At 32.8% G+C, this 144,179-nt stretch overlaps 5 protein-coding genes and 2 long non-coding RNA genes across 13 annotated transcripts; 5 read left to right on the top strand and 2 right to left on the bottom strand.

Moving 5' to 3' along the window:
• The first annotated feature begins 6,731 nt into the window (after nt 1-6,731).
• Nucleotides 6,732-20,816, top strand: LOC140058198 (plexin-B-like). Its single transcript, XM_072103763.1, has 16 exons — nt 6,732-6,755; nt 7,591-7,747; nt 8,312-8,408; nt 11,930-12,041; nt 13,186-13,320; nt 14,406-14,473; nt 14,647-14,734; nt 15,352-15,589; nt 15,980-16,138; nt 16,667-16,741; nt 17,439-17,579; nt 18,346-18,471; nt 18,916-19,021; nt 19,319-19,436; nt 20,035-20,191; nt 20,752-20,816. Coding segments are annotated over exons 1-7 (594 nt in total). The 3' UTR covers nt 14,648-14,734; nt 15,352-15,589; nt 15,980-16,138; nt 16,667-16,741; nt 17,439-17,579; nt 18,346-18,471; nt 18,916-19,021; nt 19,319-19,436; nt 20,035-20,191; nt 20,752-20,816.
• Nucleotides 20,817-24,281: 3,465 nt separating this feature from the next.
• LOC140058723 (uncharacterized) lies at nt 24,282-26,202 on the top strand. Its single transcript, XR_011847045.1, has 3 exons — nt 24,282-24,357; nt 25,508-25,642; nt 26,067-26,202. It is a non-coding gene; the product is annotated as an uncharacterized lncRNA (long non-coding RNA).
• Nucleotides 26,203-26,797: 595 nt separating this feature from the next.
• On the top strand, nt 26,798-86,425 carry LOC140058892 (plexin-A2-like). 6 transcript variants are annotated; one of them, XM_072104669.1, is made up of 13 exons: nt 26,798-26,833; nt 27,007-27,094; nt 27,712-27,949; nt 28,340-28,498; nt 29,027-29,101; nt 29,811-29,951; nt 30,539-30,657; nt 34,383-34,457; nt 35,014-35,080; nt 39,299-39,445; nt 42,747-42,903; nt 58,522-58,626; nt 86,416-86,425. In XM_072104669.1, the coding sequence occupies exons 6-12, from the start codon at nt 29,919-29,921 to the stop codon at nt 58,593-58,595; spliced, it is 672 nt and encodes a 223-aa protein (XP_071960770.1). In that variant the 5' UTR covers nt 26,798-26,833; nt 27,007-27,094; nt 27,712-27,949; nt 28,340-28,498; nt 29,027-29,101; nt 29,811-29,918; the 3' UTR covers nt 58,596-58,626; nt 86,416-86,425. The 6 variants fall into 6 exon arrangements, with proteins under 6 accessions (XP_071960770.1, XP_071960775.1, XP_071960773.1 ...); XM_072104674.1 differs by lacking the exon at nt 39,299-39,445; XM_072104672.1 differs by lacking the exons at nt 58,522-58,626; nt 86,416-86,425 and adding an exon at nt 79,055-79,249.
• On the top strand, nt 27,731-29,224 carry LOC140058197 (plexin-2-like). Its single transcript, XM_072103762.1, has 3 exons — nt 27,731-27,949; nt 28,340-28,498; nt 29,027-29,224. The coding sequence occupies exons 1-3, from the start codon at nt 27,731-27,733 to the stop codon at nt 29,222-29,224; spliced, it is 576 nt and encodes a 191-aa protein (XP_071959863.1).
• LOC140058891 (uncharacterized) lies at nt 77,889-96,964 on the top strand. 2 transcript variants are annotated; one of them, XM_072104668.1, is made up of 8 exons: nt 77,889-77,951; nt 87,026-87,578; nt 87,815-87,910; nt 88,006-88,210; nt 89,929-89,958; nt 90,209-90,265; nt 91,243-91,377; nt 94,152-96,964. In XM_072104668.1, the coding sequence occupies exons 3-8, from the start codon at nt 87,905-87,907 to the stop codon at nt 94,643-94,645; spliced, it is 927 nt and encodes a 308-aa protein (XP_071960769.1). In that variant the 5' UTR covers nt 77,889-77,951; nt 87,026-87,578; nt 87,815-87,904; the 3' UTR covers nt 94,646-96,964. The 2 variants fall into 2 exon arrangements, with proteins under 2 accessions (XP_071960769.1, XP_071960767.1); XM_072104666.1 differs by lacking the exon at nt 77,889-77,951 and having other exon boundaries at nt 86,834-87,578.
• A 6,455-nt stretch (nt 96,965-103,419) lies between these two features.
• Nucleotides 103,420-119,966, bottom strand: LOC140058107 (uncharacterized). Its single transcript, XM_072103661.1, has 3 exons — nt 119,835-119,966; nt 114,410-114,652; nt 103,420-107,243 (listed from the first exon to the last, which is right to left on the bottom strand). Exons 2-3 carry the CDS (start codon nt 114,649-114,651, stop codon nt 103,559-103,561), a joined length of 3,927 nt encoding a protein of 1,308 aa, XP_071959762.1. The 5' UTR covers nt 114,652; nt 119,835-119,966; the 3' UTR covers nt 103,420-103,558.
• LOC140059154 (uncharacterized) lies at nt 108,794-111,516 on the bottom strand. The gene is made up of 4 exons (XR_011847129.1): nt 111,172-111,516; nt 110,546-110,703; nt 110,084-110,168; nt 108,794-109,527 (listed from the first exon to the last, which is right to left on the bottom strand). It is a non-coding gene; the product is annotated as an uncharacterized lncRNA (long non-coding RNA).
• Nucleotides 119,967-144,179: the final 24,213 nt, after the last annotated feature.

The following is a 144,179-nucleotide window of genomic DNA, read 5'->3' as shown; positions in this document are numbered from 1 at the left end:
CTACTTGCGTGGATATCACAATGCATTGCATATTTTGAACTATCATTCGCGATTATAATCTAGAGTAAGAACCAATTATTTAAGGATAATCTATTTCATGTAGGCCTATACGAAAGATACTACCTCAAGTAGACCTACTTTCACTTTCCAACAATTATTAAGAGCGTATCAAAGGCGCTGGTTGGCATTCGTCTGAATCAACATTTTTCATTTTCCCCTTTCAGCCACCGCCACCCACCGCTGCCCCGGCTGTCAATGGGGAGGAGGAGCCGGTTTGATCCTCTCTGAATCCGTCTGGCCTTCACATCGTACCGATGTGTGAAGTTTGAGCCAATAAACGTCATTCATGACGATTCTTTTAAGTTCGAAGTTGTCTTCCAGAATTCAAAGCATTCTAAAGTTAAAGTGTTTTTCCACTAAATAAAAGAGAGTGAGAATGTTGGAGTGTGATGTAAGATTCGCGAGAAACTACATATATTACCCAATTCTCCTTTTTTAAAGACATGACGGCGTATTAAATACTTTCTAATATAAAGTTTTTTGGTGGAGAGTAGGCCTACTAGTCCTACAATGATAATTATTATTGGACATTTTATACAAAAAAGAATGTCATAAACAATCAGTTCACCTCCACGGCCTGAAAGTTCTCACTTGGGACAAAAAAGTAAAGTCCAAAACAAAAGTTTTATATGCATTTTTATTTCAAATATTGTTATCCGCCGAGTTCGACGCATTTTAATGCATTTAAATAATATTTAAAAAGCTTGGGAGAAAGCAGTAGTTTAATTTGTTGGCTTATTCAAATGCTTATAAATGATGTTTTAAACCTAAAAGAGGCTAATTCCCTCAAAAGTGAAGATGAAGATTAATTAATTAATTAAATGTAAAAGAATAAAACAGTTATCCGTCAGACGTCTTCGAACATAAAGAATCTTTGGTGGCAGGATCACATTTTCTAAAACACGAAATTGTCTTACACATCATACGATATGGATGCCAATAAACAATTAAAAGAAACTTAAAACTAACAATCACAAGGATTAACTTTGTTGCTAACCGGGCAAATAATGCTGTGAAAAAAAGAATGTCCAGAATAGGCCTATAGGCTAACCAGATAGGCCTAACTATAGGAGATCATTACGCTTTAGCAGATACAATACGGCGCTTCACTTAATCCATCATGATGGTAGACTGGAAGTTGTAATGTGTTTAAATATATACAATCCTTTTTTTCCATGATAAAAACTAGAAATATATTTGTGAAAATATAATATTCTGCCTCTTGCAGGGGCAATATAACTAACAAACCGCATCGGGTTTCGTATATTAATGCCTTGTATTATAACCGGCCATCCATACAAGTCCGATAAAAGTATGACGCGTGAGGGCGCACTTTATTTTATGAAAGGCCATTTTGATTTGTACATTTTTAAACACATATCTGTAAATATTTTAGTCTATACTTGGGTTTTCTTTATATGTTATGTATTTTATTATACAATTTATTGTAAACTATATTTAAATTATTGTATGAACTATTAATTTTGTAGGTTTTTAGCTTTGTTATTGCATTTTTCAACGGGCGCTAACGGCGTCTCGTAATTTCAGTCACGCTTCGTCGCATTCACTGTACACAATAATACGACATGAGGCGGTTATAAATTGGGTATAAAAGTATAATTTTCTCGTAAAATCCCAAGTTTTGCAAGACGCAACATCAAGAAATGTTATTACCTATGCCCATAGGGATGAAATTTTATTAGGGTACGTTCTTATACCATGGTGAGGGTGATTTTTGACTGGACTACTAGACCTAGGCCTAGCTAGCTAGCTAGCTAGGCCTGCCTGGCCCAGCAGGCTAGGCCTAGCCATAGGCCTAAGAAGGGGCCTAGCCTAGGCGCGCCTAGGCTACTAGGCTAGTCCTAGACCTACTACAACTAGCCTAGCTAAGGCCTTGGCTTAGCCTAGCTAATCATCCGGCCTAACTAGCTAACTGAGTTTCCGAATTCCTGAGGCCTATACAATTTTATAAAATAAGTAATTAAATTGTTAATAATAATCAAGCTTTTTTCTCGTTGGAAGCTTCTGGTCTCGCTTTAACATTGTTTGGTTTTTGTATATCGTCTTGATAATATTGCAACAATGCAATGTATAGTCTAATTGTACAGTAATAAATTGAAGAAAAAGAATTTATTCCATTTTTGGATAGATTGGCTGATGGTAACTGTACATCCCTCAAAGATGCTTCATATCAATAAATATATATTACATAAAAGTAAACCAGTTTTAAGTGGAGAACCCAAAATAAATCTTCAAATTGTTTGACTGTTCAAAACATAGAGTTATATCCTTTTCATATTGCAAAATGTAATGTAACAACTTTATATTGTAAGAAGTTGTAACCAGGTTTGCATAGTGTGAATAGGATCTCGGGAGAAAAACACAGAGAGAGGCCTGTTTTTGTTCTGTGCGCACGTGTATTGCCCTGGTATTAAACTGACCAATCATAGTAATCAAATAGCGTGCAACTACTGTACGCTTTCCTCCCGATTTTTCCCAGCATATGCGTTAATGAAAATGTGGAATAACTCAGGAGATTAAACACTGGTTACAAGTTATACAAATTTTGTATGCAGATATAAAAAGAGAGACAAAACTGATACTCTGATACTATACATACTGTACTAAACTATCCTGTGCAGCATGTAATCCTGAAAGGAGCAATATTATCTGAGTGGGATATTTTTCCATGCTTGTTGGTCTTGTCAGTCTTAGTACAATCCAGTTTTAGCTTTTTAATTAATGAGTATAGATAGTAGATTGCTATTCAGTAAAGGCATATAAAAATTAATCATTAATGATTCATTGTATTGTATTTCTTATTTAAATTAGTGTTTTTGTATTTTCTTTTATATAAGGTAATGACATTCTCTCACCTTTAAATATGAGTTTTCCAACATTGTTAAACATTTTTGCATTTCTGCTATATTCTTCAACATTCTGCTAAGCATCCAGGCATTCGACAATGATGTGTTACTCAAATTTACACCTCATGAAAATGAAGCTCTGTACCATGTCAAAATCCATAGTACAACAGGAGATACCTACATAGGAGCTTACAACACACTGTACAGACTGTCAGAAGATTTTAATATCATTGCTAATATTTCAACATGTTCATCAGATGATTGTGATAACATAAATAAAATATTAGAAATTGATTATGATCATGAACGATTGATCACGTGCGGACGAGGAAACAATGGAAGATTTGAAGGAAGATCTCTTGTGGATTTAAACAAATTACATGAAAGTAAAGTAATAGATGAAATAGTAGTGAGTGAACTGTCAGCAGTTGGAATCATTGCACCTGGTGTGTTGGGTGATAGTACAAATGGGGCGACTTTGTTATGGGGCGACTTTGTTATGGGGTGACTTTGCAATGGGGCGACTTGACTGGATCCCCAAATGGGATAGAGATGATGTTATCAAAAGGAACGTTTTATATGTGTCATCTGGTCATACGTCATTGGATCAAGCATAGAGATATAGTTCACTATAATATCTCTATGGATCAAGTAGAGTTTTCTAGGTATATTAATGCCAGAAGACATCTTGAAACAGAGATGATTTTTGAAGCTCGTAATATTCAATTTAATACTTTTTCACCATCTCCAAGTTTTAAAAAACCTTGGGGAAGTTGTTACGGTCTAGTAGGTTGGTTTATATCAGTTTTACAAATACATTCTCTTTGAAGGATATACTTATTCTGTTTCATAGGCCAGATGATACTGATTACTTTCATTCACGACTGAGTCGAATTTGTCAAGAAAACTCATTTCATACATTTTCTGAGATCTACATTCGATGTTTAGTTAATAATGTTGATTACAATTTAGGTAGCCGATCACTCCGGCCGCGCTTCACTCCGGCCGCCGTATCAGTTTAGCGCGATGTTATGCACTCCGGCCGCTATATATTCAATTCGACTTCCTGTGCAAAGGGGCCGTTAGTATGGAGCGCCCATATCTAAGTTTTCTATACTGTTCAGTGTTATAACAAATTCTTGGTGAATTTAAATGGAACTAGGCTAGTTGAATATTTATTAGCAACAATTTTACTTTTTTCATTAACAATAACATTCAAAGAAGTTGGAACTGCTTTTTCTTTCAAACTAAACTTAACTTAATTAAATTCAATAATAAAATAATAATCAAATACCCGTCTAATTAGTGCTTGAATAACAATATTCTTTCTATGTACATTTATTTTTATAGCTTTACATTTATTAACATTAAAAATTAGTTAAAACCCTTATTTTTATAACATTTTATCTTGCCAGTACCCATACTTACTAATTATAGTTAATAACAATATGTAAAATATTAATTAATTTATTTCAAATAATCAATTATTATTGATGTTTGTTATAGTTAATAACAATATTTACAATATTAATTTATTTATTTCAAATCAAATATCCGTCTAATTAATGTAACCTGGAATTGTATCAAGAATTAATATATCATTTTTGTACAGTCCAATTTACAATGATTTTATATTTTAATTTATATATGATAAAAATAATATGACATATAGGGTATATTGCAATAAATTACATTAATTAATCAAATTAAAATTAATATACTAGCCTATTACATTGGATAAAACACATAAATTATTTTGTTTTAGCATTAGACCTAATTTAAAACACTTGCGATGTTGTTGTGATCCTGAAAGAGAAAAAATATACTGTATGATTACAAATGTTTATTTTGATTCTCTACAAAAAACGTGTCTCGGTTGTAAAAGACTCATTTGGCGCTCCATAGCTGCGGCCGGAATGAATCGCGGCCGGATTGAAGCGCGGCCGGAGTGAAGCTCGGCCGGAGTGATTTCTGTATTCCAAGCCATGTCCGTTGGTCCTGTTGGAGCTGAGTTAGCTACTTCAGTAGGCTTACAATCTAGAGCTAATGTCCTGTATGGAGTGTTTGCTAAACGTGATGGAAGTGGAGTTGCCACTGGACAATCTGCAATGTTTATTTACAAGTGGAATGATATAGAAGATCATTCTTCAAAGCATTAAGAGGATGTTTAAACAGATAAAGGTCTTCATACTCTAGACTATGCTGATGATGCTAAGTGTCCAAAAGTACATATATATTTTATATTTACTTAGAAAGATAGTAATTTATTACAACCAGTCATTTTGGTGACAAAAATAAATTTAGTGTATAATACATAATATTTTAGAATTAGAATTATCAAAACTGGTAATTAATAAGTTATAATATTGTTTTTTTTTATTGTTTAATGAAGAGTTATAGTTTTTCTTCTGCTGAAGTTCAATCAATGATGTGTCCATCAATAAGTGGTGTTGGACTGCTCAGCCAATATTCCTAATGTAATTACACAGAAGCAGCAGTATCAGAAGCATTGACATCAGTTACTACAACAATAGAAGGGAACCATACAATAGCTTTTATAGGCACGGATAATGGACAACTTATTAAGGTTAGTATGAAATTAGTATTGTACTTGACAATGGTTTATGAATATTTAAAGCCCGACGCATACTATCGCTATCAGCTGAGCCAACTGGCACGAATAACACTTTACTCACACACAGTGTGCGTCGGACACTTTGTGAGGAATCGGCCACATGTGCTGTTGAGGAAAGTATCTATCATGCGTGTCATTTTCCTCCGAACGTAAGCTAACAGCTTACTGAAAAATGTTGTCATTTATTATAGTATGTCAGCACGTGCCCTATAGCATAGTAAGTAATTATCCGAAGAGAAAACCGAATGCTGAAGGCGTTTAGTATGCGTCCGATAGAACGCGATCACAGTTTGTGAAAATTTTTGTTGTGAGCAAAGTGTTGTTCGTGCCAGTTGGCTCAGCCGATAGCTACAGTGTGTGCCGGGCTTAAGATCAGGTACAGAGACATGCATATTTGTTGGCATTTATTTACAGGTTGTTATTAAACCAGCATTCTGTCACTAATTTATTAAAGTTTTTAACACTGCTTAAATGTATAAATATGTTTGAATGAACTTAATTAATTAAGTTATATTTTCTTTCAATTTGTCAGGCTGAGTTAACCAACAAAGCCTCATCTATCTAGAGTGTATGAATTTATCACCATAGATACACAGGTCAAGAGGTCAGGTCAGACACATTTATAGATGAAACATCTAATTACAGCAAAAAGGTTAGTTTATTTTAATATAATTTGGTTTATATTTCAAGGAGGTACAACATCGTCAGCATAATTCTAGCCATAGGCAAAGTCCTCTCCTGCTCTCATTCTCTTCAAGATATTCCCGCAAATACTGCCATATCATCTCTTTATCTTGTCTTTGTGCATGTTTTAGTCCATTCCGTGAAACGTTCTGTTGTTCGTTCTGTTGAGGTGTCCATCTCCATCATTTTTTATACTTGTTCCATGATGCTTTTAACCCTATTAAGGACAAAAACTTTTTTTATTCAATGTAAACCCCTTCAGACTTTAAATCAGTTACTTTTACAATTATGATTGAATTATCCTAAGGAAATGTATGGTAAATGTTTTAAAATCTTGTTGTCTGTTTACTAGTTGTTGATTATGTTTCATAATATTTCTTTATTTTGTATAATTATCACAATATTTGATTAGTTCATTAAGCTACAAGTTTCAAACTGCAGTCAGTTTATCACATGTGATGAGTGTATTATACCAGGTCTAGAAGATGGAGATCCTTATTGTGGATGGTGTACACTACACAAAAAGTAAATAGAGTTTCATTTTCATTAACATTTTTTTTTTTCAATCCCAATATTTTATAATTTGTATGGTCGCTGTGTCTTTTATTATTGCATTTTACAAATTGTTTCACATATTTTAGTAAAACAATAAACTATTAAATATTAGAAATTAGTTACTGTACATTCCAAATGCATCAGGCTTAATTGTTTTTTCAATCCTTTTTTATTCAAACAGTTTTTTTTTAAATCTGATTCCATATATAGGATTTGTTACATTTTTTTCAGGCTTGTAATGCTTTTTAAATAAAATCATTTTGCCATTAGCCATTAGAATTTGAGCACTGCTACTCAAGGCAGGGGCACCACAAGCCATGTCCATAAAATCGGCACTTCCACAGCCATAATTCTTTTCGAATACCTCCGATGGTGTACACTCTAGATTAGGGTGTTGCCATGATACACAGATTCATGTTACATTTGCCTTTGTCTATAATCCTACTGCATCGACCAGTTAAAATCATTTCTTTACAAACGGACACATGAATTCCGGCCCTATGTCCCAATTAAGATGGTAGAAAAAAAAAGTGGATGAACAGCTACGGTTGCAATACAACCTTTTTGAGTGTGCACCAACATGTATTGACTCTAGAGGTCATCCCAAGTAACTATTACTCCCAACATTGTGAAGCCTGGCTTGATATCTAGATCACAGTGTGTCAAGCCAGGATTTATAGGTTGTTGTGGGACCAAAACCTATTATACATACAAGTTTTTGTACAGTACACTCCAATTAAACAGATATCTTAAAATTAAAATCTGGAATATTTTTTTTTGTATTCATAGATTTCTCTAACTGTTGAGCAACTTCCTCCTTTAAACATCAACCAAAATTATAATTGTAAATTTGGTGACTTTCAATCATCTGCAATAAAAGATGCAGAAACATTGACTTGTAATTCACCGCCATCATCACATGTGCCACAGATACCAACCAGCCAAGGTGAGTTAAACATTATGCTAATATGCTTTACTTTCTGTTTTATTTTTCTTTATTTAATGTAACTGTAGCACGTGGCTGTACTAGTATTTCACACATGGTATGCATTCTCCTCTGTAGGAGGTGTATATACTATTAATAGCTCATGAGGAAATAGGTTTTAGTACACACCATGGATTACAGAAATTATGCACTCATTACTCTATATTCGCAACAAGGGGGATTCCCCCAAAGTGACCCTTGTTTCAACCTACTGATATCTTAAGCTTTGTCTACACTATCAAACTTGATTAACAAAACAAATATGGTAGTGATATGCCCAAAAATGGTAGTGATATCACATCATCATCTCCATATATGGGCATATCACATTTTTTGGGAGACGTTTGCACCAAGTATTTAAACCTATCTACCTCTGGAAAAAAAAAGTAATTAAATATTACATTTAGGTTTTTTGTAGAGATTTTTGTATTGAATTTTCAATTATTTTGTATTTACCAATGAAATGCATTTGAAATTAAGGCCTAGGCCTACACAGTAGCTAACCTTTAAATAGTTTGTTTACAGCTTCTGTAGATGTTATTTTATCAGTTCACTCATCCGTAACTGATGTTGATTTTGTTTCCACTGACTTCACATTCTTTGACTGCAGTGTCATTACTTCGTAAGTACTGACTTTTCTGACTGAATTTTTTTTATAAGCATGTGTAATAAATAAACATTTAAAATTATTTCAAATTTCATTACTTTAAATATCAAATTTTTATTGTAAACAAACATTTTCTAAAGATAATAACGAAATAAAAGGATCTGAAATTCAATTGACACATTATTTTAAGGAAATGAACATATTGTTTAGTTAGTTTCTACTGTACCAGGTTGCAATGTACATAATTTGTTATAATCTCACTGTCATCTTTACCAGGTTGCAATGTACATAATTTGTTATAATCTCAATGTCATCTTTACCAGGTTGCAATGTACATAATTTGTTATAATCTCACTGTCATCTTTACCAGGTTGCAATGTACATAATTTGTTATAATCTCACTGTCATCTTTACCAGGTTGCAATGTACATAATTTGTTATAATCTCACTGTCATCTTTACCAGGTTGCAATGTACATAATTTGTTATAATCTCACTGTCATCTTTACCAGGTTGCAATGTACATAATTTGTTATAATCTCAATGTCATCTTTACCAGGTTGCAATGTACATAATTTGTTATAATCTCACTGTCATCTTTACCAGGTTGCAATGTACATAATTTGTTATAATCTCACTGTCATCTTTACCAGGTTGCAATGTACATAATTTGTTATAATCTCACTGTCATCTTTACCAGGTTGCAATGTACATAATTTGTTATAATCTCACTGTCATCTTTACCAGGTTGCAATGTACATAATTTGTTATAATCTCACTGTCATCTTTACCAGGTTGCAATGTACATAATTTGTTATAATCTCACTGTCATCTTTACCAGGTTGCAATGTACATAATTTGTTATAATCTCACTGTCATCTTTACCAGGTTGCAATGTACATAATTTGTTATAATCTCAATGTCATCTTTACCAGGTTGCAATGTACATAATTTGTTATAATCTCACTGTCATCTTTACCAGGTTGCAATGTACATAATTTGTTATAATCTCACTGTCATCTTTACCAGGTTGCAATGTACATAATTTGTTATAATCTCACTGTCATCTTTACCAGGTTGCAATGTACATAATTTGTTATAATCTCAATGTCATCTTTACCAGGTTGCAATGTACATAATTTGTTATAATCTCACTGTCATCTTTACCAGGTTGCAATGTACATAATTTGTTATAATCTCACTGTCATCTTTACCAGGTTGCAATGTACATAATTTGTTATAATCTCACTGTCATCTTTACCAGGTTGCAATGTACATAATTTGTTATAATCTCACTGTCATCTTTACCAGGTTGCAATGTACATAATTTGTTATAATCTCACTGTCATCTTTACCAGGTTGCAATGTACATAATTTGTTATAATCTCACTGTCATCTTTACCAGGTTGCAATGTACATAATTTGTTATAATCTCACTGTCATCTTTACCAGGTTGCAATGTACATAATTTGTTATAATCTCACTGTCATCTTTAAGTACATAAGGAAATCAAATACAATATTGATAGTATTGTTGTAATGGGACAGTTATAATTGTGTAACACGTACAAACATTTACAATGCATATGAGAGTGGTTCCTTCAAATTGATTTTATATTGGAACCAGGATAGCAAATATTGATAGCTGTGAGGGAATGAATAAACACAGTTAAAAAACCAATGTGTCAACACTGAATCATCATTGTTATACTTCCCTATTTGTAATCAGATAGATAGTTCAGCCAAATTAACCAATATATCTTCCTTTCAAGACAATCAACTCATCAGTTACGTGTTTATTGTAGATTAAATAACACCTTTTTTATTTATCTTTGTAGTAATGTAATTTAAGTATTTTTTGAAATTCAAATATTATCAATCAGACTCTTGGGTTGGGTTGTTCCAAAGTCTTCAGAGATCAGAAAAAAATAAATATCTGGCTTTTTAAAAGCATGGCAATGTCTTAGAGCACACTAAGGTTTTTCCACAATTATCAAGAACTTTTGGATTCTTAAGCACATTGTGATTTTGACAGCTTAGTTTCTAATTTTGACTGATAGGAAAGTTGACTGTATTTGCATGTCATAAATCATAAACTACTTGGTGTACATGAAGGAATTTAGTTTAGATTTTAAGAGAAAACTGTTTATAATTTAAAACATAACTACTATTGAGTGATACTCTCACGGTGTTAAAAACAGTTACTGTTAGTGTTTTGATAATTGAACTAGATTCAAAAGATTCATTTGATTATTATTATTGAATTAAGTTAAGTTATTATATGTGTTATTTTGAGTAGATAGTAGTTAGCCTATTAAATGTATAGGTTTGTAAGGATAATTGCTTTCCTGAATGATCTTTAACCTTCACAGAACATTTAACAAGAAGTCGAAAAAGCATGTGGACATGTCCAATATAAGCTTACAGTTACCTGGAACCATAACATTCCCTCAACCCTAATAAATTCCACAGTGTAATTGTATGCAATGTTAATCGAACCATTTGACAGCATTTGCTTGACTTGCCTGTGCAGTCAAGCATGCTTTAATGCCATTCATTCACATACTTAATTAATCAGGTTATTTAATCAACAATACAAAATACATCAATGTTTGCTTCTTGGTATTAACTTGTCAGCCTCTGACTTGCTGTTACGGAAACCAGAACTGTAAACCTTCTCTATTATATCATCAAGGATTTGATTCTGTTGTTAAAGTTTTCTGTATTGTTTATTGAATTTTATTTCAACAATAACTTTACCTAAATTTAGCCTATTATTTTTGTAACACAAAAGGTTATTTTGAGTCAAAGGGAAGTTCGTGTTAAAATGTGTTCATACCGTTTTACCAATACTGTACTTTTGTTCAATATAACAAACTAATACTAATGCTCTCTCAAATCTGTACTCAGTGAGTTAATCTGCTGTTAAATGTACTGTAACAGACCTAAGTGTATCCACCAATTTCATTCATTTCGTACCATGTGCTGTGATTAATTTTCTCCCATTGTTCAAAATAATATTAACAATATCAAAATATTATACAGTAGACCCCCTTATTAGGGGACACTATTGGGACCTAAACAAATTCTCCTTATGAAAAAAAAATATGCAAAAACAAAAAAAAATGAATGAATTGGCTCTTGAAATTGAGAATTTAAACTTTAGCAAACTGTGATGCGTTTGCACTGGTCATTACCTTAACAAATTACTGTATACATTTGTGCTCAGAATTGTGAAATATACAATAGATCATTATGTTAATTCAGTGATTTTTTTAGGCCCAGTCTAGGTGTTCCTTTTGTAAGGGTTGGCCGCAGTGTTAAAATATAGTCCTCCTCGTTTGGCAGTAAAGTGTCCCCTGAGGAGTAGAAAAATGATAGTATATGATTTAATAATTATCTTTAACAACATCTTTATATCATTGGCATTGACATTACATAAGATAATGATTGGCACTTTGTCATTTGTTGTGCAAAATAAGTAAATGGTGTTTTACTTTTTAACAATGTTATTTTGTTTTTATTTTCAATACTGTAGCTGTTCTGGATGTGTTTTAAGTTTTACTTGTGATTGGTGTGTCTACGACAATAAATGTACCCATAATGCATCAACATTGTGCACAGCAGACAAAATTATTTTGAAAGGAAACGTAAGTAATTATGACTTTTTTTTCTTTTTTGTGCTATATAATCAAATGGAACTTGTATTGCTCAAATAAGCACTTTTTGAGACAACATGGTTAGGCTAATTGTATTTGGAAGGGGTTGGTAAGGTGCGAATGGGTTGCTCAGTTTATAGTATGCCGCTTATAGAAATTATATTATGAGGTGGCATGCCTTGTGTCCTTAGGCAAGATACTTTAGGGTATGTTTAGACTCACAGAGTTACGGTGGAGTTATCTATGCAAGGCGTACGGTAATCTGTGGCGTTAAAAGCCAAGGTGTTCAGACACAACGATCAACATTCCAATGCCTTGCGTTTAAAACACTCTGATCAGGTCAAAACAGATTGAATTATAATATATTCATGACAATGCATGAAAGTTTACATCGTTAAATTGGTTTTTGTTATTTGTATTTATATAATGTTACATATACTTATTTGTTCTTACTACTTGTAGAATTGCATTTTAATTCAAAATAAGTTAAAGCATAATTATTACACGGAAAATGTTCTGATTAATTGATTTATTTTAGGCAAATATCATATCACTGACACCAACTTTACTGTTCTTTAAACTTGGAAACCTAAAATACATTTGACATAGCTATTTCGCTGTTGTATACTAGGGTACAGGTATGTAGTTGCTGTCTGCTAATCGTGGTCGTTTCTTTTCATTGGTTAGGGTTAAAATCACTGATGCATCACTGGATTAGCGTTATTAAATCTACCCTCTCCAGCCAAAGTTAATAACGCCACTGGCGCGGAGTAACAGCTTCCTAACGCTAATCCGCGGCCTGGTTCAAACACAAAAATATGTACGCCGCTTACATAACTCCATCGTAACTCCGTGAGTCTGAACATACCCTTAATCTATGCAGATGGAACATTAGGTGCCGTGCCAGATAAAGAACTTGTAAGAATAATGGTGTATTCTTAATATATTTTAGTGATCTTTGTCAGTAATTTACAGTAGTTACCACGGTTCGTATTAACAGTTTCCATTAGATCATCTACAGTTATCGGTGAGAAGAACAAACAGAAAATTATCTATTTTTGTAATTATGGCATTCAAAATGTTTAACGACATTATTGTTATAATATCACTTATAAGCTATTGTTTTAATATGTAGGCAGCATCACCACCAAATGGTTTTCAAGGTCAAGGGTCATGTCCACAAATTTATCAACCAGATGAGGAACTTATTCATGCACAATTACAGAAAGAAGTCATAATACCAATTAGGAATTTACCAAATGCAACAAAGGTAAACATTTTAAGTTAATGATTTTATAGAGAAATTCATTATTTATTTTAGGCCATCGGGTGAAAATCCTATCGTTCAATCCCGTTCCAGTCTCATTAGCCTAAAAAAACTCTACATGATAATTATGTTAATAATATTTTAAAAGTAATAAGTTTTAACACAAAGTTTCACCTAAAAAACGTATCATATAACAAGGAAATCACATTTCAACGTCAGTATTTGAAAATTTTTTTACATTGTGTTGACCCATGACCTTTTCCACACGAGAAACTCCTTTAGCCAAAAAAATTTTTTTTTTCATTAAGGTTTTATTATTCATTAAATAAAATATTTATTCACAAAAACTACATTGAATAAGTTCAGTGATATTTAGTATATTAATTAAATAACAGGAAACTTGATAATAAAACAGTATTATCGTAATTTTAGTACAACAATTGTTAACGATTTGGTGAATATGGACGCGTGACATGAACTGTGCACAAACAACAACATGGCTTCGATTGATGAAAGCCACGTGTGTGATCTTCAAATAAAATGTTGTTTTCACCATGAAAACATTACTGATAAAACGGCATTCCCAATTACGGAAGTTCGATTTTATAAGGTTGTTGCTTGTACCAAGTTATGGGTAAACTTAGATGGTACCTGTAAAGATATTGCTAATAAACTAGTATCTGAGCTAGATATTCTTAATGCGTCATATGAAGACATAATAACAAAGCATCCATATTTTGAATTTCATCACCATTGTTATCGTAAATATATCAACACAAGAACGATAGAATTGGTAAGTTTAACACATTCACTAGCCTAGGTTTATTTCCTTTAGTGCCACCATTCAAACCAAAATATATAAAATTAGGCCAACAGAAGAATCCCCTCCTCCTACCTTTCCAAAATAAGGTCCTTTATCTAGTCCTAGCTAGGGCTTGGCCCTGACAGTGACTCGAACAGTGAAAGTAACTAGACTTAAAATTAGAAGTAGGCCAACAAATAGATATAATATACAACTGTGCAGTGGTAGTAAACTGAGAAACTCTACATATGCCAGTTAACAAAATTATTCTTAATTTTTCATTCAGGCTGAAAATCGTGTGTCAAAAAAACGAAAAATGGAAAGTTCCAAGCCAACTGACCTTGCTTTACTATAGTAAGATACAAACTGTACTGACCTTGATACAAAAGCTCAGTGTATTAAATTATTATACAAAACAATGTGACAATGTTGGGCTTTAAGAATTGGAAGTAAAATCAATTGACTCCTTCATACTTAAAGCACCATATTCCATGTAATGATAATGTTTAAAATGCTTATTTTTGCAGAGGTGGTCAAAACATCAGAGTGACCGGAACAAATTTCCAATATGTACAGAAAGCAACGATGTTGTTAAATATCGTATCAGCTGAAAATGTAAGCTTTAGATACATATACATTTCTAATATAATAAATTTCAACAGAAAGAGAGGTTTTCCTTAGAAGTCAACAATGTTTACATCCATATCATTCATCCATAAGAATATATCCATAATCCATCCATAAAATCTGAGTGCTTTAAAGCTTGGTTGCCACTAGAGACGCAACTCAAGGATGTAGACCCAACGCAAGCTAGTTGACCAATGAAAAGTAACAGTTGGAATAATCAATCGCTTGTGATTGGTCAAATCACTTATGTTACATGCGTCCTTGTGCATCTCTAGTAGTAACCAAGCATAAGTCCTTCTCTGATGTAATTGTACTCAATGCTCAGTACATTAAATCAACTCCAAAAGCATCTGATTATCAAGTAAAGATAATTTTAAGATCATGTTTTTGTTTTCCAACATTAACACTCTGTTTTCTCTTCTGTCTTATTTACACAATATAGGCCTTTTGTGTATTTATTTTGATTATAATTGTTACTAAGTAGAATTGTTTTGTCAGATTTAAGCAAAGTATATGACTTTATGAAAATTAATTAATTATTTTGAAAATTCCTTGTAAATTGTTCTTTAATTAATAAATAAAGAAATGATGTGTTGTTTTTTCAGAACTGTATAATTCTGTCAAATGAAGAGATGGATTGTGAAAGTCCACCAGCTGATCTCTCCACATCAGGTTGACCTTTTCATTGATGGTTTCGTTCCTGCATTGAGTGGTGATTTTGGATTCTCAGTTTACCCTAATCCAATATATTATCCCTTTGATAATATTTCTTTTTATGGAGAGACTGTAGTTGATGGAATATACAGATATGACAAAGATATTGATGAATTTATAAAGTTGATGGTAAATACTGTATATAGTTTTATTTCTTCAGCAGTGTATTGCGTAAAAGCATTAAATCAACTCTACTTAACACAATGGAAGGATGTAATTGACAACGCAAGCAATTTGACTATTATCATGATGCAATGGTTGATCCATCAGTCGTGTCATGAATAGTCAAGTTACTTGTGTTGTGCTTACATCATGCAATGCGTGCTCAGGAGCAACCAAACTTAGTTTCTACTGCTGCACAAAATATTTACACAAATCTCATAATTTTTATAATTATTTAGTTAGTTAGTTTTTGTTCAGTGTAAAGTGTATTATTGAGCTACATTTATTTTAAAATTTGAAAAAGAACTTTTTAAATCCTTAATCAGTTATTTACTGATTGTGATTTATTATTATTAGGGTTCTGACATCAACCTTGCTAGTGACATTGAGGATGTTGAAGTCTTCATAGGAAGGGTTAAATGCACTGTAAATTCAATAACACGTACAGTAGTTATTGTTGAAGTACCAGACAAGGAACCTAATCCAGTAGATGGTGAAGATCATCCTATAGTTAAGGTACATGTATTGCAAATGTTTGTGGTCACCAGATCACAAGAATCATAATCTAATTATTACTCATTTTAAAAGTAACCTCTAAGACAGCATGGTACAGAAAAGGACATTTTATAATATTATTATATAGAATTTTTAGTTCAATTAAAAGCCAAGTGAGGTAACCTCTCATTTCAAAATAAAATACTCTGCTCCTGATTTTGCCAAATCTTCTGCAATTGACATATCTTTTATCACAAATAATGGCTTTTATAACACCTATGATTGTACTCTTGGTACCCGTTAAATGGGAGCAGTCAATCTTTCAACCATCAACTCATAAACATTCATTATGTGTATAATATCCAAATTAATGATAGTTTTTTTTTAATGCTATTCCACAATAACCAAGAATTTATGTTTTTAAATGCTTTTTAGAATGTTTTTATCTATTTTTTTAAACTACTGCAAAATATAAAAGTTCAAAATATTATTTTACAAAAAACAAAATAATGGTGTATAGTATTATAATTCAATTTTTTTTCTTTTCAGATTCAACATGGTAACATTAATGTGACGTTTGGGCCCATCGAATATTCTTCCAACATTCAAGTAGAAATAATTATTGTAATTTGTTCAGTAATAGGTGTTGCAATACTTCTTTTCTTTATCATTCTTCTGATCCATAGAAGAAGGATTAAACAATATGACAAAGAAAACAAAAAAGCTTATGTTGAAATGAATGAGTGAATCATTAATTCAAGCATAACTTGACCTTATTTGGGCATAACACTGACCAAATTGAAGGTTACCATTATAATTTAATTTACCATAATTAGTACTTTTAAACTGGTATAATGTCATTCATTCTCATAAGTATGTCCCAATATTTCAATTATGTACACAAAATTCCCATCTTTTTTTTTTATTGCCAAAGTACTCAGCATTCTGTTGTGTCTTTAGTGGATGAAACTTACTGGCCAGAATATACAACCTTTACAACTGCCTCTTATTACATGTACACCTGGCTGTACTCTACAATCCTTAGGCCAACAATTTCATTTGCACCGTGAAACCCAACCCTGCCCGGTTTGATGGTCCTAACCAACTCAACAGTTGCAAATTGTAAGCAATGATGACTTCATATAGCTTTGTCATGCAACCTCAATAAAAAAAAGTATTTTTCTCAAAATACAAACACAATCATATTGAATGAAGTATAGAAATGTGAATATTTTGTAAAGAACATTATAACATAGTGTAGAATATTTGGTTAAATATTTAGTAAACACAAACTTATCATTTTTATTTATTTTTGTAATAGCATTCGCTGATTTAACTGTTTACTTGACTGATTTGACGGCAGAAGATTTTCAAGGGATTGTAATGCCTTTTGTTACTCACAAACAATATGTCTGTAACATGATGTTCAATGGCTTTGAACATTCCAGATTCACAAAACAAAGTAAGTTTGTTTGTTTATTTTCTCCACTCATATTATATCATATCACAGGCTTTGTGTCTTTAAAATTGCTAGTGTGCTACACATTGTACTCCTCAGTACATAGTGTGCTATAGGTTTGCTGTTGCTGTTCATGTGTAAAAGTTTACCAAACGTGCAGTAAATGGCACGACTCCAGGGCATTTTTTGGAGTGTATTAGGCAAGCACTCCCAAGCCTGATATTATGAAGTGATAATTAGAAAGAGTTAAAACAACTATGAACGAAAAAACTTACTTTCTTACTTACACTTTACTCACACACAGTGTGCGTCGGACACTTTGTGAGGAATCGGCCACATGTGCTGTTGAGGAAAGTATCTATCATGCGTGTCATTTTCCTCCGAACGTAAGCTAACAGCTTACTGAAAAATGTTGTCATTTATTATAGTATGTCAGCACGTGCCCTATAGCATAGTAAGTAATTATCCAAAGAGAAAACCGAATGCTGAAGGCGTTTAGTATGCGTCCGATAGAACGCGATCACAGTTTGTGACAATTTTTGTTGTGAGCAAAGTGTTGTTCGTGCCAGTTGGCTCAGCCGATAGCTACAGTGTGTGCCGGGCTTAAGATCAGGTACAGAGACATGCATATTTGTTGGCATTTATTTACAGGTTGTTATTAAACCAGCATTCTGTCACTAATTTATTAAAGTTTGTAACACTGCTTAAATGTATAAATATGTTTGAATGAACTTAATTAATTAAGTTATATTTTTTTTCAATTTGTCAGGCTGAGTTAACCAACAAAGCCTCATCTATCTAATCTAGAGTGTATGAATTTATCACCATAGATACACAGGTCAAGAGGTCAGGTCAGAGACATTTATAGATGAAACATCTAATTACAGCAAAAAAGGTTAGTTTATTTTAATATAATTTGGTTTATATTTCAAGGAAGTACAACATCGTCAGCATAATTCTAGCCATAGGCAAAGTCCTCTCCTGCTCTCATTCTCTTCAAGATATTCCCGCAAATACTGCCATATCATCTCTTTATCTTGTCTTTGTGCATGTTTTAGTCCATTCCGTGAAACGTTCTGTTGTTCGTTCTGTTGAGGTGTCCATCTCCATCATTTTTTATACTTGTTCCATGATGCTTTTAACCCTATTAAGGACAAACACTTTTTTTATTCAATGTAAACCCCTTCAGACTTTAAATCAGTTACTTTTACAATTATGATTGAATTATCCTAAGGAAATGTATGGTAAATGTTTTAAAATCGTGTTGTCTGTTTACTAGTTGTTGATTATGTTTCATAATATTTCTTTATTTTGTATAATTATCACAATATTTGATTAGTTGATTAAGCTACAAGTTTCAAACTGCAGTCAGTTTATCACATGTGATGAGTGTATTATACCAGGTCTAGAAGATGGAATTGTGGATGGTGTACACTACACAAAAAGTAAGTAGAGTTTCATTTTCATTAACATTTTTTTTTTCAATCCCAATATTTTATAATTTGTATAGTCGCTGTGTCTTTTATTATTGCATTTTACAAATTGTTTCACATATTTTAGTAAAACAATAAACTATTAAATGTTATAAATTAGTTACTGTACATTCCAAATGCATCAGGCTTAATTGTTTTTTCAATCCTTTTTTATTCAAACAGTTTTTTTTTAAATCTGAATCCATATATAGGATTTAAATGTTCATAGTCCTTCATGGCACTTAATTATGATTGCTTGTCATTTTTTAGATGTACCAGATATAATGAATGCCAACAGTCTCCTTGGTTGCCAAGCAACAATGCACAGTGTGTAGAGATTACAAGTGTTGAACCACCTTTTATTCCTCAAACTTTTGAAAATATCAGTGTGAGTTGTGAAGAACAATTTGTTACATTTGTTTTTTCCAGGCTTGTAATGCTTTTTAAATAAAATTATTTTGCCATTAGCCATTAGAATTTGAGCACTGCTACTCAAGGCAGGGGCACCACAAGCCATGTCCATAAAATCGGCACTCCACAGCCATAATTCTTTTCGAATATGGATTCAAACCTCCGAGGGTGTACACTCTAGGGTGTTGCCATGATGCACAGATTCATGTTACATTTGCCTTTGTCTATAATCCTACTGCATCGACCAGTTAAAATCATTTCTTTACAAACGGACACATGAATTCCGGCCCTATGTCCCAATTAAGATGGTAGAAAAAAAAAGTGGATGAACAGCTACGGTTGCAATACAACCTTTTTGAGTGTGCACCAACATGTATTGACTCTAGAGGTCATCCCAAGTAACTATTACTCCCAACATTGTGAAGCCTGGCTTGATATCTAGATCAGTGTGTCAAGCCAGGATTTATAGGTTGTTGTGGGACCAAAACCTATTATATACAAGTTTTTGTACAGTACACTCCAATTAAACAGATATCTTAAAATTAAATCTGGAATATTTTTTTTTGTATTCATAGATTTCTCTAACTGTTGAGCAACTTCCTCCTTTAAACATCAACCAAAATTATAATTGTAAATTTGGTGACTTTCAATCATCTGCAATAAAAGATGCAGAAACATTGACTTGTAATTCACCGCCATCATCACATGTGCCACAGATACCAACCAGCCAAGGTGAGTTAAACATTATGCTAATATGCTTTACTTTCTGTTTTATTTTTCTTTATTTAATGTAACTGTAGCACGTGGCTGTACTAGTATTTCACACATGGTATGCATTCTCCTCTGTAGGAGGTGTATAACTATTAATAGCTCATGAGGAAATAGGTTTTAGTACACACCATGGATTACAGAAATTATGCACTCACTACTCTACATTCGCAACAAGGGGATTCCCCCAAAGTGACCCTTGTTTCAACCTACTGATATCTTAAGCTTTGTCTACACTATCAAACTTGAATAACAAAACAAATATGGTAGTGATATGCCCAAAAATGGTAGTGATATCACATCATCGTCTCTATATATGGGCATATCACATTTTTTGGGAGACGTTTGCACCAAGTATTTAAACCTATCTACCTCTGGAAAAAAAAGTAATTAAATATTACATTTAGGATTTTTGTAGAGATTTTTGTATTTAATTTTCAATTATTTTGTATTACCAATGAAATGCATTTGAAATTAAGGCCTAGTCCTACACAGTAGCTAACCTTTAAATAATTTGTTTACAGCTTCTGTAGATGTTATTTTATCAGTTCACTCATCCGTAACTCATGTTGATTTTGTTTCCACTGACTTCACATTCTTTGACTGCAGTGCCATTACTTTGTAAGTACTGACTTTTCTGACTGAATTTTTTTTATAAGCATGTGTAATAAATAAACATTTAAAATTATTTCAAATTTCATTACTTTAAATATCAAATTTTTATTGTAAACAAACATTTTCTAAAGATAATAACGAAATAAAAGGATCTGAAATTCAATTGACACATTATTTTAAGGAAATGAACATATTGTTTAGTTAGTTTCTACTGTACCAGGTTGCAATGTACATAATTTGTTATAATCTCACTGTCATCTTTACCAGGTTGCAATGTACATAATTTGTTATAATCTCACTGTCATCTTTACCAGGTTGCAATGTACATAATTTGTTATAATCTCACTGTCATCTTTACCAGGTTGCAATGTACATAAGTTGTTATAATCTCACTGTCATCTTTACCAGGTTGCAATGTACATAATTTGTTATAATCTCACTGTCATCTTTACCAGGTTGCAATGTACATAAGTTGTTATAATCTCACTGTCATCTTTACCAGGTTGCAATGTACATAATTTGTTATAATCTCAATGTCATCTTTACCAGGTTGCAATGTACATAATTTGTTATAATCTCACTGTCATCTTTACCAGGTTGCAATGTACATAATTTGTTATAATCTCACTGTCATCTTTACCAGGTTGCAATGTACATAATTTGTTATAATCTCACTGTCATCTTTACCAGGTTGCAATGTACATAATTTGTTGTAATCTCACTGTCATCTTTAACACATTGACTGCCAAGGCATTTTCCGTAATTTCTGTCCCAGTGCCAAGTCCCGTTTACATATTAAATTACAGTTTGAAAGTGTAACATCTGGTCACAGACTATCATGATGTCATTCAAAATACGATGGCGGGAAAAACCGTTGAGACGTATAAATACGTCACTGGCAATGGTCCAAAAATTTTATTGACTTTGCCAGGAACGTAAATATACGTCGGGGATTTTCCGCGCTAAAATCGGTCAAACCTATCATCGAGAGATAAAAACAGTAAACCACACTGAATCATTTCATCCTTTATTATTTTTATTTACTATTAGCGCAATTTATGACATGTTTGAGATGATTATATTGAGTGTGAGGGCGCCATCGTATCAACCATATTCAATGCATGAGGGAATAAACACAAACAAACATATGATATTTATTTTTAGATTATCGTTTACGTACATCATTCATAAACTGCCATGCGATAATTCCTGTTCCAATCACCACTGCCAGCGATTCTACATACAATACAAAAGTGCTACGATTTTGACGTAGTATTACGTCTTGGCAAGTAGCGACACGCAATTTTTGACGTATAAATACGCCGTGGCAGTGAACGTGTTAAGTACATAAGGAAATCAAATACAATATTGATAGTATTGTTGTAATGGGACAGTTATAATTGTGTAACACGTTACTGTACAAACATTTACAATGCATATGAGAGTGGTTCCTTCAAATTGATTTTATATTGGAACCAGGATAGCAAATATTGATAGCTGTGAGGGAATGAATAAACACAGTTAAAAAACCAATGTGTCAACACTGAATCATCATTGTTATACTTCCCTATTTGTAATCAGATAGATAGTTCAGCCAAATTAACCAATATATCTTCCTTTCAAGACAATCAACTCATCAGTTACGTGTTTATTGTAGATTAAATAACACCTTTTTTATTTATCTTTGTTGTAATGTAATTTAAGTATTTTTTAAAAATTCAAATATTATCAATCAAACTCTTGGGTTGGGTTGTTCCAAAGTCTTCAGAGATCAGAAAAAAATAAATATCTGGCTTTTTAAAAGCATGGCAATGTCTTAGAGCACACTAAGGTTTTTCCACAATTATCAAGAACTTTTGGATTCTTAAGCACATTGTGATTTTGACAGCTTAGTTTCTAATTTTGACTGACAGGAAAGTTGACTGTATTTGCATGTCATAAATCATAAACTACTTGGTGTACATGAAGGAATTTAGTTTAGATTGTAAGAGAAAACTGTTTATAATTTAAAACATAACTATTGAGAGTGATACTCTCACTGTGTTAAAAACAGTTACTGTTAGTGTTTTGATAATTGAACTAGATTCAAATGATTCATTTGATTATTATTATTATTGAATTAAGTTAAGTTATTATATGTGTTATTTTGAGTAGATAGTAGTTAGCCTATTAAATGTATAGGTTTGTAAGGAAAATGCTTTCCTGAATGATCTTTAACCTTCACAGAACATTTAACAAGAAGTCGAAAAAGCATGTGGACATGTCCAATATAAGCTTACAGTTACCTGGAACCATAACATTCCCTCAACCCTAATAAATTCCACAGTATAATTGTATGCAATGTTAATCGAACCATTTGACAGCATTTGCTTGACTTGCCTGTGCAGTCAAGCATGCTTTAATGCCATTCATTCACATACTTAATTAATCAGGTTATTTAATCAACGATACAAAATACATCAATCTTTGCTTCTTGGTATTAACTTGTCAGCCTCTGACTTGCTGTTACGGAAACCAGAACTGTAAACCTTCTCTATTAAGTATTATATCATCAAGGATTTGATTCTGTTGTTAAAGTTTTCTGTATTGTTTATTGAATTTTATTTCAACAATAACTTTACCTAAATTTAGCCTATTATTTTTGTAACACAAAAGGTTATTTTGAGTCAAAGGGAAGTTGGCGTGGGAAAATGTGTTCATACCGTTTTACCAATACTGTACTTTTGTTCAATATAACAAACTAATACTAATGCTCTCTCAAATCTGAACTCAGTGAGTTATTCTGCTGTTAAATGTACTGTAACAGACCTAAGTGTATCCACCAATTTCATTCATTTTGTACCATGTGCTGTGATTAATTTTCTCCCATTGTTCAAAATAATATTAACAATATCAAAATATTATACAGTAGACCCCCTTATTAGGGGACACTATTGGGACCTAAAAAAATTCTCCTTATGAAAAAAAAAATATGCAAAAAAAAAAAAAAAATTAATGAATTGGCTCTTGAAATTGAGAATTTAAACTTTAGCAAACTGTGATGCGTTTGCACTGGTTATTACCTTAACAAATTACTGTATACATTTGTGCTCAGAATTGTGAAATATACAATAGATCATTATGTTAATTCAGTGATTTTTTTAGGCCCAGTGTAGGTGTTCCTTTTGTAAGGGTTGGCCGCAGTGTTAAAATATAGTCCTCCTCGTTTGGCAGTAAAGTGTCCCCTGAGGAGTAGAAAAATGATAGTATATGATTTAATAATTATCTTTAACAACATCTTTATATTGTTGGCATTGACATTACATAAGATAATGATTGGCACTTTGTCATTTGTTGTGCAAAATAAGTAAATGGTGTTTTACTTTTTAACAATGTTATTTTGTTTTTATTTTCAATACTGTAGCTGTTCTGGATGTGTTTTAAGTTTTACTTGTGATTGGTGTGTCTACGACAACAAATGTACCCATAATGCATCAATATTGTGCACAGCAGACAAAATTATTTTGAAAGGAAACGTAAGTAATTATGACTTTTTTTTCTTTTTTGTGCTATATAATCAAATGGAACTTGTATTGCTCAAATAAGCACTTTTTGAGACAACATGGTTAGGCTAATTGTATTTGGAAGGGGTTGGTAAGGTGCGAATGGGTTGCTCAGTTTATAGTATGCCGCTTATAGAAATTATATTATGAGGTGGCATGCCTTGTGTCCTTAGGCAAGATACTTTAGGGTATGTTTAGACTCACAGAGTTACGGTGGAGTTATCTATTCAAGGCGTACGGTGATCTGTGGCGTTAAAAGCCAAGGTGTTCAGACACAACGATCAACATTCCAATGCCTTGCGTTTAAAAAACTCTGATCAGGTCAAAACAGATTGAATTATAATATGTATACATTTATGACAATGCATGAAAGTTTACATCGTTAAATTGGTTTTTGTTATTTGTATTTATATAATGTTACATATACTTATTTGTTCTTGCTACTTGTAGAATTGCATTTTAATTCAAAATAAGTTAAAGCATAATTATTACACGGAAAATGTTCTGATTAATTGATTTATTTTAGGCAAATATCATATCACTGACACCAACTTTACTGTTCTTTAAACTTGGAAACCTAAAATACATTTGACATAGCTATTTCGCTGTTGTATACTAGGGTACAGGTATGTAGTTGCTGTCTGCTAATCGTGGTCGTTTCTTTTCATTGGTTAGGGTTAAAATCACTGATGCATCACTGGATTAGCGTTATTAAATCTACCCTCTCCAGCCAAAGTTAATAACGCCACTGGCGCGGAGTAACAGCTTCCTAACGCTAATCCGCGGCCTGGTTCAAACACAAAAATATGTACGCCGCTTACATAACTCCATCGTAACTCCGTGAGTCTGAACATACCCTTAATCTATGCAGATGGAACATTAGGTGCCGTGCCAGATAAAGAACTTGTAAGAATAATGGTGTATTCTTAATATATTTTAGTGATCTTTGTCAGTAATTTACAGTAGTTACCACGGTTCGTATTAACAGTTTCCATTAGATCATCTACAGTTATCGGTGAGAAGAACAAACAGAAAATTATCTATTTTTGTAATTATGGCATTCAAAATGTTTTACGACATTATTGTTATAATATCACTTATAAGCTATTGTTTTAATATGTAGGCAGCATCACCACCAAATGGTTTTCAAGGTCAAGGGTCATGTCCACAAATTTATCAACCAGATGAGGAACTTATTCATGCACAATTACAGAAAGAAGTCATAATACCAATTAGGAATTTACCAAATGCAACAAAGGTAAACATTTTAAGTTAATGATTTTATAGAGAAATTCATTATTTATTTTAGGCCATCGGGTGAAAACCCTATCGTTCAATCCCGTTCCAGTCTCATTAGCCTAAAAAAACTCTACATGATAATTATGTTAATAATATTTTAAAAGTAATAAGTTTTAACACAAAGTTTCACCTAAAAAACGTATCATATAACAAGGAAATCACATTTCAACGTCAGTATTTGAAAATTTTTTTACATTGTGTTGACCCATGACCTTTTCCACACGAGAAACTCCTTTAGCCAAAAAAATTTTTTTTTTCATTAAGGTTTTATTCATTAAATAAAATATTTATTCACAAAAACTACATTGAATAAGCTCAGTGATATTTAGTATATTAATTATAACAGGAAACTTGATAATAAAACAGTATTATCGTAATTTTAGTACAACAATTGTTAACGATTTGGTGAATATGGACGCGTGACATGAACTGTGCACAAACAACAACATGGCTTCGATTGATGAAAGCCACGTGTGTGATCTTCAAATAAAATGTTGTTTTCACCATGAAAACATTACTGATAAAACGGCATTTCCAATTACGGAAGTTCGATTTTATAAGGTTGTTGCTTGTACCAAGTTATGGGTAAACCAGGGAAGAGTTAAATTACAATTTAACTCTTCCCTGGGTAAACTTAGATGGTACCTGTAAAGATATTGCTAATAAACTAGTATCTGAGCTAGATATTCTTAATGCGTCATATGAAGACATAATAACAAAGCATCCATATTTTGAATTTCATCACCATTGTTATCGTAAATATATCAACACAAGAACGATAGAATTGGTAAGTTTAACACATTCACTAGCCTAGGTTTATTTCCTTTAGTGCCACCATTCAAACCAAAATATATAAAATTAGGCCAACAGAAGAATCCCCTCCTCCTACCTTTCCAAAATAAGGTCCTTTATCTAGTCCTAGCTAGGGCTTGGCCCTGACAGTGACTCGAACAGTGAAAGTAACTAGACTTAAAATTAGAAGTAGGCCAACAAATAGATATAATATACAACTGTGCAGTGGTAGTAAACTGAGAAACTCTACATATGCCAGTTAACAAAATTATTCTTAATTTTTCATTCAGGCTGAAAATCGTGTGTCAAAAAAATGAAAAATGGAAAGTTCCAAGCCAACTGACCTTGCTTTACTATAGTAAGATACAAACTGTACTGACCTTGATACAAAAGCTCAGTGTATTAAATTATTATACAAAACAATGTGACAATGTTGGGCTTTAAGAATTGGAAGTAAAATCAATTGACTCCTTCATACTTAAAGCACCATATTCCATGTAATGATAATGTTTAAAATGCTTATTTTTGCAGAGGTGGTCAAAACATCAGAGTGACCGGAACAAATTTCCAATATGTACAGAAAGCAACGATGTTGTTAAATATCGTATCAGCTGAAAATGTAAGCTTTAGATACATATACATTTCTAATATAATAAATTTCAACAGAAAGAGAGGTTTTCCTTAGAAGTCAACAATGTTTACATCCATATCATTCATCCATAAGAATATATCCATAATCCATCCATAAAATCTGAGTGCTTTAAAGCTTGGTTGCCACTAGAGACGCAACTCAAGGATGTAGACCCAACGCAAGCTAGTTGACCAATGAAAAGTAACAGTTGGAATAATCAATCGCTTGTGATTGGTCAAATCACTTATGTTACATGCGTCCTTGTGCATCTCTAGTAGTAACCAAGCATAAGTCCTTCTCTGATGTAATTGTACTCAATGCTCAGTACATTAAATCATCTCCAAAAGCATCTGATTATCAAGTAAAGATAATTTTAAGATCATGTTTTTGTTTTCCAACATTAACACTCTGTTTTCTCTTCTGTCTTATTTACACAATATAGGCCTTTTGTGTATTTATTTTGATTATAATTGTTACTAAGTAGAATTGTTTTGTCAGATTTAAGCAAAGTATATGACTTTATGAAAATTAATTAATTATTTTGAAAATTCCTTGTAAATTGTTCTTTAATTAATAAATAAAGAAATGATGTGTTGTTTTTTCAGAACTGTATAATTCTGTCAAATGAAGAGATGGATTGTGAAAGTCCACCAGCTGATCTCTCCACATCAGGTTGACCTTTTCATTGATGGTTTCGTTCCTGCATTGAGTGGTGATTTTGGATTCTCAGTTTACCCTAATCCAATATATTATCCCTTTGATAATATTTCTTTTTATGGAGAGACTGTAGTTGATGGAATATACAGATATGACAAAGATATTGATGAATTTATAAAGTTGATGGTAAATACTGTATATAGTTTTATTTCTTCAGCAGTGTATTGCGTAAAAGCATTAAATCAACTCTACTTAACACAATGGAAGGATGTAATTGACAACGCAAGCAATTTGACTATTATCATGATGCAATGGTTGATCCATCAGTCGTGTCATGAATAGTCAAGTTACTTGTGTTGTGCTTACATCATGCAATGCGTGCTCAGGAGCAACCAAACTTAGTTTCTACTGCTGCACAAAATATTTACACAAATCTCATAATTTTTATAATTATTTAGTTAGTTAGTTTTTGTTCAGTGTAAAGTGTATTATTGAGCTACATTTATTTTAAAATTTGAAAAAGAACTTTTTAAATCCTTAATCAGTTATTTACTGATTGTAATTTATTATTATTAGGGTTCTGACATCAACCTTGCTAGTGACATTGAGGATGTTGAAGTCTTCATAGGAAGGGTTAAATGCACTGTAAATTCAATAACACGTACAGTAGTTATTGTTGAAGTACCAGACAAGGAACCTAATCCAGTAGATGGTGAAGATCATCCTATAGTTAAGGTACATGTATTGCAAATGTTTGTGGTCACCAGATCACAAGAATCATAATCTAATTATTACTCATTTTAAAAGTAACCTCTAAGACAGCATGGTACAGAAAAGGACATTTTATAATATTATTATATAGAATTTTTAGTTCAATTAAAAGCCAAGTGAGGTAACCTCTCATTTCAAAATAAAATACTCTGCTCCTGATTTTGCCAAATCTTCTGCAATTGACATATCTTTTATCACAAATAATGGCTTTTATAACACCTATGATTGTACTCTTGGTACCCGTTAAATGGGAGCAGTCAATCTTTCAACCATCAACTCATAAACATTCATTATGTGTATAATATCCAAATTAATGATAGTTTTTTTTTAATGCTATTCCACAATAACCAAGAATTTATGTTTTTAAATGCTTTTTAGAATGTTTTTATCTATTTTTTTAAACTACTGCAAAATATAAAAGTTCAAAATATTATTTTACAAAAAACAAAATAATGGTGTATAGTATTATAATTCAATTTTTTTTCTTTTCAGATTCAACATGGTAACATTAATGTGACGTTTGGGCCCATCGAATATTCTTCCAACATTCAAGTAGAAATAATTATTGTAATTTGTTCAGTAATAGGTGTTGCAATACTTCTTTTCTTTATCATTCTTCTGATCCATAGAAGAAGGATTAAACAATATGACAAAGAAAACAAAAAAGCTTATGTTGAAATGAATGAGTGAATCATTAATTCAAGCATAACTTGACCTTATTTGGGCATAACACTGACCAAATTGAAGGTTACCATTATAATTTAATTTACAATTTAATTTACCATAATTAGTACTTTTAAACTGGTATAATGTCATTCATTCTCATAAGTATGTCCCAATATTTCAATTATGTACACAAAATTCCCATCTTTTTTTTTTATTGCCAAAGTACTCGGCATTCTGTTGTGTCTTTAGTGGATGAAACTTACTGGCCAGAATATACAACCTTTACAACTGCCTCTTATTACATGTACACCTGGCTGTACTCTACAATCCTTAGGCCAACAATTTCATTTGCACCGTGAAACCCAACCCTGCCCGGTTTGATGGTCCTAACCAACTCAACAGTTGCAAATTGTAAGCAATGATGACTTCATATAGCTTTGTCATGCAACCTCAATAAAAAAAAGTATTTTTCTCAAAATACAAACACAATCATATTGAATGAAGTATAGAAATGTGAATATTTTGTAAAGAACATTATAACATAGTGTAGAATATTTGGTTAAATATTTAGTAAACACAAACTTATCATTTTTATTTATTTTTGTAATAGCATTCGCTGATTTAACTGTTTACTTGACTGATTTGACGGCAGATGATTTTCAAGGGATTGTAATGCCTTTTGTTACTCACAAACAATATGTCTGTAACATGATGTTCAATGGCTTTGAACATTCCAGATTCACAAAACAAAGTAAGTTTGTTTGTTTATTTTCTCCACTCATATTATATCATATCACAGGCTTTGTGTCTTTAAAATTGCTAGTGTGCTACACATTGTACTCCTCAGCACATAGTGTGCTATAGGTTTGCTGTTGCTGTTCATGTGTAAAAGTTTACCAAACGTGCAGTAAATGGCACGACTCCAGGGCATTTTTTCGAGTGTATTAGGCAAGCACTCCCAAGCCTGATATTATGAAGTGATAATTAGAAAGAGTTAAAACAACTATGAACGAAAAAACTTAACATTCAACTATTTCCTATTCAGTTGTATACAACCCGAGTTGTACTCCATGGTCATATGCAATAAATATGGATGAGTGATAGTGGTCAAAGTAACAGTTAAGCAGCAAACATTTCTGTTTGTTCAGACTCACAGCGTTAGGTTAGTTATCTAACGCAAGGTGTACGGTAATCTTTGGTCTTAAAAGTCCCAGTGTTCTTCGACAACGATCAACATTCCAATTTCTTGCGTTTAAACACTCTGATCAATAAAATTAATAATATGAAATAAATATTTGTGTAGTAATTATTTCTTTTCTAATAATTTACTTTACTTAGGATAGTGAAAACATTACAAAACGTTTACAACAACTTTCAGAGCTTCTTCTTAACAAGAGTTTCTTGTTAACTTTCATCAAAATGTTGGACAGCAATTCAAAAGTTACTGTTAAAGAGAAGTAAGTTTTTTACCCTTAATACTGCACATTTCAATTATTAGTGAGCCATCTTTACGTATGTTTTATATACTGTTTCAAATTCCAAAAATGAACATAATCCTACAAATCAAGATGAAGGCAAATATTATTATTATAATATTGACACAATCTAGCCTGTACTAGAAAATATTGTCTCAAATTGAATTTACAAACCGAAATTATAAGAGTTGTATAATTTTTTGGCATTTTAAAGTATACATCAACTCAAAAAAAAAACTTTGCCTTAATTAAGATGTTTCCTGAATAGTGGTTAGCGTAGTGTTAAAACACATTACCCTTTGTCTGTTCACAAGAAAGTGTCCACTAAACAAGGTAATTGGCCAATATTGCCCTTGTTCATTTCACATGACAGTAGTGACTGGAGTTGAAAGGACCCAGACAAGTTAATCCTCGCCCTCTTGTTAGACCTCCTCCTGTTTTTATGCTACGCATAAGACACTGTTCTATGGCAAGATCAGTTGATATTCCAGCCCAACGTCTGCCAGATCGCCGCACTTATTATTTGGTCAAATTTAAAATTTTATACTCTAGACTCGAGATTTATTCATGACACGACTAGAAAATGTTAACGGTCAAAATAATGATTTTCGGTTATATTGTACATTTGCATTTGTTTTCATTAGAGTAAATATAAACAAATATACTGGTATAATAGGTCAAAGGTCAAAAACAGTTTCTATCCATTTTTTAAAAAACTTTTTCATTATAGTGAATATAAATATGAGTCTTCTGAATCTTTTGACACAAAATTGACGAAGTTGTGCTCAGTGGTTACTGAGATATAAAAAATGTATTTACTGAGAAATCTAAAATAATGAATATGTGTCAGAGGTCAAAATAATGACTTCCGGTCATTTTACATGAATCTTTTCCATTAGAGCTAATATAAACATTGACCTTCTAAGTAGTTTGACGCAAATAACGCTCATCTACGCCCACTGGTTACTAAGATACGAATATACGAAAATATACAATAAAATAGGTCAAAGGTAAAAAACATGCTTTCCTGTAATTTTTGGTAAAAAGGTTTCATTAGAGTACATATAAATATGGGTCTTCTGAATAGTTTGACACCAAAATTAACATGCTACGCCTAGTAGTTTTCAAAATAGAAAAATGTGTAATTTGACCCCTATGACCTTAAAACCCCTTAAAAAGTATGTTCCACTGAACCGATTTTGGTAGATTTTGGAAATGATCTTCCCAGATGCTTATAGAATCAAATAAAAAAGGTTTGGAAACTATTGCAATTTGTTTTGGGTTACGCCCTTTTTTGTCATAGATTGACTGGACTAACAAGGTAATTGGCCATAATGTTGAAACAATATTGCCCTTGTTCATTTCACATGAAAGTTTGTTTTAATAGAGGTGTGTATTCCCTTAATTGGAGGTCTCAAAGAAGGTGTATCACAACATATATTTTTTTTTTTATTTGCCTCAAGTTAATATCATACCATTTCTCCACAGCTTTTACAGTTTTCAGTTCATTGTGGTAAAGTTTGGGTTTTTTACCTTTTGCACTCAACATTTTGGTTCAGTTAATTTGTTTGCATTCAAACTGTTTTATTCTTTTTGTTGTTGATATGGTTACATTATTTGTACCACATTTTATGTTTACCTCCCTATACATATTGTTGTTCATGTTGTTTATTCCATTTTATTGAAAACTTGCTGCATGTTTGAAAAACAAATGGGGACAAATATTAATTGTGATGTAACGTTTTATTTTAAATTATTTTTACTTTAATATTGTGGTTTTTGTTTTTTCATTTAAACTGAATATAATTTGTTTTTTTAAAACCATCTTTAAAGAAGATAACCTTTAAAGTTTAGCTTAATTGTGTGCTTTATAAATTCAAAACCTGTTATCATTGACACAAAATGATGGAAAAGTTCAGGTCTACAATTTACAGTCTACAGTTTTTTAACCAAATTTAAATTGCAAAATCAGCTCAAATTCATTTAATTAAATTTAATGCAATGTTAGGCAACATATTTTTTTTCTTGTTGACCAATGTCATATGTTGAACATTCTTTTATTTCAAGATACAACATAACAATTTATATACAGTACATAACATATAATAATAATTATTACAATACAGGATAGTGTGAATAAAACACTATTTATTGCTAGACACCTTAACCTATTTGATTGTATGAAGCCTTACATTCTATAACCTAGCATGTTTTTGTTGGATTAAATATTTGCATGTTAACTCCTCTAAAAACCATTTTTTTACTTATAAAGTTGTGATCTACTTGTAGTCCAAATTGATTGCAAGATATGCTAATGTTTATACTTTCATTGATTATTTTTTATTGTAAATTGCCACTTTTCCCATAATTTTACATCTAAGATTTATATATAAGAAACATATTAATTAGTCCTTATATTATTTTGTCCTTACAAGAGTTTTTTAATAGTTTTTTCCAAAAAGTTGTAATTAAACAATGGTTTAAAGTGTAATACATTTGATGGAAATAATTTCACTTCCATTTTGTCTTAATCAAATTGAACAATTTTAATGTTCAAACCGTGTTTTTTTTTTTTTTTTTTCGTTTTTATTTCACACTTCATCAAACATTAATACAGATTATCAGTAAAACAATAAAATACATAATCTGGAAGAAAGCCAACCTTAACGCCCGTATTCTTAAACCGGACTTTAGTCGTAGTTCGAGCTAAAACTAAAAAAATGACGTCATTTTAATTCATAAACCGAACTTCAACTAAATCACCGACTAAATCAGGCCAACCTCGACTAAATCGAGACGGATTTTGATCGATTTTTTTAGTCCTGGAGGGGGCAGACTAAATGGTCGACTAAATGGTTTTTAAACGATGTTTATAAAAAACGTAACAGTCATTGAGTTGTTATATTGGCCAGATATTGAAGAATGAAATATCTATATTTATATTAGCTTAATTAAATATACATTGGTATAAATTATAATAATGAAAGTCATCTTTATTTACAACTGTATACAAATTACATTATTTTCTTCGCGCAAGTCCGACTTGAGCTACGTCACGCCATAGCGACAATGGGAGATGCGGCAATTCACCACGCGATGGAATGTTTAGGGGGCCTAACGCTTTCTTGTCACGCTATGAAGTGCGTGGTTCGTGGCGATCATACTTTGTTGGGGGCCTAGAAAATATAAAAGTTACCGTACCGCCATGGTTCCTAAATATATTTTTAAGATTTTATTTGTTGTTAATCAAATATACTTCACTGTTAAATTAATACTGATATTGTTCTAATAATTAACGATTAAAATTATTTTTCATGTATATAGTCCTGATGCGTAAAAAGTGTTGTAAGAAATGGAAAGTGATATCAATGCGCAAAATTTCGTCTGCTCCTCAAATACTCTCTTGTCATTGGCCAATGTATAGCCTTTGTTACCCAGACGTGTGCAACTCGACTAAAAGCTCGACTTCATTAAGTCGAACTGCAAACTTCGACTACTTCGTTTTTGAATCGAATTTGAAGTAATAGCTCGAACTACGACTTTTCCAAGTCGAACTTCGAACTACGACTAAAGTCCGGTTTAAGAATACGGGCGTAAGTGTCTTTAAGTCTTGTTTCACCACAACAATCCAGAAAATATAGACATTTATTGGTTACAATTAATTGTGTAAATAAATGAAACTGACAATAATTTGTGTTGTGTTATAGGGTACTTGAGGAGTTGTTAATTGACAACATTGATTATTGTGTGTCATCGCATAAAGCCAAGCAAGTCCTAGCCAGGTCAGTTTGTTTTTATTTTTCCTTTGTCAACAGCGTATAATAATGTCCGATATTATACTAAAGCAAGACAACAAAAACACAAGATGATCTACAAACTTAATCCAATATTAGATAGCATGGAAAACTAAATCCAAATAATGAGAGAGAAGTCAGTTTTCAACGTTTCAATCTTTATTGATCCAATAAAGATCAAAACGGTGGCTCAATCATAGCTTCTGTCTCATTATTTTGAGTCAGATGTATTCTATGTTAAAATCATTGTCTTTGCAAAATGGAGTTGCTGAGATGGCATTAGTTTCTGCATTGAGTATCAAACCAAATTGTTAAAGTTGTTCACTGTCATAACTACTTCAGGTCATCTTGTGTATATTATCTTGTGTTCTATGCAAATTAGAGGGCACATTCTTACTAGAAAATAGAAAATATGTTTACTACTATGTTACTGTACATTGTTAATGTTGGTGCAATGAAAGTCAATGTATTTATTGTTAGTTACAGTAAATGTGAAAATAAGTTTCCAACATATTCAAACTGAATTGTTGTTTAACATTTATAGAACAGACTCTGTGACTGCAAAGCTGTTGTCCAATTGGATAGCTTTATCAATGTACAATTATCTTAAGGTATGTTTATATTGCTTTTCTTACATTCATATAATTAAAATAATTATTTGGAAGATTTACTTAAAATGTTTATTAGTTTTATATTAACATTGAAATTAACCCAGAAAGAATTGCACATTGTTATCATATTCATTGGATCAACTTTCATCTATTAATGCGAATGCGTTGTGATGCAATTATATGCCAGTAAGTTCAATTTACTCTGTGTGTAGGAAGTGTGGTTCTATCGAGAAAATTATTATATTTTTATTTTTTCTTTCCACTCCCTGAGTGTAGTATGCGCATTGAACAGAAAAGCATAGCATATCGCATTGTAGTGGAGCTGTAGATTGGTGGTTAAAACATGCTTGCCTTCCAATCCCAAGGTCCAGGGTTCAATCCTGACCTCGTGGCAGGGTTGTAACTCAAGACTCTTTTAACTCCACTCTCTAACACTCAAATCAGACTTAGTTTATAAGCACGATAAAATAGTTCATCCATCCTGTAATTGGCGAGTTTGTACTCGCTGTTGGATGTGTATGAAATAAAATAAAAGAATAAAAAACTAGAATTTAATTCGTCACTTTGACGAATTATAGGTGATCATTTTTATCATTTTATTGACATTCATATTTTTTAAACATGCACGTATGTTAACATACAATCGGAAAATGTTGATGTATGCCATCCTATTATACGCTTATAGTGCTGAGTTGTGCCTATTATATGCCATATACAATATGTACAGTATATACTGTACTGTGTATATCTATATACAGTGTAGCATAGGTGAAATTACGGGACCCACATCATATTCTAATTTTTTGGTATGATGACGTTGTCAAAATAAACTTGAAGTTAACAATATCGAAAGATAATGAATTGAGTAATAAAATATAACAATTGGAAGAAAATTTGGCACGTAGAAGGGCGGTGCGCGCTATTTAAAAATTGTATAACTTTTACGAAAGCGATGAAAAAAATACTTTTTAAATTCAACTGGCCATACGATAAAGTCACAACATCCGATAGGCTTAATTTTTATATGAATTAATATCTACATTTCACCAGCTCTTATAATAAGTTATAAACATTGAGGTCAACTTTAACTCAGAAGAGCTGTAATGTATTCAAATTTACCTTGTAGGTGGAATTACGTAACCACCGTTATTTAAATTTTAAGACGTGATGACGTCATCCAAATGAAAATCTTGGTAACTCATAAGTAACATAATTGGTTGAGGTAGAATATATTAAAAATTTAAAGAAAATCGATCACAGATAAGCGAGTTGCACTCTGTTGATTATAGTGGTCTTGACAAAAGGTGAAAAAAAACTACTTAAAAAATTCATGTGGCCAAATGATGACGTCATACCATTTTGTACATCTGATGTGTATATACATTTATATCTACAACTCATTGGCTTCCATAATAAGTTAAAAAAATTGGGGGTCACCTTCCATTCTGAAGAGTTATATTCATTTTAAAAAGGCCTTATTTTTTACCATTTTGAGCACTTTAGTACAATTAATGTGTGCATTTTGTCATTTGTAATGTACTTGTAGAGCACTATTTTAAGTCGAAATGGACTCAAATTTGGTGAATGTACTAAGGATTGTGAGTAGAATGTGATGTATACATCAAATTTTATTTGTTATGCTTTTTAAAATTCACGTGCGCAAAAACGTGTTTTTGCGCAGTAATTTTTTGAAACACGCAAATGGCCTAATTCAAGCTCTAATTTGATCAAAACATAATTTTGATCTTTTAAAATTTTTAACGTGTGATTTCACGCGCATGACCTTGAAACACGCAAGTTTTTATTTGCTTATATTTTTACCCTTGACCTGAAGTTTACGTGTAGTGAATTTCATTGATATCTGATAATTAATTATGGAGATATGATTGATAGCGTGATTTCACAAAATCGCGTATTATTGACGTCACGGTTGAGTGATCACACTGAAAAGCTTATTATGGCTAAGTTAAATTATTTGAAAGACATTGTACAATTTTTGTGATCATTGCTCTTCAAGTTTTTGAGATATTTGTTACACAAAAGTGTACAGAAAGAAGAATAATAACACTAGACATGAAACTCGTCACTTTGACGAGTTAGTTATCCGCACGACAAACGCCACGTGCACGTCATACGTTTGAATATTGCACACAGAAAAAGATTATGGCATTATGACCTGAACTGAAGAATATCATATCTTGTTAGTGCTGAATTCTGTCTATTTTGTGTCATATAGTGTATATACAGTATAATCTGTATACATATTACATACAGTGTAGAATAGGTGAAATTACGGGACCCACCGTTTATTCCAATTTTTAACATGGTGACGGTATTAAAATTAAACACTAAGATAGCAATTTCGGAAGGACATTATCTCACCAACAACATATTAACGTGTAGAAGAAATTTGAATACGTAGAATATGGATGCGTGCTCGTTTAAATGTGATGAACTATGACGCATAATATCAAAATACGGCTTTTTTTTATTCAACTGGCCATATGATAACTTCACAACATCCGATTGGCAAAATGTTCACATTAATTCGTATCTACAGTCCAATAGCTTCCAGAAAATGTTTTAATCATAATTATAGCTTTTTATTCTTACAAGCTATAACAGATTAAAATTTACTGTAAAGATGAAATTAATGACCCTGTTAATTATAATTTTTAGGCATGATGACGTCATAAAAATTAAAATATTTTTAACTCATTCGTAAGATAGTTGATTGACCTAGAAAATATTAAAGTCTTGGAAAAAAAGGAATACAGATAGGCGTGATGCGCTCCATTGAATATGATGAGCAATAACGAAAGAGACAAAAATCCTATATTTTACATTCGTGTGGCCATACGATGACGTCACAATGTCTGGTTAGCCGTATCGATTCATGATCCGATATCTACAACTCTTCAACTTCCAGAATATGTAATTAAAAAAAAGTTCACCTCGTTGTTTAGAATCTATGACTGTTTAAAAAAAGGCATAATTTTGACCAATTTTTAAACTTTTTCATCAAAAACGCACGTAAATTATCCAATTCAACGTGCCCGTATGACGTAGTTTTAAGTCGAAATTGTTTAAAAGTTGGTAAAATTACTAGAAAAGGCTGAAAAAACTGAAATCACAAAAAAAAAATTGTTTTCAACGCACGCACCATGCGCGTAAAAAAATGCGGGCGCGTGGGAATTTTTTACATGCTTAAAATTACATGAAACGCGTAGAAAGTTGATTAGAAATTGATTTTTCGCATTTTGAAATTTTAAACGCGCGTGCGCGCGTAACTTCGTGTAAAACATGCCATTTTTTCCCTATAGTCAGTTAGCGCAAGATATAACTTAAACTTTTTGTCAAGTTTCATATTAAATTGTTATATGGTTTTCGATCTATGTTAAATACGCGAAATTCGTAAAAACGCGCGTAAGTCATGTTGCGCAACTCTGACGTCATTCAAAATAGGAGGTGCACAATTTCACATAAATGCCCATATGTTGACAAAGTTATGAAATGTTATGTTTACACGTTTTTGAGTTACGCGTGACACAAAAATGACAGAAAGAAAGAAGAATACAGAAAAAAAAGATGATGAAACAGGACAGTTACAAGGAGTTATCCGCTGAATGCGGATAACTAAAAAACAACAATAAAGATTTTGTACAATAACAATAGGTGATCATTTTATTCTAAATGATCACCTAATAAACTAGCACACAGTTAAAAACATTATCTATCGATCTATGTTAAATACGCGAAATTCGTAAAAACGCGCGTAAGTCATGTTGCGCAACTCTGACGTCATTCAAAATAGGAGGTGCACAATTTCACATAAATGCCCATATGTTGACAAAGTTATGAAATGTTATGTTTACACGTTTTTGAGTTACGCGTGACACAAAAATGACAGAAAGAAAGAAGAATACAGAAAAAAAAGATGATGAAACAGGACAGTTACAAGGAGTTATCCGCTGAATGCGGATAACTAAAAAACAACAATAAAGATTTTGTACAATAACAATAGGTGATCATTTTATTCTAAATGATCACCTAATAAACTAGCACACAGTTAAAAACAATTAACTATCCAAGAAGACTCGTTCTACCACCAGAACCATGGAGCAAGTGAGCCTCAAACCCTTGGCATAAGGCTATGGATTACAGTTCCAATGTCTTAACTTTTTGGCCATTTGCTCATTTAAACATTGTGTTTTACAGGACTATGCCGGGCATCCACTGTATGTTCTGTACCATGCACTGAAGTTAAGGATTGAGATGGGTCCAGTAGATGCCATTACTGGACGTGCTACATACTCATTGAACCTTGATGATTGCCTTCAGTCAGACAAACGTCCTCAAGTCATTGTATGTATTCTATTAACTATTTCCCTGTATACATGCATTCCATTTTCATTATTAGATGAAATTTCATGGCCACAATGGATTTCTATTAAAACAACAGTAAACAGTCAGAGTTAATCTCTGTATTTACTTTCTCTTGTGTGTGTACTATATTCATTACTTTAATTAGGTGATCATTTAGAATAAAATGATCACCTATTGTTATTGTATGAAATCTTTATTCTTCCTATTCTTATTCTTATTATTTATTTCTCTCTGTACAAATTTGTGTAACAAATATCTCAAAAAGTTGAATGGCAACGATCACAAAAATTTTACCATGTCTTTCAAATACTTTAACTTAGCCATAATAAGCTTTTCAGCGTGATCACTCATCCTTGACGTCACGTATACGCCGTTTTGTGAAATCACATAATCATATCATCACATATTAATGAAATTCACTACACGTAAACTTCAGGTTAAGATAAAATATATTGGCAAATAAAAACTCGCGCGTTTCAAGGTCATGTACGTGAAATTGCGCCTTAAAATTTTAAAAAGCTCAAAATTAAGTTTTGATCAATTTAGAGCATAAACTAGGCCATTTGCGTGTTTCAAAAAATTACTGCGCAAAAACACGTTTTTGCGCACGCGATTCTTAAAATGCGTAAAAAATAAAATTTTATGTATACATCACATTCTACTCACAATCCTTAGTACATTCTCTGACTTTGAGTCCATTCCGACTTAAAATGACGCTGTACGAGCACGTTAAACATGACAAAATTCGCACATTAATTGCAAAAAATGGTAAAAATTAAGGCCTTTTTAAAATGAATATAACTCTTCAGAATGGCAGGTGACCCCCAATTTTTTAAACTTAATATGGAAGCCAATATAAGTTGTAAATATAAATGTATATACACATTAGACGTACAAAATGGTATTACGTCATCAAATGGCCACTTAAATTTAATAATGTGGATTTTTTTCCCGTTTTGTGTAGGTTATCGTATTCAATAGAGCGCATCTCCGTTATTTGAGTCCGATTTTTGCACAAATTTCAGTGTGTCCTTGCTTAATTATTTATCTTTCTCATAAGTTGTCAGCGTTTTCATTTTGATGACGTTATCACGTGTAAAAACTTGAATAACGTGAGTCGTGTAATTTCACCTACACCATACAGTTTAATATCTTACAGCTCATCATAATTAAAGGTGACCTTGAAAATGTTAACTTATTAAGAAAGCTGATGAAATGTAGATATGAATTCATAAAAAAATTAACTCGATCGGATTTTGTGATGTCATCATATGGCCAGTTGAAGTTAAAAAGTAGTTTTTAAATTTCTTTAGTCAAAGTTTTACAAATTTCAAAGAGCGCGCACAGCGCTTCTACGTGGCAAATTCTCTTCTAATTCTTGTATTTATTTGCTCAATTCATTATCTTTCGAAATTGTCATCTTAGAGTTTATTTTGATAATTCCATCATACCAAAAAATTATAACATGATGTGTGTCCTGTAATTTCACCTATGCTACACTGTATAGACTGTAGATATACGGTATACTGTATGTATATGGCATATAATAGGATGGAATGTATCATCATTTTCCGATCGTATTATAACGTACGTGCATGTTTAAAACAAATTGTTTTCAGGTAATAATTAATTAATGTCAATAAAATGATAAAATGATCACCTATAATTCGTCAAAGTGACGAATTAAATTCTAGTGAGAAATTGTTTTTGTAAAAAAAAAATGTTTCTTTGCAATTTCTTTCTGTACAGATTTTGTGTAACAAATATCTCAAAAACTTTAATGTCAATGATTATCAAAATTTCAGAATGTCTTTCAAATACTTTAACTTAGTCCTAATAAGCTTTTCAGCGTGATCCCTCACCCGTGACGTCATTTATATGCCATTTTGTGAAATTGCAATATCAATCATATCTCCATAATTAATTATCACATATTAATGAATTCACTACACGTAAACATCAGGTCAAGGGTAAAAATATTAGCAAATAAAAACGCACGAGCACGCAGGGTCATGCGCGTGAGCGCGTTAAAAATTTAAAAAGCTCAAAATTACGTTTTGATCAATTTAGAGCAGGCCATTTGCATGTTTTAAAAAATTACTGCGCAAAAACACGTTTTTGCGCGTGCGTACATAGAAAGCGTAAAAAATATCATTTTTTTGGTACAAATTGCATTCTACTCAACTTCCATAGTACATTCAACAAATTTGAGTCCATTTCGACTTAAAATAGTGCTATACGAGCACGTTAAAAATGACAAAATGCGCACATTAATTATACAAAAGTGCTAAAAATTGTAAAAAATAAGGCCTTTTTAAAATGAATATAACTGTTCAGAATGGAAGGTGACCCCCAATTTTTTTAACTTATTATGGAAGCCAATGAGTTGTAGATATAAATGTATATACACATTAGACGTACAAAATGGAATGATGTCATCATTTGGGCCACATGTATTTTTAAAACAGGGTTTTTTCCCCTTTTGTTATAGACTACCATATTCAACAGAGCGCAACTCGCTTATCTGTAATTGATTTTCTTTTATAATTTTAATATATTCTACCTCAACCAATTATGTTACTCATGAGTTGCCAACATTTTCATTTTGATGACGTCATCACGTCTTAAAATTTGAATAACTGTGGTTACGTAAATTCACCTATAAGGTACATTTGAATAACTTACAGCTCTTCTGAATTAAAGTTGACCTTGATGTTTATAACTTATTATTAGAGCTGGTTAAATGTAGATATGAATTTATATAAAAATTAAGCCTATGGAATCTTGTGACGTTATAATATGGCAAGTTGAAGTTAAAAAGCAAATTTTTCATCTCTTTCGTCAAAGTTATACAAATTTTAAAGAGCGTGCACCGCGCTTCTACGTGCCAAATTTTCTTCCAATTGTTATATTTTATTGCTCAATTCTTTATCTTTCGATATTGTTATCCACAAGTTTATTTTGATAATGTCATCAGTGCCAAAAAATTAGAACACGATGTGTGTCCCTAATTTCACTAATGCTACACTGTATATAGATATACAGTATATACTGTACATAATGTATATATGGCATATGATAGGCACAACTCAGCACTATAGCGTATAATAGGATGGCATACATCAACATTTTCCGATTGTATGTTAACATACGTGCATGTTTAAAAAATATGAATGTCAATAAAATGATAAAAATGATCACCTATAATTCGTCAAAGTGACGAATTAAATTCTAGTTACAACTTAATATTCTAGAAATAAATTTTATTTTTATTTTACAGACACTGAATGCAATACAACATTCTGACAGTGGTGCATTTCAAAAAGTGAAAGTTCTTAGCTGTGACACCATCAGTCAAGTAAAGGAGAAGATACTGGATACATTGTACAAAAATGATCCATACTCAGATCGCCCAAAAGTTCAACATTTAGATCTCAGTAAGTTGCTTTAAATCCTTTATTAACCAATAGCAGGCCTTGTCTTTTGAGGTGTGGGAGTGTGATCGATCTAACCTAATGCCCACAGCACAGTTAAATTTGGATCTCATCTCAGCCACTGTTAACCCCATACATGAACCAATGGAGACAAAATATCTGTTTAAAACATGTTTATTCTGGGAAAGTGCGGTCACACACGCCAACTTCCATAACCCCGTATAAATAACAAACAAACAAAATAAATGCAATATTCGTTTCTAGATAAAATGACGAAAATTAAATAGTCGTGTGTTTTTTACTTTTCTGTTCTGTTTTCAATTAAATGAACTGAAGGCAAACAGATGCTAACCTGTAATGTTCTACTAAAACACTCTTAACCTTGCGATAGGCAATGAATAAAACCCCTGATAACCGAATCGGGGAAAAATCTCTAAAAAAATTCCATCCAGCCTCGAGTGGCGACCACACAATATTTAAAGTTCCAAGATCAAGAGCGATTAATATTAATGCATAACATATTACAATAAAATATCTGGCATGAACCAGATATCTCCCTACCGGTGTAACCAACAGTACAGCATAAAGTTGTATGGCAGGAAAAAGTTAATACAATACTAGGCAACTTCTAATATACAAAATTAACAAAAAATTAACAAACAAAAACTCATTTGAATAACAACACACGGCTTACCAAACAGTGTAGTACAACTACGATCAGATATAAATTCTCTTCTAAACATGTAACAAAGACAATTATTAATAAACTTTTACACACCAAGATACTATACTCCTACAGAATACCTGAATGTGTTGAAGACATTTTCAAAAGAGAGAGAGATAATTTCTTGTCAAATCAAAATGGTACTGGGTTTAGTTTACTAGCATTCCTGCTCTCAACTACTTATTCATTCATAGATGTACTGAAAGGTGTTGACTACAGAAAGATATCTTTTATCTTAATTTAATGTTCACTCTCTATTGCCTCCTAGCAGTTTCCTACTATGAACATGCAAACCTGGTATTATAAACAGTCTATTGTTTAGTCAGTCAAAGATCATCTTCAACTCTTAAAATACATCCAGATATTACCAACTTTTCCTACAGTACTTCGTTTTTAAGAATTATAGAGGCCTTTGGGATATGTTTTGATTAATTGGTTATTGTCCGGATCTTTTTTTTTTTTGGTTATCCGCAACTTAGTTGCAGGATAACCCTTGTGATTGTAAATATCTTTTTCATCTTCTTTGTTATTCTTCTTTCTTTCCCGGATTTTTGTCTACAGCATATCCCCTATTGCTTGTGAATATATCTTTTGTATAACTTTGTCATTATATGGACATTTACCTGAAGTTGTGCACCTCCATATTTTTAATGACGTTAGAGTCGCGCAGCGTAAGTTACTCGCAATTTTATGAATTTCAATGATTGGTCATAGATTATAAACCAAAGGTCATTTTGACGAGTTCAAATCTAGTTGGCTATCCGCAACTTAGTAGTTGTGGACAACCCTTGTTATTGTAAATATCTTTTTTTTCATTGGTTGTCCGCAACTTAGTAGTTGCGGATAACCCATGTTATTGTAAATATCTTTTTTTGGTTATCCGCAACTTATTAATTGGTTATCCGCAACTTATTAAGTTGCGGATAACCCTTGTGATTGTAAATATCTTTTTTTTTCATCTTTATTTGTTATCCGCTTAGTAGCGGATAACTCCTTGTAGCCTGGGTGCAGAACAATTATTATACACATTTGCGGGAAAAAAGTATAGGAAAATGTTTTTTTGGTTTTTCTTATAAAGTATACCATATGGAATGTCAGAAAAAAAATCCCCATCCCAGGGTCTTGGGGAAAATTTTTCATGGCACTTTTAAATTTTGGCCTATAGAACACACACAAATTCCTATTAACATACACGGGATAGGGAAATCAATTAACAGTTTTTGTTACTTGCAGTTGTGTTTTAATGATTAAAATTAGTAGAGGCTTACTTTAATAACTACTTCTCATAGTAGTTGATGAATCAAGTTGATACGATGACATCATCATGCCAGAATCCAATATGGCGTCCAATTTGGCGGGAAAAACAGGGTATTGCTAAACCCCCGCAAACCCCTGAAAACCTAAAAAAAACCATAGAAAACCGCACCGAACCGACATAAAAGTGATTGAATCATGGAGTGTTCGTCCCACTGGGTATGTCCATGTAAAAAAAAATTAAAATTTCTACTGAATTAACTACTTATTTTTGGGATAAAACATCATTTTTTGGTTAAAAATTAACAATCATTTTTTACAAAAAAAATGATGTTTTACCCCAAAAATAAGTAGTTAACAGTAGAAATTTTATTTTTTTTAAACATGGATATACCCAGTGGGTCGTACACTACATGATTCAATCACTTTTATTATGTTGTTTCGGTGGGGATTGCTATGTTTTTTTGGAGGTTTGCAGGGTTTAGCAATCATTTTTGACCAAAAAATGAGGTTTTACCCCAAAAATAAGTAGTTAACCGTAGAAATTTAATTTTTTTTTTTACATGGATATACCCAGTGGGTCGTACACTACATGATTCAATCACTACACTTTTGTGTTGGTTCGGTGGGGTTTGCTATGTTTTTTTTTACAAGTAGGTTTGCAAGGGTTTGCGGGGTTAGCAATACCCTGTTTTTTCCGCCAAATTGGACGCCATATTGGATTCTGGCATGATGATGTCATTGTTATCGACTCGATTTATCAACTACTATGAGAAGTAGTTATTAAAGTAAGCCTCAGCAAATTTTAATCATCATAACACAACTCCAAGTAAAAAAAAAACGTGAATTGGTTTTCCCTATCCCCTATATATAGGTATTTGTGTGGTGTATGTATCTACATGAACATTCTAGAATAAGAGTTTGTTTGGATTTAAGAAACCATGTAGGCCTATAATAATTAATATAAGAACAATCAGGACCATTCCTGAAATATGCTATCATTAGAAACTGTAATCGAATAGAATAAGAAGTATGATCTGGAAAGTTATAAACATTATTGTATATATACAACAGGCGACGAATGCACGGCATGTTATGCCTCTTATTGATTGCACAACCGTATCAACTCGATCGGTAAAGAGACGGTGTATGTATCTACATGAACATTCTAGAATAAGAGTGTGTTTGGATTTAAGAAACCATGTATAATAATTATACAACACGCGATGAATGCACGGCATGTTATGCATGTTACTGATTGCGCGGCCTTCCTTATCAGCTCCATTGGTAAGGAGACGGTGTATTGCTTCTTCTCGAAGTAAAAAAAAAAAAAAAAAGATTTTCATCCGTTCTCTCGATATACAACACACGACGTATGCACGGCATGTTATGCCTCTTATTGATTGCACGACCTTATCAGTTAGTTCGGTAAAGAGACGGTGTATGTATCTACATGAACATTATAGAATAAGAGTGTGTTTGGATTTAAGAAACCATGTATAATAATTATACAACACGCGATGAATGCACGGCATGTTATGCCTGTTACTGATTGCACGGCCTTATCAGCTCATTCGGTAAAGAGACGGTGTATTGCTTATTCTCGAAGTAAACAATATTTTCATTTGTTCTCTCGATATACAACAGGCGACGAATGCACGGCATGTTATGCCTCTTATTGATTGCACGACCTTATCAGTTCATTCGGTAAAGAGACGGTGTATGTATCTACATGAACATTCTAGAATAAGAGTGTGTTTGGATTTAAGAAACCATGTAGGCCTATAATAATTAATATAAGAACAATCAGGACCATTCCTGAAGTATGCTATCATTAGAAACTGTAATCGAATAGAATAAGAAGTATGATCTGGAAAGTTATAAACATTATTGTATATATACAACAGGCGACGAATGCACGGCATGTTATGCCTCTTATTGATTGCACAACCGTATCAACTCGATCGGTAAAGAGACGGTGTATGTATCTACATGAACATTCTAGAATAAGAGTGTGTTTGGATTTAAGAAACCATGTATAATAATTATACAACACGCGATGAATGCACGGCATGTTATGCATGTTACTGATTGCGCGGCCTTCCTTATCAGCTCCATTAGTAAAGAGACGGTGTATTGCTTCTTCTCGAAGTAAAAAAAAAAAAAAAAGATTTTCATCCGTTCTCTCGATATACAACACACGACGTATGCACGGCATGTTATGCCTCTTATTGATTACACGACCTTATCAGTTCATTCGGTAAAGAGACGGTGTATGTATCTACATGAACATTCTAGAATAAGAGTGTGTTTGGATTTAAGAAACCATGTATAATAATTATACAACACGCGATGAATGCACGGCATGTTATGCCTGTTACTGATTGCACGGCCTTATCAGCTCATTCGGTAAAGAGACGGTGTATTGCTTATTCTCGAAGTAAACAATATTTTCATTTGTTCTCTCGATATACAACAGGCGACGAATGCACGGCATGTTATGCCTCTTATTGATTGCACGACCGTATCAACTCGATCGGTAAAGAGACGGTGTATGTATCTACATGAACATTCTAGACTAAGAGTGTGTTTGGATTTAAGAAACCATGTAGGCCTATAATAATTAATATAAGAACAATCAGGACCATTCCTGAAGTATGCTATCATTAGAAACTGTAATCGAATAGAATAAGAAGTATGATCTGGAAAGTTATAAACATTATTGTATATATACAACAGGCGACGAATGCACGACATGTTATCCTCTTATTGATTGCACAACCGTATCAACTCGATTGGTAAAGAGACGGTGTATGTATCTACATGAACATTCTAGAATAAGAGTGTGTTTGGATTTAAGAAACCATGTATAATAATTATACAACACGCGATGAATGCACGGCATGTTATGCATGTTACTGATTGCGCGGCCTTCCTTATCAGCTCCATTGGTAAGGAGACGGTGTATTGCTTCTTCTCGAAGTAAAAAAAAAAAAAAAAAAAATATTTTCATCCGTTCTCTCGATATACAACACACGACGTATGCACGGCATGTTATGCCTCTTATTGATTGCACGACCTTATCAGTTAGTTCGGTAAAGAGACGGTGTATGTATCTACATGAACATTATAGAATAAGAGTGTGTTTGGATTTAAGAAACCATGTATAATAATTATACAACACGCGATGAATGCACGGCATGTTATGCCTGTTACTGATTGCACGGCCTTATCAACTCGATCGGTAAAGAGACGGTGTATTGCTTATTCTCGAAGTAAACAATATTTTCATTTGTTCTCTCGGTATACAACACGCGATGAATGCACGGCATGTTATGCCTCTTATTGATTGCACGACCGTATCCAACTCGATCGGTAAAGAGACGGTGTATGTATCTACATGAACATTCTAGAATAAGAGTGCGTTTGGATTTAAGAAACCATGTAGGCCTATAATAATTAATATAAGAACAATCAGGACCATTCCTGAAGTATGCTATCATTAGAAACTGTAATCGAATAGAATAAGAAGTATGATCTGGAAAGTTATAAACATTATTGTATATATACAACAGGCGACGAATGCACGGCATGTTATGCCTCTTATTGATTGCACGACCTTATCAGTTCATTCGGTAAAGAGACGGTGTATGTATCTACATGAACATTCTAGAATAAGAGTGTGTTTGGATTTAAGAAACCATGTCTAATAATTATACAACACGCGATGAATGCACGGCATGTTATGCATGTTACTGATTGCGCGGCCTTCCTTATCAGCTCCATTGGTAAGGAGACGGTGTATTGCTTCTTCTCGAAGTAAAAAAAAAAAAAAAGATTTTCATCCGTTCTCTCGATATACAACCCACGACAAATGCACGGCATGTTATGCCTCTTATTTATTACACGACCTTATCAGTTCATTCGGTAAAGAGACGGTGTATGTATCTACATGAACATTCTAGAATAAGAGTGTGTTTGGATTTAAGAAACCATGTATAATAATTATACAACACGCGATGAATGCACGGCATGTTATGCCTGTTACTGATTGCACGGCCTTATCAGCTCATTCGGTAAAGAGACGGTGTATTGCTTATTCTCGAAGTAAACAATATTTTCATTTGTTCTCTCGATATACAACAGGCGACGAATGCACGGCATGTTATGCCTCTTATTGATTGCACGACCTTATCAGTTCATTCGGTAAAGAGACGGTGTATGTATCTACATGAACATTCTAGAATAAGAGTGTGTTTGGATTTAAGAAACCATGTATAATAATTATACAACACGCGATGAATGCACGGCATGTTATGCATGTTACTGATTGCGCGGCCTTCCTTATCAGCTCGATTGGTAAGGAGACGGTGTATTGCTTCTTCTAGAAGTAAAAAAAAAAAAAAAAAGATTTTCATCCGTTCTCTCGATATACAACCCACGACAAATGCACGGCATGTTATGCCTCTTATTGATTGCACGACCTTATCAGTTAGTTCGGTAAAGAGACGGTGTATGTATCTACATGAACATTCTAGAATAAGAGTGTGTTTGGATTTAAGAAACCATGTATAATAATTATACAACACGCGATGAATGCACGGCATGTTATGCCTGTTACTGATTGCGCGGCCTTATCAGCTCATTCGGTAAAGAGACGGTGTATTGCTTATTCTCGAAGTAAACAATATTTTCATTTGTTCTCTCGATATACAACACACGACGAATGCACGGCATGTTATGCCTGTTACTGATTGCACGACCTTATCAGCTCATTCGGTAAAGAGACGGTGTATTGCTTATTCTCGAAGTAAACAATATTTTCATTTGTTCTCTCGATATACAACGCACGACGAATGCACGGCATGTTATGCCTCTTATTGATTGCACGACCTTATCAGTTCATTCGGTAAAGAGACGGTGTATGTATCTACATGAACTTTCTAGAATAAGAGTGTGTTTGGATTTAAGAAACCATGTATAATAATTAATATAAGAACAATCAGGATCATTCCTGAAGTATGCTATCATTAGAAACTGTAATCGAATAGAAAAAGAAGTATGATCTGGAAAGTTATAAACGTTATTGTATATAAGGGGGAAGTATGTTCTCTCTTTTTTAAAACATTGACGCACGCTGTCATTAGGCGTCGAAGTAAAGCTTTTATTTTTTTCTAAAACATTATCGAACGAATTCTAGATGGCCAAGTTGCTTGCGCGCTATCCTTCTTGTTGTGAACGTGAACTTTTAGAAACGAAATTTTTTTACAATAACAGTACACGGTGTTCTCGGTTAAAGGTGTTTTCTTTTTTTAATAAACTCTTTTCAAAACAAAACTAATATAGATCGAATGCTATGATTCATTATTGAAGAAACGTACTCTACCGTACACCTTTTATAAATACGAATGCTATAGTTTTGACTTTCATTGCCATAGACTGATTTTGTTTTTTAAGTCGATTCTTCCACTTTTTTCCAATGCATTCATTAATGATTGTAGTTTGTCTGATTTTTGGCAGCATGAATCTCTCTTGCGCCATATAACAAGCATTTCTTGATTACGTTCCCGACTACAAATGTAATGAGCCTGACGTAAATCTTGTTGTTGAGCGAGTGAAATTCCTAAATATGTTGCTATCATTGACCAATCATTGCCCAGCTCTCTTGCCAACTCGGAAATACGCAGATCTGTGAGTGGTCCAAAGTCTTCATCTGAAACACACAAAAAATAATAAAAAAAATAAGCTATTATAAATTATTTATTTATTTATTTATTTTTTTAAATTTTTTAATTTTTGTCATTTCTCAAGAATCATAATACCTTCGGTGAGCGTTTCACTCTGATCGTTGTTTTCATACACTATCTTTAATTCATCGTTGAAATGCGCTGACCGAGCACGTTTCAATGCTGAATATGACTCCTCGGCAACATGCCTTTTAAAATTGTTCAACTTGGCATCAAAACCATCAGATACCTGGTTAATGTCCAAGTTTTTGGCTTTAGACGTAGCATACCCCTGGTCTCCAATTAAGCCCTGTTCTGAATCCATAACCAAACTTATGAAACGTGTGTGTGGGTGTGTGTGTGTGTGTGTGTGTGTGTGTGTGTGTGCGCGCAAATTATTAATACACCAGCTGCACAGGCTCATTTACATAACATAGCGGTCATCACAAACGCAAATCCTAGACCGGAACCGTACAAACGGGATTGTTGACAGAGAATCATTCCGGTACTATAAATTGATGTGCGTATAAACGAGAAAGTCACTTCAAAAAAAGAAATATTGTTGAACAAGATGTTAAAGAGAAACGGTGGTTTTGATGTTGATAAATTGATCGTTTTGGCCAAAAATTATTTGGAAAACGAGGAAAAAGTTGAACGTGAATATCCGGAAACATTTAGCAACGCAGAATTGAAAACTGAAATCAAGAATCAAGTTGATAAGGTGAAATGTCGCAGCGCCAAGTCATTACACGATCTGCTCGTGGGCATGTTTGAAGACGGCCACGTGAATGAGGGCCGCATTATTGTCACACTTCACGTTGCACGTGAATTTGCTAGTTCCAGTAAAAACAAGGAGGAATATTCTGAAACGTTAACCACATTTCTTAAGCAGTTATTGAAGTGAGTAATATTAGCGATCATATTGTGTGTGTGCGTGCGTGTTGCTGTAGTATTGCGATGGCGTCCAGACGCAGGCACGGTTCTAATGAACGTCACGAAGACAGTAAGAAAGTAAGAAAACTTGATACTGTGTGGATATCATCTGATGATGAAGATGATGATGATGATGGACCTTCAACGTTAGCAAAATCTGCTACCGTAACACCTTTAAATTATGAAATATTTCAACGGCCGCCGAATAACGTGCCCGAAATTGATTCGGAGACTGAAGTTCAACCGGAGCAGCAGCAGCATACAGGTGATGTATACGACGACGGGTTTTTGGAACGTGATACCGATTCGTCGTACAGAGTACAACACGACGACTCAAAAAATAAGATAAGAAATCTTCATTTTGTAAAAGATAAAGTAAGCGGCAACATTTGGTATAAAGTACCGAAATGGTTGGACGCAAACGCCGTAAACAACTTTACCAAAAGAAATGAACCGTTTACAATTGAAAACATCGTTTCGTTTACAAAACTGTCTGTGTACTTGAACAATACAATTGCTCTGGATAAAATCAAGCAAATGCTCATAAACACAGGCATTGTATTCCCAAAAATCTCAACGGATACAATTGAAACAATTTCGAAAGAAGCGACAGTAATGTTTTTTGATCCGATTAGAACTGCAGTTGTACTCCAATTGATTCACGCGACAATCCAACGGGAAAAAGCATACGCAATATCGAGTGTCATTGCCGATTCGTTGATTTTCTGGGCACCGCTCATTCACGATTTGTTTGTTAAGAAACCAGATTTGATTTCCATGTGGATGTCTCAGATTCCGCCATGTTTCTTTGACAAATTACTGAGTCGAAACGCTCGCAAAAGCGGTTACAATGCAGACGTGAATCGGTTAGTGACCGTATGGGTTGCATCATTGCCCGACAACAAGATCAACGCGACAAGCATGGGCATTCTTCTCGACTCGTCCGTATTCTCGCCGTATAGAATGAACGAACACAACAACAACGTCGTCGTCGATGATTTACGAACCACCGACAGAATCAAGACGCTCTTGAAAATGTCTGCTCGACCACCGGAACGTCAACTTGCCTGTCAGGACACACCGAACGCATCTGTTTTTACCGTTCTTTCTTCCGGTGACGTGTACATGAATCACGCGTTCACAGGTACAACCATACTTGTCATTCGACCATTGTTTCATGACGTAACAATAAAGGGCGTTTTAAGTTGCACGAGTAACAAGAACACACTGTACGCCGTCTTTGAAACAGATTTTCAAGTGTACGAGTGCACCAGAGAAACCCTGAACAAGGGCGGTATAGCAGAATGGACTAAAATTGGCGAAATGCCTGTCGTTTGCCGGCATCGTTGTGGAATGCAAATGTTTTGTTTTCTGGATAGATTGCTAGTGTTTGTTGGTGGTAGATTCGAAACCGGCGCACCGACTGACATGTTAGACTTTCTAGGAACCGACACGAGTAGATGCGATACTGAAAAATATGGATTCGTGTATGACACGATACGAAAAGAGTGGTTTGCTTTCAATACGACGTATCGTTATTACTCGAGTAAATGGTGCAAAGGAAACGAGTCAAACGGTGAAATCGAACTGTTCACTATCGGCAACGTCATGTGCACTAGAGCTGAGCCTAAAACGGTTGTTTCTAAGCTTTCAATAATCTCGAGCCAATTGATGGCCGACGTTGACATTCCGAACAGAATACTTCCGTCTCGTTTCGTTGATAATTTTGCCAAATCATACATTCGACACTTGGACAAAAACACGTCGCTTATACACGACAGTGGACACATTTTTGTTGTCAACAATGAACATGTTTTCAAACGTAATGAAAAACACGGCCCGTGGTTCAGGCAAAAAGTCAGATCAACCGTAAAGTTTCCTTTTTTTACGACGTATTAGACGGAATACCACGCATGATTGGCGGTTACAACCCGGCAACAAGGTCTTGGCATTCTATGGCTCCAACCAAATTGAACAGGTTCGTAAAATTTGAAAACGCCGGACCTCGTCCTCCGTCACACGTCATATCAGCGTCTATACGAAGTGGATTCTCAAAACATTTTCATCACGTTTGCATGCCCGTTACAGAACATAATGAGACAAGACATTGGCCTTTGTTTTCGTTGGTATCGCTTTACATCAGAACCAATTGTGACGCATGGATACAGAGGCGTTGAAACACATTTTACTACTACTACTCATATTACTACTACTACTTTACCACCATCGTTGTGTAATGTGCATCGATGAACGTCCGGACTTGTTAATTGGATCGGTGTACGTTGACGGAGTATCGCCGTTTCTATATCACGACGCATGCATTAGAGAGAGCGAAAAATATGCGTGCATTGACATCATCGAAGACGGTACTCATATTGTTACGTGTTGTGATGAATGCGATCGATGGGACGGTATGAAATATTCTTTAGAAACGTGTAGCCTAAACCGATCGGCTGATGATCAATGGCTTCTCGTACCGGACAATGATGGATGCGATCTGTTTGGTTCTCATTGCTTTTTTCCATTAGGTGAAAACGTGGGAAGGTGCGTTCCCGCTCTGTTTGGTTATCCAGAAACTATTCCCGTATCGGATGAGTGCTTTCAACGATGTAATGTAGACGCGGCAGTATATGAGCCGATGTCGATAGAAATCTTGTGCGTATGCGACATTTAAAAATTGTATATATACAGCACCAAACTTTAACTGCAATGCAACTATGTTATCTACATTGCTACATTAAGTAAATTGAAAAAAAAAAAGGGGGGGGGGGAGGAGAGGTTGGGGTTTTTACGTAATAAGCTGTGTTTATCAGTTGATTTTATTTTGTACACTTTTACTATATCTTGTTTTGTATTCATTTGTGTAAAGTAATGATCTACTGTATGTATCGATGTAAATTGAGGGGGGGGGGGGGGGGTAGGATAGTTGCTTTTGCCTTTTTTTACTTTTCTGTTAATTGTTATATTTTATATTGTGAAGGATGCACCTTTGTGCTAAGTGTGCTACCGATCTAAAGGTGTAATTCCAAATAAATAAATGCAAAACTTTTTGTATGTAATTCACTTTTATTTTAATGTTGTCACTTTCTTATGGATTAATAAAAGAAAATAAATTTGATACAGCACATTTTTTTGTTTTTGTTTTTCTCTCTCTCTATCTCTCTCTCTCATCTCGCTCTTATAGAAACTGATGTTAAGCATTACTAATGCGTTCTCCACATCTCCCCCCCCCCCCCCGCGCGCGTCTATATGGGTCGCGTCACAACGAAAGGAGCCGCCGGCCTTGTGTCGCAAAAGCTATAATATTGCTATAATTAGCTTTGAATGTTGGAATAGTCAATTTAAAATAATTTTTTTTTTCTTACATATTCGACATATTCAACTATTATAGTTTACTTGTCCTTAAAACTTAATTTTGTTCCAAAATACATACATTTTGACGTTTTTTTATAGACAATATTGTAAGGTTTTGTGTGGAATTCTGACTATTTCAGCCGTAAACGGCCGGCCAAAAATCATCTACCTTATTTTTCAATCGAATGTTCCCGCCTTTCCAAACATTGTCACAACTGGTATGGTTTTAAAGCTTGTAACGTCATCTTTCAGAATATCATGAATAAACATTTAAATATGCAATCATAGTCCAATCACAATCACTTTTATAAAGGCTTCGGCCTTAAATACAGCCAAACAAAAGGGACTAATCGCGTCCTCTGATTGGTCAATCACTTGTGAACGTGCGTAGACGTATTGTTTACTACCTTGGTAAGCTGTTCGCACGAGGTTTACAGTGTGCTACTACATTATTGTCCTACTTTAGTGTTATAATTTACAATCTTTTAATAAACTATACTATAATTCTTTTGCATCATTCAAATTAATAGTTTGATATAATTAATAGAAATGTCTAATTCTGATAATGAACGATCGGAAAAAGTCATAGCTGACGCTTTAAATGCTAGCCTTCTTGCTAATGCTAAAGCCTGGATGATGGGGATAGACGACGAAGATTCTGACGGCGAGGATAGTTATTGAAAACGAAGAAGAATGTGTAAGAATTTGTATAGGCCTAATCATGATCTAGAGTAGAAGTGAGTTATGTTAACAGATTGTGTGTGCTCAAAATAATCCATTAATCAACATAATTATGTAATTTTTAATTGTTGTATTTTATATATGAAGATGATAATAAAATTGAAAGAAATTAAAGTGTAATCTATACTCGTATTCATTGTTTAAGTGTTTAAAATTTCATGTAGATTCAGTAATAATAACTAATGGTATCCAAGGCGAATGTGTTGTGGTTATTGAATAAAACCAATGTAATGGTCCACTGAACTTAAAAGGCTGTTTTCTAATTGTTGATAATCTATTGAATTCGGAAGTAATCTATTGAATTCGGAAGTTCTTGGTTGAAATAGGGTCATATCTTAATTGCCTTGAAATAAATTATAAAGCAAGTTACATTATTTTTTTTAGAAAGCTTAAAGAATGGAGATTAATATTATAATAATAATTTAAAAAAAAAAAAATAATTTCAACCCAAAGCTCCTTTTGTGGTGACACGACACATATCTCTTTTGTAAAATAGGATGCAAACTAAACGTCGCCGCGCGTCTTTGGACACTCACACTCACACATACATTAGGCTATTATGGGGGGGGGGGGGGCGAGGGAAATGGTAGATATAAAAAGAGAAATTTTAACAGAAAAAAAAGCACAACAAAACGGGAAATGATGCTGCGAAGATCAGTAACTGAAAAGCTGAGAATTCAAAGAACAGAATACTTTGAAGGGAGATTTAAACGAATTCTGTTGATCAAAGGCTACGATGTACATCGAGACGTTTACACAGACCATACCACTCACGAAATTTATTATGACCATCAATGGTACATTCCGGGGGAAGCGGATGTCCGGATTTCGAAAAGTATGGACTTTCATCCAACGATAGCACACACGGACTTGTTAGGAAAACCGATATTGAAAATGATGATCGCATATCTACTCCAGGGAGCGAATATAGAATTCGCATACACTGGTCGACGTAGGCCTACGTATTTCATTGAGGAATTGGACGAGTATCTGCAAGGAATTCGGTTGCAATACATCAAAGGCGTAATTGTACAGTTTTACGATTTTACAAAGACAGGAAAGAGGGAAGTCTTGACAACTTTCTATCATGATGTAGTAGAGAACATTTACGTTCCACAGGGACTCTCTCCTCTTCCAAAGTCGTTTATAGCAGGCACGCAGATGGCTATGCAAAAGGAATATAAATTTATCATGAAGAAATTACATCCCCACATGACACCGGAGCTCATACAAGAATATTCTAAATTCACTACATCTGATATTCCGGACGACATTCGCATTTCCGAAAGATTCCGTCTAAAGAAGAGTGAAGAAGAAGCTGACAAAGACGATGTAATGAAGACATTTGTAATATTTCAAATTCATCATGATTGAAAAAAAAAAAAATATAGAATGCATTTGCTTTTTCTTTTAATAATTCTTTTTCTCGAATAAATATCATTTTTATTACAGAACATTTTTGTTTTGTTATTATTATAAACACATGTTATGTATACTTGTTATATAAAAAAATCGATTTCTTCAACCCGTTTCAAGAAACATCTCAATGGGAACCAATACGCCTGGCTCGCGGACATACTCACAATCGAGCCAACGATAGCCGGATGTCTCGTACAATCGTTTAGCGAAAAGACGTTCGTCGAAGAAACACATATTATGTAAAGTTAACTTGACGACGTTGATGATTGGTGTCATGAATTCAGCCATGCCTGCCTCGTCGATATTCATTTCGATCAGGTTCAAATGCCTCAGTGCGGTGTTGGGGCTCGTTTCCATCTCACCGAACGGATCACCTTCGCAATTCTTTATCGTTATCGTGTTCAGGTTCGGATGTTCCGACATGACAACAGAAAGAAAACCTTCGTCCACTATTGAATTTAGCAGAAACAAGGTGGTCAAAGAGTCCCAGCTCATCAATCGCAAGCCGACTGACATGTCGACTCGGTCATCCGTGTAGCCGTCCAACGAAAGTTCTAGAGAGGTTTCTTTTGAAGATTCGGCGAAATGGTCGATGGCCGCATTTAAACTGGTCCGATTGACCATCGGCATCCACACTGTGTCTTCTTCGTTTCGTGTGTAAGGACGAACCTTCAACACTTCGGTTTCTTTCCACACGGACGAGACTGTGATTAGGTTAAAGTAACGTCCAACATCTGCCCCGTTGGAGCGGCCGTCGTACACGATCAACAGCCTGTAGTTCAGATTTTGATCCGTCTCCGTCATGTCGCAGTCGGTCAGTACCACGTAGTAGGTATATTTGCTAGAAAATCCATCGGGAACCAGGGTTTGGCGAACGTCGTCCAAGTGCACTTTCATGTTTTTGCAATGTATCGATGAATGTCCTATTTTGTCCGACGGGATTAGTTGATTGGCAGCCGGGTGGAAAACAACACCGGTGCACGAGTCCAATTCCAAATACTCCAAGCAGACCACCGTTTCTTCCAAGATGCGATGCAGTGTTCCCTCTCTAAAATGCACATTCTTCAGCACTAGGTTAGACATGTAGAATTGCGGCAAAGTCGATTGCGAATCGAGAACCGGCTTAAACTTTCGCTTCACGCACATCAACAGGCTTCCGGCGGATGGTCGGCAGCTTTGAAACGTGTCAACCGTACCGTGACGTTTACGTTTGCACAGTTGTACGGCCGCCTCGGTTGCGATCAATTCCAAATCGCCCAACAATCCGGTCATGTAGGGACTTGAGTTGGCCAACTCTAACTGAGACACGTAATCCATGAAGGAGAAAATGTACAGCAGCAATTCGGTCGGCAGGTTGCACAAATTACAACGGTCGTTCGTTCGTTTTTGACATCGTTTCGCTCGTTTCCTTCTTTTTCTTCTTCCTGCCATTTTAATTCTTTTTAATTTTTTTATTTATTTATTTTTTAGATGTCTTTTCGGCAAAATCTGACATTCGACTGAGATGTTTTGGAAACGTCAAGTTCCATTTTATGCATTCTTAGCGAAACGAATAATTCGCTAAAGCGTATATAGGTAAAGTATCTGAAAGGTATACGAGCTTTTGCGTGCCTGATTCGATTTTGTATGCATGTGAACTAGTAATGCATCTGTTATCGAATACGTTTCGATATTATTATAGTAGGTTTTGTTTGTTTCTTGGCGGATTATAATGTATTTTAAACTCTATTATTTAGTCTTTATTATAATCCACAACAAACGCGGTGGGTATAATATTGCACCATCATTATTTTATGTGTGTGTATTAAACATAGCATCTAGGGTGAATATTAGTCTTTATATCGACGTCATCTACAACAAACGGTGGGTATCTGACGTATTTCATAACGCATCCAGATTGCAAGCGTGGGTATAATATAGCACGATCATTATTTATGTGTGTGTGTATTAAACATAGCATCTAGGGTGAATACAGTATTAGTCTTTATATCGACGTCATCTACAACAAACGGTGGGTATCTGACGTATTTCATAACGCATCCAGATTGCAAGCGTGGGTATAATATATAGCACCATCATTATTTTATGTGTGTGTGTGTGTGTGTGTATTAAACATAGCATCTAGGGTGAATATTAGTCTTTATATCGACGTCATCTACAACAAACGGTGGGTATCTGACGTATTTCATAACGCATCCAGATTGCAAGCGTGGGTATAATATTGCACCATCATTATTTTATGTGTGTGTGTGTATGTGTGTGTATTAAACATAGCATCTAGGGTGAATATTAGTCTTTATATCGACGTCATCTACAACAAACGGTGGGTATCTGACGTATTTCATAACGCATCCAGATTGCAACCGTAGGTATAATAATATTGCACCGCCATTATTTTAGCATCTTACGTGTACTAAATATAGCTGACATCATCATGGGTAGGTGACATCATACAAGTATAATGTATTATAGTACGACTCTCCGTTTACAATCACTATGCAAGAGAAATGGATTTGATGACACTCGTAGTGTTTGTGCTCTCGACGACCAATGCAATGTCCATATTGTACGGTACGTTTTCGGCTGCTCAACATAGGTTATCAATGTCTGATTATCACCGGGAGTTTTACAATAAAAACTCACGAGACATTTGGATGATGTAAGTAAGAAAAAAAATTGTTTTTCTGCTTCATCTTCTTCTATTACTTTTCTAATTACTTATGCATAGGTCACGTCTAGGCTAGGTAGGCCTAAATTGCATGTATTGCAAGTTGCTAGCCAGGTAGCGATTTTAAGGCTAATCGTAATTCTGCTATTTTATTATCAAACAATATGTACTCAAAGAAAAATGCGCGTATATGAACACATGAGATGGGAAAGATTAGACCCACGAGAATAAAAAATGTATTTTTGTGTAATGTTTATTGTTTAATTTTGCTGACTTATATTAGTATTACTCGGACTGTGTCATACCTAACACACACACACACAGCTACTACTTGAATAGACATGGGTTTAGAGACTAACATTAGGCCTAATACATGTAGTATTAATAGAAACTATCATTTTTTAACACGTAATTCTTTAGTAATAAATTATATTAAAAACACCATAAACTAAAGGCTGATTATTTTGACAATCCACACAAAACGCCGTTATTCTTTTATGAAATCGCACGCCGCAACCACAGCGGAGATAGGCCTAGAATCGTACCGCGCGCGCACTTGTGTAATCACTTCTTGTTGCTATATGCTTCGGGTGCAAACGGAACAAGAACATTTTATTAACTGATGAATTATTCATGTTTATTTTGTGACGTTTCATGAGGGGTCCCCAACTTATGTACGAAAAACAAAATCGCAGCCAGGTAGGCCTGTCCCCCAAAATGTATTTTATTGTTACTGCTTTTGGAATACCTGTACATACAGTCAATATATAAAGTGTTGCATGTAGTATGCCTATGGACTTAGTGAGTTATGTTTTGTATAATCCACTGTGTTGTTGCTGGTAATGTGTTTACATTGATATAGAAAAGTTATAATTTTGATAATATTAATGTAAAATTGTAAAACTTAACATAGGCTAGCCTAGGTAGGATGGATATCTGGATGGGGTGGACTGGGTAATAATAATGATTAAATCAGCGATGATGTCCAGTATACTAGCTAGCCTAGGCCTAGTAGTTGTTAATAGGCATTTGTGTGTGTATATAGGCCAAAATTTAAAAGTGCCGTAAAAAATTTTCCCCAAGACCCTGGGATGGGAATTTTTTTTCTGACATTCTATATGGTATACTCTATCAGAAAAAAAAGAAAAAATTTGTCCTATAATTTTTTCCCGCAAAATTTGTACTGCACCCAGGCTACTTGTAATCGTCCTGTTTCATCATATTTTTTTTTTTTCTGTATTATACTTCTTTCCTTCTGTCATTTTTGTGCGTCACGTTTCTCTAAAACGTGTAAACAGAACATATCGTAACTTTGTCAACATATCGACATTTACGTGAACTTGTGCACCTCCTATTTTTGAATGACGTCAGAGTTGCGCAACATGAATTACGCGTGTTTTTATGAATTTCAATGATTGATCATAGATTATAAACCAAAAGTTATTTTGTATTGACACTTAGTGAAAATTTAAGTCATATTAAGGGCAAACTTTCAATGGATTAAAAATGGCATGCTTCACAAGGAGTTACGCGCTTACGCGCATTTAAAATTTCAAAATGCGCAAAAATAATTTCTAATCAACTTTCTACGCTGATCATTCCCACGCGCACGAAACATTTTACGCGTAAGCTGCGCATGGAGCATGAAAATCATGTGTTTTTTTCTTGAATTATGATTTTACAGCCTTTCCTAGTCAGTTTAAAAAAGATTAACATCATTTCAAATTAAAATGACGTCATACGAACATGTTGATTTAGACCATTTGTGCGCGTTTTAGTTAAAAAAGTTATAAAATATTGTCAAAATAATGCCAATTTTGAATCTATTATAGCTCTTCGGGATCAAAGGTTTACCCCAATTTTTTTAACTTATTGTGTAAGATGATAAATTGTAGATATGAATTCATGCAGAATTTTTACCTCTCGGATGTTATGACGTCATCGTATGGCCACACGAATGTAAAATATAGGATTTTTGTCTGTTTCGTTATTGCTCATCATATTCAACAGAGCGCATCGCGCTTATACGTATTCCATTTCCCCCGAGATTTTAATATTGTCTACGTTAATCAACTATCTTCCGTAAGAGTTAAAAATATTTTAATTTTTATGACGTCATCATGTCTAAAAATGTAAACAACGTGGGTCACTTATTTTCATTTTTACAGTAAAGTTCAATCTGTTATAGCTCGTCAGAATAAAAAGTGATAATCATGATTAAAACGTTTTCTGGACGCTATTGGATTGTAGATACGAATTCATGTAAACATTTTGCCAATCAGATGTTGTGAAGTCATCATATTGCCAGTTGAATAAAAAAAGTCGTATTTTCATATTTTGCGTGATAGTTCATAACATTTAAAAGGGTGCGCATCTATATTTTACGTATTCAAATTTCTTTCACACGTTAATATGTTGTTCCTGAGATAATTTCCTTCTGAAATTGCTATCTAAGTGTTTCATTTTGATACCGTCGCCATGTTAAAAATTGGAATAAATGGCGGGTCCCGTAATTTCACCTATTTTACACTGTATGTAATATGTATACAGATACTGTTTGCACTGTATATACTATATGACACAAAATTGACAGAATTCAGCACTAACAGCATATCATATTCTTCAGTTCTTGTCATAATGCCATAATCTTTATCTGTGTGCAATATTCCAACGTATGACGTGCACGTGGCGTTTGTCGTGGTGCGGATAACTAACTCGTCACAGTGACGAGTTTCATGTCTAGTTCTTCTTTCTTTCCCGGATTTTTGTGAGCAGCATTCCCCTATTGCTTGTGAATATATCTTTTGTATAAACTTGTCATTATATGGACATTTACCTGAAGTTGTGCACCTCCATATTTTTAATGACGTTAGAGTCGTGCAGTGTAAGTTACGCGCAATTTTATGAATTTCAATGATTGGTCATAGATTATAAACCAAAAGTCATTTTGTATTGACACTTGGTGAAAATTTAAGTTCATTCATTCATTCAATAATACATTTATTTAAGATGGTCACAATATATAACAAACAATATTACAATAAACAATAATAAACAATTAATATAAGACCATCTTAGGGATCAAAATTAGAAGTAGAACTTGTCTCACATTGACCCCTAAAATAATAATAATAATTCAAACAAAAATAAGAACGGTACCGTATAAATATACAAATACAACGCATACAATTAAATAAATTATACAATGCGCAACATATTTAGTAGGTTTGGTAACAAGATAAATAAAGGGTTTTTATATGCTTTCTAAATGAATTTACAGTATATAAATGATTTATGGCAGTTGAATCTAGATTATTCCAATACGTTGGTCCTAAATAAGTAATAAAAAACTGGCTTTTTCTAAGTTTAACAAATGGAACATACAATTTATGTGGATTTCTTATGTTATAGGTATGATCTAATAAACGATTTGAAAATAACATTGAAACAGACTTTGGTAGTAAACCAGTAACATATTCAAACATAAAAGAAGTAACTTGAAGTTTATGAAGGTCATATATTTTTAAAATTTTAAGTTTTTTAAACAAAGGTTCTGATGCAGATGTAGATTGTTCAAAGTTTAATAATCGAACAATACGTTTTTGTAAAATGAAAATTCTATGTAAATTTGAAGGATAATCAGCTGCCCATATAATATTGCAATAAAGTAAATGTGGTAATATCAGCGAATTATACAAAGAAAGTAAAATGTGTTGAGGAAAAAAATATTTTATCTGGTTTATAACACCAATGCATTTAGACATTTTGATTGAAATATTTTTCTGATGACCGGTCCAATTTAAGTTTTCATTAATTAAAATTCCAAGAAATAAAGTTTCGCTTTTTCGGTCCAGATTTTTACCATTTAGAACAACTTGAATGTTTTTGTTACTTAATTTATGCCTGTTTCGATGGGAGTGAAATATAATGAAATTTGTTTTTGAAGTATTAATCAATAATTTATTAGAAGAAAACCAATTTTCAATCTTATTTAATTCTAAATTAAAGGTATTTACTAATAAATCAATATTTTTGTTTGAATAAAATAAAGTTGTATCATCGGCAAAGGAAACAATATTCAGTGTATCACTAACAAAGGTTATGTCATTTACGTAAATAAGAAATAATAAGGGTCCAAGGACCGACCCCTGTGGTACACCACATGGAACGTTCTTTGCCGATGATTTACAGTTACCAATCTGTACATATTGTTTACGATTACTAAGATAACTAATAAACCATTTTAACGAAACACCTCTAATGCCATAACGTAACAGTTTTGAAAGTAAAATATCATGATTCACAACATCAAAAGCTTTGGATAGATCAAGAAAAGTGCTTAACAAAAATTCTTTATTTTCAAATGCATTATTAATTGAATGTATAAGTTCAAGCATAGCGTGACAGGTAGAGTGTTTTTTACGAAAACCATATTGATGATTATTTAGGATGTTATGTTTAGTTAAATATGTATAAAGACGAGTATGCATTAATTTTTCTATTATTTTTGAGAGAATGGGGAGAACGGAAATCGGTCTATAATTGTTAAGTAAGTTTGCATTTCCCTTTTTAAAAACTGGGACCACTTTAGCTAATTTTATATGATCAGGTACGATTCCTGTAGTAAAAGATAAATTGATAACATAAGTAAAAGGAATTAAAATAAAAGGAGTAACTTTTTTAAGAACAGAAGGTGTAAGGGAGTCCTGATCCTTTATTAGAGTCTAGACTGTTGATCATGTTCAACACTTCATTTTCAGTGACTGGGTTAATAAAAAATGAATTAATGGGTGGGGGTGGTAAATTCGACATTGGATCAATATTATTATCTGGGATGGAGTTGAGCGTTTTTAAACCGATTTCTGAAAAATATTTGTTAAAGTGATCACATATAGAGTTAGTATCATAAATAAATTCATCCCCAATTTTCAAGACTGAGGGATTTTTATTATTTTTTCTAGCTGGATTTAAAACAGAATTGATCACACCCCAAACTTTCTTAATATTTGTTTTGACTTGATTGAATTTTCTTTCATAATATTGTTTTTTTAGCAGTACGACAAAGAGCAATAAACAAATTATTATAACTTGTGTATGTTGTTTTGTCGTTTGGGCTCTGAGATTTAATATATTTTTTATAAAGGTAGTGTTTTCGTTGACTGCTTTTAAGAAGAGTAGGGGTCATCCAAGGCTGTTTGCATTTTTTATATTTATTTATTTTAATTTCTTTAGTGACCAAGTGTCGTTGATAAATACTAAAAAATATATCATTAAATGTATCAATAGCAGATTTATAATCAGCATTATAAACACTTGACCAATCAGCCTGCGATAGATCAAAATTTAGTGAATTTATGTCTGCAACATAATGTGAGTAATCAATTGAGGTGTTTTTAAAACATAAATCATAGTCAATTATTTGGAATATAGGTAGATGGTCAGAGATATCTGATATTATTATTCCGGATGTTATTTCAAGATTTATGTGATTTGTATAAAAATGATCAATAAGAGTCGCAGTATTTTTTGTAATTCTGGTTGGTTTCGAAATAGTAGGAAAAAAAGAATTTAATAAAATAGTATTTAGATAATTATTTATATGATTATGGTTATGAAATTTAATAAGGTCAATATTAAAATCTCCCATTATATTACAATATTTATTTTCAGAATTTATTTTAGTTAGTAGGTCATTTATTATTGTAGAGAAGGTATCAATATTGGAATCCGGTGGTCTATAGATAATGCCAATAATAGAATTTTTCTTATTTTTATGAATGATTTCTATAAATAGTGAGTCACATATTTCTTTTGGCAATATTAAGTCATTTCTGATATTATAATTAATATGGTTTTTAACAAACAAGCCAACACCACCTCCTGTTTTATTGCCAATGCGATCACTAGATAAAAAAGTATAATTATGAAGAAATGGATGCATTTTGCTTTCATTCAACCAGGTTTCAGAAAGGCCAATTATGCTGAATTTTAAGTTAATAGAATGTACGAGTTCGTTAAGTTTATCAAATTTATTAGATACACTTCTGATGTTAAGATGTAATAGAGATAGGTGATTACTATCTGGTAATTTGCCAGTAAAATTATTAAATATATTGATATCATGATATTTGCAATTATCAAGCGTGGATGACCTTAAATTAAGATGATCTATTAACATGTTGGATTGTTGGTCGAATTTTAGGTCGTTATCTATCAGAGGATTAAAATCAGCATTATTTATTTCTGGAGGTATATGTGATGCATGTAATTCATCAGAATAATCTATATCGTGGAATGGAAGTTGAGAAAAAGTTGTATACATCATATTAATTGTACAGTATCATAAATATAAATGTAATGACGTGCATATAAATTTATAGTTGCGCTTTTATAAAACCGACATGTCGAGAAAAATAAAATAATAGGTAATATTAACATTAAAATAATAAATATAATAATTATAATAATGACATTATATATTATTAATAACAATTTGACAATATAATCTTGCATAATTCTTATACATTTCTATCTACCTAGCTCCTTAGTAGATTTATAACACAAATTTTCATCTTTCTTAATAATAGCTCTTAATTTTCTTGTTATATCAAGGGCAAACTTTCTATGGATTAAAAATGGCATGTTTCACAAAAAGTTACGCGCGCAAGCGCATTTAAAGTTGGAAAATGCGCAAAATTAATTTCTAATCATATCTAATCTGATCATGACATTTTGAGCATGAGTAAAATTCAGACGCGTGCGAAAAATTGTACACGTATGGTGCGCACGGAGTACGAAAATCATGTTTTTTTCTCGTGAATTATGATTTTACAGCCTTTCCTAGTCATTTAAAAAAAGATTGACATCATTTCAAATTAAATGACGTCATACGAACACGTTGATTTAGACAATTTGCGCGCGTTTTAGTTTAAAAAGTTATAAAATATTGTCAAAATAATGCCTATTTTGAATCTATTATATAGCTCTTCAGGATCGAAGGTGACCCCCAATTTTTTTAACTTATTATGCAAGAAGATAAATTGTAGAAATGAATTCATGCAGAATTTCTACCTCTCGGATGTTATGACGTCATCGTATGGCTACACGCATGTAAAATATATGATTTTTGTCTCTTTTGTTATTGCTCATCACATTCAACAGAGCGCATCTTGCTTATACGTATTCCATTTTCCCCGAGATTTTAAGATTGTCAACGTCAATCAACTATCTTTCGCATGAATTAAAATATTTTAATTTTTATGACGTCATCATGTCTAAAAATGTCAATAACGAGGGTCACTTCTTTTCATCTTTACAGTAAACTTCAATCTGTTATAGCTCGTCAGAATAAAAAGTGACGCGCATAATTAAAACTTATTATAGAAGTTGTTGAATTGTAGATATGAATTCATATACAAATTTTGTCTATCTGATGTCATGACGTCATCATATGGCCAGTTGAATTCAAAAAGTCTTATTTTCATCTCTTGCGTAAATGTTCATTGCGTTTAAACGAGAGAGCATCTCACTTTTACCTGCCCAAAATTCTTCTAATTTGTATTAATGTAATTATTTAGATAATTAGCTTCTAAAATAGTTATGTTTATATGTCAATTTATGACCTCATCGTGTAATAATTGGATTTAAAAGATGGGTCTCGTAATTTCGTCTATGCTACACTGTATTTAACATATGTACAGTGTATTCTGTATAAATACTGTAATATGCTGTATGCTACAAAATAGGTACAATTCAGCACTGTAAACATATTTATTTCATTTCATATGCTTGCATAATAATTGTCGGCGTTCATATATATATAAACGTATGTGCATGTTGCGTTTGCGCGGATAACCCGAACTCGTCAAAGTGACGAGTTCAAATCTAGTTGGTTATCCGCAACTTAGTTGCAGGATAACCCTTGTGATTGTAAATATCTTTTTTTTTTCATCTTCTTTGTTATTCTTCTTTCTTTCCCGGATTTTTTTATGTCGCAAGAAACTTTGTTATATAACGTTAGAGTCGCGCAGCGTAAGTTACGCGGTATTTTATGAATTTCAATTATTAGTTATCCGCATTCAGCGGATAACTCCTTGTAACTGTCCTGTGTCTTTTATTTTGCATTATTAGTTATCCGTATTGAGCGAATAACTCCTTGTAATCGTCCTGTTTCAATTTTTAGTTATCCTCATTGAGCGAATAACTCCTTTTAATCGTCCTGGATCTTTTTCTGCTTCTTTCTTTCTCCCCCATTTTTGTGCAGAACGTATCTCAAAAACTTGTAAACATAACATTTCATAACTTTGTCAACATATGGGCATTTACGTGAAGTTGTGCACCTCCTATTTTTGAATGACGTCAGAGTTGCGCAACATGACTTACGCGCGATTTTATGATTTTTTATGATTGATCATAGACTAAAAACCAAGCATAATTTAATCAACTTTCTACGCTGATCATGACATTTTGAGCATGTCAAAAATTACCGCGCGCGCAAAATATTTTACGAGCGTGGTGCGCACGTAGCGTTAAAAATACATTTTTTGCCGTGATTTATGTTTTTTCAGCCTTTTTCTAGTAATTTTACCAACTTTTAAACAATTTAGACTTAAAATCAGGTCATACGAGCACGTTGATTTAGACCATTTGCTCGCGTTTCTGTTGAAAATGTTAGAAAATATTGTCAAAATAATGCCTATTTTGATTCTATTATAGCTCTTCAGTATCAAAGGTGACCCCAATTTTTTTAACTTATTATGCAAGAAGATAAATTGTAGATATGAATTCATGCAACATTTTTACCTCTCGGATGTTATGACATCATTGTATGGCCACACGAATGTAAAAAATAGGATTTTTGTCTATTTCCTTATTGCTCATCACATTCAACAAAGCGCATCTCGCTTATACAAATTCCATTTCCTCCAACATTTTATTATTGTCTACGTCAATCAACTATCTTTCGCATGAGTTAAAAATATTTTAATTGTTATGACGTCATAATGTGTAAAAATGTAAATAACGTGGGTCACTTATTTTCATTTTTACAGTCAATTTTAATCTGTTATAGCTCGTCTGAATAAAAAGTGATAGTCATGATTAAAACGTTTTCAGGAAGCTATTGGATTGTAGATACGAAATCATGTGAACATTTTGCCAATCAGATGTTGTGAAGTCATCATATAGCCAATTGAATAAAAAAAGTCGTATTTTCACCTCTTGCATAAAAGTTCATTGCGTTTAACGAGAGCTCATCTCACTTTTACGTGCCCAAAATTCTTCAAATTTGTATTAATGTAATTAATTAGATAATCTTCTAAAATTGTTATTTTTTATGTCAATTTGACATCATCGTGTTAATAATTGGATTTAAAAGATGGGTCTCGTAATTCCGTCCACGCTACACTGTATATAACATATACAGTGTATTCTGTAAATACTGTGCTATAAAATAGGTACAATTCAGCACTGTAAACATATTTATTTCATGTCATAGGATGGCTTAATAATTGTCGAGGTTCGTATAGTTTAAAATATGTGCATGTTGCGTTTGCGCGGATAACCTGAACTCGTCAAAGTGTTCAAATCTAGTCTTTATTCTTCTTTCTTTCCCAGATTTTTGTTGCAGCTATATCTCAAATGTTTGTAGACATATTCTTGGTATAACTTTGTCATAAGATTGACCTGTAGCTGTAGATGTGCAGGAAACTTTGTTATATGACGTTAGAGTCGCGCAGCGTAATTTATGTGCGATTTTATCAATTTCAATGATTGATCATAGATTAAAAACCAAAAGTCATTTAGTATTGACACTTGGTGAATATTTCATATCAAGGGCAAACTTTCTATGGATTAAAAATGGCATGTTTCACAAGAAGTTACGCGCACACGCGCATTTAAAGTTTAATAATAGATACATGCACATGAATCTGAACACAGTACCATTCAAATTAATATCATGTCTGTTAAAGTAAATATGATCCAACAAAGATCCGCCATCAGTTGTCGCACTGCACACGTACTGCTTAAAGCCATTCCGCGCCATGAAATCTGTTAATGAGGACTGTTTCTCATTGACTAAATTATCATTGAAATCACCAAGTATAATTGTTGGAATATTCAAGGGCATCAGGGCAAGCAGTGAGTCTAGTAAATGCATGAAATCTTTTGTTGATTGTGAAGGTTTTCTATACATAACGGAAACGATTAGTCGAAATGTTGTTGTCGTGAGAACAACTACTTTTGATTCTAGCCCAGTTACTGAGATCAAAGGAAGCTCCAATGGTCTTAAGTCTGGTGACGACGCACATATCATAACACCATGTCCGCCGGCGTGGTTTTGTTCATCTGGCACATTTTCTCTGAACGCTATATAGTTATGCATCATTAAAAATTGATCGATGGTGTGCTCCTTTTTCAATTAGGTCTCGGTAAAGCACATGACGTCTGTCTTTGCCAGAAGTTCAGATTCATGGTGGCTGTTCAAGTCACATAATTTCTCTAAGAAGTAGTGAACATTGAGATGACCAAGTGTGATCCATTCAGGTTTGGGAAGTTTGACAAAGTTTGGCTTTGGAATAGAATGCACCAATTGATCACGCATTTCATTCATTTCTGTTTCTATTTTTTGGCTGGTTCTAATTCCTGTCTCGTCAAAATCTGTGATAAAGAGACCATTAAAAGATCGCACACAACTAAATGCCACATAGGCTTGTCCTTGTCCAAACCGTCTGGAATTTTTCATACTAACAACAATCTGATCAACAGTGAGTCCTTGACATTTATAAATTGTCACAGCCCACGCTAACGTCAAAGGAAACTGCCTCCGGGCAATTTGTGCACCTTTTTTCCCACCTTTATCAAATTTACCTTCATGACGCTTAATTGGAACTGCAAGTGGGTATATGTCTTTCCATTGGCTTGTAGATCTCGCCTTTAGTCCAACCTGCTCATTATCAAAGCAAACAAGAACAGTTAGTACCTTCCCTTTGTCGTTTTTTACCACTGATGTAACCGTTCCTATGACGCTATTTACCAAACCATCTGCTGTGTCAACGTTATATGTCAGCATGACTCGTGCTCGTTCAGCTAGAATCAACACTGTGTGCAATCCCGCTGTCTGTCTGTCCCGCAAATCGGAACCAATCATTGAAACTTCATCAATGATGACCAGTTGTAGGTTCTCAAGTTTAGATTGCAGGGTGATAAACTTCTCAAACGTAAGTGGTTCACCTCCTTGTCCATATTTCTTGACTCTTAATAGCAAAGCAGAATGGACTGTCATACCTCCCACGTTAAAAGCTGCCACACCTGTTGGTGTTGTCAGAAGAACTGTCACATCATTTGGCTTTATGATCCGTGAAAGGGAAAGCAGCTTTGGTGTCTGAATGAATCAGTCTGATCACGTGAGTTTTTCCTGCTCCACCAGGTCCACTGAGAAAGATTCTGTACGGAATTACTTTCTGTTTGTTTTTGATGGCTACGTGTACCTCGTATATTTTTTAGAATCTTGTATGCATGGTTGCCCTTTATCAGTTCATTCATCTTCTCAACATTCTTAGTAAGGCCAACATTTAGACATGTACCATGACATTGTTTTCCGGCCGTTCTGCGAAATATAAAGTGGTTTATGTCACCCTGAACTTGTTTGTTTTCCACAGCATATTGTTCGCTCAGAAGATATTCAATAGATTTCGCAAAACGTCCATCCACATCAAGAAGTCTTTGATTGAAGTATTTCCGTGGAGCTATTTCAATTGGTCTTTCAGCTGTTAGAGCATTCTTGCCATCATGATATTTATCAGGATTCGATAGCTCTTCAAAATTAAGATCACAGAGTATCGGCTGCGGTTTTTCCGATTCGGCTGGAGCGACGCTTATCAATTTAATTTTAAGATCAGCGTTTTCTTTGACCATGCTAGTTTCATAGGGCAAGCCACGAATCTTTGAAGCCGCTTCAAAAGCATCAGCATCTTCAGCATCATTTTCATCACTGTCATTATTACCCTCTTCATTTATCTCATGTACTGCCAATAATTGATCAACATCGTCATCATAATTTTGCCACACAGATTCAGGCAGCTCGACATCGTTGTCATTATTTTCTTGAGCATAAGGTTCAAACACAACGTAATGAGACTGTCCAATCAATCCCAACATGAAAACTATGTTTCACCTCCGATCTTAGAGCGAACAGAATGCTTTAACATATTTGTTGTTGTATGAACAAACACGCACAAAGAAAACATATCTGCAATAGCTTGTAGTGAAATATGTTCACCCCACTGAGTTCCAGATTCTAAACGGTCCAAGTATTTTATCCATTGTATTTCTTTTCTTGTTTCGACATCGCTTATCAAGGAAATTGCAGGATCGTTGCCAGTTGGTTGCTCGGTATCTGCATTGGACAGACCATTGGATTCTACGCTAGCACAAACAAAGTCTCGATAGCAATCTGCATTGTCAACCATATATTTTGATAGACAACTTCGTAACTCCTTGACATTCAGCTTTGTGATCTCTAATCTTTCAAGCTGATAACACACGCAGTAGAAAATACAATCCCCATCTCCAGGAACATCGACAATGTTCATGTTATTTTCCTTTGCCATTGTGTTCAATTTCCCCAAATCGCTATTTTCGTCAACGTTACAAATTTGGTATGTGACTCCACTCGTTTCAGCAACCTCAGTGCATGTGCAAGCTTGGTCAAATTTCTCACCATCACTTTGACCGTTATTTTCTGAGTCACTGTTTTCATCGGGTGTTTTTAGATTCTCATCTGATTTTCTATCTGAACCGGTACATACTAAAGCTTGAAAGAGCTCTTTGTCATCGTTTTCAGCATCCAAAACCCAATTGTCTCTGATATCGATCTCGTGGTACCACACATGGTTTCTTTTCAAGTATCTCAAAGCTGTTTATACTCGTCCGATATCAACATAGTCATAGATATAATGCGAGGAATGTTTTAAACTTCTTTTAAACTTCATTGGAATTAGTTGTGTCTCCGATGGTAATCGTGGAAATAAAGAACATACTGTATCAAGTTTTGCTGGTACATTGACTGCGGGACCATGGATACCATGTTGTTTTCCACGAGGCAACCCAACCATCTTCATGAAAGGAACTTGTTGACATATCAATCTCAGTTCAAGAGCATTCAAATTTTTTAGCGCTCGTGGTTGGTCAGTCAAAGACAAATTATTAGCTTTTGCTTGCGTGGGCATTTTTCCTCGTTTGAGTGTTAAATGACAAGTTCTGCAAATCTATTGTTTCCCAATTGCCGATGTGATTCTGTATGAAAGTACATTTTCCAGCATTGATGGTTTAGCTTTTGGGTAGCGATCGCCATGTAATTCAACAACCGTTATTCTGAACATCATCCGGTGACAAGAGCAGCACACATAAAATGCCGAATCCTTAACATTTTTCAAAAAATCGGACACAATATCATCGTTACTAGGTATTTTTGTACGTCTTAGTTGTTTTATATTTTGCATCGTTAATCGGCTATTTTCAGTCTTTTCGACCGTTTGTCCGAGCACTTGTTGTCACGTCTTAGTGACTCGGTAGTCCTTTTTTCCCGAAGCCTCAGTGTTCTCTGTACACCAGTCTCCTTTTTCCGTCTTTCAGACACTGCATGTTTTTCTCTCTCAAGCCTTTCCTTAGTCTGGTTCCCAGTCTCTTGTTCACGTCTTTCAGATACTGCACGTTTTTCTCTCTTAAGTCTTTCCTTAGTCTGGTTCACAGTCTCTTGTTTACGTCTTTCAGACACAGCACGTTTTTCTCTCTTAAGTCTTTCCTTAGTCTGGTTCCCAGTCTCTTTTTTACGTCTTTCAGACACTGCACATTTTTCTCTCTTAATTCTTAACCTTAGTCTGGTTCCCAGTCTCTTGTTTGCGTCTTTCAGACACAGCACGTTTTTCTCTCTTAAGTCTTTCCTTAGTCTGGTTCCCAGTCTCTTGTTTACGTCTTTCAGACACAGCACGTTTTTCTCTCTTAAGTCTTTCCTTAGTCTGGTTCCCAGTCCCTTGTTTACGTCTTTCAGACACAGCACGTTTTTCTCTCTTTAGTCTTTCCTTAGTCTGGTTCTCAGTCTCTTGTTTACGTCTTTCAGACACAGCACGTTTTTCTCTCTTAAGTCTTTCCTTAGTCTGGTTCCCAGTCTCTTGTTTACGTTTTTCGGCCACTGCACGTTTTTCTCCATCAAGCCTTTTCTTAGTTTTTTCCTCAGTCTCATTTGCCCTCTTTGTTTCCATAGTTAATTTCTCCTTTTTGATCCTCAAATTTCTTTCTTCCTTTGTTTCAGCATTTTGTTTTAGAGCCATTCTTTCCCTAGATTTTTTGCGAGTTTCTTCTAACTTCTCTTGAGATTGACAGGCACGGACCTCTCGTTGTTTCATTTTCTGCTCTTTTCCTCTTTGTGCAGCACTTTTTGCATGAGCCATTATGAAAATTTTGTTAATTGTATATTACAGGATAAAATTACAAAACATACCTGTATATGTATATGAGAATTAAGTAAATAATTTAATATCTGTACGTAGGTTCAGTTAGAGTATACTATACAAAACGATAACTGTTAAACTGAAGAAAATTTCACCCGGAAACCAAATTTGCATGGTCATAACAGCTGAACCGTATGTAATAAAATTGCACCAAAGTGGTTACTGCATAGTAAATACACGGATGATTTCTTCAACCAAGTGCGTATGGCTCAATGGTCTGTGATCGCGTCTATACCACTCGTGGTACCGTGTTCGAGTCTCGCCTTGGAAACAAAACGAAATAAGATTTTGTTATATCCGTATTGTTTGTTCAATTTTATTTCTCATGTAGTGTATAAATTATACGCCTGATTTATAATGAAACATATATAAAAATTATGTATTTATTATTATGTAATAAGAAAAGTTTATAATGTATACGGATCTTTGATCGGGTTGTTTTTATGCAAGTGGCTCGATGTGCAGTGATGATACCGGTTATTGTATTAGCATAATACCAAAATCTCTTTCATATAATTATTATAAATTGGCCTAACACCATGACAAAATAAATATATCTTTTAAAAATCAATTATCTTATTACTTAAATCAATGCATATAACCTATAATTCGTCATTGTGATGAATTATAGATTATAATTTGTCCGTCAATTATCTTGAGATATATGTTTCATCTAGCTACGTCATTTTTTCAGAGTATATTTCTTATGGCCAGGAATCGATGTGGTTATCTTGTCACGATGCGCAATCAAAAATTACGCAGTCTACGCGCGAATTAACAAAGTCACGTTTGTAATCATATCTTCACAAGCATTTATCATAATTAAACCAAATTTGGTACTCATAAATTTCAGGTCATCATATGGCAATATAATTACGTGCGTAGCGCATATACGCGTATCTGCGCTTAACATTTTTAAAAAAGTCAAAATTCATTATTTATGAAATTAGAGTACGTTTCAGGTACTTTTAAATGTTTAAAAATTGCGCACATTTTTGCGTGCGCAATGTGCATAAAACGTTAATGCGCACCATTTCTGCATGATTTCTGTTTTAAAACCTTTCTACAACAATTTAATGACATTTTATTCATTTTTAAACTCAAAATTGCGTTATACGAGCACGTCAAAAGTGACAGGCTACGCACGCATAGGCTAAACAATGATGAAAATATGCCTATTTTTCAAATTCACCCGTGTGTTTTTCGCGTTGCTGTTCTATTGTTAGTTGTCTGAGCTATTGTTCATTAGGTGTACATCCCCATTAGAACTTTTTGGTCAAAATCCTTATCAGATAAATCAACTAAGCAGGTGATTAATGACCTGAATCCTATTATACCCCTGTGATTTTATTAGCTTTCTTGTAATTGATTGATTAGGAAAAGGTACATTCTTCAGTATGCAAGGTCAATGGTCAGGCAAAAACTAGCAGAAGTCAGCAATGATCAAAAGGTTTAACGACCTGTCTATCAAAGTTGGACTTATATAAACACATGTCACAGTAGGAGGTTAAGTGACATTTACCCAAAGTTTTGAAAAACTTCGGGTAAAAATGAACACATTCTCTAATGGGGCTGTACACGTAATGTTAGTTGAAAGGCTGGTTACAAACCTTTACACCAAACTCGTATACACATGATTGTAGTGAAATTAGCCTAAATCACACAGCATAAGACACACACTTTTGGTGAAAATTGGGTCAATGTCAGGAGGCCAATTTTGATTTGGCCAAGTATCGCGCTATGCGCGAAGGCTAGTTTGTTTGTTTGTTTGTCTGTCTGTTTGTTTGTTTGTTAGCAGGATTACTCAAAAAGTAATTACAAGATCTTTACCAAAATGAATGTACAGATAGATATGTGGTCAAGGACCATTCCATTAAATTTTGGGACCATTTCGGACCATGGTCCCAATTCTGGACCACTTTTTAGTATACTTTTTTAGACCTGCTAGAATTGTTCAAAAGCCGGCGAGCAGTCTTAAAGTAACAAGTAAACTGAAATTGCATTTTCTCGAGAACTATTTGTCAAAAAAACTTCATTTTTTAACAAGAGCCAAGAGTTATAATTTGTGATTTGTAATTTTAAAACATAATTTTATTTAATGTACACGTTTTTTGATGCGAGTAGTTTAAAAAACCTATTTCTTTTCAAATTCACTTGTTTGATTTTCGCGTTGCTGTTCTATTGTTAGTCAACTGAAGCTATTGTTAATTGAAAGGCTTGTTACATAACCATTACACCAAACTCGCACACATGCTTCTATATATAAATTTACGTAAGGGCAAAATTCGGTAAATCGCGCCTTACTTCTAGAATTTTTACTCGATGGTATAATAAAGTTGGTTCGTACTTCCGGTACTGATTTTAACCACCTGATGTAAACCTGCTTACTAATTAAATTGAGTCAGATAATTAGTTATTGACAATTAAAACGAATTTAGGTTCAACGATTTGCCCCAAAAAGGGGTGTTTTCCGATCGTGGTATACACTGTCTAATGCATGTCCACCGTGAAAAATACCTGCATACAATAATACGAGGATGCTTCGCATTTTCCTATCTCTTCCTACGATAACTGTTTTTAATGGCTGAAAACCGGTTGAACAGCTCGAGTACAGCATCATAATGTTGAAGACAGGCCGATTTTCTTTAAAAAAATACTATTTTGATCGATTTAATATACGTTTATACAAATGTATTGATTTGCAATGAATGGAACATTCCAAATTATTTGGTTTAACCATACTTGCATACCTCCATGGTTTAACACAAGTAGGTAAATGTATAGACCCTTGGAGAATAAACAGAAATAGTATTGTAATGCTATACAATACTGCAAATAGGTACTAACCACTTTTGATCGGTAGTGTTGGTACTGTTAGATATTATAGAAACAAATATACTAATAAACTTTATCACTGTGAGTGTGGGTAGCCCCTACTTTTACATTATAAACACATAATAATATAATACGTAAAGGCCATGCTTAGAGAGAGGTAAACAAAATACAAATGTTTGACATATTTTGTGTTGACAAAATCAGGATATTATTAATCATCTGTTTCAAAAAAAATTTAAAATTTATAATAAGTTTAAACGTGTTGATTATTGATTACCTCTTTTTTAATTTTTAGAATATCCATGTTTTTTAAAAGATATTGTTTTATTATTATTAGTATTAGTATGTAACATACGTTTCGGTATTGATATATCAAGAATTTTACTTATACATTTGATGTAGATGATAATAATTAAAGCAAATTACTGTTCAACTTACTTACATTTTTAACATAGATTCAATCCCAAAGAACCATCGACGGATGGTATCGTTACACTGACTGCTTTTCATGCAAATGGAGAGAGCAAATGGGATAAAATTGAATATTAAAACGGTAAATTATTCGTTTAAATTATGTTGAATTGATCAAAGAAAAGAGTGTAGTTTGTCAAGTTTTATATTTTGCTCTTTTTCACATTGTATAGGCTTATTTAGAGAATTTACCAACACTGTGTTAGGAATAAGCACTAGGTTGTGTAATGCTTTAAAATAATTGAAGTACACATTGATATAGATTAAATGCAATTCAGTGTTTTTCATAAACTCTAAAAAACAAATTTGTATATAAACTTTTCTTACCAGTTGCAATTTTTGTACAGTTGCCGAGCTAACCAAGAAAATGCGTGAAAATGTGATATCAAACAGAATTGATAGGAAGTTAAAAAAGGGTGTGTATTACTTCAAAACTAACTTTTCAACGTGTCATATATCTTTTTTCTGTTTCAATGATAATAAATGGAACTATAGATAACTCATGGGATTCGATAGTTTGCAATATCAGCTATACGGGAGTTTACTCCCTAGTACGTACCCAGGATCATTCGAATAAAGCTTCGCCGTACTGTACATAAGTGAACGCAAGGCACTCCACACGTAGCAGATACGATAGCATGTAGTAGTTGAATAAAAGTGTGCCCATTTATTATAAAAAACCTAAGATAGAGTATGTGCAACAAATACAAGTCTGCTAAATAACAAAAAACACAACATACATTTGAAAAGAGTACGTAAACAATAAACTATTTACACAATGTAGGCTATTACAGAACAAAAAAAAATGCATAACATGAATAAATCCTATTCAAAATAAAGTTGGGTACGGAAAGAAATGAGACCAGCAATTCAATTTAACAAACTATTTATATTGTAAAACAGCGTGTCATGTTAAATCGTTTTACCTAGATTCGATTGCTTTAGTCGTCAAAAACGAATCTAGGTAAATGCGAAGCATCCTCGTGTTATTGTGTGCGGGTATGTTTCAGCATTGGCATCCATGAGACTGTGTGTACAGGAGACGGGTGCTTTATTCAAATAAATATGGTAGGCCTAATTGGTATTAATTATTTAGTTTAAACATCGGCGCCTAAACATCTTGTAAAATATGATTGACATCCGCGACACACGCAGTTACAGACCTAACATAACAACTCAGCTACCTTATTCGGCTATTGGGGTTTCACCCGATTTCTAATATAGGCCTCATTGTAAGTTCTCTCGATGTAATCTTATATACTGATTTTACAATTTCCACACAATATATTCCGATAATTTATGAATGTACTTCATTTGACTGCAATGTTTGTTGGCATTTCGAGCGTGTTCACTCACATGTCTCTCGAACATAGCAGAGTGAAAATAATATTTTGTCACACCCCTGCGCCTAGATCCGGTAGACCCGAGAGATGGAAAATCCCTCTTTACTATTTAGCAGGTAGCGGAATGATTCAGCCCTCAGCTCAGAGGATTATTGTGGTGCATTCCCCTCCTATAGCACGTGGTTTCAGCAGCAACGCACAGACTTCTCTCTGAGCGGCGTGCCAAAGACATTTTTGACCTTCCATTCTCTAGGAACAACACGTGTACCTCTCTCGCAAATAAGGTGAACAGCGATTGCCAGGACAAGTTCAATAACTGGCGGTGAATAAAAGGTAACTGATATGGCGATCCAATAACATGCCGCAAAGAAAAAAATTGCAACAGAATTCTGGAGCGCGTGTGAAAAAAGACTTACGTCCGATAATTGTAATACTAGGCCTAAAATTTAACTTTAGCTAATATGCTTAGCCCTAACCTAGATAAGAGGCCTATGTAGAAAATAATTTAATCAATTTTGATATAATAATAATTGGTGTAATATTTAATAATGATACACTATTCCTGTTTTAGTAAGCTAGGTATATTACGAACGATTTTTATTTATTGTTGTCCATGTACGTACTAATAAACCTGGCACTAGTTTCCTTCGCTTGTATTTTTACTCCAAATTTGATAACTAACTTTATTCAAATTCAAATTCAAATAAACATTTATTTCTTTCATTCATATTTGAGTAAAAAAACATTATAATTTCTGATATTTTATAAATAAATATTTTTTTTTTTTTTAGAGATATAATACAGTAAATCATAATGTATAAAAAGATGATTCAGTTATATACAAAATGAAAGAGGCAAAAAAACCCAAGAAAGTATCGATCAATTGGAAAAAAAAATCCAATTAAAACTTGTATGTTGGGAAGCCATGTAAGAACATTATATACTTATATATATAAATGTAAACATATAAATACACAAACACATATAGATCAACAGACACACACACACACACACCAACAGTAAAGGAAGCAATTTCGAAAAAGTTTCTAAAGTTAAAAAAATATTACAAAATAGAGAAAACAATTAGTTATAATTTGAAATAAGATATTCTTTAAGTTTAAAAGAGAACATTTTGCTAGAAGACGATGATGACATTTCGGGAGGTAGATTATTGAATAGTTTAGAACCACTATAGCGAATGTTATGTTTCATTTTAGTTAGTTTAGGTTGAGGAAGATGAAGGTCCTGTGATGCCCTTGTGTTATACGAATGGATTTCAGAGTTAGTTAAAAAATTACAGGAAAAGTTAGAAGGCAGTTTGGAATTAATATGTTCATAAACGAAAATGCATTGTTGGAGTTTATTAATATCGTGCACAGTTAAGAGTTTAAGGTTATAAAAAAGAATATTAGTATGAGCAAGACGTGAGTTACCCGAGATAAGACGAACAGCTTTCTTTTGAAGGACGTGTATTTTACTAAGATTTGAAGGGTAATTATTGGCCCATACAATGTTACAGTAACTAATAAAAGGCAGAATAAAGGAACAGTAAATATTGCGTAAAATTTGAGACGGTAAAAAGAAGACAGACGATAAAGTATGCCAATGTTTTTAGAAATTTTTAATTCAATTTCTTTTATATGATTTTTAAAATTTAGCTCTTGGTCAATTAAAACACCTAGAAATTTGGTTTGCTTAACATGGGGAATTACTTGATCACCAATCAGAATTTTATGAGACTCGTCGGTCAGTTTTTGATGACGTATTCCAAACAACATAAAGTTGCATTTACTTAGGTTTATTGAAAGTTTATTCACATTAAAATAATCGTTAATATTAATTAATTCTTGGTTAAAAGTATGAAAAATTGATTGAAAGTTAACACTTTTAAAAAATAAAGTCGTGTCATCTGCATAAAGATAAAAGGTAAGGATATCTGAGGCGTTTGGTAAATCATTGATGTAAATTAGAAATAAAAGAGGGCCAAGCAAGGACCCTTGGGGAACACCACAGGTAATGGGCTTAAGATCAGAGGTATGATTGTTAACAGAAGTACATTGAAATCTATTTGATAAGTAATTTTTTAAAAGTTTAAGAGCAACACCACGGATACCATAATTTGAAAGTTTAGTAATCAGAATATGATGGTCAATAGTATCAAAAGCTTTCGACAGGTCAATAAGCAAGCCAGAGGGAAAAGAATTGTTTTGAATTGCATCAATAATGTTGTTGGATAAATCAATTAGCGCAAAAGACGTAGAATAGTTTTTCCTAAATCCGAATTGTTTATTATAAAGAATATTGTGCTTGCTTATAAAATCATAGACGTGGTTATAAATAATCTTTTCAAGAATCTTTGAAAAAAAGGGAAGGATGGAGATTGGACGATAGTTATTTGGATCGGACTTGCTACCTTTCTTGAAAATTGGAATAACTTTATCAATTTTTAGGGAGTTGGGAAAAACACCAGATGTAAGAGATAAATTAAAAATGTAAGTGAGAGGAGAGAGAATAGTGTCAATGGATTTTTTAATAACTTTAGCACAAATGTCATCGATGCCAGAGGCCTTGTTGCTTTTAAATGAATTTGTGATTTTGTGCACTTCTTGTTCGGTTACAGGTGAAAGAAAAATTGAGTTAGGAATAGGGGGATGTAAGAAGTGATGAAAAGTTTTATCAGAGTCATTGTTTATTTTTCCAGCAAGGTTGGGTCCAATATTTGTAAAGTGGTCATTGAATAGATTTGCTACTATTAAAGGTTCTTTTATTAATTAATTAATTTTATTAAAAAGTTCCGTATTATATACATATATACACATACACACATAAATACATATTCATACACAATAAGCACATACATCACAGGCACAGAGTTCTAAAATGCCCAGAGATGATAGAATTTAATTAAATGATTTAAATTCAATGCATTTAATGTATGGGGAATAAAATAATGATGAAGTCAGCATAGAGACACTAAATGTGATAAGTATGTGATGGAATAGCAAGATAATAATAATAGTAACTAATACCGCAATGGTATAAATATACACGTGAAAAATGGTTTAATCAGAAGTGTTAATTTGGAACTGATACGCAAAAACAGCAGATTAAACGATTATAATAAAGTATATCAATAACTATAGTAATAAGAATAATAATACAATAGTTTAAAATTAAGATTTGCCAATGTCAGAAATAGAAAGTATAGGAGTTACAACTTCCCTGCCATTCTTCAAGATGGTTGCAAAAATACGTCCATCAATCGACCAAACACTGTTTGTATTCTGATGTTGCTTCAATTGAGCCAGAAGATTGCGTCTTTTTAGGGTAAGATCCTCTTGGATAGATATCCCAGAGCCTTTTAATTTCCTTCTCACTGTTATAACGTTTCTTCGACTTCTATATGAGGTAAACTTTACAATAATTGGCCTAGGTCGACGTGCTTTAGCATTCTTTCGTCCTGTTCGGTGTGAGCGGTCAATGTCGTGTAAGTTGATGTTTACACCCAGCTTGCTGCTTGCTAATTTGCATACTAATTCATCAGTGTTCTCGTTGTCAGATTCAGGCATTCCAAAAATTCTGATATTATTTCTGCGTGAATATTGCTCTAGATCATCAACTGAGTTGTGTATATTGTGCATTTCAGTTTTTATATCATCTACAAAGGAGCTGATGGACTCAAATTCATTTGTTATGTCATCTATTTTGCTTTCACAAACAAATAGTGAGCCTTCAACACGATCGATTCTGTCCATAGTCGCCTCAAGGCTTTTCTTAACGGTTTTGTTAATTAAGTTAATAAATGTTTCATTTGAAAACGTATCAGCTTACCGATAAGTTCAGCCATTAATGGTCCATTAAAAGCTTTTTTGATGTTATCTTCAATGAGTGAGAGCATATCGGTACTGTTAATAATTTCCGACAAAGTCGATCGAGCTTGTTTGGACTGCCGTGTAGACGGGCCAGTTGAGGCGGGAGTTTCCTTCGAGTTAGATGTCATGAGGCTAGCTTTTAGAAACAGATTCTATTTGTTTAGTAGGCTAAATCACAGTTTAGGTTCCGTCTTCAGTAAGACCTGTTAGACTAACTTCATAAAAAATGATGATTTGAGACCCGTTTGAGATTTAATGCAGTTTAAATCATTACAAAATGAACATTGTTGGCGTACACGTCCAATCGTACCGACTCGCACAGTTATTTTATCGTGTGAATACCACACCTTAGAAGTATACCTCATGAGTACTTTAATGAAAGAATCACATAAAAAGTAACAAATAAATCCTTAACTTATTCAATGTTCAATATTTTTGTTTCTATGGAGCGCCAAAAGAGCAACGATAATAGAGGACTAAAACTCAGTGGAATGCATCAATTTCTCATGCATTTATTGGTGAAAAACACGTTTTATTTCAATATATTTGTTAATTTGTCAATAAAAATGCTGTAATATGTTACTGCTGATACTATTCTGTTTTCAAAGAATAATAATCGATCCTAAATCAACATCACTACCTAGTCTAGACCTAGGACATCCTACTAAGGATATTATGATGAATTTTTCTATTTTATTCTTTAAAAGGTTAACGAAACCGTGTACATTATCAACAGTAACATTTTTCCTTACTGACAGTGACAAAATCTATTGAAATTGTACTTGATTTTCACCAAATAATGCGTTAAATATAAATGGAGTTTTTAGCCCTCTAATTAATTTTGCTCTTTTGGCGTTCCATAGAAACCAAAATATTGAACATTGAGTGTGCGAAATGCGAGAAAAACAACGTCTGTAAAATCACCAATTTAATGGATTTATTGTTACTTTTATGTGATTTTTCTTCATTAAAGTAGGCCTACTAATTCTAAGCTGTGGTATTCAGGATAAAGTTGGTTAAAATACAAGGCAGGTGCAAAAGGAAACTAGCCTAGCGGGCCTAGGCCTAGGCTACTTCAATTTCGGTGATTTCCTGCCTTGCAATTTTGAGAAATGATAAAATGATGCCTCGCATTTTTTGATGATGGTAAAACGATGCCTCGCATAAATTTCTGACTTGCCTCGCATGCCTTCCCTGCCTCGCATGCCTTCCCTGCCTCGCGTGCCTCGCTGCCTCGCACTTTGTTACTACCCGCCTACATTTCATTCACATTGATTAAAAACAGTAACATTTGGTTTTTAATAATTTTATATTAAATGTTATATTTATATGGATTTTATAAACACACCTACTTTTGTGTTAATTATGTCAACAAACGACCAAACAATCCTAGGCCTAGCAAGGCTAAAACGCCTAGGCTAGGCCTAGCCTAATACTAGTGTTATGCGCGATTTGAACGATTTGCACAATTTGAAATTGCGCAAAGAATTCTTGCGCAATTTGAAATTGCGCACAGATTTCCTTGCGCAATATTAAATTACGCAATCAACTTGCGCAATATCAAATTGCGCAATAAAATTCCTTGCGCAATTTCAAATTGCGCAAGGAATTCTTGCGCAATTTGAAATTGCGCACAGATTTTCTTACGTAATATTAAATTGCGCAATCAACTTGCGCAATATCAAATTGCGCAGCAGAATTCTACCCGAATGCGTGCTAACGTCGACGATCGGTTAACAATAATAATTTATTCGAAACTAATAACTCAAAATGAAACATAATAAATGCGAAGATAACATGTGTATAATACACAACATAAATGGCATACACAATTAAATAATATTATCACTCATGTAACTTAAAATAAATCAAAATAAATGTAAAAATAACAAAAATTAATGTAGTAATACACAACATAGTCTACCGCCACCAACGGTTAGACTTGCTATCAAAACATAGCCAGTAGTAGGAGGCTATAGAGTAGTATTAGCCGCCCGCCGTGCACGTGCCCGCCGGAAACACCACCTTTGTGGTCCTTTGTCGGGTCTTCGACGGTATGCTAACAATAACAATATTTTCACTACTATAAAAAATAAGGAAATGCGATATTATCTTTAATTTTGAATCATTCTTGGAAATTACTATAAAAATATGAGTGTGCATGATTTCACAATCTGTCGAAAAAAATCTTGCGCAATTTGCAGATTACTTGCACAATTTAATACGTTGCTTGCGCAATTTGAAACAGATGTTTCAATTCAAATTGCGCAATGAATTCTTCGCGCAATTTTAAATTGCGCAAATCGTTCAAATCGCGCATAACACTAGCATGGCCTTGGCTAAAACCTAGTAGCCTAGTAGTACTAGCTTGGCTGAAAAGCAAAACTTCGACAAACAATTGGAACTTATCTAGGCTAATTATGGTTTTTCCAACAATTCCACGTCTTGTAGGGATGTCCCCATTAATTAATCAAAATCCTAAAGAACCATTTAAAGCTAATTTAAATGCCTTTTTGAATGAAATTAGTACATGTATATGTCCAAATCGGACACAAAAATCTGCTACCCGCGGTGGTGTTAACAAACGAAACTGATACGAGACGACAGGTGACGCTGTTGTATTTCACAGTACAGAGCCATTAGCTGCAGTATATCTTTTTTCGTACACACAATAAAAATGTTTAAAAGAGATACGAAACTGAGGCCAGACGACAGGTGGCGCTGTTGTATTTCACTGTACAGAGCCATATTACAGTATTTCTAAAATTTAGAGTAATTTATCCGCGAAATGTTTTTTTTTTCGTACTATTAAACGATCGTTTAATAGTGCGCACTATTGCACGCCATGTGACCCACAATCGTCCAATCAAATGAATTTATTTAGGTGTTATATAATAGGCCTATATAATAATCTTATTTTAAAAATATACTACTAAAATATTTTAGATTCCAGTCGATTTCCGCCCAAGTTTCACATAACTAATTCTGGCAAAGCTTTATCTTTACGTTAATAAGAATTTTGCCTCCAACAATCTACGGCATTGAATAATAAGAAACGATTTAAATCTCCATAATATGCGTCCCGTTATAAAATACATTTATAATACATGTGTAATTGTACATTAAAAAGATCGTTTCATTGAGTTCGGTGAATCTTTAAACCACGTTTACAGTACGTACATAAAAAATGCGCATAATCATAAAAAATGACGTCATATGGTATCAGCAGTCAAACGTGCAAATCTAATGTAATGAAGATACAAATCAAATAGGCAAACAATAGCTAAAACGATAGGCCTAAAGTAAAACAACCAGAAATAAATTGCGAAGTACAAGAGAGTAAGTTAAGCATCAGCTGCCTGAGTGGATTGGAATACAGTAAGAGTAGAAAACAATTACGATAGCTTGGTAGATATAAACAGTAATATTATTTAATTAATTTAATGCAATGTTGTGACATAATAGTAAAATATGTATTACCAACGGTTTAACTTGAGCTTTCTTATTTTCCTGTACAATATTTATAAACGTTCATTATAAATCTAAGCATACTAGAACTTGTGAAGGTAGTAGAGTATACATTTATAACTAAAATAGTATAGGTTATTGTTATATAAAAAATGTTATATTTATTCATATTTACTAATTTAAATAATGTATTATAGGCTTCAAGAATTGGCACTGAATGTGGAATTTCCGAAGAAGCGATCATTGTAGCCATAACGTATATGAATGACATTGGAAAGGTTATGTATTCCAATAAAGACGAGAAATTAAGGAACACAATAATAACTAATATTCACACGATGATACAGATGTTGACAACTGTTATCACAGTATTTCCACCACATATTAAAGATGTATGTTAGACAATTATAATATTAATACTAGAAATTCGATCAGAATAATAATGAACACAGGCCTACAAATATCCTCAAATAAATATTTTAAACGGTCTACTTACAGATAGACGGGGAGTGGTTGCAATCCGTGCCGAACAATAGGCTGTTTGATCCAACGGAAAAGATGGCAATGTTGTCAATTAATTTGTTATGGTAATTTTTTACAAATGAACATTTAGAGTGCGAATCTGTTCTATCATTTTGTATCTGAAAAATATGGCGTTAAAGTAGAAAAGTGAAACTATCTAGACTACCCTAGATTGGTATTTTGTACAATTCTGGTCTTTCGTTAATAAGTTAATGTAGACGTGATCAGTATTACTGCAATTTGAAGTAAAATTCTCTTTAAAATTGTTACATTATTTGAGTACAGATGGAACTGAAAAGGCGATGGAAAAGACTTGAAGATGAAGGTATTCTTGAGGAAAAGGTATTGCGTTATTTATGGCAAAATCAAGACGAAGGTAATTTTAACATCTTTATAGAAGTGATGAGGGTGTTTGATTAATTTTTGAGAAAAAAACGGTATGTATGAAGCTTACTCATTATATTGGTTAATTGATAATCGTTTAAAAAAATAAACTGAAATATTGTATCCTCTTTTCAATATTGTTCAAAATCAATGTTTATAATAACAGGAAGAAAAAGGTAACCGTGAATTCTTGGTGCCATGTCGGATGAAAGTTTATACAAATACTAGTCTAGAAGTGACAAAAGATGACACGCAGATGATATCAATTTATCTGACTCCGACAGACTTTCTTCCTGAGGCTGTGTACCACTCCTTACAGTAGTTGTTGACTGGAACAGATAGTGATGATTCACAAGTCTTCCGGAATCGTAGTGATTTTGAATTTAAAGATCACAAAATCAGTTTAGGTGCCGTAGACATTAAGTGTGATAATGAAAAACCACACACAATTAAGGTAGAATAATAATAGTTGAATAGCTCACCATGTTTGTAGCATATAAATACATACTATGTCAATTAGAATCTATATTATATGTATTACTTATGGTATATCATTGCATAATGCATCTTGCACTACACACCTATACCTACCAACTTAACATACCAAATTATCAAATGATGTTTACACATCTTTAATAAAAAATGAACGGATTCATCAACAAATATTTTCTATTTTTTATTACTTATTAGCTTCAAATATATCGTAGGACAGAAAAGAGTTATAACACAAAAGTTGGTGGCGCCAAACCAAAGAAACGACAACTGCAACCGAGTGTTTGCATGGAGGTAATCATTATTATGCATGATATTAACACTTCTAAACAAAATGTAATGTAAATGTAAATTAAATGTAATATTTTACACCACTTTTATGTGTTCAGGTACTAAGTTACTTGAGGGACCAACTACAAACCGTATGTAACATATACGAAGGTAGTGGTTACAAGCTACATGTGGTATGCGATGCTTGTAATCCAGAGGAACATCACTTAGTTGACCTTGAAAAATGTTTGAAAAAAGATGTAATTACATGTGGAACCGATACGTCTATGAATACAGCTCATATCAAGCGATATTTTTCTACAGGTAAGTTTTTTTTTCGTTTATGTTCCTTCTTCAATTTAATTACTTCATCTTAATTAAATCTCAATCTTTTATATTATCTTTATTCGTCATTAACATTGATAAATACATCAACAACACACAAAATAAACCTTAAGAGTCTAATGACAGGCGCCTAGCAGAAGTGTTTCAGTTATGCATCACATATCATAGACGTTGTCGGTTTACATTTTAATCTTTTAAAGAGCTGCTATGTTATTTCATTGAGAGTTTAGCAACAATACAGGTATCGTTCATCTGTATTTCATTTAAAAAACTAAGATGTTTGTTCTATAGCTGTTTTGCTAGTGATTACAACTTTGTCACTTAGATATTGTGTCCGTGAGAGCTAATCTGTCACTGAACATTTGTAAGCAGTTAGATAATTGAAATTATAGTACTATATTTATTGAAATCCAATATGCAAAACAGAAATTACAATCAATTACTATAATACAATAGTTTTTTTTTTTTGTTTTTTTTTTATTCAGTATATTACACAGAGGCGCCTTACAAGATGGAACCACCTTAGCTTCAAGGCGCCTCAGATTAACAAATACAACATTTTAAAACAACTAACAGAAACATCAATTAAATCTTCCAGAATTAACATGAAATTGTTGTACATAATAAAATAATAAAGCATTTCCACAATTCGAAAGAAGATCGGAACCAAAAATAAAAATTTCACTTAAAAATGTAAAATTAAATGTTAAAGAAAAATCCTTGGCTAAGATATCCTCAATAATTGAGTTAGCGCTTACAAGTAGAATATCTCTTTGTGTATTATAATTAGGGCAGTAACATAAGAAATGAAGCAGATTCTCAACATTAAAGCCACAAGTACAATTTGGATTGTCCCGAAGTCCATGTAAGAATAAATGCGAATTGAGACAGCTGAAACCAAGTCGGATTCTAGTGTGAATTTGGTTAATCTTCTTATCACCTGTATCATAATAAGAACGTTTTTTTGTTTCAAACAAATTGGATTTCAGTAGCAATTTTTTAAACTCAACAAGAAATGAGGAATTTTTTATTTATACAATAGTTATACACATATGATAAAATATTATTGGTAAATTGCCATAGTCATATAAAATCATGATAAAACTATGTAAAACTCTGCTATTTCTACAAAACATCTATAATTCTAATCTATCTAATATACTAGCAGTAGTGTAGTTAAGTTTTTTTTTATTTCCGTCACTTTACCAAACTACTTACATTTCTTTTTTCCCAAGCTTTTAAGACGTTTTTTAAATTGTTGATCTTTTCTTTTTTTGTGGCATTTCTTGTTATTATAACCAACAAAAGTACCAACGAATGTACAGGGTCATCAACCGACTGCATTCCAAATGGTTTACAAAACATAATTTTTTTGAAGAGCCACATTCCTTTGGTTTTCATTTTGGTTGAAAGTGTATTATATTTGTGATAACCTGCAACCTTTCAAAACAAGTCTACTTCATTTAAATAAGTTTCAATACCTTTTTTCTGTCTAGCTAAAATTATTGTATTGTCAGCTAACTGAGCAATTTCAAACTCCTGTTGCTTCTTACATTTATAGCCATTTCGTTGTATAATACCAATTACCAAACTGGCATTAGTGTTATTTAGTTGTGGTTCAGATCATTATGGTCATTAAAATGTAACAAATTTCTAATTTGTACGGAAATAGTTATTGTATTGTTTAATTTTGACAGGTGTAGTTGAGGCATCCATTTCAAATCAAGGTATGTCATATTTATTATGGTTTTGGTTATGTATTAAGTGAATATTAATTAAAAGTTACAACTTTCTTAATTATTCACTTTCACACAGAACAAGGACATTTGTGATACCATAGAGATATTATAGTTCACTATAATATCTCTATGGTGATACGTATAACATCAATGTTTACAACATTGCGTACACATATTAAACACGTTTAGATAATTACAATATTTTTTTGACGTAACAGCACACTTTGATCACTTTTAGGAAATTGTGACGAAAGCGAATGCGCAACACTGAGTCACCAACGTTTACCAAGTGAAGGTAAATTACCAGTAGATAAAGATAATAATGATAGTGTGTATTGTCACGATGTGTTTAAATATGTTTTGTTATTTTGACACAGTCTAAAGCTAACAGAAAAGTATGTAAATAATCTATGAATATTTAGCTCTTTTTTAAGAAACTATTCAATAATGTTTGATAACCAACTAGTGGTCATAAAATACAAAATGTAATGACTTTGGTCCTTAGTTAGACAATAGGTAAAAAGACTTCACACAGACTTACACATTTACACATTTATTATTTTAAATGATCTGAAGTGGCATATTAACACACGTAACATTATTAGAAAGGCCCAAAGAAAAATCTCCTTCCTACGTAGACTTAGGTCATTTGGTATAAACTCTGCTATAATGTCGCCCTTCTATAGGTCAGTTATAGAGAGTGTCTAACGTATTCTTCAACGGTGTGGTTAGCGCTACCGAACATGAAAAGCGTGACCTAAATTTTAGTCAAGACCGCATCGCGTATAATTGGATCTGCACAATTGCCTTTGGAGTATTCAAATTTTCGGATCGTCTTCTAAAAAAGCCAGTGGCTATCATATGATCAATTTCATCCGTCCTCTAGTATGTTCCAGTTGATGCGCAGTGGTCGGCGATTTCGTTCTAGTAAGGCCAATAAGGCACGGTTTACAAATAGTTTCTTTCCTGGAGTTATTAGAGCCTTAAACATCATGTAGACACTTTTTGAAATGTTTTTGTTTTGAGTACGTGTTGTGTCAGCTGTATATTGTGTTCTGCCAATAGAGCAAACAGAATTTCTATGTTTTATCTTAAAACAAATGGCAATAAATGATATTTGACTTGACTTGACACTGCCAGCAGGCAACGTAGGGTAAGTTTCAAAACCTAAAATGACATACTGTTTACAACTTTACAATTTCAAAATAATATCATAATGTTCAGAAATGCGAATTAATAAACACCAAATAAAATATTTTGTTTATGAATCAGAGTCAGAAGCTAACGAGGCGAAGCAGCCAGTGCCAGTTACAGAGACAAAGCCCAAATCAGAGCCAGGCTCTGTACCTCGGACAAATGAAGAACATGAGCCAGTACCAGTGCATGTGCCATCTCCAGGACACCAAGGTAATATTAGTAATATTTATGACTAGCAGAAGTTTTAAATACCTTTTGACACACCTTTATAGTATGTAATCCAATCTGTTATATTTCTTTCAACCAATTTTATATTCATGACATTTTCTAAAAAAACATAAAATCTAGAGGATGTTTATAATGATCGTATGTATCATATCAGGCGACAAATATATTCTCTAAAGGTTAATTTTACTATTGGGCTCTACACGTGTTGAAAATTATAGTACAGATTGCGTTGATTTTTAAAGAATTTCTTTGATGTTGATTTTTACATTTTGAGTGCAGTTTACGATATATATCACTCTTGTAAACATAATTCTAAAGTAGAATAAATGTGTTAAATTGATAGGCAATGTGATCTTTACACTATCATAATATGCATCCTAATGAAATAAAAGAATCAGAAATTGCTATTCTTTGAAGATTATTTTATTTGTTATGTTTCTTTTGGCCAATACGTACTAAATCCGGTATGTTAAGTTTATTTTAAATTGCTGTGTCTCTAAATCATGTTAAGACTATTTAAAAAAATTTGACACCGACAAAAAAAGATTCTTCGTATTTTACCAAATTATTTGCAATATTAACATGTTCTTAAATTCTAAATACTGTATAAACAATTATTAAGAACATTTATGCAATTTCAACAATTTAAATATTTAATTGGTATTTTTAACATTTCAATTTCTTCAAACTCTATCTCCTGTAAGGCATATTTGTGTAACCGTCTTCTAAATTGTTGTTTTTCCCCCGTGAATATGTTTTGCTTTGCTATATTGTTATTATGTTGTTATCTGTTTATGTTAGGGTCCTTGGTTGTCAGAATATTTTCTCTATATGTTAAATATAAATAGGAAATGGCTTAGGGATTAAGAAGATGTTAAGTAACTAATTTCTCCATCAATAACTCACTAGATTGTCTTCACACGAAATTGTAAACAGTTGTTGATACGGCGCAGTATAAACAAATTTACAGCATTGAGTGCAGGCTAAAAATGCATATCATTGCAAAAGAGCATACAGTATTATAAAAGTACTGTACCATTGTGTTGTGTTAATTTAGGAAGTAACGAGAAGAACGAACATGAATGAGTCACCGATGTCATCCAAGTGAAAGCAAATTACTAATATATAATGGAATGTTATAAAAATGTATATGTATTATGTTGGTAATCAGGTTAAGAATAAGATAATAACAGTGGTATAGTTTTGTTTATACTTTTGTTACTGAAGCTGATTAAAACATTGTTGTGGTTAATGAACTTATCTATATATAAATTTACGTAAGGGCAAAATTCGGTAAATCGCGCCTTACTTCTAGAATTTTTACTCGATGGTATATAAAGTTGGTTCGTACTTTCGGTACTGATTTTAACCACCTGATGTAACCCTGTTTACTAATTAAATTGAGTTACATAATTAGTTATTGATGATTAAAACGAATTTAGGTTCAACGATTTGCCCCAAAGAGGGGTGTTTTCCGATCGTGGTATACACTGTCTAATGGATGTCCAACTTGAAAAATACCCGCACACAATAATACGAGGACGCTTCGCATTTTCCTATCTCCTCCTACGATAATTGTTTTTAATAGCTGAAAACCGGTTGAACTGCTCGAGTACAGCATCATAATGTTGAAGACAGGCCGATTTTCTTTAAAAAATACTATTTTGATAGATTTAATTTACGTTTTTACAAATGTATTGATTTGCGATGAATAGAACATTCCAATCTCTCAGTCTGCCAGTTTGGTTTAACACAAGTAGGTAAATTTATGAGCCCTTGGAGAATAAACTTGCAATACTTTGACAATACAGTACTGCAAATACGTCCTATTAACCATTTTTGGTCGTCATTTGAATCGAACATTTCTTACTGTGAATAGATGTAAAAAAATATATACAAACATTTCTTACTGTGAATACTGTTAGATGTAAAAAAATATATACAAATAAACTTTATTACTGTGATTATGGGTAGGCTCTACTGTTAGATATATAAACACGTAATATACAAATAAACTTTATTACTGACAGTTGCTTCTCAATGTTTGCATTAAGATATATAAACACGTAATATACAAATAAACTTTATTACTGACAGTTGCTTCTCAATGTTTGCATTAATTAATAATTACAAAAAATATAAACGTCGTAGTGGTGTATCGTTACATGTACTTTACTATTTCAATCGACTATGACAGTGACAGTTTTAACAAAGTATTAAATCGAAAATGTTTTACTATATTTAGGGTCCGTTAGTGGTATATTATTTATAAGCCTATAAAAAATGAAAACAATATTTCGTTACTGACGTGGATAAAGAATATATTTAAAAATTGTTCCTCTTTGTACCTATCCTCTTTGTCTTTCCCATCCCTCAACCCTAATTGGGTTTCTTTAAATGAATAAACAATTTGGACTCATTTTGTGGTAAATTTCTCTTTCGGAAGTAATTCCCAGGGTGCTAATTTTGGTTGACTACATAAATCATTGTGTCTACTTATTCGTTTCTGTAAACGACAATGTATTATAGTTAAGTCCTGCGGTACGTGCATTTGAAATCGCCAGATTTTTTACCCTGAAATTACTGTGTATTCGAGAACCATCTGTGGGCACGACCTAGATGGTACGCGAGTGAAGCGAGCGTACCATCTAGTATTCATAATCATAATTATAGGTGACTATTATGATTATAAGTATGATAACTCATAATAATACCGAACGCTTCACATAACAACATTGTGTTTGTCTCCCTTGTAGATCTCTCGGATAACGACTTTAGACAGATGATTAAAGATTTTGCACAGTTGTATGATGAAAATGAACTTCTTAACAGGCTAAAAGTTCTATTCATAGAAATGTTAGATGACGTTGAAGCGGTGAAAAAGGTAACCACTACAATCGAATTGTTAACTCTTTTGTCTGCGAAAGGACTATTGAGTCGAACAAATCTGTCTTTATTGTATGACGCAATAAAAGTTACGCAACAATTTGGCTTTCAGTCAGTCATTCAAGAAAAGCTTTCATCTATCAAACGAAAGAGGCGTACAGTAGCATTTTCAGGACACACAATTAAGATTTTCAATCTGGGAAAAAGTCTTAGTAGTGACTCGGATATAACAACTCTTGATATACTTTACAACTTTCATGTTCTTAAGAAGTATGCAGACAGGTGTAGTTTGATTTTGGATTTGGAATCACAAGGGTTGTTGAGTGAAGATAAACTTGAATCGATTAAGAAGGACGTCTTATAAAAAAAATGAAAGGAACTAAAGCTGACAATTGCGGTTATCTATATTTCACAATTAGTGCAATCAATGTAACTATGCATAATATATACAAATAAGACGAATTTGCAGTACATATCTGTTCTATTAAACTGTTTGTATTATATATGTGTTTTTTTGTGATGTAATGTGGGTGTGCTGTATATGATAAGGTAATATAGGTGTAATTATAATATCCAGTAGTATAGTATAATTTAGTAGATTTTGATAAATGATTTTATAATGCTGAACTTGAATTCAGTTAGTACATTATTGTCTTAAAAGTGGCGATGACACCCAAAGCGTAACACTCCGGCACATGCAATTAGCCGATTCTGCTACTGTCCATAGGTGGTACAGTATAACTATAGCAAGTTATCCACGTTGCTGTCTGCATAAATGATGTACTTTAAACACCGTACACTGTCATGTAGCACAGTGTCTGTTGACAATTTACAATGAGTTTATTACCTTAATTATTTTCTATTATAAAAAATTACTTCCTAAATATACTAAACCTACAGTAACCCTCTAAATAATCTCTCTCAACGATTAAAAATGAAGCCTTTGCTACTAGACCAAACATTTCGGTTGGCATACGCTGTTTGTATTTACTCCATATAGCGCCCTCTATAATATATGTATGTTAAAAGTACAACACTTATGCAGACATTATACACTTTATATAGTTATACAGATACATACCTATTGACAGTAGCAGAATCGGATCATACGATTGGTCCACCGTCCGCGACATCCGTATGTGACCTTGGTGTTATGCTTTACAGTGCTGGTACCCATTCAGCAAATAAAAAAATCTTCCCAAATCAACATTTTATGCATTTCAGCAAACTGGAAAGATCCGGAGTTTATTAGTCGTAACAAAAAAACTGGTCCACACGTTTAATTACCAAATTAGGCCTATAGGAAAAGGTCCAATTATCCATTATGCATAATATAGCCAGTCTCAAATCTACTTACTGTATAAAGATTCACTAATTAACAATTACATCAGCAAATTGTCTGGAAATCTGCGAAGGTGACACAGTTGGGTACCTCTTTGTTGTCACTTTCATGGATGTCATTGCTACATTTAGTTTGCTATTTGTTTTTCTTTCATTTCTTTAAAAGAGTTACGATTCATTATCATAGTTTGAACATGGAGTGTACCAACATAACCACTATGTTTTTAAGGATGTGTGTGTATGCCCGGGTGTTCAATGCTTTGTATTTTTATAATTAGTCAGTCAGTTACATTGGTAATTTTACAAATTCAGAAGTTTTAAAATATAATCGTTGCTCTAGTGATCGTATGTTCTTAACTTTTACTATGTTTAACTTGTTAACGTGTTCATTAATATTATACTGTGTTTTTTGTATTTTAAATCTTGTTTAAAATTCGATATGTATTTTTTTTAAACTGTACAATGCATTGAATTGTTTACTAACTAACGTAGGCCTACAATTTATTGTATCTAACAAATGATGAAAATATGAAAGACAATAAACTACTGGCTTCGTTTTGTCATTTTACTGATACAGGTATGCAGGTGAAAATGTATCATTTGTCTTCAGTGGTTTGATTTAGTGCGTGAGTAGCCTATTCGTGTTTTAGCAGCAACTAAGAAACATTTGGCACTGTAAAAAAAACACAGTTTGATATCTTCTTTGAAAGAAAATATGTACAAATTAGAAACTGTATAAGGCCTATTATATATATCGTTATCGTTCAGATTTAAGAATATTTCCTACTTTTTTCCCAAAAATCTTTAATATGTTTACATTTGAAGAACATGTGATCTTCACCATCAGTGTGATTTTTACAATGTTTGTTATCTTTTAATTTCCAGATATATAGCTTTTGCTTTGTAGTGCAAAACCTTGTAATTTAGTTTTGCTAATAGTGTATTTTTTTATTTAACATACTTTTGATATTATTTTGTTTTTGTTTCTTTTATTATATTATACGATTATCTAATTATGTGATTTTGTGCAGCTCAATTTTACTTGTAATACAAATACTGTGTCTTAATTTGTAATGTAAATATTATGACGTGGCTGCCCAATTTGTTTTATTCATAATTGTTTCCGTCATTCAATGTATGACATATTCCATCCAGTTTGGAGTTGTTAATTATTATATTAATTATGTCTATTGAGCACGACGCATACATTTAAAGTTTGATGGGTATGCCGCACTAAACGTCAAATTAAGTTACAAAACATTAGGCCTACTGCGTGGAACTGCATTAAACGATACAATATTATTTATTGTCGTGTTTAAAAACATGAAATGTGGTTGGTTGATTACATCAGTCGGGCAGCAAAGTGGTTGACCTCGCGAATTATTACCAAATCAAAATTTGAATTGCCGCCATCTTGGAATCGCGATAAAGCAAGTAGTGCGGAATTACAAAATGCAGCAAAAAAAAATGTCAATAACATTTAAATAGCATATTCATACAATTAAATTTATATTAATAAAATTGAACTAAGGATTTTACGAAAGATAGGCTACTTAAGAAATACTGCCGAGATCGGTTCCCCCACACGGCGTAGGGTACCGCAGTGCTAAGGTAGGAAAAAATCTGATTTTACCTGTTAAACATGCTTGAACCAAGGCCATTTTAATATATATTATCCAGATTATATATCAAAACAAACTGATAAAAGGATTTGTTGATTTGCTTCTGATGAGAAAAGTGCCGGATTCATTTCGCTGACGGCGAATGAATACACGAATTTTCGCCATTTTCTAGCACTAGCCTTGGGTACCCAGACAGCTGATAACGATTATATTCGATTGTCCAGACGTCTCTGCTACTAGTGCTCAATACTACAGTATGTATTACTATGGACCTATAGGTCCATGGTATTACTGTACATATAGTACTGTATGTTTAGTTTTTGCTTTCTTTATGGCAAAATAAATATTTAATTTTTATTATTGCTTATTTTGCTTTTACTTTATCCAAGAAGAAGTAAATATTATTATATATATGCATATTACAGTCAAGTTGCAACTGCCACGAATCCACTCCACTTTGGTTACTAACTAAATAATTAATAGTATAACATCATAACTAACAAACAAATTAACAAGTTAATAAATTAACAAGTTAATAAATTAACCACCATTAAATAATTTTATTTACAAAAAAGTATTTTACATACAGTATAACATGTAATATCTTATTTACATCGAAGTAAAATATGCCTATCAAACTATCTTGCTCAGGCTAAAATATCAAGTTATATATGTCAATATTTGAGTTAAATCATCGCGATAATAAAAATTTTTAATTTTTTTTTATTTTTAAAGACATCTGTTACGTACATCAATTTACAAATATCAAAATAGGATTGTTTTTGCAGCACAAGATGAATCACAAGTCGGATAGCCTAGTTTATTCTTAGAAACCTGAAAGAAAAAAAAAACACCAATAATGAGCTATTCATAGTTAAATAATTTTAATGTCAACTTTAGTCATCCTAAATTTTGTCGCCATAATCACTACTATACACAATACTGTATATATAAATATCATATGTACGACCATCCAAATTACCTCATCCTACCTACAGTCCTTCCTAGCCTAGGCTACATTATTGTCATATATTTACAAACCTCCAACAGCCACAACGTATTTTCTTTTCTTTGGCAAATAATTTCCCGTAATATAGTCCTAAATTAATTAAATAAAAAGGTCTAGGCCTAGGCCTTTCTTTAAATATCAGACGATATATATTATATCCATAATCCAGTGGATATAGATTCAACATTTTAAACATAATAATATGGCTTCACATTGATTATAATAAGTCGGCGATATGCCACTAAAAACTAGCCTGCGGCCCTCTCTATCCGCCTACAAATAGCACTGGGTTTCCGTCAAATGGGCTAGGCCTAGCCTAGGCCTAGATAATACTACAAGTTGGGTACATTTTTTTACAACCAAATAATCTACAATTATATTGCAATTTTTACCAAACTAGCACCAAATCCAAAATAAAAAAGCTACTAATAACATATTTTGGTATATTAACTGGTTTAAAAACGGATTGCACATAGTGATTTTGAAGGATTGAAATTACTCAACCACACGGCCTGTACTAAACATACGAATCCAAGATGGAGTCTGCTTAGAATATATCCCCAGCTTTGAACGGATATTGAATCCGTCCCACAAGCTGAACCAAGCTTAAACTTTCAGAAAAGATAGATTAATAACCTAATAACCAACCACTAAGTTTTTATAAAGGTTCCGTGCTGATGAGAAAAGTGCCGGATTCCCTACGAAACCAAACAAATAAATCATGTAGCCTACCTCAACGAACACCTCCATCTGCACTTTTTTCTTCAATAAGCTCTGTCGTCCTTTCCTGGGCTATTTATACCAAAATTTTGTGGCGGGAATAATCTTCCATATTAGGAGTAACAATTTCCAAATATAGAAAGATATAATTTAACCCGGATGGTGGAAATTGCAGCAGATTTGTAAGGGTATTCCATGCAAAATGCTTGCCGCGAAGTGAAAAGCGAACCGGAAGTCACTGTAACTTGACGATGCTCAGTGACCTGCGCAGTTAAAAAACAGCGTTTTGACGGTTAAATGAGCACTTTGCTGCTCGACTGACATGTAATTAGACAAACGAATACAAAACAAATTCGTCGCAACCAGTGATTCTAAAGAGATCTTACAAACTTGCTATTAAATACATGGCATACGACAGCCTTTAGTGTTTTGATTCAGAGTGATCAGTCTACCAGTTTGGCTACGTTTAAAGAATTTAATGAGAGGATGATCGAGATCATTGATTACACTTTTTAGAATACAATTTATTATGATGGCATACATCAACTAATGCTGTTGAATTTGCGTGTATTATTATATCTGCTTTTATCTTTTTCATCACGAAGATCAGCTGTAATGTCCATTATTTATTTTCTTCTTAATGTAACAGCCTATTGAGAAATTTGTATTTCAAGCTGGATCATTTGTTTGCAATCCCTTTCATAGTATATTCATTACATTTGAGTCCATTCCGAATTAAACAACAAAAGAAATAAATATTCCGAAGTAAATCGTTTATGCTAGTAAAGCTTGGTTTCCACTATATACGCAACCTCTACGCAACGTAAGAAAATGCCCTTCCAATAATTGTTTTACCCCCGCCTGCGTGAAATCAAACCTGCGATCTTTGCAGCACTGTTGCAACTAAAGGTTGGTTCCCACTTATAGCGACGCACGTAACGCAATCTAGGCAACGTATGGAAATGTTGCGTCGTCGGTTCCCACTCGTCTGTATTGCGTAAAACTTCGTAGCGCTGCGTTCAATTCAATTCAATTCAATTAAAACTTTATTATCCCCATGGGGAAACTCTGTTGGCCTTTTCAAAAGTACAGTACATACAAATATAAAATGGATACAGTACATAAAATATAAAATACGATAAAAAAAAAGCCATACAAAATATACATATAAAATCCTAAAAAGTCGATTTAAAATACTACAAAAAATAAAACTAGCGCATAAAATACGATTATACGATTATATAATGAATGATATTATCATTCATTATATAATCGTATAGCGGCAGGGACGAATGAATTGCCATATCTATTTGTTTTAATTTTTCTTTGAAGGAGTCTGTCACAACGTTGACTTTTGTTAAATTTATAGTGCAGAGGATGAGCGTGGTCTTTTAAAATAATTTTCAATTTTTTAATTACTAATTCCTTATATAAAACTTCAGGTTGAATTTGTTCAGAGCCTACTATTCTACTGCCTTGTTTAACTATTTTATTAAGTAAAAGTCTATCTTTAAAACGTGAATTACCATAATAACATATTAGGCAAAAACTAAGTACACTGTTTAAGATAGAAGTATAAAAAAGTTAGTACGGTCAATCTTAAAAGAGTTTAATTTGCGTAGAAAGAAGAGACGTTTTTGTAATTTATTGTATATGCACCTACTATTTGCATCAAATTTAAGTTTATTATCAATTTCAACCCCTAAATATTTGTAAGTTTTAACTTCCGGAATGGTCTCACCATTGATTTTGATCTTGGGAAGGTAGTTTATCTTCTTCCGAAAATCAAAAACCATCTCTTTAGTTTTATTTATATTTAGATCTAAAAAATTATCTTTACACCATTTGTGAAAAATATTAATACTGTCTAAGAAGCCTGTCATTGAATCATCTTTTGAATCCAGATAACCAATCAGAGCAGTGTCGTCTGCATATTTAATAATCTCAGTTTTTGTATTATTTGACTTACAATCATTTGTGTATATTGTATACAATAAAGGTGATAACACACAACCTTGTGGAACACCCGTGTTAACTTTCAACAACGAGGACAACGTGTGATTAAGCTTAACACGCTGTTCTCTATCTTTAAAAAAATTAAGTAGCCATTTTATAATCAGTGGGTTAACTTATAAATCGATAAGCTTATTAGCCAGAACATATGGTTGAATATTATTGAATGCACTAGAGAAATCAACAAAAAGAATTCTCGCAAAGCAACCTTTTTTCTCTAGGTGCTCAGAAACATTATTAAGGAGCAGAAGCACTGCATCATCAACACACCTGTTTGGACGATATGCAAATTGATTTATATCTAGCAGATTCTCCACTGAGGCAACTAGCTTACTTTTAACAATTTTTTCTAAACACTTCATTGGTACACATGTAAGGGCCACAGGTCTAAGGTCATTCATTTCCTTGGGATTTGGTTTTTTGGGAATGGGCATGATTGTTGATTTTTTCCACAACATTGGAACTATTGAGTCATTTACAGAGGATTGAAAAAGTTTACAAAAAGGAATGGCCAACTGATCGGCACACATTTTAAGAGTCTTACAACTAATATTATCGGGACCTTTTGCCTTACGTGGGTTAAGTTTTTTAAATAATAAGTTCACTTCGTCCACAGTGATTTGAAAATGTTCCGGGGGTACCGGCAGTTCATCAACGCGTTTTGTTGTTTCCCTCATGTTCAAGTCAACGTCCACTTTATCAAATCTGTTGTAGAAGGCATTTAAATCATTTGCATATTTCTTTTCATTGTCAACAACAACACCCGTTACGTTGCGTCGCTAGTGGGAACCACGCTTAACATTCCCACTTGTGTGATTACACAATACAGCACTTTGCGTCGATACGTCGCTGCGTTGCGTTCTAGTGGGAACCACGCTTAACCAAGCAATATTTTGCAGGCACGCTTTTAAGAAATGACTTTTTAATATTGACACAGAAGACATAACATGCTATCTAGTTTATTTCCCTAAATATGTTTACATACACATTTAAATGTTATACATATAACAGACAATACATGTTTGTTTATTTTACCATAATATTGTATCATATCATAATTGTCATAAACACAAATATTATTTTCGCTAAATATTCATAATTATTCACTATTATCTTATTCTTATTATTATATGTATTAGTGTAATTGTCCCAAAACTTAAATATTTACCATAATAACTATTACCATTTTTATAATATATCATTTTTTATTCTATATCTTTATACTGTATGGATATTACGTTTTATTTATTTCACCATAATTCTGTATCATGTCATAATTGAAATAATTAAATCAAATAACATATTCGTTACATATTCATAATTCTATTGTATTAATTACCAAATTGTTCTTTATAATTGTCACTAACATAATTATTTGTCATAATAACTATCTGCCATTATGACATTTTATTTTCACTAAAATACTGTATCATATTATTGTCTTTATTAAACATTTTTAGTTAATTAGCAAGCCTTTAATTGCCAAATGTATTGTAAGGAATTAATAATAATCATTTCAATTGTCTTCATGATTATCGTTATCATAATTAGTTATCATTGCAACAATGTTACTGTATCATAATTATAATTATTATAGTTATAATAATTATTATACATTTTAATGCAAAGTTGTCGTACTTTGAGAGAGAGGCATTGTTATCGGTAATATTTAAATTTACTTGTGGCTTGATGAGAAAGTTTCTTCAAGTGACTATAATAAGGAAATGTAGGTCTAACATAATTATTTATTATATTAACTATTTATCATTGTATATTTCATTTTAATATAATATAGTATATCTTTATACTTTAGCCTATTGATACTATGTTTAATTTTCACCTTATAACCCTAATCCATATCATATTATAATAGCCATAATTAAAACAAATAACATATTTGTTACATATTCATAATTATTATCAAATTTAATGCAAAGTTGTCGTATTTTAAGAGAAGACTGTTGTAGATAAGAATAGGTTTTACCATTGCGTTGTAAAGATTGATTTTTTGTTATCTTGTCTTTTCGGGCCCATATGTTTTGGAATTTGTTAAATGCGGTTATTACTATTTGTTTCCGTCTGGAACTATAGATATATCTTTCGAATCACCAAGTAATTTTTTTTTCTTTTATTGCCAACTTTCTTCCGCAAATGAATCATTTATTTTGATGGTTGGTGTTCGGTTTATCCTAATTTACTAAAATGTTGAACATTTTATGGTGGTTTGCGAACTCTTCTACGTCCGCTTTACTCGTGAGTAAAATGTCGACATCATCGGCATAGGATACCTCAAGTGGTATAGTGAAGTCAGTGTCAGCAGGAGCGCATTATTCTTGAGGTATAAAGCAAAGAGAACGGAACTAATAATTGTTTTTAAATGTCCTAATTATAATATATGTATTGTTATTTTGCTATTATTGAAACTGATTGATGTTCTTGAAATAAAATAAAATGAAATAAAAGGAACAAGTTGAACCCAGAAGATTTTCCCTCCCTTAAAATGAATTGAGTTTAAATAAAAAATGACGATGTCAGGACTGCAATATCTCGGGAACTCGGAGCTGTGTTAAAGTTAAGTAGAGAGTATCAACACCATGTCAAGATCGTCGATGCAAAGTACCCCATTCTGACCTATTTCACGTAACAAGAGAATATGATCTCCAGGTTGAGAATTTCTCACAATGTCATCACCAGAAGCAAAGACACGCATCACGTGATTCCAATCGTGCTTAACCGTTCCAAACACGTCATAGCGACCCTTCTCTTTACCTTCCTTTGCCCTGAGTACAAGAAACAATTTTCCAGTGGAAGGAGAATCAGGATTGTCGTCTGTCCAAGTGCAACTAACGGTCACAGCTCGCAACTTCTGCTTCAGTTCCAAACGATGGTCATCACCAGTAAGTATATTTTCAGGTGCATAACCATGTACAAATCCATAAAAATCAAGCTTAGGGGCAAAATGGATCACGACACTGCTGTGGTTAGGAGTTTCGAGTGGGAGGAATGAAGCTGTTACTTGAAAGGATCCATGACTTCCAGAAGTTTTAGATACAAACCTAAGCTTGTCCCCAACAGCAACTCGCGAAATCAATGCACTTTTATGGATAGTCGATTCAAGAGGAAACGTTGTGCGAATGGAACCATTTGGCTTGAGGACATTCACAACAACGTTAGACGTTGCTCCAGTTGCATTTAATTGCTTCAATTTTGCTAAGCAACGGATTTCCTCATTGAAAGCAGTTACCGTTTCATTCCTTGGATAATCAGTGAAAGTGATATTGGCAACAAAATTTCTAACGTGCATTGAATGTGACTTACTTCCACCAACAACAGTCATGAATTGAATGACACTCCCAGGAGGAATTGTTTCACCAATAGAATCCGATTCATAGGTATAGTTTGACCATGCATGGGTAACATTTGTAATAAGAACATCAGAAATTACTTTTTTGCAACCGTTTTCGAACACACGTATGTAAATCTTTCCTTTTAGGTTCCCGTAACCCTGATCCTTTGCCTCAAACTGAACTTTAACCTTTGTTACAGCACTAACACCACAAGGAAATTTCTGTACGTAAAGTGGAACAAGCAATTCCGAGTTGTTTGTATTGTTAACATCTTGAGATGGAGCAAATACTCTTGTAGTCTCATGAAATGTCAGAACAGCATAAAAGTTCTTCACGTATAGAATGTGTTGATAATTACGATTTCCCACACCACACATAAACTTGACTTTATCACCTATCTCAATAGTAAATGGTAATTGCTTTCCTGAGTTGTATTCGTAAGATGTCCACTCATGGTCTATGAAACAATTTGCATCATGGAACAGAATGGTTTTCCTTTCTCCTGACGGCTTGATAACAAACATTGCTAAACGACCTTTTTGATTGCCCCATCCTTGGTCTTTGGCGTCGAATTTAACTTGAACACTCTTTACATCATGGGATATTGAGACAACGTCATCGTACAGGTCAATATAGTCCCAGTCCGAATCAGCCAACTTTTCAACTAGTTCTATTCGTTCGAAGTCAATTGTATTCAAAGTTTCCAATTGTGGTCTTTCCACGGCAATGTTTAACATCAAATTTCTGACATGAAGAGTGTGTCCACCACCCCAGCCTACCCTACACATCAACTGGGCCACAGCACCTATAGGAATGCTTTGATTTTGTTGTAGGTCCCAATTAAAAGTTTTCCATCCCTTATGGACCAATACACCACTTGTCAAAGAGTAATCGGTAAAATCCGCCTCCATTGTCTCATTATGCCAAATACGAAGATATACTTCGCCATTTTTTTCTCCCCAATCTTGATCTTTTGCTTCAAAATTTACATGTATACCTTTAATCGTTGCTACACCAAGAGGAATTCGCTCTGTGTAGAGAGTAATTTTTTGTCCACTATTGTCGTCTAAGGACACATTCCGAGTAGGACTGAAGATAATGTGGGAATAGTCACCACTTTTTTCGAAACGGAACTGCGGAGAACCATAGGTTATACGGCACGATAGGTTTTTACAAGTGAGCTCCATGCCTGTCCCAACTGTACACCACAACTCAATACTTCCCCCAAGACCAATATATTCAAGACCAACACTGCTGTCATCATAGGAGATTTGTCTCTCAGTAGTTGAATTAATGCTACCACAGATGTCAATATCGTGAAATTCAGTAATCCAACAATCATGTTTGCGAAGACGAAGATACAATCGACCATCTAAAACTACGTTCATGTTTTGAGCATTACTAGCTTCTTTTATCTTCACAATACATTCAACTTGAATTCTTGTCACGGGAAGTCCACCTACAGTTATTGCTTTGTTCATTAATGGTCCCTTAGAATTTGTACGTCCATTGATTACAATATTTGCTGGTGCTTCGTATCCCTGCGTTGTGTTTGCAAGAGTGTAATCTGATTGTAAAGGTTCTTCTACGTATTTTGTTTTTTTTCTTACTTCAGTTTGAGGGTTATCCAATCCCCAACTGCTGATAACGGCTGAACCAAATTTTTCTGGGTGTTTTGCAGTCCAATTCTTGAACATAGCACCAGTTTTGTATCTCCAACTCCAAGGATTGATGAGACGAATAGATTTCACATGACTGTTTAACGCAGCAAGGTTGTCATTTCCACATACATCTTTTACGGTTTTGTCAATTGTTTCCAGTAATGCCTTGACATGAATAATATCTGTTTCCTTAACAGATACTTTGTTTTTTGTAGGCCTTAATCTCTCAGCCATTTCATGAAATGGATCAAGCTGGATTTCAATTTTGTCAGCAGCATCAGTTGCCAACTGCATATAGGGGAATTCCGCTCTTAAACGGTTGGCCAGTCCTGTGCCTTTGTCAACAATCAAAACATTCTTTTTTGAGCCAAAAACATCGAATAGAGCTTTCTTAAATTCAGGTGATACTTGGTGATCACCTACAGACAAATCAGTTTCAAGTGCTTCTGTGAATGTTTCCAGTTTCTTTCTAAAAGCACTAAAACCGCCCTCCTTTCTACCCCCTCCCCATATTCTATTATATTGTACATGCTTAACACCGATGTTGACAGCACCGTGACCGGGCCTATTGCCTGTAGAACCAGCTCCAGCTCCTCCTGCTTCATTATTCCACACATTTTTGCCATTGATTGCAACATCTTTGGCTCCATTTTGATGAACAAGGTTGTCTTCTCGCATCTTTGTATACCATGCTTTATTAATTTTTATTTCAACGACACTACTGCGATTTACAGGGTCGCCACTTATAAAAGCACGTGTATGCTCAGTGCTTTCAGCAATCCAAATCTCGCCTCCTTTGTGGGGTGTAGGAATTGCCTGAGTCGCTATGGCCTTATTACCTGCATCGTCATCCATGACACGGTAGATTGGCTTTCCAGTGAAATGCTCAGATGTAAGTTGCGTCAAGCTACCTTCACCTGCCTCTGCAAGACCTGCTAGTCCATCAAAACCGATACCAGCCACAAAGTCGAACTCTTCTCCAGGATCATAGTGACCATTGACCATATTTGTCACAACTGATACTTCACCATAAGGGGTGTATCTATGATGAACTGCTGAATCAACTCCCGTGATGATGCCATCCATTGCAGCTCCAGCTGCAACACCTCCCAGGAATGCCCCAGCCGGCCCTCCAGCAAAAAAACCAGCAGCTCCTCCTGCAATAACACCCAATGTTCTACTGGCAGCCTTCATAGAAGCATCGCCTGCCGCTTTGTGTCCAGTAGCATATTCGACCGCTCCTATTATACACAGCAAAATTCTGATTCTTGTTTTAAGAAAAAAAAAACTTGTTTCAAGCAAAATATTTCTTGAAACAAGTAAATTTTGACTTGTCCGTATTTCAATACTTTTTGGCTTACCAAGAATCGTAAAATTCTTAACAAGAATCACACAAATTCTTATCAAGAAAATTATTCTTACCAAGAAATAATACTTTAAGAACAATATTCTTACCAAGAATTTAATTGCTTTTTTCATTCTTGTTTTAAGCAGTATCTGCCTTAAAATAAGTAACAATTTATCGATTTTTTAAAATAGAATTCTTGTTTCAAGCAATATTTTTCTTAAAATAAGTAAGAATATTCCGATTTATATTTTTAGTTTTCTTGTTTCAAGCAATATATTTCTTAAAATAAGTAAGAATATTCCGATTTGTATTTTATAGAATTCTTGTTTCAAGCAATATATTTCTTAAAATAAGTAAGAATATTCCGATTTGTATTTTTTTGAATTCTTGTTTCAAGCAAGATATTTCTTAAAATAAGTAAGAATATTCCGATTTGTATTTTATAGAATTCTTGTTTCAAGCAATATATTTCTTAAAATAAGTAAGAATATTCCGATTTGTATTTTTTTTAATTCTTGTTTCAAGCAAGATATTTCTTAAAATAAGTAAGAATATTCCGATTTTTATTTTTTGAATTCTTGTTTCAAGCAATATTTTTCTTAAAATAAGTAAGAATATTCCGATTTGTATTTTTTGAATTCTTGTTTCAAGCAATATTTTTCTTAAAATAAGTAAGAATATTCCGATTTGTATTTTTTGAATTCTTGTTTCAAGCAATTTTTTTCTTAAAATAAGTAAGAATATTCCGATTTGTATTTTTTGAATTCTTGTTTCAAGCAAAATATTTCTTAAAATAAGTAAGAATATTCCGATTTTTATTTGTAGAATTCTTGTTTCAAGCAATATTTTTCTTAAAATAAGTAAGAATATTCCGATTTGTATTTTTTAGAATTCTTGTTTTAAGCAATATTTTTCTTAAAATAAGTAAGAATATTCCGATTTTTAATTTTAATATTCTTGTTTCAAGCAATATATTTCTTAAAATAAGTAAGAATATTCCGATTTGTATTTTTTGAATTCTTGTTTCAAGCAATATTTTTCTTAAAATAAGTAAGAATATTCCGATTTGTATTTTTTGAATTCTTGTTTCAAGCAATATTTTTCTTAAAATAAGTAAGAATATTCCGATTTGTATTTTTTGAATTCTTGTTTCAAGCAATATATTTCTTAAAATAAGTAAGAATATTCCGATTTTTATTTGTAGAATTCTTGTTTCAAGCAATATTTTTCTTAAAATAAGTAAGAATATTCCGGTTTGTATTTTTTAGAATTCTTGTTTTAAGCAATATTTTTCTTAAAATAAGTAAGAATATTCCGATTTATATTTTTAGTTTTCTTGTTTCAAGCAATATATTTCTTAAAATAAGTAAGAATATTCCGATTTTTATTTGTAGAATTCTTGTTTCAAGCAAAACTTTTTTTAAAATAAGTAAACAAGAAGTCTATCAAATAAAAACCAGTAAATGTTTACTTATTTTAAGAAAAGTATTGCTTGAAACAAGAATTCTATCAAATTAAAATTCGTAAATTCTTACTTATATTGGGAAAAAAATTGCTTGAAACAAGAATTCTATAAAATATAAATCACTAAAAATTTATTTTAAGAACGATAAATGAATACTCATTTTAAGTAATATTTTACTTAAACAAATAAATTCAAGAATGTTATAAAACATAATATTAACAATACTGTTATTTTCATTAAGAACTACAATTTACATGACATTAGGTACAATAATATATACAACTTCTTTAAAACAAACTTGTTTTTATTAATAATAAAATGCCATCAAAAGAAAACTTAAAAACATTAAAATGGTAAAATACAAATTTCGTAAAATTCTTCTCCCGCACCTGGGCTTTAAACTATTAGGTGTCTTTAAATTTATTAATGTAGTATACTAATGATGATTCAACAGCCTTTGTCAAGTGTACAGGTGTGTTTTCATCACAAATCACTAACTGTTAAAGGATAGTGAGGCCTACTTCTTTTCATTTTGGATAATCGAAATCCAGAAGGTAAAAAGTGGAGAGGAGAGTAACTAGAGCCTCATCTAATTTTGCTTTCTTTGTAGTTAGAATTGTTTGCTAAACTTTAATGTAGGCCATTTCTGTGTCCAAAAGCAATACCGGCATATTACCTGATCGGCGTGAAGACCAGGATTCTGGATCTTTATTCATGTTCCTAAAAATGAAAAGAGATTAATATAGTTTTAGTTATTACTGTATTTAAAATATGTGTAACATCATCAACTAATTGGGTACGGTGTGGTTTTAGAGTCCTATATCTGGGGCGGTAAACACAAAAACATGACGCAATATTAGAACGGTGGTAAGAATAATTTTACATTATAAGACATAAGGGTGGGTGGAATATGCATTTGAACTTTTTAATCACAAACTTTGCCCTGTTTATACCGATCCCAAAGACAGGCCTGGCTGTATCTATTATTTTTAGTTAAATTATTAGGGTCTAAATTTATTTTTAATATTACTATTTAGGCAAAACGGTGCTCAATCCTGATTGATGTTTTTATTCTGTATCAATGTTTATAATAACAATCATACAATTAAATGTAAATTTTGTTTAATTGTTTGATTTTAATAAATTATTGTAAACATAGTATATACCTCGAATTTTAAGCTAAGATAAATTTGATTTAAAAAAAAACACTTTAAGATATTTTTTTTTAATGTACATAATGTTACTTGTATTTTAAATTTTAAAAAACACTAAATACCTTCAAGGTCGGCAGACTTTTTTTGATGAGTTTTTCCCAACAAATATGTTTGACAGATTTGACAACATATGGGTTATCTTTGAACCTAACCAAAAATAACAAATTGAAAACATTATATTATATAAATTTATTTAAATGAGTGGAATAATGTATGGACATAAACTTGATATACTGTAGCTCAAATTTTTAATAATGTAGCCTACAGTTTTGTAGGTGGTCAATGTAAAAGGAAGGGGAAAGGGTGGGCTGGCCAGGAGAGCATTAATATGTCAAAAATTAATATTCATAAGTCATTTATTTAATTTTAGTTGTCAAAGGGAGGAGTGCATGACACTAGCTTGAGTCGAACCAAGCTGTTAAAAATACGTACACAATATGTACACGTATTTTCCTCACTACCATTGGTCCATTATAAAAATATTTATGAATAGATAAAAGTACAAAAACATACACTGTACTTACCAGATGGAGGACTGGTGTTTCTCTTTAAAATACCAAAATAAACTATATTATACTCTTCTTTGGAAAAATTTGCTAAGCACTTTTTTAAAAAGCTTTCTTTTGTATTTCATTCCTCTTTGCCTAGTAATAATTAGTATCCTTCGAACTTCTTCAATTACCTAACAAATAATTTAAGATAAAAAAAGAAATTTAATATAACAATTTTAGTTATGCAGTTTCAATATCGATGTGATCACTTCGGGGATTACTTAGTGTGTACAATTAATTAAATATAAAGAAGTGTTTTTAAATGTCATTATATTTCTCATTGGAATATGTGTATATAATATAATCCTTCGTAGATATTTCATGGCTACATTGCAAAATATTACTGTTACATTATAATTGTATTATCTATTATTAGGCCTTCCTTATACCTAGCTGAAATAGGTCCGACAATATTTGTCCCCTCTGTCAATGTCTGAACTAAAATGCTAAGCTAAACCTATACACCTGTCCGTCAGTACAGGCATAGTAGGCTAGCCTAGACCTACTAGTTCCAGGCCTACAGTATTACTAAATAGGAAGGAGCCTAGGCTAGGCCTAGACTGCTGGTAGATTAAAATATAATTATTAGGCCTACGAACCTGTTAAAATGTTGGCCACTTCTTCATCTATTTCTCGGATCTTCAACAAAGCGTCTTCCTTCGACATTATATTAGACTAATCTTACTAGGCCTATTGAAGCATTTAATATATAAATTGCGATGAAAGGTGTCTTTTACAGTACTTACAAACTCTAGATTTTGAATGATTACTTTAAAAAACCGTTGGCCATGATCCCGCCGGGAGCTAGGTCATCGACCACACACAGTGTTGTTTTTCAACTATTATCGCTGGCCTTTTACCCAGAATGTATAAGGTCATTATACTGCTTAACGTTAAAGCATGGAGGTATAAACCTCCATGGTGGTTAAAGCAAATCTATAAAACGTCTGGACCAACAGTAATACGACAGACAATAATAATGACACATGTTTGTTGCAGTCCGAAAAAAAGCGATAAGTTGGTGCCAGTAAACTGAAGTAGGTACAGTATTTGCTACCCTATTTGCTAAGGCATTATAATTCAATTCATGGAAATACTCCGAATTTTCGAGTAACATGTGGAATTGGTGGTTCGCTGCCCGGCAAGCTTTGGAATTTACAATTCGTTTTACAAGCATGTCATAAGACGCCATTTTAAGGACGAGTATAACAATCGGCAACCTCCTGCAGTTGACGATGGAAACATCAGTATATAAGTATGCCTGGAGAAAACGAGGATGCCAATTGAGGATGAAGTAGAACTAGGCCTAGACTAGGAGACTGACGAAGTTAATGAAGAAAAAAACTATTATAACGGGGATGATTTATCAACTGACGATAGTAGTAGTGATAATTCTAGTATTGTTATACTGTTAATGATTGTTTAATATTAATTATCTTGTTGATGCTCAGCAAGAAGGCCTACTAACTAGAGGATGAACAAGCAGATAATAGTATAAAAAATGCTGATTTCTTTCTACTAAAATTAAAGGAGAGAAACAAGATTCCACAGGTAAGCCATTTTGCTTTAAAATTACAACAATTATGCATTTTAAACTATTTTTTATTAGAGAAATACGTCTATTTCCTAGGCCTTGCTGGTACTGTTATTATACAGGACTATTAGCTATAGTAACTATAGGACTTGGGTACTAGGCCTAGGCCTAGGCATTATACACTCTAAGTTTATGTTGCATTTTTTGTGACCAATTTCATTGTTACAAATAACATTTTTTTTGTTAGGCTGCATAGCTCCCCAACTAAAGCACAACTTAGTTTTTAAACATATTAAAACTTGAATATAAAAAATATTAAATCAATATTATTTTCTTTAGGTTGCAGTGCAATCGATTATTCAAAGCACAAACAGTTTGATTACCCAGATTCTTTCATCAGTTGAAACTGAAGTGCTAACTGCTCTACCGTTGTGTGAATATAAGGATGACAATCTATTTTAAGTAAAACATTTCTCAAAATAAGTATTTTTCAGAATATTAAAATAGAATTGACTTCAATTCAAGCAAAAATAGTCTTGATAGGATATAGTATGATATTGACTTCTTATCTTAAGTAAAACATTTCTCAAAATAAGTATTTTTTAAAATATTGCGAATCTCAATTTAAGCAAAAATAGTCTTGATAAGATAGTATGATATTGACTTCTTATTTTAAGTAAAACATTTCTCAAAATAAGTATTTTAAAGAATATTGCGAATCTTGATTCAAGTAAAAATAGTCTTGATAAGATAGTATGATATTGACTTCTTATTTTAAGTAAAACATTTCTCAAAATCAGAATATTGCGAATCTGAATTCAAGCAAAAATAGTCTTGATAGGATAGTATGATATTGACTTCTTATTTTAAGTAAAACATTTTTCAAAATAAGTATTTTTTAAAATATTGCGAATCTCAATTTAAGCAAAAATAGTCTTGATAAGATAGTATGATATTGACTTCTTATTTTAAGTAAAACATTTCTCAAAATAAGTATTTTAAAGAATATTGTGAATCTTGATTCAAGTAAAAATAGTCTTGATAAGATAGTATGATATTGACTTCTTATTTTAAGTAAAACATTTCTCAAAATCAGAATATTGCGAATCTGAATTCAAGCAAAAATAGTCTTGATAGGATAGTATGATATTGACTTCTTATTTTAAGTAAAACATTTTTCAAAATAAGTATTTTTTAAAATATTGCGAATCTCAATTTAAGCAAAAATAGTCTTGATAAGATAGTATGATATTGACTTCTTATTTTAAGTAAAACATTTCTCGAAATAAGTATTTTTAAGAATATTGCGAATCTTGATTCAAGTAAAAATAGTCTTGATAAGATAGTATGATATTGACTTCTTATTTTAAGTAAAACATTTCTCAAAATAAGTATTTTTTAAAATATTGCGAATCTCAATTTAAGCAAAAATAGTCTTGATAAGATAGTATGATATTGACTTCTTATTTTAAGTAAAACATTTCTCAAAATAAGTATTTTTAAGAATATTGCGAAACCTAATTTAAGAAACTTTGTCTTACCTAGAAAAATATTTATTGTTTTAAGTAATTTTTAGAATTCATCAATCTTGATTTAAGAAAAATTATTCTTGATAGGGATAAATATAATATTGATTTCTTATTTTAAGTAAAATACTTTTCAAATTAAGTATTTTCAAATCTTGTTTTAAGCAAAACTATTCTTAATAAGAAGAGAATGATATTGACTTCTTATTTTAAGTAAAATATTTCTTGTAATAAGCATTTTCAAGAATATTGCGAATCTTGATTCAAGTAAAAATAATCTTGATAAGGGTAGTGTGAAATTGACTTCTTATTTTAAGTAAAATATTTCTCAAAACAAGTATTTTCAAGACTATTGCGAAACCTAATTTAAGAAACTTTGTCTTACCTAGAAAAATATTGATTGTTTTAAGTAATTTTTATAATTCATCAATCTTGATTTAAGAAAAATTATTCTTGATAGGGATAAATATAATATAGATTTCTTATTTTAAGTAAAATACTTTTCAAATTAAGTATTTTCAAATCTTGTTTTAAGCAAAACTATTCTTAATAAGAAGAGAATGATATTGACTTCTTATTTTAAGTAAAATATTTCTTGTAATAAGCATTTTCAAGAATATTGCAAAACTTAATTTAAGAAAATGTGTCTTTTCTAGAAAATTATTTCTTGTTTTAAGTAATTTTAAATCTTGACAAGAAAAAAAATACTTATTTTAAGAATTTTTTCTTAAAACAAGATTTTTTTTTCTTGCTTAGAATTTCAAATTTTGCTGTGTATGACCAATAACGGGAATTCCATCAGCAAAATGCCCTAAACTTTCAGCAAACTCTTCCTGTGTCTCTTTAGCACCCTTTGAGTCTCCTTCAATGGCTTGTACGGCTGAAGTGATCTGTGACAAAACAGGAAAAGTGTGGAGAAAGTGTTCCTGAGTTCTCTTTGCACCTTCTTTATCCCCTGAAATCACTTGAATAAGAGACTTGACCTGGCTTACAATCGGAATGCTGTCTGTGCTGCCCATCCTAAAAATTGATATGAAAAAAAACGTTAATCATATTTATATTTTTTAGTAAACTAAAATATTTTAAACAAAATAATATTTACTATGATATTTACTCTACGTTTTATAAATGGAAAACAATTCCTGTTTGCAGCATTCTGCTGTTTTTATTATTGAAATATAAATGAACAAAATATCATGGATCTGTTATTACTGAGATTTTAGCGTTAAGCGCTATATACAAGAGTTTAATGAATAATAATAAAGCATATGAATATTTATTAGGCAAAATTGTACGTATGTAAACATTATCATTAGTGTTAGCGAAGTGATGGCAACAGCTAAAACTAAATAAATAATAATAATTGATTCATAGGCCTACATTGTTCACAATAACAGAAAAGAAGGCCTAAGAGAAACTATATTTTGTGAAAAATTTTCCCCCATTCAAGGTTCATAGAACCCCTTACTTGTAACTAATCACTTGTCATCCCTTGCCTATATAACTTATGCTAAATAACACTCTTCCTGATGCTCATGTTTTCTTATACTATTTCAAACACACACATTCAATATTTGACTGGCCCAAGTAACGAAAAACTAATCTGTTCATGTATGAACAATTACATGGCAAGCCAAGTCCGACAAAAGTCCTCAGTCCATACCATTTACCATCAATGCATTCATAACCAATCCAAACCATTCATTTAAAAATTCAACGTAAAAATAAGTCATTCGCCGTCTAGCCAAACCATTTGTTTGAATAGCTTGAACCTCATGATGATTGGTTTGGTTTAACGATATCTGGTCTGGTCTGGCGATGAATCATTTGACTTCTTCACGAAGACCGATTTGACTTGAATGAATGGTTAAATTTACTTGACAATAAATTGATTTTCATGATATAACAACTTGTTTGGCAAGACGGTGAGTGATTTAGGTTTGTAAATGACTGGTTTGGGTTTATTATGAATGCATTGTGAATGGTATCGATTTGGGAATTTTGGCGGACGTGGCTTGCCATGCATTATACAGGATTATGGATTATCTCAAGAAAATTATCTTTTAGAAAATTTAACCTTACTTCACTGGCAAACTTTCGTCTTGAAATTTCCACCCAACATTGGACTGATGTTATTAACACTGATGACCCAAATAAGGCTTATTCACACTTTGAACTTATATTAAAATCAATATATGATAAACACTTTCCTCTCCTCAAAAACGAAAAAAAAAATAATAAATTAAAGTCATGGATGTCTAATGGCCTACTTAATTCAATTAAACACAAACATAAACTGTACTCTAAATTTATCCATTGTCCCACCCAAAAAAATGAAACAGCCTTTAAACAATTCCGTAATAAATTAAATACTACAATTAAAGCTGCAAAAAAAAATCATTTTCACAAAACGTTTCTCAAACACAAAAATGATATTAAGGCAACTTGGAAATCAATTAATTCCCTGCTCAATAAATCAAATAATACACATCAGGAGTTCATCTTGACAGTCGACTTTCATGGAAAAATCACATCAATTTTGTTGAGAATAAAATTTCAAAAAGTCTTGGCATCATCACTAGACTTTCTTCTTTTTCACCCCCTAACATTCTTTGTATCCTGTACTGCTCCCTCATCCTGCCTTATCTTAACTATTGCAATATTGTCTGGTGCAACTCTTATCCTTCCAGTATTAAAAAACTTCAAACTCTTCAAAAAAAGGCCATCAGGGTTATATCTGGCGCCCCACCCCTGTCTCATTCATCTCATCTTTTTTCAAAGCTTAATCTTCTCAAACTCTCCGATATCAATCTAACCCAACAAGGCTCGTTCATCTTTTCTTCTATTAATTCCAACCTTCCCAAACATCTCTGCTCCATGTTCACTCCAAATTCTTCAATTCATTATCATAATACCCGTATTTGTTCAAAATTACATATTCCAACCCATAAAACCAACCACTTTCAACACAACATTAGGTATTCCGGACCCACTTTTTGGAACGATCTGCCACTCCCCATCTTAAACTCTGTTTCTAGTAAATCATTTTTATCTAAACTTAAAAGTCACCTTATTGCCAAATATTAACTTTTTCTCGGTCAATTTTTTTTTTTATTTATTTTTTTTATTTTTAGTTATTTTTTTTTTTTTTTTATTTTATAAATTTTCATTGTCTGTGTCTGTAATAGGTACGTCCTCCACAAGATGTGTTTTTCATCTTTCTGGGCGTGTACCTTCTTCTTTCAAATTTTGTTTACATATTTATTGATCACTGAAATCTATTTTGTATATGAAAGGAGAAAATAAATGTTGCTTTGAATTGAATTGAATTGAATTGAAGTACGAAGCGCTTCACAACAAGATAACCATTTATAAACAAAGAATAAATACAAATATAACTAGTAATTAAAAGTACCTTTGAACTCGTCACTTTGGACGAGTTAGGTCACCAACACGTTGATATATCAACACAGACTGATTATGTCATCTTATTATATGAAGTAAAGCAATCATGTTACAGTACTTAATTTTTGACAGTACTAAATTTAACAATATTGTTTATAATTACTACGAAAAAATACATTTCTAATAAGGTTTCTTAATAATTGCACGTATCCCTGGAACATAATGTATTTCGTAAATCAAGATCAGCACAGTGCGCCATGGTCATTAGTATTATGCTCAGTACAGTCGAGTTCCGCGAAATGCGTAAATTATGAGTGTCACCGCTTAAAGCAACAAAACTAGACCACGGAAACACATTACCACCAACATTAAGGAAAACAATTCATTTATAATATGTGTGAGCAATATAAGGTAATTTGTATAATGTTTCCGCAGCCGTGCATTTTTCACTCGCTTTATGTCGAGTTTTATTTTTTCTATAAGTAAATGTGACTCATTAAATACACATCACTATTTCTGGGCATAATTAAAACAGAGCTCTCACAAAATATATAGTTTGATATTTTATACTTTCGTTATTATCTGAGCGCATCATCTAATTTTGACTACCACCATGTTCACTTTTTATGTTGATTTTAAGTTCGTAAGCAGCTGTAGTTTTATTATTCAAATACTTCACATCTTATTTCTATAAATTTAACAATCGATAATATTTTATCATTGAAATGTTTTAAACTGCCGACTGATTGACAGACTTCTACGTACATGTCTTTTATTTCAAAGTCCCATATTCAATATTGCATTTTTTAGCTTACAGATATTTCAAGGAAAAGATCGTGTATAATAAAAACAATGAACGTAGATAGTTCCGAATTTCATTCTTAATACAATTTGTTATTTTTTTTCTCCATAATTTGTCAGAGTAATTTTATCAAGAAAGAGTGCGCTTTATTATACTTACTCCTCCAATGCAAATTAATATACAACCACATATTAAGGCATATTACTGCTACGGGTAACTGCTAATTATTTATTTATTATTAGTCTTCTATCATCTATCAATACATAATTTAGCTGAAATTCTCGATACGCGTCACAGATACAACCTGTAAATTTCTATTTTTCAACTTTGTCAATTTGTTTGCGGTGAATTTTAAATAGTTCTACGTTACATGAATGTCTGCTTCCAGAGGGAAAAATAATACGAGGATGGTTTTTCGCATTTACCTATCTCCTTCTACGATAATTGTTTTTAATAGCTGAACAAGGCCAACAGCCATAAGTCACGTGCTAAAACGCATAGTGATACCGGACAGACAAACAGACCGACAGACCGACCGACATAGTGAACTATAGAGTTGCATCCACGCGACTAAAAACGGTTGAACAGATTAAGTACAGCATCATAATGGTGAAGACAGGCCGATTTTCTTTAAAAAAAATTTTTTTAATAGATTTAAAATACTTTTATACAAATGTTGATTTGTGATGAATGGAACAATCTCTCGTATTAATTATTTGGTCTATCAAAAGTAAATTTATAGGGCCTAGAGAGATAAACTTAAAACCCTTTAGGATATAGTATTGCAATACTTTGACAATACTGTAAATACGTATTAAACATTTTGGTCGCAATTTGAATATTAAGTCTGTGTACTGTTAGGTATATAAACACATAAAAATAAAACGTTATTACTGTGAGTGTGGGTAGGCCCTACTGTTACATATATAGACACATAATACACAAATAAACTTTATACTGACAGTTGCTTCTCAACGTTTGTATCAATCAATAATAAAAAAAAAATAAGAATAATAAATAAAAATACGTCGTTGTGGTGTATCGTTACATGTACTTTACTATTTAAATCGACTATGACAGTGACAGTTTTAACAAAGTATTAAAGCGCAAGTGTTACTGTATATAGTGGTATATTACTCTTATAGACCTATAAAACATGAACAAATATTTCGTTACTGAGTCGATAAAGAATAATAATATTTACAAATTGTTCCTACCCATCCCTCAACCATAATAGTCATACAAAACTGAAATTGGTTTTTTTGTTTAAATGAAGCCAAATAAAAAATGTGGACTCCCTTTGTGACAATTTTCTCTTTCGGAAGTAATTCCATGGGTGCAAATATCAGTTGACAACATAAATTATCGTGTCTATTTATTCGTTTCTGTAGACAACAATATAGTTTAGTCCTATGTTTGAAATCGCCAGTTTACATTGAAATTACTGTGTATTCGAGAACCATCTGTGGGCATGACCTAGATGGACCATCTAGTTATATATAATTATAGAGCTATTTACGAAATACTTTATATTATTATAAACTTATGTGTAACATATAATAATTTTTTTTTAAATGAAATGTATGATTATTAGGCCTACTAACTCATATTTTAAAAAAAAACTGTATTATTATTATTATAGTTATTATAGGTGTTATTATTATTATTATTACTAACATTTACTTTCTAGGCATTGGTTGAAAATAACATCAATTGATAAAGTATAAAATCACTTAAATAAAATGAAAAATATTGTTGCGGGTGAAACGATTGCTCATTAGGCGCAGCTTGAAGAAGTCAATACAGGCCTACAACTGAATTGAATAGAGAACCAAAATATAATATGTTTTTAAATGATTTATTTCCATACATTCAAATTCTTCTTATGAAATTAAGAAATGTATAGCATTTCAAAGAAAACAAAAGGAATTGTACAGCAATGAATTAACAAAGAAAAACCAAACGTAATCTAATAAATATAAAGATACTACTTACTTTTTATTTAAGAAGTAACTTGACTAAATGTTAAATCAAATTCAGTTTTGATCTTAGAACTTTGTTAAATGGCTTTGCTCGGTATGCTGCTATTCTTGAATGGCTAAACTTGCTAAAGTCTTATATTTTTCCCTTTGCAAGGCATTTTATAGCTTCATGAGCAAGTGTTCTCAGAGCATTCAACCAATTACATTCAAGTACCATAAAACTTAATAATACTGAAAAAAGTGACGTTATATAAGCTGTTAAGTATTGGCAAACAAAGTATACCGACTATGACAAAGCGATATTTTTTATTTATTTTTTTTTTCCTTTAATACATTGAAATACCAAAAAAAAAGCAGACAGAGAAAAAATAGAAAAATTATACTTAATGAATTCTCCTATATAAACACCTTCTTATAAAATAAATATAGTTGTGCACATCAAGTCAGGATATAGAGTAATACAATTCTATGTTACAGAAGATTATCCCAGGTGCTCCACTCGTCGTATTTTCTATAATTTCATTTATGAGTGTAACATAATCTTGGTCATGGAGAAGTGAATTATTAAATTTCCAAAACCCCTTTCCTCTTTCTATACTTTTTAAATCAAGTGTTATTGTCACTATTGAGTGACGCAGCGATATTGCGTCGATATTTTATTTTTAATATACAACTCTTGGACCCAATGTTCTCGGATACCGCTTTGGCGACGCTGCGCAGCAATCAAAGATAAATACGAAACACTATAGACACCGCAGAATGCATGCAGATATCATCAAAACCAAATTTGTTTAATTTAACCGTGTTTACACGACTGCCCATAATTCCACTCATCCTCTAGTTTCGTATACGCTATATAAAACATTATGGTGACATGACGTGCAATACGAACTATTGAACGGTTGTTCAATAGTACTATTTTCTCAATTTTTCGGGTACGAAAAGCATTTTTACAACCATTGCTGTTATTCTAAACTTAAAATCCAACAGCGCCACCTATACAATTACAAACTTTAACTCTCGTATCGCGACGGATTTTTAGTCGCGTGCAAAGCGACTCTACAGCTCACTATGTTGGTCGGTCGTTTGGTTGGTCGGTTGGTTGGTAAACACCAACTTGTATATGGCCTTGTCTTGATATCAGTTTAATCTAGTTAAGTCAATGTTTTACAGTCCATCCTTATGGCCAAGAATCGATGTGGTTATGTTTTCACGGTGCGCAATTAAGAACTACGCGGTCTACCGTCGCACAATTTAACGAAATCACGTTTGTAATCATATCTTTACAAGCATGAATCACAATTAAATAAAATGTGGTACTCATAAAATTCAGGGCATATTTCATCATATTGCAATACAATTACGTGCTTAAACCTTAATATGCACTATTTTTGCCCGATTTCTGTTCTACAAGAATCTCCATGTATGGATTTCTCTTTCCATCCCTTGGTTTTCTCTTCTTGCCCCTCTTCTGATAATCTATAAGAGTTCCTTTTTCATCTAACACCTTCTTCTTTCAAGAAAATTGCAGCATCCACTGTAGTTACTCTACTCTACAGTTCACTATGTCGGTCGGTTGGTCGGATGGTTAGTCGGTCTGTTGGTCGGTCGGTCGGTAAACACTAACTAAAATTTGAACACACGACTGTAGCCATGGCTGTTTGGAGAGATTTACATACCAATTTAGGCCAAAAAAAATGTAATTACCTTTAGATCTTTTGTATTATTTTGAATGAAAACAACTTTACAACAATCGTTGGTAAAATCAGAATTGGCCTAGATTAGTTTCAATTGTCATGACGATCGTTTCGTAATGGTATTATTGCCGTTCTAGTCTAGCTAGTTAGAATTATGTAGGCGCTTTACTGTTGATTATTGATTGGATTTCGGTCATATAACATGAGGAAGGTCATAATATCAACTAATCATAAAGAACAGAGCTTTCTGTTTTGCCCAGTCACGTCTACACATTATTGTTAATCCAAAATCAACCTACCAGTCATATTCCAGGACAATCTGCCTAGTACCACGTATTAAATATAGAATGATAAGGAACTGAAACAGTTATATAATCATTACATAAACATTTATTTGACATCTTTGAAAGGTTACGAAAGTTATAAATAAATAATGATACGATTAGAACTGAAACAATTATATAGCAGTCTTCATTCAACATCAGTACATGATCAGAACATTCATTTGACATCTTTTAAAGGTTACCAAGTCATAAAGTAAATACTCATTTCAGGTATAACCATGAAACGAGTATACACATTTTATTAATTGACATATTATACTTCTTCTCATAGGGATATACAAAAATAAAATTTATTTTTTGAATGTGACAATCCGTCAGCATTACCATTATAAATACCCTTCTATGTACAACAGTAAAGCAACACGGTTGTAAATCAAGACTCCATCTAGTTAGTCTTTTGTTTGTTTCTTTCATATCAACCAACCATTTCAGTGGTTGATGGTCAGTAACTTACATTTTCTTCATGTTAGATAATAATATTTGACAGCCCACCTTATAGCTAAGCACTTTCTCTACAGTTGCATAATTCCGTTCCCTTGGGAACAACTTACGACTAAGATACAATACTGGATGGTCAGTACCATCAGGACCTAGTTGACATAAGCACTGCACATAACCCTTTATCTGACGCATTTGTTTGCAGTATAAACTCTGCATTAAAGTCGGGGTTTCGTAACACAGGGTTTTAACTTTATAAGTGGTCCTCGCACTCAGGCGTCCATTTATTTTATCAGGATGTTTTTTTCCCGTCAGATCAGTTAGAGGTGCTGCAATTTCAGCATAATTAGGAGTAAACTTTCGGTAGTACCCTGTCAAGCCAAGAAAAGATTTAACATCCTTCGTAGTTTTAGGTTGTTCCCAATGTACTACCGCTTCTACCGTAGTCTTTTGAGGACGTATCATCCCCTCTCCAACTACATACCCTAAATAATGCACTTTACTATATATATGCGAAACTACATTTTGCAGGTTTGACTGTCAGATTACAGTAGCTTGCCTAAGGGTCTGAAAATGTCCCTAATATGATGGATATGACTTTCCCGATTTGGACTAAATATTACCAGATCATCCATATAATCTGCTGCATAATATTCTTTCTTACGCAACAGTTGATCCATCATTTTTTAAACGTTGCAGGAACCCCATGCAAGCCAAATGGTAAATACTTAAATTCGTGCAAACCCATTGGTGTTGAAAAAGCTGTATATGGTTTTGACCGTTCAGTTAAGGGAACCTGCCAGTAATTTTACATAAATCTAACTTCGTTATAAATTTAACAGGACCAACCCTGCCTATTAATTTATCTATTCGAGGCATTGGTTATGCATCAATCTTGCTCAAACTATTCACTTTTTTTTTTGTAATTTACGCAAAAGCGAGCTGTTCTATCCGGCTTTGGTACCATGATATAAGGAGAGGACCAGGGAATGTGAGACTCTTCTATTACCCAAAGTTCCCACATAGAATATTGCCTAACTTAGCTTGAGGAATTGTGTAAGGTTTTAATCTAACTGGGTGTACCCCTCAGTTCATTACAATATCATGCTTTGTTACAATAGTTTTTCCTGGCTTATCCTGTAACACTGAGTACAATTCATAAAACACCTCTGCTAAATCTGAAAACTGAGCTTCATCTAATCCTTTACCAGAATATAAGGTTAAATAAGTCCAGTTACATCATTTATAGCCAGCATAACCTCCATAGTGCTACGATAAAATTGTTTTAAAGATATACGTGGTAGACTTTTGACTTTTTCCGTTTATCATTAGTTTCCACCTCATAGTTTACTGGACCTAGTTTCCTTCCTTGTATGGACCTTGACATTTTTCCTATAAGGCATCGTTACTAGATGGTAAGAATAATAGAACTTTATCACCTGGACTAAATTCTTTACAAACAGATTTCTAATCATATGTTTGTTTTTACCTTAATTAGGATTAGTTCAATGTTTTCCTGGACTAGATCTTAGTTATTCTCATTAACTCTTATCTTAACAACGTGTGAAACCACGCTCTGAGGACTTGTCACCGTGCCTGTCCACATTTCTTTCATTACATCAAATGGACCTCGTACCTTCCAGCTATACTATAATTCAAAAGACTCCTTCGGTACCTCCCTATAAGCAAATAATAGGTACTGAAGCAATTTATCCCATCCTCGAAGATCATCCTAAAAAATTTCCTAATCATATTATTTAGGGTACCATTGAATCTTTCCACTAATCCATCGGTTTGTTGATGGTAGGGAGAAGTAGCCAAGCCCTTAATTGAAAATAACTTATAAAACTGACTCAACCACTTAGAGGTAAAGTTAGAGCCTTGATCGGTTAACATTTCTGTTGGTACCCCTACGGAACTTTGGAAAATTATTTAATCAACTCATATCCGCTTTCTCTGAAGCTTCATTATCGAGTTGTATAATCACATATAACCAAGAAATATTTATTTCCGGACTTACTCTGTGCTAATAGACCAACAATGTCCATATCGATTCAGCGGAATGGTGCACTGATTATCGGCATAGAAATGGTCCGGGCCTTCACATCCTTTCTAGTACCAGGCCAAAATAATCTTTGCTCTATCCTATCTAATGTCTTGTTTCTACCTAAATGACCTGCCAAAGAAATATCATGTGAGACACATAGAACTACTATTGCTCTATTGATTCTGGCTGGTGTTTAGTAAAAACCTGCCTAAATACTATTCCATCCTTACAGATTTATCTGTATAGCATAGTCATCTTTCTGTACTAACATCTGTTCTCGAAGTGGGATTAAAGTTCTATCCTTAACCTGATAATCCTTAATTTTATCTCTGCCAATATCTAAAATGTCTAATTCACTGTTTTGGAAAGATTTAGCTTCCTTTGTTTTTGCAAACTCTTTCCTAACTTTTCATTTTTCACTTCTGGTTTATGAACTTTTTTCTTGGAAGGGTTGTCACTGAGGAGTTGGCCATCTATATGTCCAAATTCTTCTTGGAAATTAACCACATCATCTAACCATCTGACGTGAAAAAACCCCAGAAGCCTTTTCCGCATTTAATTTGTTTTCATCTCTTAGTTTTCCTTTTCTATTCTGATCTCTAGTGGCAACTACGCCTATCATGATACGGATTCCCCTTCCCTAATAAGTCTCCAAAATAAGTCCCTACCAAGAATTACATCTCTTGGCAAATCGCTGCAAACGCCAACAAACAAATTGTGGTCTTTGTTATTAACCTTAACATTGACGAATGCAGTAGGATAGGCTTGGACCTGGTCATGTATAAAATAAATAGAGTTTGAGAAAAAAAAAGAACAACAGGAAACTGATTGGCGGTACGTTGTCAATAACCAGAGGCTCTACGCAATAACCAACATGATATCAGTATTTAAATTATACCAACAACAGCAATCTAACTGGATTTCACAATGTATTCGGAGACAAAACTATGATCCCTGCAAAGTTCTTACATTTTATGACCAAAAACGTTAATTGATAGGAAGACCGAGCCCAAGTATACTTCACATAACTATAAACGCTAGTCAACTAGACCGAGAAGACTATATAAGGAAGTGCTTCCAGCATCTTTTATAGAAGACAATAACTACTATGTCCAGTAGTCATTAAGTTGATTAAGTTATATGTCTTGATGTTTAATTTTAATTTTAAATGTAAATAGGTTGGGTAATCATCGGGAATAGTCCTGAACAGGAAGATGAGCGCCCCTGGCCACCATGAGTTTCTGGATCCCTTTGACCCGGAGGGAAAGTATCCGTCAGGGTCCCTACCAAGGATTACAGGTCCCAGGTTTTTAGTTGTTTTTAAAATTAATTAGTGTAGTCGCTACTAAATCAGAATGAACATCTGTCATATCACATCCAGAATTTATCAGAATTTCACAATCACATCCTTCAACTAGGCTTCTACAAATCTAAGGTGTACATGGTTTTTTCGACAAAAAGCCATCCTTACTACGACAAAATCGTTCAATATGGCCTACTTATTGTGTACCGTCTACAAACGAGAGGTTGTCTAGCGTCAGATTGTGAAAGTTATCAGGGGGATTATTATTACGCTTAATGTCAACATCAGGAATGCCTTTCACTGTTTTCTCCTGGTTGTTTCTATTATCTAAAAAATCGATACCTTTTCTAGGCTTGAAAATAATTATCTGCCATTTCCGCACCATTTAATCCAGAATCTGGTTTATGTTCTTTAACCCAAATGTGTACCCATGTGGGCATTTATCAATTGCTCTAAAATAACAATTTCAGCTAAATCATCTTTGCATTTATCAGCGGACTTAGCCCACTTGGTAAATAAATCTTTCAATCTAACATACACTTCTCTATAACTTTCTTCACTTTACTTTTTAATTGACCTAAATCTTTGTTTATTTATATGTCGCTTCAGTTATGTCATACCTTTGTAATATTGCTTTCTTCATTATGTCGTACTGGTTACTTTCTGTCAGTAATAAGTAAAGTAAAAGTAAAGTAATTTGAAAAATTGATGAACTTGATTATCTAGTATCTTGATTATACGTTGTTAAAAGACATTTTTGACATTATAACCTTGAACAACGGACTACAACTGCCATCACGATAGAATTCCCACCAGGAATAAAGTAAACACAAAAACTGAAACAGTTTTAAACTTCATTTAATAAACATTTATTTGACATCATTGAAAGGTTAATTAGTTCAAAAAGTTGTAAAAGTAGATAATGTTTTCGACTCGGAATAAAATTGCCAGCAACAACATTATTGACTCCTCATCATCATTAAATAAACTTTTATTTGACATAATTGAAAGGTTACAAACAGTTTAACAAGTTTTATCGAAAAATGGCATAGTTCATACAATTGCCGACTTAAGATGCAATTAGTTTCCTTTTTCGTGGTTAAAAAAGATTTTTTTCGGCGATGTTTTAGACCCTAAATTTCGAAAAATACAATTCAGATGTTCATAATTCTTTCTATACTAATAGGCAATGTATAATTTTTTGTAAGAAAAGAATTGTTGTTTAGATATGCTAAACTTAGGTCTAGTAGGCCAATCATATTTTATTCTATATTTTTCATCTGTTTAAAAATGCTGCTTTATATACTGTTTACTAAAAGAAAATTTCATTTGCAATTACAAATAACCAATCACACCAATTTAGGTTCATCTGCCTACTAAGATTAAAGCATAGGATGGCAAACAAAACATTATTACAGTTATACATGTTTAATATTTCAAGATATCTGATCTACTTTACGTTGCTTATTGGAAAATTGCCACTGTTTTTAATTTACAACCAACCAATCACAAACTAGGATAATCTGCCTACCAGATATAAAGAAAAGCATGACAACACACTTCTAATCTTAATAATATTACAGTTATACTCTTAACCTGTTTAATATTTTAGGATATCCGAGCTACATTACGTTGCTTATTGGAAAATTGCCATTGTTTTTAATTTACAACCAACCAATCACAAATTAGGATAATCTGCCTACCAGAAATAAAGATTAGCATGACAACAAACTTATTTCAACATGAAACTATATTACAGTATTTAAAGATTTATTTGACATCTTTGAAACACTAACAGGGTTTTACCCAAATGACCTAAGATCTGACTACAATTCGCCATTAATGCAAATGCGCCGTCTGCGTAGTCAAAATGTTTAGACTATGAACTTTGCATGTCGATGTATAGGGTTCGAAACCAATGAGCAATTTATTTTTATTTTATAGTGAGAGAGATTATTTAGAGGGTTATGTTATGTTATATATTCCTCCTTCACATAAGGATTCCATAACTTATGTACGAAAACAAAATTCGTATCTCGCCTGCATAATAATTCAAATCCCTTTTCAGGAAATTATTATAAAATGATTCATCTTTTCTTCAAAAATATAAATTAAGGCCAGTAGGCCTAATTATATTGTATAAGATACAATAACTGTATACTTTTACTATTGCGGACGTAGCATAGTAATAATGTTATTAACAATAATAATAATAATCTATATATAAATTTACGTAAGGGCAAAATTCGGTAAATCGCACCTTACTTTTAGAATTTGTACTCTATGGTAAATAAAGTTGGTTCGTACTTTCGGTATTGATTTTAACAACCTGATGTAACCCTGCTTACTAATTAAATTAAGTTAGATAATTAGTTATTGACGATTAAAACGAATTGAATTTAGGTTCAACGATTTGCCCCAAATAGGGGTGTTATCCGTTCGTGGTATACACTGTCTAATGGATGTCCATCTTGGAAAAATACCCGCCACAAAAATGCGAGGAAGCTTCGCATTTTGCTATCTTCTCCTACGATAATTGTTTATAATGGCTGAAAATTGGTTGAACAGCTAGAGTACAGCATCATAATGTTGAAGACAGGCCGATTTTCTTTAAAAAATACTATTTTGATAGATTTAATATACGTTTATTCAAATGTATTGATTTGCGATGAATGGAACATCCCAATCTCTCAGTCTGACAGAGTTTGGTTAACACAAGTGGGTGAATTTATCAGCCCTTCGTTAAACACATGCGGTAGGTAACTATATGGGCCTTTTGAGAATAAACTTCCTCATTTCTTACTGTGAATGTTCGTACTGTTAGATTTAATATAAAAATATATACAAATAAACTTTATTACTGAGATTGTGGATAGGCTCTACTGTTAGATATATAAACACATTATTATATACCAATAAACTTTTTACTGACAGTTCCTTCTCAACGTTTGTATTAATTAATAATTACCAACAATATAAACGTCGTAGTGGTGTATCGTGACACGTACTTTAATATTTCAATCGATTATGACATTGACAGTTTTTAAAAAGTATTATTTATCGCAAATGTTTCACTGTATTTACAGGTATAGTATTTATAGCCCTATAAAACATGAAAAAAATATTTCGTTACTTTGTACCTATTCGCTTCACCATCCCTCATCCCTAATGTTACATACAAAACACAAATTGGGTTTTTTAAATGAGTCCAAATCGAAAATTTGGACTCATTTTGGTAAGTTTCTCCTTCGGAAGTAATTTCCAGGGTGCTAATTTTAGTTGACTACATAAATCCTCGTGTCTATTTATTTGTTTCTGTAAACGACAATGTATTATAATCCTGCGGTACGTACATTTGAAATCGCCAGTTTTGCTACGTTGAAATTACTGTGTATTCGATAACCATATGTGGGCACGACCTAGATGGTAAGCGAGCGAAGCGAACATACCATCTAGTATTAATAATAATCAGTACTATCGTTGTAACTTTTTATATTATGTGTTTAAATTGTGTCTCAGAATGCTTATAACAAAATATTACAGTCTGCATTATCTTTGAAAAGAATATGACAAAAGTATATTATGTTTAACAGAATGTTATTAGTATATCATTTTGATTGAATTTTTTTCTCGTTTGTTTTAAATTTAGGTCTAGAATCTAAATTTCTCTTCACATTTTAATGACAGAATTTTGGATCTCCTTTACATTGTACTACTGTTAATAAGAAAATTGCCATCATTTGCAATTTACAACCAACCAGTCACAAACTCTGAAAATCTGCCTACCAGGAATAATGAATATCATAACAAACTTCTTATCTTCAGTCTTCAAACTCATTAGAAACATTTTTATTTTCAGCCTTACATGGTTAAAGCAAAGAACTGCAGCTGACTTTAAGAGTTTCTTTTCCTGCTGTCATTCCATTTTGATCTCATTGTATAGGAAGGAAACGATACGATACGACATTTCACATGAATAAAATGTATACTCTGAATTTTGGGTGTCCCTGCGCCAATGTTTAAACATTTTCTGGGCTTCTTAGATTTACTAATATTATCAAATGTTTAAACATATTCTGGGCTCCTTCAATCTACTAATATTATGATTTAAAAAATACAAACCAATTATAAACTAAGACAAATCTGCCTACCAGCCTAATACAAAAACCGAAACAGTTTTCAACATTATTATGTTAATAAATATTTATTTGACATCATTGATAGGTTAAGTACAACTTGTAAAAGTAGATACAGATTTCATAATTTAATAAAGGTATAAACCATGGAAAGAGGAACATTAAACTTTATCTCTTTGAGAATAAATGTATCTAATAATGTAAGATCTCTTTCTTTGGGGAGTAAAATCATTATCTATAAATGTAGGCCTAATACATCTTTAAAATATAATTGTACACAATTTAAAAAAAAATCAAATAAAACGATGTCAAACAACCCGTCGTAATTATTCGTATATTATCAGTAAATCAATCAATCGGTTTTCTAGTTTAAAAAAAATTGATTTCGACTTAGTTTGTTTGATTTTTTGTTTTAAATTAACCTGTTAAATATGTTAGGATATATTATGAGCTACAGAAACAAACGTCATTTAAATGTTCTTGTTATTCAGTTAAAATGCAAAACTGTGCGTGTTTGTTACAAAGACTGCATTGCAGAACGGCAATCTTCATGGCTTTTTACCGATTGTAGGTTCAACACCATGTACTCTGTATGAGTCTGGCAATTTAATTCGATGGCTGCAGTTTTTCTAGCAAAACGTTCTCCTAGGCCTGTTAGTATTAGGCTAGGCCTAGCCTAGGCGTTTTAGCCTTGCTGGGCCTAGGATTGTTTGGTCATTTGTTGACATAATTAATACTAAAGTAGGTGTGTTTAAAAAATTCATATAAATATAACATTTAATATAATATTATTAGAAAACAAATCTTACTGTTTTAATCAATAATGAATAATGTAGGGCAAGGCCATGAATACTTTTTATTTGATTCAAATGACAGGAATCTATTTCGATAAATATTTAATGTTTTATATTCGTGTAACGTTACAAATAATGGCATGAGGTGAATGATGAAAGATTATATCAACGAGACAACGCCGAGTTGATATTTAACCTTCCACCCATAAACATTCTTTATTTTTAGAATATATAGCACCTAAATAAATTCATGTCAATTGATTGGACGATTGTGGGTCACATTGCGTGCAATATCATTGAAAGGTTATACAAAGTTTAACAAGTTATACAAAAACATTTAGTATCCCGCCCTCTAAAACAATTCAAATGGAAAACGTTTTTCAGGCAATTAAATCATCTCTCTTTTTATAAATAAAATTTTATTTAAAAAAATATATATATATTTCGAGGGAGGTAGGCCTAATTATGCAAATGATGTGTGCAAGGATTAACAGAATATCATGGTCTACATTTTCTTTGGAAATAAAACGACAATAAGAAAATAAGGGAAAAGAGAGGGCTCACGGTTTTTGATTGGTTGACGCGAATCAACACACCGTAGAAAGTACCATGACGTTACGTTGATTCTGAGGACTGTCATGTTCACGTGATATATTATACAAGTGAAATTTATGTATTGTCAGGTTAAATAAACACTCTTTTTGATTTAACAAACTTGAAATATCATATTTTATTTTTATTACAAAATATATTACTAAATCGTGATTTTATGTAATTCTTTTATCGAAAAATGGCGTAGTTCATACAATTCCCGACTGAGGGCGCAATTTGTTTACTTTGTTCGTGGTTAAAAACGCTTATTTTCGGCTATGTTTTAGACCCTATATTTCGAAAACTACAAATCAGATTTTCATAATTCTTTCTATACTAATAGGCAATGTATAATTTGTTTGAAAAAAATTTACTTATTTATGAAATGTCAATAGTCACTACGACATTAGAAATCAGTTTATGCTTATAATTTTGTTCTGTACATTTGTAGGCAACACTATATTTATATAATTATATATAAATGTAATTATAATTGAAACTTACGTAAACAAATCGAGGGAAGTTTATGTAAGAAAAAGAAATTCTTGTTTAGATATGCTAAATTTAGGTCTAGTATCATATTCTATTCTATGCTCTTCATTTGTTTAAAAATGTCAGAGTATCCAAGCTACTTTACGTTGTGCTACTGCTTATTGGTGGACAATTTCAATTTACAACCAACCAATCACAAACTAGGATAGTCTGCCTACCAGAAATAAAAAATAGCTTGACAACAAAATTCTTATCTTAATAATATTACAGTTATATTCTCAACCTGTTTAATATTTAAGGATATCTGAGCTACTTTACGTTGCTTATTGAAAAATTGGCACTGTTTTTAATTTACAACCAACCAATCACAAACTAGGATAATCTGCCTACCAGAAATAAAGAATAGCATGACAACAAACTTCTTTCAACTTGAAACTATCTTACAGTATTTACAGAATATAGATTTATTTGATATCCTTGAAAAACTAACAGGGTTTTAACAAAATGACTCAAGATCTGACTACAATTCGCCAATAATTCAAATGCAACGTCTGTGTAGTCAAATGGTTTAGACTATGGGCTTTGCATGTCGATGTATGGGGTTCGAATCCAATGAGCAATTTATTTGTAGTTTATAGTGAGAGAGATTATTTAGAGGGTTAGGTTATGTTATCAATCAATCAATCAATTCAACTTTATTTCAGACAAACTGTCCATATGAAACATATAAATACAATAAAAAATAATACAAAGCATTATGTGACAACCGTCATGGAGAGAGTACTAATAATTATTTGTTGACATATAGTGCCTCTTAAAATACATGTGGATTATGTTTTGGGATTTATTGGATGTAGACTGTAGACATTATTATATTATTGATTACTATAGTTTACAAAACAACACATCATTATGGTTATATATTCCTCCTTCACATAAGGATTCCATAACTTATTTACAAAAACAAAAATCGTATCCCGCCTGCTATAATAATTCAAATCCTTTTTCAGGAAATTATTACAAAATGATTCATCTTTTCTTCAAAAATGTAAATTAAGGACAGTAGGCCTAATTATATTGTACGCTTCGCTCACGTACCATCTAGGTCGTGCCCACAGATGGTTCTCGAATACACAGTAATTTCAGCGTAACAAAATTGGCGATTTCAAATGTACGTACCGCAGGACTATAATACATTGTCGTTTACAGAAACGAATAAATGGACACGATGATTTATGTAGTCAACTAAAATTAGCACCCTGGGAATTACTTCCGAAGGAGAAACTTACCACAAAATGAGTCCAAATTTATGAATTTGTGTTTTGTATGTAATATTAGGGTTGAGGGATGGGAAAGCGGATATGTACAAAGAGGAACAATTTTTAAATATATTCTTTATCCACTCAGTAACAAAATATTTTTTTCATGTTTTATAGGCCTATAAATAATATACCTCTAAATACAGTAAAACATTTGTCAGTATAAAGTTTATTTGTATATCTAACAGTAGAGCCTATACACAATCTCAGTAATAAAGTTTATTTGTATATTTTTATATTACATCTAACAGTACGAACATTCACAGTAAGAAATGCTCGATTCAAATGAGGACAAAAAATAGTATTTACAGTATTGTCAAAGTATTGCAAGTTTATTCTCAAAGGGCCCATATATTTACCTACCGTATGTGTTAAACCAAGGGCTCATAAATTTACCTACTTGTGTTAAACCAAACTCTGGCAGACTGAGAGATTGGGATGTTCCATTCATCGCAAATCAATACATTTGTATAATCGTATATTAAATCTATCAAAATAGTATTTTTTAAAGAAAATTGGCCTGACTTCAACATTATGATGCTGTACTCTAGCTGTTCAATCGGTTTTCAGCTATTAAAAACAATTATCGTAGGAGGAGATAGGAAAATGCGAAGCCTCCTCGCATTTTTGTGGCGGGTATTTTTCAAGATGAACATCCATTAGACAGTGTATACCACGATCGGAAAACACCCCTATTTGGGGCAAATCGTTGAACCTAAATTCGTTTTAATCGTCAATAACTAATTATCTAACTTATTTTAATTAGTAAACAGGGTTACATCAGGTGATTAAAATCAGTACCGAAAGTACGAACCAACTTTATATACCATCGAGTAAAAATTCTAGAAGTAAGGCGCGATTTACCGAATTTTGTCCTTACGTAAATTTATATATCTAGATAAGATACAATAAATCTATACTTTTACAATTGCGGACGTAGCATAGTAATAATGTTATTAACAAAAATAATAATAATAATAATAACAATAACAATAACACTAATAATAACACTAATAATAATAATAATAATAATAATAATCAGTGCTATCGTTGTAGCTTTTTATATGTGTTTAAATTGTGTCTCAGAATGCTTATAACAAAATATTACAGTCTGCATTTTCTTTGAAATGAATATGACAAAAGTATATTATGTTTAACAGAATGTTATTAGTATATCATTTTGATTGAATTTTTTCTCGTTTGTTTTAAATTTAGGTCTAGAATCTATGTTTGTCTTCACATGTTAATGACAGAGTTTTGGAGCTGTTTTACTTCGTGCTACTATTAATAAGAAAATTGCCGTCATTTGCAATTTACAACCAACCAATCACAAACTCTGAAAATCTGCCTAACAAGAATAAAGAATAACATTACAAACTTCTTATCTTCATTCTTCAAACTCATTAGGAACATTTTTATTTCAGCTTTACATGGTTAAAGTAAAGAACTGCAGCTGACTTTAAGAGTTTCTTTTCCTGCTGTCATTCCATTTTGATCTTTTTGTATAGGAAGGAAACGATACGATACGACATTTCACATGAATAAAATGTATACTCTGAATTTTGGGTGTCCCTGCGCCAACCAATGTTTAAACATTTTCTGGGCTCCTTAGATTTACTAATATTATCAAATGTTTAAACATTTTCTGGGCTCTTTCGATCTACCAATATTATGATTTCAAAAATACAAACCAATTATAAATTAAGACAAATCTGTCTACCAGCCTAATACGAAAACCGAAACAGTTTTCCACATCATTATATTAATAAACATTTATTTGACATCATTGAAAGGTTAAGTACAACTTGTAAAAGTAGATACAGATTTCATAATTTAATAATGGAAAGAGGAACATTAAACTTTATCTCTTTGAGAATAAATGTATCTAATACTTTAGGATCTCTTTCTTTGTGGAGGAAACCGACTTTTATTTTACAAGTAAAATCATTATCTATAATTGGAGGCCTAATACATCTTCAAAAAATAACTGTACAACATTTAATATAAAATCAAGTTCTATCATCCTGTGAATATTTTTGAACATTTCAATACAATGTTTCTGTATATGCTCTACTGACAGTCAATCACATTCACAAAATGGCATGGTTCGTATATTACCCTAAATTAGAATAACATCATATAACATTCAAATAAAACGATGTAAAACCACCCGTCGTAATTAGCCCTATTTGTATATTATCAGTAAATCAATCAATCGGTTTTCTAGTTTAAAAAAATTGATTTCGACTTAGTTTGTTTGATTTTTTGTTTTAAATTAACCTGTTAAATATGTTAGGGTATATGAGCTACGAAAACAAACGTAATTTAAATTTTCTTGTTATTTAGTTAAAATTCAAAATTGTGCGTGCGTGTTACAAAGACAGCATTGCAGAACGGCAATCTTATGGCTTTTTACCGATTGTAGATTCAACACCATGTACTCTATATGAGTCTGGCAATTTAAATTGATGGCTGCAGTTTTTCTAGCAAAACGTTCTCCTAGGCCTGTTAGTATTAGGCTAGGCCTAGCCTAGGCGTTTTAGCCTTGCTGGGCCTAGGATTGTTTGGTCATTTGTTGACATAATTAATACTAAAGTAGGTGTGTTTAAAAAATCCATATAAATATAACATTTAATATAATGTTATTAGAAAACAAATCTTACTGTTTTAATCAATAATGAATAATGTAGGCCTTGGCTAGGAATACCTTTTATTTGATTCAAATGACAGGAATCTATTTAGATAAATATTAAATGTTTTATATTTGTGTAATGTTACAAATAATGGGATGAGGTGAATGATGAAAGGTTATATATCAACGAGGCAACTCTGAGTTGATATTTAACCTTCCACATCTTCTGGGTTCCTTCGATCTACTAATATTATCAAATGTTTAAACATATTCTGAGCTCCTTCGATCTACTAATATTATCAAATATTTAAACATCTTCTGGGCTCCTTCAATCTACTAATATTATCAAATGTATAAACATATTCTGAGCTCCCTCGATCTACTAATATTATGATTTCAAAAATACAAACCAATTATAAACTAAGACAAATCTGCCTACCAGCCTAATACGAAAACCTAAACAGTTTTCAACATCATATGTTAATAAACATTTATTTGACATCATTGAAAGGTTAAGTACAACTTGTAAAAGTAGATACAGATTTCATAATTTAATAATGGAAAGAGGAACATTTAACTTTATCTCTTTGAGAATAAATGTATCTAATAATGTAGGATCTCTTTCTTTGTGGAGGAAACCAACTTTTATTTTACAAGTAAAATCATTATCTATAAATGTAGGCCTAATACAATTTCAAAAATACAAACCAATTATAAACTAAGACAAATCTGTCTACCAGCCTAATACGAAAACCGAAACTGTTTTCCACATCATTATATTAATAAACATTTATTTGACATCATTGAAAGGTTAAGTACAACTTGTAAAAGTAGATACAGATTTTATAATTTAATATAGGTAAAAACCATGGAAAGAGGAACATTAAACTTTATCTCTTTGAGAATAAATGTATCTAATAATGTAGAATCTCTTTCTTTGTGGAGGAAACCAACTTTTTTTTTACAAGTAAAATCATTATCTATAATTGTAGGCCTAATACATCTTCAAAATATAATTGTCACAATTTAAAATAAAATCAAGTTCTATCCTCCTGTGAATATTTTTGAACATTTCAATACAATGTTACTGTATATGCTCTACTGACAGTCAATCACATTCACAAAATGGCATGGTTCGTATATTACCCTAAAATAGAATAACACCATATTACATTCAAATAAAACGATGTCAAAGCACCCGTCGTAATTATTCGTATATTATCAGTAAATCAATCAATCGGTTTTCTAGTTTAAAAAAATTGATTTCGACTTAGTTTGTTTGATTTTTTGTTTTAAATTAACCTGTTAAATATGTTAGGGTATATGAGCTACGAAAACAAACGTCATTTAAATGTTCTTGTTATTCAGTTAAAATGCAAAATTGTGCGTGCTTGTTACAAAGATTACATTGCAGAACGGCAATCTTATGGCTTTTTACCGATTTTAGGTTCAACACCATGTACTCTGTATGAGTCTGGCAGTTTAATTTGATGGCTGCAGTTTTTCTAGCAAAACGTTCTTCTAAGCTTGTTAGCATTAGGCTAGGCCTAGCCTAGGCGTTTTAGCCTTGCTGGGCCTAGGATTGTTTGGTCGTTTGTTGACATAATTAACACTTAAGTAGGTGTGTTTATAAAATCCATATAAATATAACATTTAATATAATATTATTAAAAAACAAATCTTACTGTTTTAATCAATAATGAATAATGTAGGCCTTGGCTAGGAATACCTTTTATTTGATTCAAATGACAGGAATCTATTTAGATAAATATTTAATGTTTTATGTTCGTGTAATGTTACAAATAATAACATGAGGTGAATGATGAAAGGTTATAATATCAACGAGACAACGCCGAGTTGATATTTAACCTTCCACTCATAAACATTCTTTATTTGTATATTATATAGCCTAAATAAATTCCTGTCATTTGATTGGACGATTGTGGGTCACATTGCGTGCAATAGTACGCACTATTAAACGATCGTTTATTAGTATTTTTTTTCGTGTGCAAAAAAAACAACAATCTTTTCGCGTTTGGAAAATATTATTTTTTATATTATTGCTTTGAAATACAACAGAGCCACCTATTTTGTAGAATCGTTCGCCTAAATGAATTCCAGTTGGATGTCGAAGTTTCGTATTTGGTATTTGCTACCTCTCAGCCTAGCTAGTAGGTCTAGCCTGTTAGTATTAGGCAAGGCAAGGCAAGGATTGTTTGGTCATGTGTCTATATATACATTTTCGTAAGGGCAATATTCGGTAAATCGCGCGTTACTTCTAGAATGTTTACTGGATGATATATCAAGTTGGTTCGTACTTTCGATACTGATTTTAACCTCCTAATGTAACCATGTTTACTAACTAAATTGAGTTAGATAATTAGTTATTGACAATTAAAATGAATTTAGGTTCAACGATTTGCCTCAAATAGGGGTGTTTTTCCGATCGTAGTATACACTGTCTATTAGTGTCTAATGGATGTCCATCTTGAAAGAACCCAGCACATAATACTACGAAGATGCTTTGCATTTACCTATCTCCTTCTACGATAATTGTTTTTGATAACTAAAATTCGATTGAACAGCTCGGGTACAGCATTATAATTTTGAAGACATCCCGATTTTCCAAAAAAAATACTATTTTGACAGATTTAATATATATTTATACAATTGTATTAATTTGCGATGAATGGAACATTCCAATATTATTATTTGGTTTAACACAGGTACCTGTAGGTACATTTTTTAGACCTTGGAGAATAAACCTAAAACATTTAGTTATAGTATAAACAATTTTGGTCGCCATTTGAATCGCAAATTTCTTATTGTGAGTGTGGGTAGGCACCACTGTTAGATAAACGCACAATATACAAATTAACTTTGTTACTGATAGTTGCTACTCACGTTTGTATATTAATGAATAATTCCCAAAAAAGATCAATGCCGTAGAGGTGTATCGTTACATTTACCTTATTATTTCAATCGATTATTTGGTCATTGTTCGAAAATGTCGCTGTTTTAACAAAGTATTAAATCTCAATATGTAAATTTAAACACAGTAACTATAAAAACAATCTTATTATTGTCTTTCATAATGAACTAATCACAAGGAATGTGCAATATTTGTACTAAGATTGGGAACATAATATACGACATTTTATGTAGTTTTTATCATATATCTTGGACTCACTAACTATTTCATGCAACATTCGCTATGCTTTAAGTAAATTTTTTGTAACAATAAGGCAAAAGAAACACTGTTGAAAAGTGGATTTATTTAAAATAAAAAGCAATGTTAAATGAAAATATTTTATTATTCAAAATAAAAAGCAATGTTAATATTTTGTTAGTTTAAATAGCTAGTAAGTATAGTAATTTACAGTTAAAAGAGAGAATATGCATTGTTAATTACTCCCGCCAAGGAGGTTATGTTTTCACCCCTGTATGTTTGGGTGTGTGTGGGGGGGGGGGGGGTGGGTGCGTTTGTGTGTTTGTCTGTGAACAGCCTGGAGGCCACAGTTTTTATCCGATTCTAACCAAATTTGGACACAATGATCTATGCCCAAAAAGCTCGGACAAGTTCGAATTTGAGGGAGAAATGTCGTAGGTCAAGGTCACAACTAACAAAAAACTATATTACTGCCTAGAGACCACAGTTTTGATCCGATTCTCACCAAACTTAGCCACAATGATCAATGACTCATCATATAAATTTGGTTACATTTTGAAGGGTCAGTGTTAAAGATCAAGGTTCACAAAAAAAAAATAAATAAAAAAATAAAAAAAACTCTCAGCGGGACTTGAACCAGGGACCTTAAATGTGAGAGGCTGGAAACATAACCATTACACCAAACTCTCATCCACAACTTTGTAGTGTGCAGTTAGCATATTTACACTTTAGAACTAATAAAAAAAAAATGTAAAAAAAAAACATTTTCGGGGGGAATTTTATGTAGGGGAATTTCACTGTAGGCGGAGGTTTGTACTCTCGGAGTACCCTCTAGTTAAATGTATGTTTGGTCGAAACAAACGCAACGATACTACGATTGTAAATATCTAAAAAAAAATGGAAAAAAAATGCTAAGAGAATGGGAAAGGGTTAGAATAGATTATATGTATACAAAAAAGAAATCAGTACTAGTAGAAATTATATAAGAATAATGAAAACATTTCTTCTGGTTTCGATTCGTATAATAATATAAGTAGTTCTTTGATAGTAAACCAATAAAACTTACGTTGGCAAGACAGTTTCGTCTAGCTGTCAGCTTGACTTCTTCAGTTGCTATGATGCGTTATGGCGCCGATTGGTCTCCTTTCCAGCCACTAGATGATTTTGTTGTGTAGCCTAGGGGACCAGTCGTCGTCAGAAGCTGATCGTAAATGTGAGATTAAAAACTTAATCGTCCGACCGAAAGATAAAGCATGCAAAGAGGATTCCTGTGGTGTCGTCTACAAAGTGGGGTGCACCAACTGTGAGATGGTGTACATTGGGGAAACGGGTAGGGCACTCAAAACCAGAATTAAAGAGCACAAGAAAGATGTTGAGGAAAACACACAGAACATGCAGACGCGTGCATCACGGAAAGTTTCGTCCTCCATTTTACATAAATCAGCAATCACGGACCATATGACCACACACAACCACATACCTAACTGGGATAAGATAGAAGTACTACACAAAGAACAAGTTTGGCTTAAACGTAAAATTAAAGAAAGCATCAGCATAAGAAAGCAAAATAAAAATACAAAGATGAATAGAGACGAAGGCGCGCACCAACTATCTCACATTTACGATCAGCTTCTGACGACGACTGGTCCCCTAGGCTACACAACAAAATCATCTAGTGGCTGGAAAGAAGACCAATCGGCGCCATAACGCATCATAGCAACTGAAGAAGTCAAGCTGACAGCTAGACGAAACTGTCTTGCCAACGTAAGTTTTATTGGTTTACTATCAAAGAACTACTTATATTATTATATAAGAATAGGTTACGAAATGAATACAACTGATTGTTCTAATCAGAAGAAAAAACAAACATTGTTAATTGAATATTAGATGTTAAGTAGGATGGTGAAACTAACATGTGTTAATAGAAAAAAAAGTAAAACTACTGAGGAAACGGAAATGTATTATATATTATACGAAATGAGAAAAGATAAAAAAAAAAACAAAGTATTAAATCGCAAATGTTGTACTGTATTATTGTTATATTATATATAGGCCTATAAAACATGGAAAAAAATCGTAAGTGAGTGGATAAAGAATATATTTAAAAAGTGTTCCTCTTGTACCCATCCGTCAACGCTAATGTTACATACAAAACACAAGTTTGTTGAAATAAGTCCAAATAAAAAATAGACATAACATTATTAGGTATCTAATATTTTGCATACGTAAATAGAATGTTTATGAATTGATGTTATGCCTAATATTTGTATAGGCCATATAATCTAGGAAAGTATATTGTGGTAGGCGCGCCTACTTCACTGAGACCTCCTATCTAGTTAATTTCCCTCGCTCGTGGAAGATTCAGGAGGACAAACCAAGTACCAAGTACTATGCTATCCTAGATAGCCCTAGACCTAGACTAGACGTCTGATACTAGTGATGCCTAACTGTGCCTAACTAACTAGCCTGATAAACTATATATATTATTATACTTCTAAGGCTTAACCAGGCAATATGATAAGATATAGGGCGCCTATCTATATATTATATGATCACACGGTATGGACAAATAAAATGAACTATGAACTATAATATAACTTATTAGGCACAGAGAAGAAATTCCGAACAAACCGGTAATTTTAATTAAAATTTTGAAATGGTAAACTAGGCCTATAGGTAGCCTAGCTAGTTTTCATTCTGATAGGGGCATTTATTTGTGTATATATTTCACCATTTTACTCTAAATAAAATCAACGCCTTCCCCTGAATAAACGCCTCCCTTGAATAAAAGCTCCCGTGTTTATTTGAATAAATATGGTATTTACTATTAACCATTGTAGGTATAGGGAAAATGAAGTGACATTTTCAGTTCAGTTCAGTTTTATTTGGTTCACTCAAAAATACAAAGACAAACATAACATAGAAAAAAGAACAAGATAACAATATTAATAGAATGAACCGAGGAATAAGAAAGTTTAAAAGAAAACTTATTTCCATTGGGGTCCTCAGACATAAAAATTACACTGATAATTGCACTTAAAGCGCCCTAAGACTACTAAAAGGTTAACAAATTGCACAGAAAACATAAAATGACGGATTACAAAGGTATCTTGAAATTTAGTTAAAATATTGCAATGTTTAAGCGTTAATTACATTACGCGGACCAGGCTACGTTAGCGTTACGGTTAGGCAATTTGGTTTTGACAAGCAATTACTGTCAGTGCTTTGTAAGTTATTGTGATTTTATTGCCCTGGAGTGTCATTTGAGCCACAAGTTCTAACTACAAGTCCTGCCCACTGGAGGTTGGTCTAACCTGAGATGATTCGCATGGAAGAGCTTGAGTCATCCTCTTAAATTTGGCCTTGATGACCTTTGCGCAGGCTACCTAGAATTCTCAAGGGCCATTAAATATTCAGTTTCAACTTTTAGATTTTATGTGGTTTGAGACTTTGTTGAGCATTTTTAAAAATGTGTATAGGACTACTACAGTACATAATATTAATATTTAATCAAAGATAATAAAAATAATGCAATATACATTGAGATATAAATGATGTAAAATAAACCATAAAGATTAATACAATAAACTACAAATAGCCAATTTTTAAGTTTTAATGGAAAAAAATGATTGACAATTATGAATATGAATGAATATGTTATTAATTTAAATAACCAATTTAAATTAATACACATTAAAAAGTGTTATCATCATGTAAATAATTATCTTAAATTAAAAATGAAAGATATATTTAGGTTAACAAATTGAATATACTGTAATATGTTTCCTTTTTTCTTATTACTCTTGAAAAGTAATGTTATCTAGCTGTTATCTGCCAGAGTCACATGTTCTGACCCTTTCCTTCATTTGTTTAGCTCTGTTGATGAATACTCCGGACCGATACTTTTTTCGTAAAATGCTACAAATAAGTGTGTATGTTTTTTACCCTGCCACTGTTTTAGTACAACACAATTTTGTGTACTCTGCCACTGTTTTGTATCCCTGCCACCGTTTTTGTATCCCTGCAATCTTCTTTTTTTTCCAGAAACTTTGTATACAACACAAGTTTTTGTATCCTAGACCACTGCTTGGTCGTACCGTCTCTGTTTTTGTACCTGACACTGTTTTGTTCCCTGCCACTGTTCTTGTACCCTGCCACCGTTTTTGTACCCTGCTACTGTTTTTGTACCATGCCCCAGTTTTTGTACCCTGTCTCTGTTTTTGTACCCTGACACCGTTTTTGTTCCCTGCGACTGTTTTTGTACCCTGCTACTGTTTTTGTACCCTGCCACTGTTTTGTACCCTGCGACTGTTTTTATAGCCTGCAACCGTTTTTGTACCCTGCCACCGTTTTTGTTTCCCTGCCACCGTTTTTGTACCACTAGCTGTCATCGTCTTTTTTCCCAGACACTTTGTATACAACAAAAGTGTTTGTACCCTAGACCACTGCTTGTCATACCCTGTCTCTGTTTTTGTACCCTGCAACTGTTTTTGTACCCAGCTGCCATCGATTTTGTACCCTGCCACCGTTTTTGTACCCTGCCACTGTTTTTGTACCCATCTGCCATCGTTTTTGTACCCTGCCACTGTTTGTGTACCTTGCCACTGTTTATGTACCCTGCGACTGTTTTTGTACCCAGCTGCCATCGTTTTTGTACCCTGCCATCGTTTTTGTATATACCCTGCCACCGTTTTTGTACCCTGCCACTGTTTTTGTACCCAGCTGCCATCGTTTTTGTACCCTTCCACCAGGGGCTTCCAGCCTTTAAAACACTGCCTGACATACATACATCATTTTGTGAAAGATATACTTTCCCATTAAATTTAATAAATGGAATATCACAACCACTAAGTATTTATTCCTGTATAAGGTCAGCAATCAGATTTCCCGCGAACTATTGTATAAAATCAGTGACACTGTTTTTGTACCCTGCTACCGTTTTTGTACCCTGCCACCGTTTTTGTACCCTGCCACTGTTTTTGTACCCAGCTGTCATCGTTTTTGTACCCTGCCACCGTTTTTGTATCCTGCCACTGTTTTTGTACTCTGCCACTGTTTTTGTATCCTGCCACTGTTTTTGTACCCTGCCACTGTTTTTGTACCCAGCTGCTATCGTTTTTGTACCCTGCCACCGTTTTTGTACCCTCCACTGTTTTTGTGCCCTGCTCATTTTTTTGTACCCAACTGCCATCGTTTTTGTACCCTGCCACCGTTTTTGTACCCTGCCACTATTTTTGTACCCTGCCACTGATTTTGTACCCATCTGCCATCGTTTTTGTACCCTGCCACCCTTTTTGTACCTTGCCACTGTTTTTGTACCCATCTGCCATCGTTGTTGTACCCTGCCACCGTTTTTGTACCCTGCCACTGTTTTTGTACCCTTCTACTGTTTTTGT

Source organism: Antedon mediterranea, chromosome 9 (genome assembly GCF_964355755.1).
Source record: "Antedon mediterranea chromosome 9, ecAntMedi1.1, whole genome shotgun sequence".
Taxonomy (NCBI): domain Eukaryota; kingdom Metazoa; phylum Echinodermata; class Crinoidea; order Comatulida; family Antedonidae; genus Antedon; species Antedon mediterranea.
The sequence above is the reverse complement of the archived record's forward strand: the minus strand, read 5'-3'. Positions and strand labels throughout refer to the sequence as shown.

Coding starts and splice junctions, on each gene's coding strand:
- LOC140058198 (XM_072103763.1), top strand. CDS start 6,732: ATGGAGATCCTTATTGTGGATGGT. Junction 12,042..13,185: donor AAATTATTTTGAAAGGAAAC/GTAAGTAATTAT, acceptor TTTAATATGTAG/GCAGCATCACCACCAAATGG. Junction 13,321..14,405: donor ATTTACCAAATGCAACAAAG/GTAAACATTTTA, acceptor TTTTTCATTCAG/GCTGAAAATCGTGTGTCAAA.
- LOC140058197 (XM_072103762.1), top strand. CDS start 27,731: ATGAAGAGATGGATTGTGAAAGTCCACCAGCTGATCTCTCCACATCAG. Junction 27,950..28,339: donor ATGAATTTATAAAGTTGATG/GTAAATACTGTA, acceptor TATTATTATTAG/GGTTCTGACATCAACCTTGC. Junction 28,499..29,026: donor AAGATCATCCTATAGTTAAG/GTACATGTATTG, acceptor TTTTCTTTTCAG/ATTCAACATGGTAACATTAA.
- LOC140058892 (XM_072104669.1), top strand. CDS start 29,919: ATGGCTTTGAACATTCCAGATTCACAAAACAAA. Junction 30,658..34,382: donor AAAGTTACTGTTAAAGAGAA/GTAAGTTTTTTA, acceptor GTTGTGTTATAG/GGTACTTGAGGAGTTGTTAA. Junction 35,081..39,298: donor CAATGTACAATTATCTTAAG/GTATGTTTATAT, acceptor TGTGTTTTACAG/GACTATGCCGGGCATCCACT.
- LOC140058891 (XM_072104668.1), top strand. Junction 88,211..89,928: donor CAAGCGATATTTTTCTACAG/GTAAGTTTTTTT, acceptor TAATTTTGACAG/GTGTAGTTGAGGCATCCATT. Junction 89,959..90,208: donor GGCATCCATTTCAAATCAAG/GTATGTCATATT, acceptor GATCACTTTTAG/GAAATTGTGACGAAAGCGAA.
- LOC140058107 (XM_072103661.1), bottom strand. CDS start 114,651: ATGGGCAGCACAGACAGCATTCCGATTGTAAGCCAGGTCAAGTCTCTT. Junction 107,244..114,409: donor GGAATTCCCGTTATTGGTCA/TACACAGCAAAA, acceptor AATTTTGCTGTG/TATAATAGGAGCGGTCGAAT.